This window comes from Budorcas taxicolor, chromosome 12 (assembly GCF_023091745.1).
Source record: "Budorcas taxicolor isolate Tak-1 chromosome 12, Takin1.1, whole genome shotgun sequence".
NCBI classification, from domain to species: domain Eukaryota; kingdom Metazoa; phylum Chordata; class Mammalia; order Artiodactyla; family Bovidae; genus Budorcas; species Budorcas taxicolor.
In genome coordinates, this window is record NC_068921.1 from 36,059,886 (window position 1) to 36,204,064 (window position 144,179).

Here is a 144,179-nt window from a genome sequence, read left to right on the forward strand (position 1 = left end):
TGTATTAGACTATTTCATACACGGGCCACCTGGATTCATCTTCAAAACAATCCCACAGGGATTTCCCTGGTGGCACAGAGAATCCGCCTACCAGTGCAGGGGACATGAGTTCAATCCCTCATCTGAGAAGACTCTACATGCCATGGGACAACAAGCCTGTGCACCACAACTACTGAGCCCATGATGCAACTAAGATGCAAGGCGGCCAAATAAAGTAATTAATCAAGGGGAAAAAAATCTGTCCTCTTAAAGAAAACTACAGACTACGTAGATGCTATTTCATGTCGTTTTGGGCAAGTGAACCTTAACGAATGGGGAGCCGATGAGGGTCAGGTCTATGATTTGAGCTTAGACATCCTCTCAGTTATCTGAAGAACATACTTAGCTCTTATCTGATCATCACTGCTGAGGGTAGGGACTCTGTCAGCTGGGGAGGGGGGCTTGCCCACCCACCTCTGCTCATTCCCATCACAGGTGTGGGGTGTGGAGGGGGAGTCGTCCACCCCGAGGAGTCAGGGGAGGGAAACAAGAATGACACGTTAGGCAGAAGTAAAATTAAAATGAGAGGGTGACAAAGAAGAAAATGTATCCGGTAGAAGTCAAGAAGGAAACAAGTGGTGAAAGCAGTTGAAACAGGTGATCAGTAAAAAAAGTCCTGTTAATCAAGAGCCTGGCTGCAGTGGAGCCGAGCCTCAGATGCTGCTGTCTCCCCAAATCACCCCAGGGCAGAGGCTGCATCAGGAGCTGTCTCAGGGGGCCCAGGGCGGCCACTGCTCTTCTGGCCCCTCTCACTCTGTGCCCTGGACGCTCGGTCTCAGAGGACCCCAGGCTCCCAGCGGATGAGGAAGCCCCCCGCCTCCTGCCCTTACACAAGATGGCTCAGATGTCCTTCTGACAAATGTCCAGTCAGCTAGGGCACCTAGTAGGTTTTATTTAACACACTGACACACCGAGCTGGTATCCAGCCTTGATGGGATCTGAACTCATTCCTCCTTTGTGGAAGGCTGTCCTTCTCACCTCTCCACAGGTGCAGTCCCGGCACCTTTCACTGCGTCCTTTCATTCACTGTGTCCTTCCTGCCCCCGCAACCTGACCCTGCAGGGCTTCAAGCAGCGGGAACCACCCACTTCTAGGACTCCAGGCACTTGTGATGGATTGAAGCAAAAGCCGTTTTCTTTCCTTGGTGGCTCAGACGGTAAAGAATCTGCCTGCAATGCAGAAGACACAGGAGACACAGGTTTAATCCCTGGGTTAAGATCCCCTGGAAGATGGCATGGCAACCCACTCCAGTATTATTTTTTTTCAATTTATTTTTTTATTGAAGGATAATTGCTTTACAGAATTTTGTTGTTTTCTGTCAAACCTCAACATGAATCAGCCATAGGTATACATATATCTGCTCCCTTTTGAACCTCCTCCCCCATCTCCCTCCCCATCCCACCTCACTAGGTTGATACAGAGTCCCTGTTTGAGTTTCCTGAGTCATAACAGCAAATTCCTGTTGCCTATCTATTTTATGGTTCCAAGTTGGAAAAGGAGTATGTCAAGGCTGTATACTGTCACCCTGCTTATATAACTTATATGCAGAGTACATCATGAGAAACGCTGGGCTGGAGGAAGCACAAGCTGGAACCAAGATTGCCGGGAGAAATATCAATCACCTCAGATATGCAGATGACACTACCCTTATGGCAGAAAGTGAAGAAGAACTAAAGAGCCTCTTGATGAAAGTGAAAAAGGAGAGTGAAAAAGTTGGCTTAAAGCTCAACATTCAGAAAACAAAGATAATGGCATCTGGTGCCATCACTTCATGGCAAATAGATGGAGAAACAGTGGAAATAGTGGCTGACTTAATTATTCTGGGCTCCAAAATCACTGCAGATGGTGATTGCAGCCATGAAATTAAAAGACACTTACTCCTTGGAAGGAAAGTTATGACCAACTTAAACAGCATATTAAAAAGCAGAGACATTACTTTGTCAACAAAGATCTGTCTAATCAAGGCTATGGTTTTTCCAGTGGTCATGTATGGATGTGAGAGTTGGACTATAAAGAAAGCTGAGCACAGAAGAATTGATGCTTTTGAACTGTGGTGTTGGAGAAGACTCTTGAGAGTGCCTTGGACTGCAAGGAGATCCAACCAGTCCATCCTAAAGGAGATCAGTCATGGGTGTTCATTGGAAGGACTGATGTTGAAGCTGAAACTCCAATATTTTGGCCACCTGATGCGAAGAGCTGGCTCATTTGAAAAGACCCTGATGCTAGGAAAGATTGAGTGCAGGAGGAGAAGAGGATGAGATGGTTGGATGGCATCACTGACTCAATGGACATGGGCTTGGGTGAACTCCGGGAGTTGGTGATGGACAGGGAGGCCTGGCGTGCTGTGGTTCCTGGGGTCGCAAAGAGTCAGACACGACTGAGCAACTGAACTGAACTGAACTGAACTGAATGTAAGTTTCCATGTTACTCTTTCCATACATCTCACCGTCTCTTCGCCTCTCCCCATGTCCGTAAGTCTATTCTCTATGCCTGTTTCTCCATAGCTGCCCAGTAAATAAATTCTTCAGAACCATTTTTCTTGATTCCATATACATGCATTAGAATACCATATTTATCTTTCTCATTCTGACTCACTTCACTCTGTATAATAGGTTCATCCACCTCATCAGAACTGACTCAAATACGTTTCTTTTTATGGCTGAGTAATATTCCATTGTGTATATGTACCACAACTTCTTTATCTATTCATCTGTCAATGGGTATCTAGGTTGATTCCATGTTCTGAATAATGCTGCAATGAACAATGAGATACATGTGTCTTTTTCAACATTGGTTTCCTTAGGGTATATGCCTAGGAGTGCGATTGCTGGGTCATATGGTGGTTTTATTGCTAATTTTTAAAGAAATCTCCATACCATCTTCTGTAGTGGCTATATCAGTTTACATTCCCACCAACAGTGCAAGAGCATTTACTTTTCTCCACACCCTCTCCAGCATGTAATGTTTTTAGACTTTTTGATGATGGCCATTCTGACTGATGTGAGGTGATATCTCATTGTGATTTTGATTTGCATTTCTCTAATAATGAGCGATGCTGAGCATCTTTTCATGTGTTTGTTAGCCATCTGTATGTCTTCTTTGGAGAGATGTCTGTTTAGGTCTTTTTCCCACTTTTTGATTGGGTTGTTTGTTTTCTTAGTATTGAGTATTGAGCTGCTTGTATATTCTGGAAATTAATCCTTTGTCCGTTGTTTCATTTGCTATTATTTTCTCCCATTCTGAGGGTTGTCTTTTCACCTTGCTTATAGTTTCCTTTGCTGTGCAAAAGCTTTTAAGTTTAATCAGGTCTCACTTTACTTTTGTTTTTATTTCTATTACTCTAGGAGGTGGGTCACAGAGGATCTTGCTTTGATTTATGTCATCAGGTGTTCTGCCTATGTTTTCCTTTAAGAGTTTTATAGTTTCTGGTCTTACATCTAGGTCTTCAATCCATTTTGAGTTTATCTTTGTATATGGTGTTAGGAGGTATTCTCATTTCATTCTTTTACATGTAGCTGTCCAGTTTCCCAGCACCATTTATTGAAGAGGCTGTCTTTGCTCCATTGTATATTCTTGCCTCCTTGGTCAAAAATAAGGTACCCATAGGTGCATGGGTTTATCTCTGCACTCTCTATCTTGTTCCATTGGTCTATATTTCTGTTTTTGTGCCGGTACCATACTCTCTTGGTGACTGTAGCTTTATAGTGTAATCTGAAGTCAGGAAGCTTGATTCCTCCAGCTCCACTCTTCTTTCTCAAGACTGCTTTGGCTATTCAGGGTCTTTTATGCTTTCATATGAATTGTGAACTTTTTTGTTCTAGTTCTGTGAAAAATGCCATTAGTAATTTGATAGGGATCACTTTGAATCTGTAGATTGCGTTTGGTAATATAGTCATTTTTGCAATATTGATTCTTCCTACGCAGAGACATTACTTTGCCGACTAAGGTCCGTCTAGTCAAGGCTATGGTTTTTCCAGTGGTCATGTATGGATGTGAGAGTTGGACTGTGAAGAAGGCTGAGCGCCGAAGAATTGATGCTTTTGAACTGTGGTGTTGGAGAAGACTCTTGAGAGTGCCTTGGACTGCAAGGAGATCCAACCAATCCATTCTGAAGGAGACCAGCCCTGGGATTTCTTTGGAAGGAATGATGCTAACGCTGAAACTCCAGTACTTTGGCCACCTCATGCGAAGAGTTGACTCATTGGAAAAGACTCTGATGTTGGGAGGGATTGGGGGCAGGAGGAGAAGGGGACGACAGAGGATGAGATGGCTGGATGGCATCACGGACTCAATGGACGTGAGTCTGAGTGAACTCCGGGAGTTGGTGATTGACAGGGAGGCCTGGTGTGCTGCGATTCATGGGGTTGCAAAGAGTTGGACATGACTGAGTGACTGAACTGAACCCAGAAACATGGACTATCTCTCCATCTGTTTGTCATCTTTGATTTCTTTCATCAGTGTCTTATAATTTTCTATGTACAATTTTTTTGTCTTGTTCAGTTCAGTTCAGTCGCTCAGTCGTGTCTGACTCTTTGCAACCCCATGAATCGCAGCACACCAGGCCTTCCCTGTTCATCACCAACTCCCGGAGTTCACTCAGACTCACGTCCATTGAGTCCGTGATGCCATCCAGCCATCTCATCCTCTGTCGTCCCCTTCTCCTCCTGCCCCCAATCCCTCCCAGCATCAGGGTCTTTTCCAATGAGTCAACTCTTCTCACGAAGTGGCCAAAGTACTGGAGTTTCAGCGTTAGCATCATTTCTTCCAAAGAAATCCCAGGGCTGGTCTCCTTCAGAATGGACTGGTTGGATCTCCTTGCAGTCCAAGGCACTCTCAAGAGTCTTCTCCAACACCACAGTTCAAAAGCATCAATTCTTCGGTGCTCAGCCTTCTTCACAGTCCAACTCTCACATCCATACATGACCACTGGAAAAACCATAGCCTTGACTAGACGGACCTTAGTCGGCAAAGTAATGTCTCTGCATTTTAATATGCTATCTAGGTTGGTCATAACTTTTCTTCCAAGGAGTAAGCGTCTTTTAATTTCATGGCTGCAATCACCGTCTGCAGTGATTTTGGAGTCCCCCAAAAATAAAGTGTGACACTGTTTCCACTGTTTCCCCATCTATTTCCCATGAAGTGATGGGACTGGATGCCATGATCTTTGTTTTCTGAATGTTGAGCTTTAAGCCAACTTTTTCACTCTCCTCTTTCACTTTCATCAAGAGGCTTTTTAGTTCCTCTTCACTTTCTGCCATAAGGGTGGTGTCATCTGCATATCTGAGGTTACTGATATTTTTCCTGGCAATCTTGATCCCAGCTTGTGTTTCTTCCAGTCCAGAGTTTCTCATGATGTACTCTGCATATAAGTTAAATAAACAGGGTGGCAATATATAGCCTTGACGTACTCCTTTTCCTATTTGGAACCAGTCTGTTGTTCCATGTCCAGTTCTAACCGTTGCTTCCTGACCTGCATACAGATTTCTCAAGAAGGTAAGTCTACTCCTAGATATTTAATTCTTTTTGTTGCAATGGTGAATGGGATTGATTCCTTAATTTCTCTTTCTGATTTTTCATTGTTAGTATATAGAAATGCAAGTGATTTTTGCGTATTGACTTTGTATCCTGCAACTTTGCAAAATTCACTGGTTAGCTCTAGTAATTTTCTGATACTATCTTTAGGGTTTTCTGTGTAAAATATCATGTCATCTGCAAACAGTAAAAGCTTTACTTCTTCTTTTCTGATCTGGATTCCTTTTATTTTTTTTCTTCTCTGATTGCTGTAGCTAGGACTTCCAGAACTATATAGAATAATAGTGATAAGAGTGAACATCCTTGTCTTGCTCCTGATCTTAGAGGGAATGCTCTTAGTTTCTCACCATTGAGAATAATGTTTGGTATTGGTTTATCCTTATCATATATGGCCTTTACTATGTTGAGGTAGGTTCCATCTATGCCCATTTTTAGAAGAGTTTTAATCATAAATGGGTGCTGAATTTTGTCAAAGGATTTTTCTGCATCTATTGAGATTATCATATGGCTTTTATCTTTCAATTTGTTAATATGGTATATCACATTGATTGATTTGCATATATTGAAGAATCCTTGCATTCCTGGAATAAACCCAACTTGATCATGGTATATGAGCTTTTTGATGTGTTGCTGAATTCTGTTTGCTAAAATTTTGTTGAGGATTTTTGCATCTATGTTCATCAGTGATACTGACCTGTAGTTTTCCTTTTTTGTGTTGTCTTTGTCTGGTTTTGATATCAGGGTGATGGTGGCCTCATAGAATGAGTTTGGAAGTGTTCCTTCCTCTGCAATTTTTTGAAAGAGTTTTAGGAAGATAGGCGTTAGCTCTTCTCTAAATGTTTGATAAAATTCTCCTGTGAAGCCATCTGGTCCTGGGCTTTTGTTTTTTGGGAGATTTTTGATCATAGCTTTGATTTCAGTGCTTGTAATTGGGTTGTTCATAATTTCTATTTCTTCCTGGTTCAGTCTAGGAAGATTGAGCTTTTTTAAGAATCTGTCTATTTCTTCCAGGTTATACATTTTATTGCCATTTAGTTGTTCATAATAGACTCTTATAATCCTTTGTATTTCTGCATTGTCTGTTGTAACCTCTCCTTTTTCATTTCTAGTTTTGTTGATTACAAAAAAATTAGTAGAAGGAAAGAAATCATAAAAATCTGAGAAGACATAAATGAAAAAGAAATGAAAGAAACAATAGTAAAGATTAATAAAACTAAAAGCTGGTTCTTTGAGAAGATAAATAAAATTGACAAGCCTTTAGCCAGACTCATCAAGATCAAAATAGAGAAGAATCAAATCACTCCAATATTCTTGCCTGGAGAACCCCATGGAAAAGAGGAGCCTGGCAGGCTACAGTCCTTAGGGTCTCAAAGAGTTGGACACAACTGAAGTGACTTAGTACACATGTACTGTCTTTGTTGTTCAGTTACTAAGTCGTGTCCAACTCTTTGCTACCCCATGTACTGTAGCACACCAAGCGTGCCTGTCCTTCACTATCTCCCAGAGTTTGTTCAAACTCATGTCCATTGAGTCAATGATGCCATCCAACCATCTTATCCTCTGTCATCCCCCTCTCCTCCTGTCCTCAATCTTTCCCAGCATCAGGGTCTTTTCTAATGAGTCAGCTCTTCCCATCATGTGGCCAAAGTATTGGAGTTTCAGCTTCAGCATCAGTTCTTCCAATGAATATTCAGGACTGATTTCCTTTAGGATAGACTGGTGTGATTTCCATGCAGTCCAAGTAACTCTCAAGAGTCTTCTCCAACACCACAGTTCAAAAGCATCAATTCTTCTGTGCTCAGCTTTCTTTATAGTCCAACTCTCATATCCATACATGACTACTGGAAAAACCATAGCTTTGACTAGATGGACCTTTGTTGGCAAAGTGATGTCTCTGCTTTTTAATATGCTGTCTAGGTTTGTCATAGCTTTCCTTCCAAGGAGCAAGCATCTTTTAAATTCATGGCACTGTCTTAGTTTCCCCAGTTCTCAAATAGACAACATAACATCTCCCCAGGCGATGACAGGGGATAAAGCTTCTGCAGACAGTGAGAGATGTACGTGCTTGAGGACCCCAGAAATACCAGCCCAGCATCAACCCGTAGCCTGACCCTTCCCTGTGTTACAGGACTTTCCTTATTCATAAACGACGAAGTTCTTTTCCTCATCGGCCTCACAAGGCTTGTGGTTTTATACAAAAAGTACTATTAATAGATTCATAGTCCAAAGTGTTAGCTGCTGAGCTGTTTACCAGCAGTGGTAAAGGTCCCCTCCCTGCAACTCAGCTTCTTTCTCCATAACACGGGGAAGTGCCCCTGTCCTCACACTTGTGCAGTGAGGCTCAAGTCTGATCAAGCAGCTTGAAAACTAAAAACCACCGAGCAGCTATGGGCAGCTGCATTGTTATTGTCAGAGGGAAGACCATTTTCAACCAAAACAATCTTTATTTCTGAAGAGCATGAAACGCCAGGAAGAGGCCTGTGCTCTGAGGTGATAACCCAGCAAGCAGGGCCTCCCATACACTTGTTTTATCAGCTGTGTTCTACTTGCTTTAGAAATCACACTCTTCAACTTGAGGAGATGGAATTCAGCTGCCGGAATAACCTCCCTGTTAACCCCTCTGTTCACGTTTCTTTTAGGGTCATACAGTAAGTGTGAGGGCTTTTTTCACTTTTTTATTGTGGTAAAATACATGTAACATAAAATGTGCCATTGTAAACATTTCTAAGTGTGCAGTGAAATGGTTTTAATACATTCAAGATGTTGTGCAATTACCACCACCATCTGTCCCCAGAATTCTGTCCATCTTGCAAAATTGAAGCTCTGCCCCCCATTTAAGCACCAGCTCCCCACCTCCCTCCCTGCCCCCACCCATCCTACTTTCTGTCTCCTTGAATCTGACTAATCTAGGGGCCTCTTTAATGAGGAATCACTCAGTATTTGTCTTTTTGTGACTGGCTTATTTCACTTAGGGTAATGTTCTCAAAATTCATCCATGTGCATCCACCCTGCATCAGAACTTCCTCCCTTTTGAATTCTGAGTTATGCTCCACTGTATGCATGGACCACCTTTTGAATTCTGAATTATGACCGCATTTTGCTAATCCATTCATCTGTCAATGGACACTGGGTTCCCTCTGCCTTAAAGCCACCGTGACTAACACTGCTGTGAACACCAGTGTACAGACATCTCTTTGAGACCTTGCTTTCAATTTTTTTGGTAATTCCCAAAAGTGAGATTGCTAAATCATATGGTAAGTCTATTTTTAAAAAAATTTTTAAGAACTTCCATACTGTTTACCATGGCTTCCCTGGTTCTTTCAGTGGTAAAGAATCCACCTGCCAACGCAGGAGACACAGCTTCCATCCCTGCGTTGGGAAGATCCCCTGGAGGAGGACGTGGCCACCCGCTCCAGTATTCTTACCTGGAGAATCCCATGGACAGAAGAGCCGGGCGGGCTACGGTCCATGAGGTCACAGAGTCAGACACCACTTAGAGACAAAACAACAACAGCAAGTCAGAATAGGCTGCAAATTCCTCCAGTGGGCAGGATAGGGCCCAGAGCTCAGCACGAGAAATTCTTTGAGTGGAGAAAGCGGGGATCTTCACATCTTTTCCAGCACTCATCCATGGCCTTGAATGAGCAGATGTTTTATAAAAATAGTAGTTGAATTAATTTTCAAAAGTACAGTAGAAGATATGTACACCTCACAAGTAAGTAAAAGACCATGCATCACCTATTAGTATAAGCATATAATGAATTTTAAACTAAAAGGAAAAACCAAGTAACAACTTTTTATGAACCTTAAATCTGGCTATTTAAAGAAAAGCACCATTAAATTCTACTGTCCACGATTACAGCAGGGTTACTGTGTTTACTCTGGGCGATTGTGTTCAGGAGTGAGTAAGTGAGTGAGTGAATGAAGTCGCTCAGTGGTGTCCAACTCTTTGTGACCCCATGGACTGTAGCCTACAAGGCTCTTCTGTCCATGAAATTTTCCAGGCAAGAGTACTGGAGTGGGTTGCCATTTCCACTCCAGGGGATCTTCCCGACCCGGGGATCGAACCAGGGTCTCGCGTATTGCAGGCAGACGCTTTAACCTCTGAGCCACCAGGGAAGGGTATCTATATTGAACAAATATTTGTTGAACTTCTCTTCGTATATAAAGCGCAGATGCACCCAGATTCAACACAGGCCCTGAAGGTTGGTTCCGGCTTTGACCGCCAGAGGGCAGCAGAGGCGAGCGCATCTTCGCGGTCTCCGAGAAAGAACAGAGTGCGCGACGCCTTCGCGGGACCACGAGCGGGGGTCTCCGGGCTGTCTTCACTGCACGTTTCTTTCAGATATACATATTAATAGCATGTAGAAATGAGGTCTATCGGTTGAGGATTCAGCTCTAAGCAGATTGGCATATGCGTATGTATTTGTATATATATGTATTTTCCCCTGAAATTATCCTAAACACAATCTCTCTTGAAACCAAATGGGCAGTCTTTACATCTAAAGCTGAAACCATACGATTAGCATCTTAGTTGTCTACCTAGATAATACAAGTGTAAAGAAACCACTGTTTTCTAATTTTGGTAGTCTTTACACAATGTCACTGAAATTTTTTATTGTAATAAAACCTACATAATATAAAATTTACCATTTTAGCCACTTTAATCGTTCAGCTCTCTGTGTTAGAACTGCTCTGCAACCACCATCGTAACTTCATCTTCTCAAACTGAAACTGTTCCCACTAAACACTAACTCCCATCCAGCCCTGCCCCTGCACCCACCACCCTACTTTCTGACAACTTTAGATACTTCATAGGTGGAATTATACTGTATTTTGTGACTGTTGACCACTTAATATCATCATCATGTCCTCAAGAGTCATCTGTGTGGCAGCCTGTGTCAGAATCTCCTCTCCTTTTTAGGGTGGATATTTCATTCTACATAGAAGCACATTTTTTAAGCCATTCATTGAGTTGTCCCCACATTTTGGCGATTGTGAATCAGGTTGTTATGACAAGGTGTGCAAGTAATTGAGTGACACAACATCATTTTAAATCTGCATTTTTTAATGAAAAGCTTTAAATCATTGCAATGTTGTATTTACACGTTTTAGCCTTGGAATACCAATAAGCGTTCTGCAAAGAGACTATAAATATTAAGACATTTTAGTTCTTCTATGATCAAGAAAAAATAAAACTATTTTTGTACTTCTCAGAGAGAATTAAAAAGTGAGAAAATATCTAAAGACACACACAAATATCTATTTGTGTGTGTCTGTGTGTGTGTGTGTTGGTTACTCAATCATGTCTGACTGTTTGTGACCCCATGGATTGTTACCTGCCAGGCTTCTCTGTCCTTGGGATTCTCCAGGCAAGAATACTGGAGTGGGTTGCCATGCCCTCCTGCAGGGGATCTTTCTGGCCCAGGGATGGAACTCTGGTCTTATGCATTGCAGGCAGATTCTTTACTGTATGAGCCACCAGGGAAGGCTTCTATAGTAATATTTCTCAATTTAAAAACAAAACCAAAAAAACCCCTAACAACCAAAAAAACCTAGATCCAGGTAACCACCACCTACTAAATACACACACACACACACACACACACACACACACGTCCGAGTTCTACAAGGGAAGGTGTTTTAGACAAGCCTTTAGCAGCTCAGCTCTTTCCCCCTGGGTTGCCCTCAAGTTCAGATCCCACCCGAACAGGTAAACTCTGCGGGGAGCGCAGCTTGCTCGTCAGATCTGAGCGCTAATCAAGCAACCTTGGAAGCAACCAGAGACTCGGTTGTTCTTAAAAAAAACCAACAGGAATCCCAGTGCCCTGGACTGAATTAAGTGTGTCTGACGCGAGCCAGGCTCGCTGCGCTATTTATAGCCCCCGGCCGGACACCACTACCGCCCCCGCGACAGTGTGGGCCGCTGCGATCAGGCAACACGCACCCGGCGTGGATCCTGCACCCCACATTCACATCCTACACCCGCACCCCTACTGCCCTAAGCGAGCGGCCGGGAGGTGCGGGGTGGGGGGTGCGGGACGTGGAGCCACAGCTTGGCCGGGGAGAAGCGGGCGGATGCGGGTGTGGAATGCGGGAGTTAGGCGTGTGAACTAGTGGCTGGAAGCAGGATGCGGGTGTAGGATGCGGTGCCAGAGTGGGATGTGTGATGTGGGCGGGGCCGGGCGGGGCGGGGCGCGGGGCCCTGGCGCCGGGTGTAGGATGGGGGGTGCGAGTGTGGGTTGTGGGGTGTGGGCGGGGGATGGGCGGGGCGCGGGGCGGGGCGCGGGGCGCGGGCGCGGGGCGCAGCGCAGGGCGCTGGGATGGCGCCGGGGCGGGGAGCCCGGGTTGCCGGGCGCACGCGTCGAGCCTAGCGCACGGAGACCCGGTGTCCAGCAGAGCGGCCCGAGCCCTGCCCGCGGGAGGAGCGACCGGGTCGGCGCGGCGGGTAAGCGCGGGCTGCGGGCTACCCCTCGGGGTCCGGGCAAGTTTGGGAGTAGCGGGCCTGTCGGCGCGGCTTGGGCACTCCCTGGGGAACTCTGGAGCTTGGCGCGGCGATGGCTTTTTCGGGGTGTGGGGGGTGGCCGGCGATGGCTTCAGACCTTTCCCTGGGCTGCGGCCCTGAGGGGCGCCGGACCTGCGCTGAGACCCTGTGGGCGCCGGCACTCCCGCGGGGCGCGCGCCGCTCTTCCCCAAGGTCTTGGCTCGCCTGCGCTCCTTTAAGAAACTCTCTCAAAGTTTTTTTAAAGACTGACTGGCTCTGAGCGCCTCGGCCTCGTTTCTTGCCGCGTGTGCGCGTGGCGGCGGGTTTCAGCAGAATTTGGGGAGAATGGGCTGGTCCCGCGTCTGCGCTCTTCGGGCCGCGCTCTGGGGCTGCGGGCGCTGGCACGTGCTCGTTGTCCGGCCGGGTGAGACTCTTCCATCCCGGTGGGCAGACCCCTCGGTCCAGAGCAGCTGCGACACGGACTTCAGCGACCAGAGCAGTCCGCCAGGGTTTGCTTAAGCAAGGTTTCGCCCAAATGTGCCATTTAATAATGTTCATATGCAAACAGCAGGGGAGTGGATGGTGCTTTGGTTTTTAATCACTCAAGAATTCAAAATGATGGGTTATGACATGTGCTTCACTTCGCTGGCAGGCCCTCCGTGTGCTGGAAAATGTATTGCAAGTCAGACATTAAAAGATTAGAGTGGAAAACGGACTTATTCCCCGAAGGTCAGTGTATTCAAAGTAAACCTCAGCTAATCTGGCGCCGATTCCACTGGTTCAGCAGTTTGGTTCTTGCCGAGATAAGCATCTGTTGAGGGCAGTGCACGTGTTTTGTAGTGAAAAGTAATTCACAGAAACTTTACAACTGTAACAGATTATACAATGCTGTTCGTGTCAACCAGCAAATGCTTAACTGGCTTAAAGCTGCCTTATAATAATGGCGTGTAACAGAATTTCATTGTTGGCCAACGAGAAAGAGAATTTTGAAATAATTTCTTTGAATGTTCTTACATTTTGTGTTCATTTTCTTAACTAAGGTAACTTTTACCCTGCACATTTGAAACTTTAATATAATTATAGTCACAGCCATTTTACACAGTCTCACACGAGTCAAGAATTTAAATCTAATTTGCCTCTCACTTGTTACCATTACTTGAACACACACCTAACACAGGATAAATAGGACATACATGTCTTTAGGATTTTACCTCAGTACAGCACATAAATATATCAAGAAGCACATAGTCTTTGTAATGTACTAAAATATTCCCAGAACATTCTAGACAGTGTGAAAGCCTTTGAGGTTGCCCAGGGTCTGTATGGGAAAAAGTTCAGCCAAACTCAGTTGCTATCCTGATGTACCCCCTCTTTCTCCCTGTGCTGTGTCAGGTCTCCCCGCCCTCCAAGGCCATGCCCAGAGCTGTGTAACGCGTGTGGTGCTACCTTTTGAGCAGTTTGACAAGCCTGCTTCTCCTGCTGGATGAGAGGGTGGACTGGGTCTGGATTATTTCGGTCACTCCATGTGTAGCACAGTCCCACACATGTAATAAGCATTTGATAAACATTTACTAACTTAAGGGGCTTCCCTGGTGGCTCAGATGGTAAAGCGTCTGCCTGCAATGCGGGAGACCCGGGTTCTATTCCTGGGTCAGGAAGATCCCCTGGAGAAGGAAATGGCAATCCACTCCAGCACTCCCGCCTGGAAAATCCCATGGATGGAGGAGCCTGATAGGCTACAGTCCATGGGGTCACAAAGAGTCGGACACGACTGAGCGACTTCACTTCACTTACTAACTTAAAGAGTGCAAAAAATCCAATACATGTGGCCCTAAATAGCATACACATGTCTCTAAAAACACTATGTTTTTGCAATTTCAATGTAATTCTTAAAAGCAATAAATAGCCATAGATTTTCATGTTACTTTTCATTCCTACAATGGTGGAAAATTTATCTCAAGAGATAGATTAGTACTATGCTGCTTGCTTTTGGGGATGTCTTCAAAAGTGTGACACGAATGGTTCATGTAAGGTTTCTGCATTCTTATATTTTCTTTAATTTGAAGTTTGTGGCTTGCTTTAAGTTACCTGTTAACAGACTATTGATAAATGATGCTTAATGTAAAAATCACTTGATTTTTTTCATTCAGATCACATGATTAGCTCCTGAATGCTCATCTGTTCGTGAAACTCCATTTCCTCTTAGCTTTAAAATGAATCTTTTATTCTAGAACAGAGAAGAGAGTTCTGCTTTGTACTAATAGAAATAGATTCAAATAAGAAAATTCAAATAAGAAATTGATCCAAATAAGAAAATTCAGATTCTATTTATACTATAGAAATTATTATTTCTGCAGAACATAGAAAACATTTTCACAGATGTAATTTATGTCTGTAATATAAATGGAACAATAAAATGCCATAATTATAAGGCCGTGAGGTTTTGTTCACTAAGCAAGAGTAAAGATAATACCTGAATTTGATTGAAAATGACAATTCCAATTTATATGATGAGGTAGCTTGTTGTTGTTAGCAATCAAAAATATTTGACAATTTTAGACATTCTGGACTGGAAGAAAAGAGCAAAGCCTAAAACATACTCTAACCCATGTTTCTACACGTTTCTTTTAAAGTGTGGTAGAAACAGCTCAAAAGGCACCTGTTGTCATCTGGACCATGTGCCTGGTGCTTAATCCCATGAGGTCACATGGACGGGGACCCAGAGCAGAAAGTCAGGAGTTCTTGTGCCAACTTCAGCCCTGCATGCTGTGCAACCTCAGGGAAATCACAGAACCTCTCTGGGCATCCATTTTCTGATCTGTAAAGTGAAAATGACAGTAGGGCCACTTCTAAGGTCCTTCCAGCTCTAAGATGCTGTAATTCTATGTTCCTTTCATGGATTATGAACAAGATTCCTGAAAGGTGTCACTGGGATTTACATAGGGAAATTACCTTTTAACTGCATTCTGGTGTACTATTGAGACATCCTGACCTTGTGTTTCAGGCATGATGAGCTGCTCAGAGCACAGGAAGCTGTCACACCCTATAGTTTTCTTGATTGTTATTTACTCTTGGCCCAAACCAGCCTTCAGAAGATTGTGTGCTGTCATGAGGGAGACAAATTTATTTTTTCACTATTCAGTTATTAAAACCTTGAGGGCTAATGTGGAAGTACATTAAAAGTAACACATCACTAAAATGTCTAAATAAAACGTTTGAGTGAAAATTACTAATGGTGTTCTTAGGTCTTTTGCAGAATTCATTCTAGAAATGTGCAACGTGGTTTAATAAAGGGCGGGAGGAGCTGACAAGGCAGTGGGTAGGGGACTGTTTGAAGGGCTTGGAGAGGGTGCCCAGCGTGGCATGAATAGCCTTGGAAGACAGTCATGTTTCTAATTTCATTGCAGACTATCTACATTTTCTGTCAACTGAACTGAAGCACGACCAGCTGGTAACTTTCTAGCTTAATATTAGAATTCTAATTGTGGAACTGTGATGTGATACTCCTATCTGGAGGGAATATTTATTTTATTCAAGTATTTTAAGAAAAAAAATACTGTGGCTAAAATCTTAAGTGTACTTTTAATTTTGCCATTCCTGAATATACAAGCTTGAAGACATTTGTTCTTTGACATAGTCGTTTAAATTGCTTTTGACTTAAAATTAGCTCTCACTAAGTTTGTATGTTATAGAAGGTCAAAAACAAAGACTGGTGAATCCTTCCCTTTGACTAAAAATCAAAGTGTCACCCATATTTACCTTCACCAAATAAAGATTTAGGAGCATATGATTTTTTGCATATTCATAAGTAATTAAATTCCATGAAAGGGAAGATATGAGAATAATAATACATGGATGGCAGGAACTATTATAAATGTTTGCACACATTCTTAATGAATAAATAAGATAATGAAATTAAAATATGAATTTAAAACAGTTTCATGTTTCTGGAGATTTTTTCTTTGACAGTAAAATATACAATCCTAGAAATGCTTTAGAATTACTAATAAAGAAGCTGGAAAGTTAGTGTTTTATAATTCCACTAAATCAGTCAGTTCTGAGTGAGAGTGATATTTCCTGCCAGAGATTCATATTATTGAAAAGTTAAATTTCCATTTAAAATTAGGAAGGGAAACCCTTGGATATAATAAGAAATAATTTTACACTAACGTCAAGGATACTCTTAAATTGCATATGTGTCATTTACAAAGCCATCAGTAAACACTAAAATCTTCATTATCTATTTAAAAGATCCTTAGGAGTTTTTGGTAGACGTATTCTAAGCATTGTGAATATAGTATGCATGATAAGACATTGGAAAAAATAACAAACTCTCATTCTTTTTCAAGCATATCAAAATCGATTCTTTATTAAAAGAAACATTTCTAGCATGACTAATACTTTAACAGCCTCAAACAATATTTGGAACCAAACAAAAGAATCTAACTACAGATATCATGGAGTCTTTGCATCATAAAAAAATACCATGAATAATCTTATGACAACAAACTTGAAACTTGGATGAAATGGAAAATTCTCTAAAAGATATAAATGATCAAAAATGACTTTAGCAAACCTACTTCTGTAATAACAGTTAATGAGATTGAATTTGTGATCTAGTCCTCCCAACCACTCAAAATAAACAAAAAGACTTTAGGCCCAAGCAAGAGCTTTCATGGGACATTCTTTTTTTTTTTTTTTTTTAGGTAAGAAGTAGATTTATTCAGATTCAGAGAGAAGCACACTCCAGAGACAGAGTATGGGCCATCACAGAGGGCAAGTGCAGCCTATTGAACATTTTTATGCAGCTTTTTACACAGAGAATTTTAAAATAACTTTCTTTTCAAACTCCAATGACAATACAAAAAACAATAAGATCAATCTCAAGTATGAACAAAAACATAATCTAAAATAAAGTTGTAGCCAGTTTAATTTGATTGTATATTAAAAATAAAGTCATGACCCAAAAGATGCTTCACCATCTAAAAGTCACCATCAGTTGTGGAAGTGAGAAATAGATTTAAGGGACTAGATCTGATAGAGTGCCTGATGAACTATGGATGGAGGTTCGTGACATTGTACAGGAGACAGGGATCAAGACCATCCCCATGGAAAAGAAATGGAAAAAAGCAAAATGGCTGTCTTGGGAGGCCTTACAAATAGCTGTGAAAAAGTCACCACAGATGCAGAGAAAAAAGTATTCCACCAAATCCAATATTCATTCATGATTTAGAAAACAAAGCAGACAAAGACTGAAGGAAAATTTCTCCACCTGATACAAGTTGAAACATCACACTCAATGATAAAACTTCAGAAGCATCATTTTCAGACTGAAACCAGGGAAAATGTCACCATTCCACATTGTACCAGAAGTCCAAGCCAATGTAAGAAGACAAGGGGGAAAAAAAAATACAGGGATTCAAATTAGAAGAGGAAGAGACACATCTCTCCTTAAGAGGATAGGATCCTGCATCTTTCACAGAAAATCCAAAGGAATCTCCTGACTGGTCCATCTAGGAGGGGCTTTCTGCCAGGTTGCTGAATACAAGATCGATATACAGAAATAAGGTTCCTGCTGCTGCTGCTAAGTTGCTTCAGTTGTGTCCGACTCTGTGCAACCCCATAGATGGCAGTCCACCAGGCTCCTCCGTCCCTGGGATTTTCCAGGCAAGAGTACTGGAGTGGGTTGCCATTGCCTTCTCGGAATAAGGTTCCTAGGTACCAATAACAACTACTCAGAAATTATAATGAAAACAACTATTTAGAATGAAGAATGAGAACAACTACAAAGTTATCTCAGAATAAGTCTAACAAAAGTGTGTAAGACCTGTTGGGACAGCATCCTAACGGCATAAAGATGCCCTTCATCTATGGAGCAATAGTGCTCAGCAGTGGGAGCACTAGATTGTAAAGAGGTGAATTTGATTCATCTGTGAATTCCATGCAATTCGAATCAAAACTGTGTCTCAGATTTTTGTGGAACTTGACAAGTTCTGCCTAAACTTCATATGGAAGAAATAAAAATAAATTGTTGTGACAAATATGAAGAATGAAGCTGGAGGACTTGTCCTTTGAAGCGTGAAGTGTGTCTGCAGCCACTGCCACTGGGTGTCCTGCCTCTTGCTGTGGTCAGTCCCTTTTTTCTGGAGAACAAGTATCCTGTTAATCAGTGTGAAACTTTGGAGGGTCGGCTTTTTCCCTCTTTCATGCTTGTCTTTGTGGTTGATCTTTTCCATGCAGGCTCTTACAGGCCTGGCTTCCATCTTGCTCTTGGGATTCCAAAGTGTTTGGGTCATCTCCAAAGAGCAGAAAAAGAATTAATCTTTTGTTAAGAAACTTATTTTCAGTTATATTTCCTCTTTAAAGAGTCAGACCAGAATTATAAAAAGGTGTGATAAGTATGATAAAGGTGGTGCTAGAGGTAAAGAACCCGCCTGCCAATGCAGGAGACATAAGAGATGCAAGCTCAGTCCTTGGTTGGGAAGATCCCCGGGAGGAGGGCATGGCAACCCACTCCAGTATTCTTGCCTGGAGAATCTCATGGACAGAGGAGCCCGGCAGGCTATGGTCCATAGGGTCACAAACAGTTGGACACGACTGAAGCAACTTAGCATGCGTTGTTGTTCAGTTGTTAGGTCATGTCCGACTCTTTGTGACCCCCATGGACTGCAGCAGCCCAGGCTTCCCTGTCCTTCACCATCTCCCGGAGTTTGCTTAAACTCAAGTCCATTGAGTCGGTGATGCCCACTGAGTCAGCATGCATGCAGGTACGTAATACCATAGTCTAGGTCTCTTGGCATCTAGAAATTACTGTCTTAAGTGTGAGAGCTGGAAATAGGCATGTAAAACATGAAAGAAAAAAAAAGCGAAAGAAACAGTCTTTCCAATGGCTAAAAAGATACCCAGATAATGCCACTTTTCAGTACACCAAACCCACTTTTCACAGCCTAAGAAGTCATTTTAGCTTTGTACCAAGTCAGGGATTGCAAAAAAATAGCATTAGGGCCACCACTGCCCATGCCAAACCCTGGCAAACATTACTAGTTAAACATAGAACTCTTTCTGGGTTAGCCTTCAGGTCAGTATCCAGATCCTACCGTGGTGTTCCAGGAAATCACAAGAAAACATGGAATGAATATGCCTGGTCATTCTATTGCCTCCAGTTTGTAAACCAAGTAGGAGCGTTTTTAGTGTCAGTCTGTTACAAAAGGAAATCTAATGCAATGGAAATTGTACATTTTGCTCTTGTTCATTCTAGGGTCTCAACTAAAACTGGCATTTCCACATGGGCAGCTCATGGTCCTCTGGATGCTGGAGCCCCTGGCTTGATCTCCAGCCCCTTTGCGCTGCCCTCCCCACCCCCGCGCCCGTCCCAGTCCTTAGAGGACCTCAGTGCTGTCTCAGGGTTCCGTGATGACTTGACCTCTAATGCGTGTCTAATAGACATTTCAGTCTGAACGTTCGTTCCTAAATAAAACTGTTCGTCCTCTGCCCCCACCCCCCACCCTCCACCCTCCACCCTCCACCCTCCACCCTCCACCCTCTGACCCTCAGCTTTCACCCTTGCCCCGAAGATAGTTCTCATCACCAGTACACTGGTCCCATAAAGACGTGGGATTGTATCACAGCTGTTCAACCCCCGCCCCCCACCCAGTACCTTCCCAACTCACCCAGAGTCAGAGCCCAGGTTCTGGTCACTGACCGTTGTGGTCCACCTGCCTCCGGTTCACCGGCTCTCTGACCTGCTCCACCCAGTCCCACCCCACCTCTACCCCCCACTCCCCTCCCCCTCCCCCCTAGGGTGTCGTCTGCTCCGTCCTCATTTGCCCAGCCCAGCAGGCTTGCTCCCCTCTGAGAGCCTTGTTATGCCCCGGCTCTCCTCAAGCCCCGCCCCCTCCACCCCCAGCTCCCGGCTTCTCCAGGGCACCCCGGCTTGACCGCTCTGTTCCCACGTTCCAAACTCTTCTCCAGCTCAGGGCCTGTCCTTGCCTGAAAGACGCCCTCTTGACTCGGGAGAGAAGTCTCATCTCCCCGCAGCTGCCCCGCCCCTCCCCTATCGCCCCCGCCCCCACCCCCACCCCCACCCCCACCCCCACCCCCACCCCCACCCTCCTCTGGGCGACAGGAGCCCCCACCGCCCATCCTCCTCAGGGGCCCAGACTGACAGGTCCCCCTCACCCTCTGGTCTCCAACCCGCCCCACGTGCTCCCCGGGCCTGGCCCGCGGCCGGGTCACTGGAAGGGCGTCTGTGGCCTCCTCGTGTGAGATCAAAGGGCCTCTTCTCTGCTTCTTCTCCCGGAGTGGACGCCTTAGTCACCGGCTCCCTTGAAGCCCGCCGGCGTCCCCAGCTCCGCGGGTCCAGCCCCTCGGGCCGTTCTCTGGTCTCCGGCCTCTGGGGGGGCCCTCACAGGTGCGCCCCCCCGGACCTGCTGCCCCACGGGGTCTGGTCTGGGGAAGCTAGGGGTGCTGCTTGACTCTCTACCCCTAAGGTTAGAATTTCCTAGAAGTCACTTTCCAGAAGACTCAGGGGAAAACAGTAATACAGATAACAGATAAAACAAGATTTCAGAGCATACGCTCCCTGGAGCACCCGCGGCCCCCACCCAGGGCCCTGCCTCCGTCAAGGCTCAGCCCTGGCCCGCCCCCCGTAGTTGGACCCCCTCCCTACCTCTCCAGCCGGTCTCCTTCCAGCCGGGCCTTCCGCAGGACATGGGGCCATGCGGCCGCCCCGCCCCAGCGCTACAGCCCGCAGTTCGGCCCCACGGGCGCGGGACACAGGCCCCTTCCTTCGGGAAGGACAGGGTAGGGCCCCGCGCCCCCAGTCCGTCCTCCCTGCGTTTGCGCGCACACCAGTGCTGCTCTGTTTCGTTTTCACGACTGTCCCTTTCTGTCCTCCCCCACACCCGTCGACCCTCCTATCACCCGCCGGCCTTCGGCAGTCACCCAAGACGTCACGAGGCCCTTCTTTCTGAAGGACACCAGCAGTCAGGTTGGGAATCGGCCCAGCTGTGTGCAGAACGCCAGGGCCAGAGAGCCGTCGGGCAGACGAGGCCGGCAGGGGGCGGGGGCTTCCCTCAGGCAGCCCTCCTCGTGGCCTGCGGTTGCCTCCCTTCTGCTGGCACCAGTGTAGCATGACCTCTGCTCAGGGCCACAGGTGCTGGGGACAGTTACCAAACCCTGCTCAGGGGGACTCACGGGCATGCTTACACCTGTGCCTGCATCCGTGCAGGCACACACACATCTGTATTTGTACCCATAGATATACATACACACCCACTCCAGTGTTCTTGCCTGGAGAATCCCAGGGACGGGGGAGCCTGGTGGGCTGCCGTCTATGGGGTCGCACAGAGTCGGACACGACTGAAGCGACTTAGCTTCAGCATCATATACATACACACACTTGGACATGTACATACACATCTGTTCCTGCACACATACACCTATACATGTACACACACACACCTGTGCATGCACATACACACACCTGTGCCTTTGCATGCACACACCTGTACATGTATACACACACCTGTGTCTGCATACATACACCTGCACACACACATGCACACCTGTACATGTACACACCTTGCATGAACATACACCTGTGCATGTGCACACACCTGAACATGCACATACAAGCACACCTGTGCTGCACATGTGCATATACACACCTGTACATGTACACACACCTGTACGTGTGCATACACATCTGTACATGCACATACACACACCTGTGCCTTCGTGTGTACATACACACAGCCATACATGTAATGCACACCTGTACATGTGTGTGCACACCTGTGCATGTACACACCTGTACCTGGACATACACACCTGCTCCTGCACATGTGTATACACACCTGTATGTGTGCATACACACAGCTGTACGTGCACATACACACACCTATGCTTCACATGTACATACACACCTGTATATGTATACACACATCTGTGTCTGCACACACACGTGTACATGTACATGCACAGCTGGGCATGCACACACACCTGTGCAAGTACAAACGTGCATATACATACACACCTGCTCCTGCATACCTGCATGGACACTCACAACCTTTACTGGAGGGTTCCCGCTCCGGAGGGGGTAGCACAGCTCCCCATGACAGCATATCCCACGCACATCGGGGCCCAGGGCTGCCCGGGGCCGTGCCCTCGCCTCGCCTAGCCAGCCGGCCTAGTAACAAGCCTGTTCCCCTGCAGGTTAGCAGTCTGAAGCGATGGGCGACTGGAGCTTCCTGGGGAGACTCCTAGAGAACGCCCAGGAGCACTCCACTGTCATCGGCAAGGTCTGGCTGACGGTGCTGTTCATCTTCAGGATCCTGGTGCTGGGGGCCGCTGCCGAGGAGGTGTGGGGGGATGAGCAGTCGGACTTCACCTGCAACACGCAGCAGCCCGGCTGCGAGAACGTGTGCTACGACCGCGCCTTCCCCATCTCGCATGTGCGATTCTGGGTGCTGCAGATCATTTTCGTGTCCACGCCCACGCTCATCTACCTGGGCCACGTGCTGCACCTGGTGCGCATGGAGGAGAAGCGGAAGGAGCGTGAGGAGGAGCCGCCGAAGGCCGCCGGCCCAGCCGAGGAGCACCAGGACCCGGCCCCGGTGCGAGACGACCGCGGCAAGGTGCGCATCGCCGGCGCCCTGCTCCGCACCTACGTCTTCAACATCATCTTCAAGACGCTTTTCGAGGTGGGCTTCATCGCCGGGCAGTACTTCCTGTACGGCTTCCAGCTGAAGCCGCTATACCGCTGCGACCGCTGGCCCTGCCCCAACACGGTGGACTGCTTCATCTCACGGCCCACGGAGAAGACCATCTTCATCCTCTTCATGCTGGCCGTGGCCTGCATGTCCCTGCTCCTCAACGTGCTGGAGATCTACCACCTGGGCTGGAAGAAGCTGAAACAGGGGATGACCAGCCCCTTCCGCCCGGACACCCCTGGTTCGAGGGCAGGGTCCGCAAAGCCGATGGCGGGGAGCCCCCTCCTCCTGCCCCCCAACTCCGCCCCACCCGCCGTCACCATCGGGTTCCCGCCCTACTACGCGCCCTCTGCCTCCTCCCTGGGGCAGGCGTCTGCCCCGGGCTACCCCGAGCCGCCCCCGCCCGCGGCCCTGCCTGGGACCCCCGGGACCCCCGGCACCCCTGGCACCCTCGGCGGCGGCGGCAACCAGGGCCTGCGCGCCCCGGCTCAGAACTGGGCCAACCGTGAGGCCGAGCCGCAGACTTCGGCCAGGAAGGCCTCCCCGCCCGCGTCGACGCCGCCTGCAGCCCCCGCGGGTGGCCCCCAGCAGTCCCTTCCGGAGGGCGCGGCGGGGAGCTCAGGCGACAGCGACGGGGAGGGGGCGGTGACGGCCGTGGAGCTGCACGCGCCCCCTGAGCCCCCCGCAGACCCCGGCCGGTCCAGCAAGGCCAGTAAGTCCAGCGGCGGCCGGGCCAGGGCCGGCGACTTGGCCATCTAGCGGCGGCCCGGCGTCCAGGCCCAGGGCGCTCACCGGCGGGTAGCGGCCTGGAGGCGGGAGGGGCTGGAGCGGGTGGAGGGGGCGAGCGAGGGTCGGGTCCGTGTGTCAGTGCTTGCTGTTCCTAGCGCTGTGAGGTAGTGAGGGGCGCATCCGAGACGGGAGGGGGCACAGGGGCCGGGGGCCTCCAAAGATTCTCCCAGCAGCCTGCTCGCCCGGAGCCCGGCGGCCTTCCCAGAGATGCTGCGGCCCGGTGGGAGCTGTGGTGTCTGCTGTGGGAAGGCAGAAGGTCTGCGTCACTTCAGGTTGGGGTCAACGGTTTTCCAGCCCTACGCCCGCCCGCCGGAGGCTTTGGACCGCCCAGCAAGTCTAGAAGCTCTTAGCTTTATCTCTGTTTGAGACTTTAACTTAGAGTTGAATTTCATTTGGGATATTTGCCAAACAGTACTAAGAAAAGATTCCATACAGTCACTGAGTTTCTGACAGGTCTCTGAAGCCCAGGACATCAAACCACACCCTTCATGACAACTGAGGAGCAGCCACCCTCCAGGGTCAGAGATGTGGTGGGCAGGCAGGAGAGCCTGCAAGAGGCGGACCCTTGAGATAAGTTTGAATGGCCAAGGAAACTGAGTAAAAGTGTGACAAGTATGCCTTAGGTATTTATTTTTTAAATGGCATTTTGTGCTTTGATATGAATTGTACAGATATGCCTATTTTTCCCCACTTACTATCTTTCAGGAAAAATGAAGCAAATAGTCCTATTAAAATAGATACTGATCAAAAGAGTGCAAATTTTTCCTTTACATACTAGTAAAGATTTGAACTTTAAAAGAAATTCTTCGACTTTATGAGTCAGTTAATTACTGTGAAAATGTACCATATACAACCGAAGCCAGTGTTCAGAAATCTCTAAGTGCAGTTCAAATGCTTGAAGTTGTGAAGTTTTTGAATGGGAGGTTAAAAGTTAACTACTGTTGCCAGAAAATTTATTTATACAGATGAATCCATGACCTACATTTTTTTTAACAGTACAAAATAAAACTCCTCAAGTCTCCTAACCATTCTTTGTGGGTAGCCTGTTTGCTTTTGGAGGTGTGAGTGACAGTGTCATGGTTGCCCACATGGGTACTGGTTGGGACGGGGCCATAAGGTGTTCACACTGTTCCTGCACTGACTGCAGAGGCAGGTTCTGTGCACCCGTGGCTGGACAACGGCACAGGGTCCCCAGTAGCTCCTTGTTTACAAGCCAGTGAACAGTGGTGATGCTAAGCCCGGTGCTTGTCACACCTCACCTCGCACCTCCTCTGCATCTCATCAGTCCTTGTCCCAAAAACTGTACCTTGTCCCACCTGGTTCATCTTTTACGAATAACTTTACCTTCCTGATGATGTATGGGGGGCCACACTCCACGGCAGACTGTGTTTTGTATCATAAACAGTGATCCACTGACAATATGATGAAAGGATGACTGTGTGGAGCTGGCTGGTAGTACCTGCTTGGAAGGCACATCCCTTCTCAACCTCGCTGAAGGCATGGTTAAGAAACTAGCTATTTAACCGTTAACACTACAGGAGAATCTCCATCTGGCATGTCTGCGCAGCCAGGCCTCTGAGACCACCTCCATACTCAGATGATTTAGTCTGGATGAGACACCAAACAACCACCAGGAACCCTCACATTTTGGAGTTGACCCATTTGGCAAAACTAGCTGAAGCTGGAACAGTCCTTCCCTGTTCCCCTGTGTTCCAGGCCTCGAGATTTTCTCCACTCACCATCTAAGCTTTGCCTTGGGACACTATCCTTGATGAGAAGTGGTCCGTGGCCTCTGGATGGAGATGGGTGGGACCGCAGGAGGCCCGAGGGCCAGAAATGGACACCCTGAGACTGTCCTGCCCAGCCTCTGTCTTGCTGGGTCCCCCATGGATTGAGGGACGGGCAGGACGGGCAGGGCTGCCTGGAAGGGGCACCCCCTGATCCCCGCCCCTGCACTTCAGATGGGCTGGGTCCAGCTTGGGTTCTGTGACTGTCTAAACTTCCTCTGATGCAGGTTGGAGCAGTGGAGGGTATGGTTGCAGAGATACTCTTTCCTGGCCAGGCTGGTGGATTCCTTCTGTAAAACCAGCTCTACTGAGACAGACCTCAAGTTTCTCTGAGTGGGCCAAAGTGCCACCAGCTCTGGGGCTAAGCCCCTCATCCATGGGCTCCTGTGCCCCTCCGGTCACCTTTCTTTCAGCTCCTCACCCCAGGGCTCCACACTTCCATGACAGGGGACACAGGTTCAATCCCTGGTCAGGGAACTAAGGTCCCACAAGCTATGTGGCAAAAAAAATAAATAAATAGAAGTTTAAAAAAGAAATGAAATGAGGTTCCATGAGTGAGATTAAACAGAAACAACAGAAAGCAGAAATAGACCTACAAGGAATTCAGATTCTAGACTTATCAGAGTATAATTGCATTATGCCTACTATGTCTAAAGAATTAAAAGACAAGGTTAATAATAAGTGCAGAGAACACGAAATTATAAAACTAATGACCAAACAGGAGATCTAGAAATTTTAAAAAATAACAATAGTTGAAATTTAAGACAATGGATAGATTTAACACACAGCTGAAGAAATACTAAAGGTACAGTTGAAGGGATGACTAGAATGCTGCTCTGAGAGTCACAGAAATGGGAAGCATGAAAAAGAGGTTCCATGTCATGAGGACAGAGAGGGAGGGTCCCAGATATGCCTAATCAGTAACCAGGAGGACAGGGAACAGAGAGGAACAGAGACAATATTTGAAAAGACACAGCTGAGAATTTGCCAGGATTAATCGAAGATCCCACCCATAGCTTCCAAATCCCAATAAAGCTCAAGTCAAAGGAAAAAAAAAATCTATACCAAGACATGATACTAAAAGTACAAAGATCAAAGCAGGAAGAAAAATGTATAGGACATTTAAGATCCCACCACCCAGAGATAAATCTTTGCTAACATTTTAATTTTTTAATAGATATTTTCTAAATGATCATATTTATTCTGATATTTTTTCCTACTATATTATGAACATTTCTTCAGGTTAATACATTTTCTTCAAATTCATAATTTTAAAGGCTTCCTGTCTACCATATAAATATATGATAGTTTGTTTAAGCAGAATTTATATGTTGGACATGTAAATTATTTCCAGTTTTTGACTATTTTAAATAGTATATGTTGTACATAAATCTCTTCCACATCCCTGTTTCACTAGGACACATTCATAGAAGTGGAATTACTGATCAAAAGACACAAACGGCACTGAGACTTGTGATGTATCTGCCCCTCTGCTTCCCAAAGAGACCAGCACTCCCACGGGAGGACACCTCCCCACCCAAGGTCACTCCAGCAAATTCTGGACAGCTTGGTGGACACACTTCCCAAATTAATTAACTCTCACTTACACATGGATCCAAAGCCAAACAACCCAATGCTTCTAAACTAGTAAAAGGACATCAGTTCCTACACTGTGTGGGGACTAAAGTGACCCAAGTCCCTCAGGAATGTTAAAAATAACGAGCATTTGAAAACCTTTTCAGCTCTTTCAAAATTTTGCCTCCCTGTTTTCCAAAATGACTGTGCTTCATTCACTTGAACAAAACAGTTTAAAATGCAGTCGTCATCTATTCTATGCCTCCAAGAGCCAGGCGGCCGTTTATAATAAAGGTGGTCTTAGTTCACGCCGCGTGACCAAGGGCATTCAACCTCTAATCACATCCGTAATCTCGCTTTCACATTCTCTCTGGTCCATCCTACTTGACCCTGCTTATTGAAGCACTTTCATTGTGCTGGCTCAAAGGACAAGAGATGAGCAGGGACAAAAGTGAGGTCTGAGGGTTGGGTTTATGCTTGTCCCCTATCCAACTCCTCCGTCGATGAATAAATTCCCTGGAATCTGGCCAAGTCACATGATGGAAAACTCTGATTCCCAAAAAAAGCATTCCTGGTGCTTTTTTAAAGCATCGCAATCTGCCCAGGTCGAAAGAGAAAGCTCTGACGGCTCACAATAGGAGCACAGCTAGCTAGGTAGCCAGCTGTATCTGCCAGGTTTCCTCCAATCTCCTGTGAAGGGAAGGATAGCTAGCATTTTAGATGTTTCAAGCCAGACAGTCTCTGTGGCACTGCTCAGTTGTTTCACCACTGCTTGAAGGCAGGCAGACTCTGAGCTCCTGTGGCCTGAGTGCCAGGAACCATCCCAGTTCCCCAGAGATCCAGGGAATGACCTGGTTGGGAGACAGCAGCTTCCCCTGGTCCTCACCTGTCACCTCCAGGGTCCCCTCCAGCCCTGAGATTCTTTGAATCTGTCACTAGGCTTGGCATTCAGCATTTGGAGTTAGGTTGTCCCATGTCAGCTGGTATAGGGATTTGAGGGTGGAGGCAAAGGAAATCCCGCTGGTATGCAAAGATGGACCCCTGCAGCCCCGTGGTCTGGCTCCTAGACAGGCCCTGTTGGTCCTTCTCTCTCTTCTCCTTACATGTGGCCATTCCCAGAGGCCCTGTCCTTTTCTCTCCTCCCTTTAGAGTTCTCCTGAGAGCCTGTCCACACCTAGTCTGATCGGTGATCAAGGAGGTGCCCCTGGTCTTCAGGGCCCCACCTGGATCCCAGACAGAGCACAGCGAAAGCTGACAAAGGGTTGGCCAGGGCTGGACGCTGCTCCTGATGGGCCTCCTTCAAAACCTCAGAACGACCACCAGCTCCCTTCCCCTCGATCCCAAATCGTGCCCCTCTTCAGCCCGTTTCTCTGCTGGCAACTCTCACATTTGTTTCTGCCACCTGCTCCCTGCCCATTCAACTGTGTTCTCTGCCTGCAGGCTGGGCCCTGTTCAGCCCATCTGGAACAAAACCTCTCAGATTTATATTTTAAAGCTCAGTTTTGAAGTCACACACCTACTTACAAACCATCTGTGAGTCCCATTTAAATAAAGCTTCAAGGCTGCATGATCCAGCTCCAGCTGTTACTGGCTTTTTGGGGCACCGTTTCCCTGCGTGGACTCTGCACCTGCACTGAAGGAGACCACCCACAGTACCCACTGTTCTCCCAATGCAGGTCCTTCCTCAGGAACTGCTCCTCTTAGTCTCTGAGAGTTGAATGTCTTCTGTCTTTCCCAAACCATGCTCGACCCCAATTTCAAGTCCAACCCCTCCAGTCTCCCCACACCACCGAGGTGGACGGCAGCTCCTTCAGCCTCCTTGCACCAGAGCCCTGAGTCTGCAGCCCTCTCGTCCCCTGGGTCACGTGTCACCCAAAGGTGGAGGTGCGCCTGCTGGTATCCAGGCTCCCTGACTGCTCTGTGACCATGTGTCCCCTGAACTGTCTTGTCCACTGCTGATGCCAATCAATACTGACCACGTGAAGAAGCGTGGGTGAGGGAATGGTGCTGTTACTACCATTCCTGAGGAGAAGATCCTTTGTGTTTTGGGACTGGGGTTTTGTTTTGTTCTCTTTTAAGACTGGCACAGATACATATTTTATAGGCGAGTCTTAATCTTAAAAAAATCAGCAGCAATGAGTAAAGTACAAGGGAGGCCTTTTCCCAGTGGCCTTATGCTTAAAAAAATTTAAGAAGTCATAGTAAACTACAGAAATAGTTTATGTAATCAACAATTCTCAGAGGAACTACATAAAAAATACTTATGCTCTATCAGTGCAAGAGTGGAATATGAATGTAATTGTATTTATATACCAGTTATGTGCACGTACGGGTAAAGACCAGGCGGGCAGAAAGTGAATACTCCAAGAAGATGAACTTTCAGATATATTTGTTGTATTAAGATGTTTCCCCCTTATGGGAGAAATTTAGTATTCTTTATTCTTTTCACAAAATAATCTGGCCCAAAATATTTTTTCAAGTCTAAAGCAGAATATTTACCAAAAAGAATGAGAATTGTCCAGAAAGCCATCACTTATACATCCTAATTCCAAAATGTAGTCACTTTCTACCACCTCTAAAAAGCTCTCTAGAATCTTCTTTGCCTCCTCCCCCATTTCCTGCGTGTTACCGCGTGCATCCATCAGCCTCTCCCCACAGGGTCACTGAGTGGCTGTGGCCTTCTGTTACATGCTGACTGAAAGTTTGACCACATGATTATTTCAGAGATTCAGTTCAACAAGGTGGAGTTCTGGGCCACATCACCAGGCTAGAGGAGAAGGAGAAAGACAAACGGGGATTTAAATAAACACCTCTTATTTCAGAAGGTTTGCTTTTTCACAAATATCTAGATTTGAGAGCTTCTATAATCTGTCCTGGTTATGCTAGTAGTGAAGAATCCAGATGCCAATGCAGAAGACACAGGTTCCATCCCTGGGTCAGGAAGACCCCTGGAGAAGGAAATGGCAACACACTCCAGTATTCTTCCCTGGGAAATCTCATGGACAGAGAGCCTAGTGGGCTATTAGTCCATGGGGTCGCAAAGAGTTGGACATGACTTAGCAGGGACCCACATAATCTACCACAAAGCTGATTTCAGTTACAAAGGCGACCTGCTTCTTTCCTGACTCATACTCCCCCGTGTCACTGAAAATGTCCCTCATGTTGCCAGCGGGTAAACCTGGTCCCTTCTGGCACACCGGGTCGTGTATGTGTGTGCGTTTGTGAATGTGTCCAACCAACAAACACAAGACTTCCAAACTGTGGGGCCTGGAGCTGCTTCACCAGCTACCAGCTTGTCAGAACACAGTTTTTTCACCCAAAGGAGTGAGCTCAAGTGTACCCAGACAACAGCTAGTACTTTAATACAGATTTTTTTTCCTTTCAAGTTCTGGGGAAAGGGCATGATTTTCCTTCTGCAGCTTGTCAACTGAAATTTTGTAAGAATTTTGTCAGTGGACTTCCTGTAATAATAGTAACAAGGACCACCCTAATAATAGTAACAAGACCCACTGTGCCCAAGGGTGGCTGCAAGGCCAGCCCCTCTGTACTGGGGTGGGAGGCGGGGGCCGGCCCGCCTGTGATGGGGGCGGGGGCGCAGTCTACAGGCACAAAACACGACCAGAACGGAACCAGGCAGAGAAAGACGGACTTTGCAGAAGGGGCAGCAGGTGCGGCTGACCTGAGCCATCTGGTGGGAAGCCCCCGGGAGAAGCGACACGGCACGGATGCCGTCGCCGCTAGATCCTCTGTCTGCCGACTGGGTACAAACCAAGGCCTCCCCTGCGGACTTCAGAGAGGCTGGTCCTCCATCCAAGCCTCTCGAGTCGCTGCCACTTCTGGGTCAGCAACCTCGTTAAAAAACGAGCGATCCGATGTTTAAAAAGATTGTGTGGAAACCGTGCCAACAGCGTGCTCAGCCCGCCCCCCTCAGCCAGACTCGGGCTCGGGTGGTCTGCGGAACCGCGGGAGAAAGGCGTACCCCCTCCCCCCTCCCGGCCACTGAACACGAGACAGGCGTCCCTGTCTGCAGGCTCGCCCCGCGCCCCCATCCCGTCCCTCTGCTTCCCCATTCGTCTCTCTCTCTGCAGTCCGTCCCGTGTGACCGCGGGGACTCCACCAGGACTGCTGTCCACACCCGTCCCCTGCAGCCCCAGGTGCGCCCTGGTTGGAGGACGGGCGGCTGAGACCCAAGAGCAACTCCGGACACACCTCGTTCCTCTCTGGGGCGAAATCACAACCCAGGTGAGGAAGGGGCGCACCTTGACTTGGCACAAAAAATAGCGAATTAACATTCACGCTCCAGCTGAGACTCAACTGCATGTGTGCTGAGTAGCTCACTCCTGTCCTACTTTTTTGAGATCCCACAAACTAGCCCGCCAGGCTCCTCTGTCCATAGGCTTCTCCAGGCAGGAATACTGGAGTGGGATGCCATAAAGATGACTCAAGTATGCAACCATGCTGGGGAGTGGGGGTGGTGGGGATCAGCTGCTGTCGCCAGGATGGAGGGAGACTGCCCATCCCCCCCGGGTGGACCTGGTGCGCCCGTGGCCGGCTGGGGCCAGAGGTGGGTGAGGGGCCAACACTGAGGTTTCCTAGAAGCCTGGCGGCCTGGGGCCTGAAAGTCAAGAGGCGCCAGCCCCTTCCTTCCTCTCCCTCACACCAATATCGCAAAGGGAAGGGTGCGGGTCCAAGCTAGTCCGGGAGAGACTACCCGGTCCTGATCCTCCACCTCCAGTCAGTGCTCCCTCCCGTCCTGTCCCTGGACCCATGTCTCCCTTTCCTTCAGTCACCTCACTTCGGGGAGAAGAGTCACTCCTTGACAAATGCACCTAAGAGGTAAACTTTCTGAGAACTTTTATATCTGAACACATCCTGGTAGTTTGAGATAACGAATTCCAAACTGGAATAATCTTTTTTTTTGTCGGAATCTTAAAGGCACTGGGGCATCGTTTTCTAACTCGCAGCACTGCTGTTAAAAAGCCTGATGACACTCACACTCCCTAGCTTCTGCTTGTGGTGTTGGATTTTTTTTTTTTTTTTCCTGCCTCTGGGGAACCCTTTAGAATCTTTTCTTCACATGCAGATTTTTTCCCAGCAGTGTGTCTTGGTCTGAGTCCCTGAAGTAATCACCCTGTGGGCTGGGGGGGCCTTTCACCTGGGGTGACCTGCTTCTTCTTCCTCCCCTGCACTTTTATTCTTTCTCAAAGTCTGCCTGTTCCACGTTGCACCTCCTGAACCTTTAGTTTTCTTCTCTTTGCCTTTCTTCATCTTCTTGCAGGACTTTATGAAGATCTTCTCAAACTTGTTATTTACTTGGTATTCCAATATTTTTCTTTTCTTGTCTGACATTCCTTTTCCATAGCCTCTGTTTACTATGTTTATCTTTCCTTGAGTATCACTTCCAGTTTTCTTCGTCTTCCACTGCAGTTTCTCCTTCCACCTTCCTTTTATTCTGATGTCCATCTTCCCTGTTGAAAGCTTCCATCCTTGCTCTAGAACGAGAAGACACCTGACAGCAGGCTGCAGACACAAGTGGAGGCTCCTGCCAGGCTCAGGGGCAGCTCACGGTGCACACTGTGGGATCTCTGCCTCCCATCCTGGGCTAACCTGCCCTCCAGCCTTCTAGGGGCCAGACCAGGTCTCCCTCCAGCCTCCACCTGTCACACATGGTGCCTGAGGCCCTGGGTCTCACCCTCCCCTAAACCTCCAGACCCCATGGGTGTGCAGAAAGTGCATTGCAGGGGAATGGCTTCTTTTACACTCTTAAACCACATACCAGGCCATCCCTGGTGGCTCAGATGGTAAGGGATCTGTCCATAATGCTGGCTACCTAGGTTCGATCCCCAGGTCAGGATCCCTTGGAGAAAGGAATGGCAACCCACTGCAGTATCCCTGCCTGGAATATTCCATGGACAGAGGAGCCTGGAGGGCTATAAGTCTGTGGGATCACTCCTATACCCTATCTTCAGGCTATCTTGCTCCTCCAACTCTGAGATGCTGGGGTGTAAATCACTAGCTCTGCTGGATATGTTCAGCGTGTGGACACCACAGTGCAGTGACTGAACATGTGGTGTCTGGAGCTGCCCATGGGAACCCTGGTTCTGTCACCTCCTGGGTGCTGAGCTCGCTAAGTTATTCGGCCTTTGTACATCAGTATCTCCATCTGAAAAGTGAAGTAATAATACAGCTACCCTACAGTGGCTCAGAGAGAGGGCCATTAAGCAACCCACAGCCCGGATCTGGCCCACAGCCTGTGTCTATACACCCTGTGGGCTAAGAATGGCTTTACATTTTTAAAAGGTTGGAAAAAAAGAAAAAAGGGGACTTCTCTGGAAGTCCTGTGAATGTGACTCCACATTCCCAATGTCGGGGGCCCAGGTTCAACTCCTGGTTGGGGAACTGAATCCCACATGCTGCAACTATGACCCAGCGCAGCCAAATAATTGTTTTTTTTTTTAAGAGCACCTCCCCCCAAAATAAAATACATGAAACCTAACATGAATTTTGCAATCAGCTTTGATGATAGTGAACCACTGACTTTGAAACCCAACTAAGCGAAGTGGGTGCTCCCCCAAAACCTTCCATCCCCCTCATTGTAGCTGTTAGGAAATCTTGTTCTCAATTATATTTTGAATTTTGTCAGTAAAAACTGTGTGGAAATTTCTCTTGTAAGTACCTACACAGTAAGCTCCACATTGCCTGAGATATTGACCCTTTGGTCCTATTTACATGGGTTTACTGACCTCTGAGCTTAAGAATGGGGGAAAGTATTAGAGATGTGAGAGGACAAGGTCTGGTAGAGGGAAACAGTGAGTAGACAGAGCAGTGGGTGGGGGGCGGGCACCTGCTCCGGGGGGGGGGCGGTGTTTGGGGCCCCAATTGTCTCCCTACCTTCCAGAACGTCCCACAGCTCAGTCCTTACTCCTGCCTGGGTACCTGCTCACAAAATACTTGTTCTATCAACAGCAGCAGCTCCCAGATGACTGGGGTAGACCAGAAGTGGCCAGCAGGGGTAAAGGGGCACACTGCCCACAAGACGACCTAAACTGGGCCCAGCTGCACCCCTTACTGAGCTGGTGTCAACACCACTCTGTGGGCTTTCCCACAGAAAGGAGGCCAGTGACTATTCAGCTCATCCCCATGGCCACTCTTGAGAAACAATATCCTCAAAGTAATGGAAATAGGAGAGAAAGGCCCATCTCAAATGAGCCACATGCCCCTTGGTTACGGCAATACGTAAAAGCTGTGTCTACAACAGTTCACAGTTCTCTGGAGCTCGATGTAAGTGAATGGGAGACTCTGGTTAACGCGTCTTTCCACAAACGTAGGCTTCCTCTCGGTTTCCCAAAGGCAGGCTTTCAAACTTTGAAAAGCATGTTCCAATACCCAAGTACAAAACAATTCTCGTAAGAAAAATGCCTGTATTGGCTTCTCTTCCATTCAATTCTTCCATCTCTTCTAAAGGAAATGTCAGTGAGGTTTTGTGACTGTAGGTCGTGGGTTTTGAACCCAGGTGTTAAAAATGCAGCTCTCTGGGACCCACTCTGAATCTATTAAATCAACCTCCCGGAAACAGGTCAGAAATCTGCATTTTAAGCTTCACTAGTGATTTCTAAGTATTTCTATTTTGAACGTTAACTATGAACCACCAAGACCTACATCTCAACGCCCTCAGCCCTCACAGACAGAAGGTCACGGGCAACCAGCAGCTCCAGAGAATGAACGCACGGCCGATTAGACTGACTCCTGGAGATGCAGACCAGCGTTCAGAGGTGAACGCAAAGCATGTGCTATTTCATGGATGGTGGGTCAAGCTTCCTACAGATCACATTCTAGGTGCTTGACTTTGAAAGTGCTTACAATCAGTAATTCACGCAACAAATGTTTATGAACACCTTCCCTGTGCAGGGTTTTTCTAGGTGCTGGGGGTGGAGCCGGGATGCATAGTCACCCCTGCCTGTGACCTTATCTCTGGTGAGACACCTGCTCCTGCCCCACGGCCCCCTTGGGAACCTGGGAGGCCACAACTGCGGCAGGCAGCTGGGAAGCCAATAGCACAGTAGAGACCTGGCCTGGCCTACAGTCAGGGTAAGAAAGCTGGGCTAAGAGCAGTGTGTATAAATTACTTGACCTGTGTATTAAACGTTGTTTAATACAGGTGATCGTGTTCAGTAAGGCCCATGGCTCCATCTTATTCTGGCATTCCATCACACTTTCCCTTCTCCCCAGGTAGACCACATCTTTTGAGGAGAGGTACTGTGCTCCCAGCACCTTGCTTAGGGCACCTGAGAGAATAATAGTCACTTGAGAGTGTGTGTTGGATGAATAAACAGCTCTGGGACATAACATGAGCCACTCAAGAAAGGCTTTTGAGCAGAACAGTCATGCTACAAATTCTGAGGAAAAAGGAAAATAAAAGCAGTTGTTCTTAAGCTTCAGAATTCAATGATGGTTCTACAACTGCCACTGTATTTATGCCTGTTCCCTGCCATTTTCAATAGGCAAATTTTACAGAAAGTTTTCAGTTACCTCTATCCAACTGAACAACACAAGAGGAAAAAAATACTACGTTTCATTGAATGAAAACAGTAGATCTGCCATTACTTTCATTACAGACCTGCAATCCCTCATCAGCCACTCTGAGACCCCAAAAGTCTTTTGTACTTTTGGCCCTGCTGCACGGCATGCAGGATCTTTGTTCCCTGAGCAGCGATCAAACCTGTGCCCTCTGCATTGGAAGTGTGGAGTCCTAACCACTGAACTTCCTGGGAAGTCCCATGGGACATTTATTTTTTAAGGAAAATTCTGGATCCTAAATCCCCAAGAATTTCTGATAAAGAGGTACAGTATATTTACAGTTGTATAAACAAAAAAGAGCAACTGAAGCCTGAGGCTGCACACTACTGCCACCTGCTGACAGCAGCTTATAAGCACAGACATAATCAAAATGGAAAACTTGAATCTTGCACACAGGGCTATGAACAGCACACTGGTGACTTAAAAAAAAAACACCTGAGGTTTTTTTCTTTTCCAAAACCAACTGCTATGAAATAAATCCTCAGTGGTTGAAGCACTATATTGGATATTATGTGTTCCATGCACATCACACAACCTAGAAGCTGTTACCTTAGCTGCATGTGATTCCACAGTTTGGTATCACCTCTTGACTCACCAGCGCTAGCTGCCCCTCTAGGCACTGTTAGAAGTTGGTCTGGAAGCCACAGGTGAGCAGGGATGCCACCAAAATGGAAACATTAAACTAACCTGTAATGGCTCCTGACCATCTGCTACAGAGCCATGAACAATGTCAAGATTACAGGAATCTAAATAAACTACAGGTGGTGGCTGAAGTCTATGAAGACTACACTAGATCTTAACAGAATATCAGACGATGTCCAAGTATCCACAATCTTCTCTGCTTTAAACTATCATGGATACATTCCCTGGTGCTCCTCAGGAGTTCAATATCCTTACAAGTATATCTTGTTCACCCTCATAATTGTAACCTTTGGAACCCTATCTTCATCTTTTACTTTCTCTTCCTAACTACCATAGTTCGCAGTAGCTCTCTGGCACAGAGAAAATATGAAACGAAGATCTGTGGTTTAGGTTTTATGATAACGAATTTCCACGTGCTAAGTGTACCTCTGACAGGTTATCTAACAGTAACAGGATTCACAAAACTAGGTCTAATGCCCTTTGTGTTCAGGCTATTTTAGGAGAGATTGCTCCACTCTCCAAAAAAAACATGTTGCTAAATAAATCATATGGATGCAAACATAAATCTGCAAAAATTTAATACAAAGTCTCTTAAGTATAATATTAACCACACTTAATTTGAAATTCCACAATCAGAAATCCAAGGCAAAGCCTTCATTTTACAAATAAACTGAGACCCAGACAGAATAAAGGACCCTCTCCTTTATTTATTCCTGGAGCCAACTGCTCTTCCCCTGGAACCCGGCAGGATCTACATCTGCTTCATTCAACAAAAACAGGGACCTCCAATGATATACCCACAGGGTCTGTGGGCCCCTCTGGTTCTATTCCTAATATACACTTTATCCACAGATTAAATCTTGGTTTCTCTTTAGTTCTTTTTTCCTCAAAAGGCCTAAATTCATGGACTGTTTAACTCAGTAATGAATTAGGACATTATGTATCCAGATATTAAGAACTTTCTCTTGTCCAGTATCATTTTCAGACAGTAACAGCAATTTACTTGCAGTACCCCTCTAAGATCTAGCTTCTAAGTAATGACGTGGGGGTAAAGTACAAACTGAGACACCATTTTAAGTGTTTCTACTCAGACTGACACAATTAACCTGTTCTGGACATCAAATTCTAATTTGTAAGATTTTGTTAGTGATATCATTTTCAAGCATGCTATACTCAGGAATGGCAAAAAAAAAAAAAAAAGAAGTACTTAATATTGGGGGAAAAAACCATTAACAACTGTCTATTTCTAAGCACACAGCAGAATGGAATAACTGAAATCCAAGGAACTGCTCTAAAAATGAGTATGGGGCTTATTGAGGGGGAAAATCCAACTGAATTATAATTAAAGAAATTTACTCTCTAAAAAACCATTTTCACACACACTTTCATGACCATATTGTTTGAGGGAAATAAGATGACCACGCAGGCAGTGTCCACTTGGGAACATAAGTGATACGTGTGCAATAGTACATTCTGGAAATAACTGGAAAAATAAAAAGTGTAAATTTTTATAGTGATTTAAGACCGCAAGACATTTAAGATCTCAGGTTAAATGGACCGGTATTAAGAGTAATACAAACCCAAACTGTACAATGTTATCACTACTCCATCACTGTGACCCTTAACATGGTGCACATACAACCACCCTAACCCAAGCCACAGTCGCCCAGGACAGAACGAGACCCCATCAGGAGGCAGTAACAAGACGTGTGATGCACAACGCAATTCACAGCCTCCTCTCCCTGTCTCAGTGTGTGTAATCTGCTGTAACAACTCCACATAGCAGAGAAACATTAGGTACTATTTAAAATAATGTACTGTTATGGCCAAAAGAAGAGTTGAGTTTCTTGCCTAGAAAAGTCCTTTAATGTCTTACATTACCCAATACAGTTAGAAGTCTAAATAAAAAGAAAAGCGTTAATGAAGATTCAATTTTGCATGGGAAATTCACTTTTCTCAATATGAGTAAAATTTTTTTCATTAATTCATTTTAAATGGCAAAATCTTCTTCAGAACAGAAAAACAGAATCTTCAACAGCAATCTGAAGGCAACGTTATAGTTATAGGGCACTGTCATCAGAACCACTGAGGAGCAAAATGAACTATCATTTCATTGCCCCTTTCTCATGGTCATGTAGGACCACAAACCAAAGAGGTCCAGGAAGCAACAAAATGTGCTCCAGATGAAGTGGTTTCACAGAACAAACAGTCCTCACAAAATAGGATTATTTTCTTCTTTTGCTCCTGAGAGTTAAGTTAACCAGTCCTTGGACTGCAGTCAAGACAAAGTTCTAAATCCTCAATCATATCAACATCAGAACTATGAGGACATTTCTGTGGAGAAAAGGGGGAAGCCTTTTTCATAATAAAGAGAAAGAAAGTAGCAAGACAAGGTGCTATGAATAGTGGGGCCACAGCAGGATGTATGGCGTTTGGTAAAACACACGAGGTGACATTTAGGGAAAACGTTATTGCTCTGGGTGGAATATACAGCACCAGCTCAAAGAATAAAAGATGGTTAGGATTAATCACCTTTAATCAACATGTGTTTATAGGAAAAGTGCTTAAAGCCATAGTTCTTAAAAAGGAAAGGATGAGAACATTTTTGTATTATTGTAAATGTTACCTACTTCATTAAACAATGAGCAATCTGTATCTATTTAAGTAATATCAGATTTGCTGTCAATCTATCAAATCCACAATATAAAACCAGTTAAGGGACAGAAATGTTATTCAAACTTATAAAACAAGTTAGAACCTTATAGAGTAATTTCTATGCCAAAAATATTTGTTAATTATTGCTTAAATATACAGCTGAATACACTCATGAAATTTCCCAAATCATGACTGAGGAGACTTTTTTCTGAATGCTAACATTTATCCCAAGGAAGAGAGAAATGTTTAAGGGATGTGCAGACACTGCTTAACCACTGTGAAAAGTAGCCCAATTTCCCCCAAACAGTTTTAATAATGAACATCACTGAAGTGACTCAAGAACTGGAAACAAGACCATGTGATCACACTCAAGCTCTATGAAGTCAGCCAAAGGATTTCTTCAAGATAATCACAGTTGGCACTTTCTCAGTCTAGACAGTAGGATTTTATGTAAACTTCCTTGTTCTAAAAAAAAAAGGTCTGAATGGATAAATCAACATGCGGCAGTATAAAGTTTTTTGATGCAATCTTCTATAAGAAGTAATTAAAACGTAAAAGCCAAACAATCTAACATGGAACGTGATTTCCTTCAAGATACACTTAATCCATCAGTCTCCTTCTCTGCCCTCCAATCACCTGAAATGGCAGTCATTGTACTGCTAATCCTCAGAGTGAAATGGCTCCTATCTTATTTCAACTCACTCTCTTCCCTAATGACGGTCTCAGGAGTGGCGTTTCTGAACATAATTTTACCTAGCATGAGAGCAGGTATAAGAATCCTCATAAAGTTTTAAAGCTACGGAGTCCTATCTAGGGACCCAAATGTGATCTTGTCCTCAAGGGCAGAGGAAAACCAATGGCTATATAGTGAAGGGGTACTTAGGGTTGACATAAAAAACAGAATTTTATATTTTCATCAGATGTTTTTACAAAGAAAATGTCTCTATGATGTATTAACATCATTTTTTATATGTGTGTGTATACACAAATGTACACACATACACCCACACACGTATATATACAAGTGTATATATGTATATATGTGTGTATATATATAAAACTATTATTGTTTGGGATGCTATGGAAAGCCACCAGTGAGGAAAGGACACCAAGGTTTTAATACGGGGAATAGAGAGGTCGGCCTGCAGTATGGACTCACGAAACAGTTCAACAGCATCCACACCAGGATCAACAGCATTCCCTCATCTGTTTTGGTACAAAAGATGGGATCTCTCTACACAAGCTTGTAAGGCTTTAGGAACTAAAGCATAAATCAAACAAACAAAACCCCCAGAAAAACAAAACAAAAACCCCAGCCCATTAGTTTACAGTTTATTTTAAAAATTCTGAAAGACACTGCAAGTTCTAAACTTTTAGTAGGTGCTCCCCACACACAACCATCCGGTCAGAAACCCAGCAGAAGAGCCCCCTTTCCAGGAAGCTTTGCAACAGCAGAGTGGTGCAATATGGATGTTTCTTACTACAAGAAAAAATTATACATGGCACATTCTCATTCATATTTTGTAATGTAAAAAGTTACAAACATACCTAATCAAATAAATAATAATAAAAAAAAAGAATTTGAATGTATTTGTAAGTATCCTAAAACCACTACATAGAATAATGGCAACTTCACTCACAGATTATTTACACGGTAGTACCCGGTGTGGGTGCACTGCTACAAAACCCAGAACAGGAGGAGTAAACCTGAAATGTCTCCATAATGAAGATCTAGCAGCATGACTGCCTAACGATGTTATCCCGACTGCTTCTGAATCCTTCCTTTTTTTAGTCTGTGTCTTCATCCAGTTCGTAATTGTCTTTATCATAAATATCTTTTACTAAAAGAACCCGTACGAGCATGTTTTCCAAGGTGTTTCGGTCCAGTGAGGCGGACGTGTACCAGACAGGGCTGTCTGCAGAGCTAGAGCATTCTGGTTGCAAATAAAAAACATCCATTCTCTGATTAAGATTCTGTGGACTTTGGAAGAAAGAAGAAAGTCAATTTCACAGTATGTATACAAAATTCCTCACAACTTATTTTTTTCTTTTAAGAATAATTCTGCTACCATTACCACATTACATAGGCAGACCACACGCATGATTAACTACATTAAATATTCTATTACTTGAGACATTCTGAAAGTTAATTTCTATAATAAGATTATTTTCCCACCATAATTTAAATTCCGTATTTCACTGAATCTAAGACACCATCGATAGAAACATTATTTTTAATCATTATTTTAATACTGCCATTAAACAAGTAAAGCACTGCCAATTATAATTCTTCAAGATTCATCCCAGTTCCAGAGACAGAATAAAATATGACTGGAAGATCCAAATACTAGCCACCCAAAACCACTTGAAATACTAATTATTAAAAACAATCATCCTAGAGGTGACATTACTGTTTTTATGGTTCTTGACAGCTAACCTGGAGACAGTTTATAAAACTGATTACCTAAGAAAATACACTCTGAGTTCATGTTTACCTTTTAAAAATTAGAGGGTGCATATATAAAATAATGAACTAGCATAAAAAATTTGTGATCTCTAAAAATTTCACTGGCTGCAACACTCACAGCCCCCAAACCTTACACTGTTTACTGTCTGACCCTCTACAACAGCAATGATTTCCTTAGTAGAAAGCAATTTCTTAACATATGCTGAGGAGATACAAGCTGGGTGCTTTATAATAACAGGACTAAAAACATTATAATTGAAGTAAGAAAAGAGAAAAATTTTAAAAAGGATCAATGAAAAAAAGTCACCTCTTGGTAATGACAAATTCACAGCACCTAACTGTTATTACCACTTAAAAAAATCAAGAATCATAAATACTCACCTCTTAGACAAGTAGCATTCAAACATTTTCACAGGACATCTAGAAGGATTGGCTGTATTTTCAATTTGTTCAAATACTGGCTCATCATCTTCATGTTTTCTTTTTCCAGTAGTAATTTTATCTTAAGAAATAAAAATAACATAAACTCTCTATGACCAGCCTTCAAGAAAGGTGACCCGACTCACTGTGTTCATTCCCACTGCTCTTACACCAAAGGATGGGACCGGGTGTGCTCAGAGCCAGAAGCTGTGGCTTCTGGTAATTCCTAATTTTAACACGACATGGGCTGTCTTATCTTATGGAAGTGACAGTCCTTGAGTTCCTAACAAGGGACCTATGTGGCCTCTAGTCAGGCAAGAAGCAGCTATCCCTACCACAGCCAATCCCAAACAAGACCAGTTATACTACCTTCACTATCTGTTCCGCACAAGGAAGACACTTGGTACCGAAGACAGGCTTTATTTTCCATGGTTAAAGGGTTTTTTTTCCAGTGCCTAAACACAGTGCCAAAGGAAAGCCGTAAGTGCTGTTCCACTGTTTTCAGGCCAAAATACTTAGTGTTAAAGTAGAAGAGGGTGTTCAGAAGAGCTACTGGAGAGTGTGATCCTAGCTGTTTTATCCTCCAGAGATAATCTTCTTCAACTCGAGAAAATATTGACCCTTAAACAGAGAGAAATATTTTTAAAGAATTACAATAAACAGTTTTCCTGTAACCGTCTAGGAACAGATAGTTAATTCAAGAACAAACCTAATCCAATCCTCCATTCACTCCAGGGCAACTAGAATGAATTTCAGCATCCCCTACGTGGCTCTGAAACAACACAGAGCCAGAACCACAACACACTACACAACTAGACCCTGGAGCCAGGCCTGGGGGCTGCTCCTGGTCTTCCAGGTGACAGCAGACTGTGGTCAGAAGGGGATTTAAATCTGTAGAAATCCTGAAAAACAATAGGTCATTTCCATTCAAACAAGTTTTCTTTATACATCTGAAACAGGTTTCTAAGAGAAATTTATATCAGAATCTCTACTAAAGGGCTTAAGAAACAAACATCCAGTTTTTTTCTTATTCCAGAGAAACTGAGTCACATTTATTACAAAGTTCTTCATAAACACTAGTTATCAATCACATTCAGTTCTTCTTCAACAAAGGACGATCTGATACATTCATAAATAAGTACTCTCTAATTTAAATTATTTCTTATTTTTAGCACAATTTCTATAAAAACAAGGCAATCCCAGCAAAAAGTCACTGCCACTATATTTAAAGGAGCATTACCGTCTGGAAGTATGCTTGGTTGCCAACTTCGGAGTATCTTATTCAATTCTTGCTCAAATGTCTGGTATCCTGGATCAATAAATATGTTGTCTTTTCGATTACTACCACACAAGTACTAAAAAAAAAAACAAAAAACCATACACCTTGAAAGAAAATCAACTAATTGTATATGACTTATACTCTTTATTTCCTAAGAAAAAAATAAATGCCTTATGTCTATTAGCACACTTATAAAATGGGAAATTATCTCTATCTATATACTTAGAAAATGAAAGAAACGTAAGTTACCAATTAATCTGTTCCTAAAAACACTCCAAGCTAAGGTACACACCTAAGAGCTCAGGATGTAAGAGGATGAGAGCCTTCAGTCTGTCAGATAAGAACAGAGCAGGTGGCTCCACTGCTACATACAGGGTCCAGGGGATGCACGGTGAGGCTCGGGGCAGGGGTTGGCTTCCCACACCCATGACAGCCTCGCCGAGCGGCCCAAGTGGCTCTTTATGCTCCACTCTCCTCAAGTCAGTGCAAACTTATGAATCTTATCGCCTCCTATGACAATCCTTAACAGTGGGGGTTGTGAAAGAATGATGTAAACACCGAAGTCCATCTCCAATGAGTAAAAATAAAGTATAAGGGAAACATGGGATAAGAGCACAAAGCCCGGGAACCAGGACCATACACAGCATTAGAGTGTCATGTGTATAACGGGGCACGAAGACATGAAGGGCAATAATAAGTCACTGAAGATGCATGTTGTAAATCCATTAGAAATCATCTAAGATGCATAAAAAATAAACCAATGGTGGAGGTAAATATATACAATACTGTATACAGAGCAGCTAAGAAAATCCTTTACAATTCCCTAGAATTTTCAGAAAGGTCAGTTTTCATTCCAATCCCAAAGAAGGGCAATGCCAAAGAATGTTCAAACTACCATACAATTGCTCTCATTTCACATGCTAGCAAGGTTATATTCAAAATCCTTCAAGCTAAGCTTCAACAGAATGTGAACCAAGAACTTTCAGATGTACAAGGTGGGTTTCGAAGAGGCAGAGTAACTAGAGAGCAAACTGCCAACATTCATTAGATCACAGAAAAAGCAAGGGAATTCCAGAAAAACATCTACTTCTGCTTCACTGACTGACTACACCAAAGCCTTTGATCATGTGAATCACAACAAACTGTGGAAAATTCTGAAAGAGATGGGAATACCAGACCACCTTACTTGTCTCCTAAGAAACCTGTATGGGGGTCAAGAATCAACAATTAGACCTGGACATGGAACAAGTGACTGGTTCAAAACTGGGGAAGGAGTACATCAAGGCTATATATATTGTCACCCTGCTTATTTAAATCATATGCAGAGTACATCATGCGAAATGCCAAGCTAGATAAATCACAAGCTGGAATTAAGATTGCCGGGAGAAATATCAACAATCTCAGACAGGCAAATGACACCACTATAATGGCAAAAAGTGAAGAGAAACTAAAGAGCCTCTTAATGAGGGTGAAAGAGGAGAGTGAAAAAGCTGTCTTGCAACTCAGCATACAAAAATCTAATAAGATCACGGCATCTGGTCCCATCACCTCAAGGCAAAATAGAAGGGGAAAAAGTGAAAGCAGTGACAAGATTTTATTTTCCTGGGCTCCAAAATTACTATGGACAGTGACTGCACCCATGAAATTAAAAGACACTTGCTTCTTAGAAGGAAAGCTACAACAAACCTAGACAGTCTATTAAAATGCAGAGACATCACTTTGCGAACAAAGCTATGGTTTTTCTAGTAGTCATGATATGAGAGTTGGACCATAAAGAAGGCTGAATGCCAAAGAACTGATGCTTTGGAATTGTGCTGGAGAAGACTCTTGAGAGTCCCTTGGACTGCAAGGTGATCAAACCAGTCAATCCTAAAGGAAATCAACCCTGAATATTCACTGGAAGGGCTGATGCTGAAGCTCCAATACTTTGGCCACCTGATGCAAAGAGCTGACTCACTGGAAAAAACCCTGATGTTGGCAAACACTGAGGGCAAAAGGAGAAGAGGATGGCAGAGGATGAGATGGTTAGATAGCAACACTGACTCAACGGACATGAATTTGAGAAAACTCCTAGAGATACCGAAGGATGAGGGACCCTGGCATGCTGCAGTCCACAGGGTTGAAAAGAGGACGACACAACTTAGCAACTGAACAACAAAAACCCTATTTCAAGTAAATTATCTTTGCCTTGCTTGGTAAGCCAATAAATCCTTATATTACACAATATCTTAGAAGAAAACATTTTTCTCTAGAAGAACTGCCAGAACAACCTTCCTTAACAACATTATATTTCAGAGCTGTGGAATTACTGACCTCCTGAATTCCAAGGCAGAGATAGTAGATGCTATCGGGTGCATAGTTTTCCCCATTGGGCCTTCGGATCTCATTGACAAAGTGGGCCAGGCCGTAGTCCAGCTCAGCCGTGGTGTGAGAGAGCAGATCCTCTTTCAACTTCACTGACTTAGCTAAGAAAAGAAATGTAAAGTAATTGCTATTTACTGTCTGAAGATTAAGAAACCTTCTGAAATCATTTTATTCTATAAGAATTCAAATGTATTTTAAGTTCCAGTCATCCTTTTCAAAGGTGGATAACAAAAAGCCTGATTTTAAACAGTAACCAGTGAAGACAGAACCAGAGCACTTACGAGGTGTCAGCCCGTCTAACACCAGAAGGTCTTCCTCGAGCCGCCTCGTCCGGACCCAGTGTCTCCAGGCATTGACCCCATACGCGTACTTGAAAGGGAAGCTGCACTCAGAATTGTCAGAGCTGTCGTCGTGAGACTGGTACCCTGACACCGCCTTCCTCTTGGTGCCCTGGTCATGAAACACCATAGTCACATCTTCTCTTCCTTAAGCCTATTTATCTCACGACTTTAAGTAAGCCATCTCTCAACAAATGCATATGACAGAGAGCTGACTGGAACTTCTGATTTGAGAACAGCTACCTACAACATGAAATCTCTCTCCAGGAATGCTGTATTTCTGCCCAAATTACTTTGTATAACAAAATCATATTAACTTTTGCTGTGAGAGTGACTAATGATGAGATAATAAAGACACAAATAATAAACTAAAGATCTGAAGTAAGAGGATTCCAAATATTCATGTAAGAGAGAACTAAAGAACTTCTCCCAGACTCCACCTTAGGGAATAACTCAGTTCCTCCTGCTTCCCTGATGTACTGTTTGCCATACAAAAACTTGAAATTTGGACATAATCCAATTCTATTTTCCCTCTTGTTCCTGAGCTTTTGGTGTCAGATCTAAGAAACTATGCCTGACACAAGTTAAAAAAGATTTAGGCCCCTGTTTTCTTCCCAGAGTTCTAGTTCTTACATCCAGGTCTCTGACTCACTCTGAGTTCATTTCTGTGCGTTGTGTCAAGTAAAAGTCCCATTTCATTCTACCACAGGTCTCACTTCACTTTCAATTTTTCCTTTCTTTATGGAGAAATTTGTGAAAGTCATCTTTTTCTTTTATTTAGATATTGCTTTATGTTGGAAACTAGAAATACAGAAAGTTGTTAATAAAACTTTCAGAACAATGATACCTGTTCGTTTGTTTAGGTCTGAGAGCCCCGAATGACGGAATTCTCCAGCACGTCTTCCTATGTGCTGGAAGGCTTCACAGAGACCAGACATAACCAACTGTAAACCTCAACCTCACCAAAAGTCACAGGGGGAAAAACAGCTTCAACTGCTGTAAAAGTAGTGAATTTACTTTTGTAGAAAGTATGTCAGCCTTTAATCAAGATAAAAATTAAAAATAAAAGCTAAGTTGCAATGATACTCACTCTTCTATGAAGGTACAACTATTAACAGAAGATCCTTTACTTAGAAATGAAGTAATAAAAACTTTACCTTTAAGCCATTTTAATCCTGGAAAAGGAAGTATCCTCCCATATTCTGGTGTACAACTGAAGCTCACTACTCGCACAGATGTGATGTGAGTACAAGAAGAGCATCACGATTCATACCTTTTTTTTAGATCGAGGTCTAGGCTGTTCCTCATATTCTTCTCCAAAAACAGGTGGTAATAAAAACTCATTTTCCATATCAAGCTCCTCAGCAGCTGACAATCAAATCAGAAGAACTTTCACTCCAAACATAATAGCACAGGCTTGCATCACATAAACTCAACCAACAAAAGGACCAATCCCTGACTCTGCACAATACCACGCACAGGGCAGCCTGTGCTGGCTGAAGAACCAACCATTTCTTTACCTAACCTGATCTATGAGATCTGATAACATCTGTTCAGATTCTTAAAACACACATATAATGCACATCAACATGGAATTTCACAGAATGTGAAATTACTAAAACCTGAAATTCAATTACAAGATCTACATGATCTCAGCACAAATCTATTTCAAGCTAATACATCTTTTCCGAAGTTAAAACACTTTACATCCTGTTCAGTACGCTTACTGGCTGGAAGTAGATTAAGAAAATAATGAAAAACAGGACACACTTCTTTTACCACAAAAGATCTAAAAATATTCCCTGTGAAGGTTAACTTAATTTTCAAAAAGGTTTTAAGAAAAATACTATCAATATTTTATTTAAATTTTTAAAAAGACGCCAACACTTCTTTACTCTTCATCTCCAGAAGTTCCTATAATGAAATAGTTTTAAGGTTTTTTTTTTTTTTTTTTTTTAGTTTTAAGGTTTTTAAGGCTCTGGGAAATCCTGTTAATTAAGCTCCTACAATTCAACATGCGCTTCCTTTTGGAAGAAAAATGCTGAGTTTTATTTGCATGAAAAAGACAAATAGCAATACAGGCAATGACACGAACACGAGATTGTTTCCCAACCACAATGATGACACCATAGCTAAGTCTAGAAACACACTTCATACTCCAAGAGCAAAACTGCACGCTCAGTACCTCTGGGAAAGTCTATTTCAATATCCAAGTCTGGCTCATATGGCACATCGGGCATGCTGGACTGGGTCTCCGGCTCAGCACTCTTCAAGAGGTCAGAACCAATTATGTCCGTTTCAATAATGACACCTGTAATCAAGCCGTAGTATCATCAGAAAACCGCAAAATACTGATATTTAATCTAGGAAAAGCTACTTAATTATAAATGCAAAATAAGAATCTTTAATTCATCACGAAAGGAAAGAGCATGCATCTACCTTCAAATGTAAGCTACTATAAGCTTTGAATTAGATAATCATGAATACACAAAAACTTTCAATCCTGTAAGTTTTCACTGTGCCTCTACCAAGAGAAAAAGCATGTTTTAAGAGTAAACAACTCTATAGAGTATTTCTAAGAACAATCTCTGGTCAAAACTAAACTTATGAACACAGACAACTGGAATTTTCAACATTCTTTTTGAATTGTGACCTAGGTTTTCCACATCATTCAATATATGCTTATTTACTATTGCCTTCTAATGTTTTGAATAGTTGTTTTAAACACTTTTGTACTAAAACCCACTGAGAAAGGCATCTTACTGAGTTCAGGGTGTGGTGGGAAACAGACATGCACAATGGAAACAAAAGTTGCACAAAACAAAAGCCTTTCTAGGAGGGTTTCATGCTGACAGTGCCCGGCTCTGGGTGAGGGGGAACGGGAGGTCGAACGTGCAGAAATGTGCTCAGACACAGAAGCATCCAGCACACATGCGTCCAGCTACCCCATCTGGCCAGCACTGCCCTAACACAAGCCCTGGTTTAAATAATCCAACTTACTTTCTTAGTATAAATGAATAAAACAAAACTGGGGATAACCATCATAAAATAATAGTTTGGATATTTATAAAACCTACTACAAGTCAGTTTTGTGTCTGAGCTCACCCACTGAAACAAATTTAGATTTGATTTTAAAAACCAAATCTTGTCAACCATTAAAACAGAGACTGTTTGAGGTATATTATAAATTGCTGGGCTTGAACGTGGGCCTGGCATCACAGAGCAACTACAAATCTGATGTGGGTCTCAACCTGCAATCACCTCTGCAGCAGTGCGTCCCCCACACCCCCTCCAGGCTGAAGTTCAGTGAGGGGCCAGCGCAGACCCCCCACCCGCTCTGCCCACCCCAGGCAGTGAGGAGCTCACTGTGGAGGTCGGCGCCTTCCGCCTTCCCCTCGTCCTCAGTCATGTCCGTCATGGTCAGCAGCTCTGTGCCCAGGGCGTCTGAAGAACCTGTACTTTTCAGCTCTTCGGCCACAGCAGTCTTCTCACCACTGTTCATGGGGGCAGGGAGAAACACAGGGACTGGCACCTAAGGGAACAGAGGACCTACCATCAGGCTCACTCGCTTACAAGGTATTTTTCCAAATTAAAAATTTGACATCTGACATGTGATCTTCATAATACTGGATTTCCTAGAAGCTTTGGAAAGAATTTGTATGTTAACTGTCACAAGGAAAGCCCCAAATACAAGCAGCTACTTTTTGAAGTAAAAATTAATTTCTGAGGTATTTCCATCACCAGAGGCCTCCAGCAGCCATGCCCTGACACAGGGACCCAGCAGTGCATGTGATGACATCTGTATGTGGCTCCATACCATGTGTGAACCTTCTGGCTCACAAATCTTACTTTCTTCTAAAACAAACATGAATACAAAACATAGTATATGTAAAGCAGACACAGACATTGGTTGGAACCATTTACCTAATACCTAATTAAACACAGAGTAACCCCTGGCACAGCCTCCACCAGATCCAAGTGAAGGTCAGAAGCAGCCAAGCCTCATCCTTGCCCCCTGAGCTCACACATTTGGTTGGGGGAGACTTACGGGCACAGGCACGGTGGTGGGCACGGGGATGCTCTGGCTGTACATGTGCATAGGCACTGGGACGTACACGGGCACAGGGATGGGCACAGGCACGTACTCCGTCCTCCAGTCACCATCTGGGTACACAGAAGGCAGTCAGGGAGCAACCAGCTTCAACCACCACCCACCCAGCTGCTCAGGGTGCCCTGAGTACCCATTTAAAAAAATGCCCAGTTTTCACAAAATTAGTTAAGTTAAAATACAACAAACTGAATGCAGTAGCTGTTCTAACTTATAGAAGGCACTGCATGTGGGAATCTTAGCTTCTGCAATGGAAGTGGGGAGTCCTAACCCCTGGACCAAAGGGAAGTCCCTAGACTTGTTTTTTAAAAAGAAAGAAAACGTCTTTTGAAATATAATATGGTTCCAGACACCCCGGCACACTCCCCTCACAAAGGTTTTACTTAAACAACAGAATACAGCTAACATTTAAATTTGGTGAAAATACAGGTTTGAATGATTTCAACTCACTCTGACAAGGAAACAGAATAGTTATGGTTACAGACCACACTCAAAGAGATGGTTTTCTCAGAGATCACTTAACTTCAGTGGGCCCTGGCCCCCAAGGAAACCAGACCACCGGCAACGTAACTTGCACGCCTTTGTAGAGACTGATATTTATTAATGACTGTAAATGATATGCTGTATTCTGAAGGAATGTCTAGAACCAGAGAAGCAAAATCAACAGAAAGTGACAAAACACCCAACAAGTCTACTCTGAAGCCACTGCTGAAAAGATATGGATGTCACTCAAGGGCAGGGCCTGGGTCACCTGTCTGACAGGACTTGCTCTGCATGTGGGGTTTGCAGTAGGTCGCCTTGGTCATAGTCAAAGGTTTGCACAGTACTGCCTTGTTCTTCATCTCCTTGTTGGGGGTTGGAGAAGGGGGTGGTGCTGAGCCCTACAGAGAAACAAAGAGAGACATTTTATTTCTGCCTCGAATTTTTACTGCTTTTGCTATTAAAAAATATCCAGTGTGTTCCAGTGCAGGGAGCACACATGGAACCAATGTGAACCTACCCCAACTATCGGCAAAGCGCAGTAATTACCCCTCTACAGATCTGCTCATCAAGACACCACAGCACACTGTCTGGTCCTGCAGCGTGCGAGGTCTTAGCTCTCCACCAGGGTGTGAACCTGCACCCGCCCCATTGGGAAGTGTGGGGTCTTAACCACTGGACTGCCAGTAAGTCCCCACAGCAAAATTTTTAAAAATACATGAGACAAGTCTCACTCCTAAGTGAAAAAGCAAGGTTGTTAACCCAGTATTTTGAAATTATTACGGCTTTCTGATACTCTGGCTTTTTCTAATGCATAAACTATTAATGTGGTACTAACTCTGAAAAGAAAAATGATGAAAAGAATTACCATAAATGCTATTAAACCTTAAGCTGTGTGTTTCAGGCTAATTTTAGAAACATATCTCAATAGTCTATCAGATGCTTCAGCCTGTTCACATCACACACACATGCACGCACACGCACACACACGCATACACTCTGTAAAGGAAGCTGAAGCCCTGTCCCTAAGGGCAGAAACAAAGGTGCTATGGGGAGAGCGACAGAAAAAATGTGGACACCAAACCCAGGCAAGTTGGGTCTGAACAGAGAAATGCTCTTGAAGCCCCTGATGAACCAGGGATCCAAGTCAAGACATCCTGGTTGCCCGTGCTCCATTCCTGTCACTCTACGAACAGGGCACCATGTCAACTAAACTTGGTCACCTGGTAAAAGAGTCAACAGGAAAGGTCTATACCTATCGAAAACGAATGCTGAAGGACCCCCAATAATGAAGACTACAATGACGACAGCCACCACACCTCAAGAGTGTCTGCTGCAGAGCTGGGTGTCTGTGTCCCCTAAACTTTACACTGAGATGGAACACCAACTGGATGGCACCTGAAGGCATGGCCTTTGGAAGGCGATAAGGTCATGAATGGGCTTGGGGTCCTCACAGAAGAGCCCCCACAGCCCCTCCCCTCCCATGAGGACACATGGCAAGATGGGAAGAGGAAGCAGGAAGAGGCCCTCGCTAGTCCCTGGGTCTGCCGGAAGCCCCAGAATTCTGAGAAACACGTGCTGTTGTTGGCAGGCACAGCTTCTGGCTGCAGCTCCTGTTATATGCTCCTGTTATATACAACAGCTCCAATGGGCATGACTCCATGCATAGCACCCTTGCAGCACCTTCTGACATGAGCCCTCTAACCCTCTCAGCACCACATGGGCAGCAGGTGTTCTCTCCTCCCGTTTTACAGATGAGGGAACCGAGGCTCAGACGATGCATGGCCAGGAGAGGTGACAGAGTGAAGAGCTCTGAAGTCAGGGCCTCAGCAGTTCCCTGATGCAAGCCTCTGTCTCAGTGCTCTTTGCAATGACCCTGAGGAGGTTCCACCACAAGGAGCAAAGCCCCACTTACAAACGAGGGCAAAATCACACAGAGAACCATGAAGTGACTCGCCCCCAACTACACAGCTGAATCTCATCTTCCGACACTCCTCAGCGGGGAACTAAGGCTCCTAGAGCTCACAGGACTAGGTGGGGAGGACTCCACATGGTGCAGCATGACACTGGAGAGGCTCGGCTCCCCCCAGGTCACACCCCCTCAGTCCTCCCATCTTCCCGTGAGGAGGTCTCAGGGCTGTTGGAAGACACAAGTATTCATTCGCCTCGGTGCAGGTGAAGGGGTGTCTTGAAACCTTGGTCAAAAGCTTGGAAACAAACTTTGGAGTTGCCTTATGGCTGCATGAAGAGGACCAACAGGAAGCAACCATCTTTACACTCCTCAATGTGGACCAAGTGCCTGGTGAGCATGGGACGATTCCACTGACTGCTGTCCTGGCCCCCAGCACAGACCCCATCCTGTCTGAGGGGCGCCGGCCGGCCCACCCTGCCCCGGCTCCCCAGAACTCCACCTCAGGCCCCTCCAAGCTCGGCCTCAGGGAGCAGTCTGGACAAACGTGCACACCTCTGCACACCACATTCCTCCGGCTCATCGTCGTCCACTGGCAACCTTCTGCTTGGCTGTTCAGAAGCTCTGTCACAGCCGCCGGACCACACACGCTCGCCCACTGCAAACGCTCCACTACTCTTGCCCAGGGACATGAGTATTCATGTGTCATCTCGCCCGACGTGGGTGAGGGCCACAACTAATCCACCTTTGTGTCCCTCAGCAGGCAGAAAAAGACCTGTTTTTATTTTGGGTAATTCAACAGAATATGAATACTTCAACCATCTCAACAGGTAAGTAAAAAAAAAATCTTTTATTATTATAATCAGATTAAAATGGACTAATTACTTTTTATGCCCACACTATAAAAGTCAGTATATTTAGCACTTTACTTAAGCAATACTTACTGTCATTTTGGTTCGGGACGTCTGACAACCCTGATCTAAAAACAAACAAATTTAAAATAAGACAAATATCACTTTCTTCAGGATTTTCTAAATCCATATTTCTCATTAAATTTTATGGATTTTTTTGAAATAGTCACTGATGGAAATATTTCATATTCTTCTGAAAGCTGAAATACAGAGCTAAGTAGTGGAATTAACTCTTTCCCCTTTTCATTCCCTTACAAAGTATATACTGCTTTGGGAGCAATATCTTAGATTTAACTCTTAAATAGGTCCTATCGTCTAAAGTGTTTTTGCTGTTTGTCCTATCGACCCTGGAGCACATACAATTTGCTGAAAAACGTTTTCATTTAAATCGCAAGTGAATAGGCAGACAAATTTTTTTTTAATTGGAGAATAACTGCTTTACAATGTTGTGTTGGTTTCTACCATACATCAGCCATAAGTGCATACATACATGCCCTCTCTCCTGAACCTCTAGGTTGTTACAGAGAAGCTGGGTGAACTCCTTGTGCTAGACAGCAACTTCCTACTAGCTGTCTATCTTACACATGGTCACATTTTCAATGCTATTCTCGCAATTTGTTGCACCCTCTCCCTCCTACGCTGCATGCAGAGTCTGTTCTCTGTGTCTACATCTCTATTCCTGCCCTGCAAACAGGTTCACCAGTACCTTATTTATTGATCCCATATATATGTATTATTATACAATATTTGTTTTTCTCTTTTTGACTTACTTGACTTTGTATAACAGGCTCTAGGTTCATCCACTTCTCTAGAACTGACTCAAATGCATTCCGTTTTATGGATGAGTAATATTCTATTGCATATATGTACCAAAACTTATCTATTCAAGGCAGATGAAATTTTTTAAAAACAATTTTCATTATAATTCTATTTAGATTCTCTCTAACCCAACTAGACTCTATTTTTATCAACTACCATTAAATTTTTAAGAGAGTAAAAAAACAAAATGCAAAATGTCACTGCAGGCACTTCCACCTGGAGAAACCACAGAAGCTGATGTTAAACTAACCCTGAAATCAACTGTTCATTACCACCACCCTGAATCCAGGTCTGCTCAGCAGGCTTTTCAGGTCACTACCTGAAGGGACCCTTACCGTAGTGTAAGTTCTCAGGTCCCCTCTGGGTCGTCATGTTGGGCTCACTCTGCTGGCAGTAGAAGCGTAACAGGCAGTGCTGGTCACAGAAGTGCTTCATCTCGCCACGCCACTGCACCCTCTCCCGAAGGGCTCCTTGAGACTTACAGCAGTCACACCTGGCAGCCTTAATGAAGCAAGGAAGGGGTCAGCATCTCTTAGGAGAAGGTTTACAAAGCCAGACATGTTTTACAAGACATGAGTTTTATAAGAGTTCTAGCATTTCAGTGATTATTGCCAAATGTGATAAAACAATGTCTGATAAAGAAAAAATAAAACTGTACTATAAATAATAAGAGTAAAATCCACAAAAATTTTAAAAGTAGTAGTTTAGCTAATTGTCAAAATCCCTTTCTATACTTACCAGAAGTCAAAGACCAGCATTACAAAGATAGGATTACCAAAACAAATGCACAATGGTGGACCAGGCCGGTCCAGTGAGATTTAACATTACGAGATAACCAAGAGCCACACTGATACACAGGTCCAAGTCTCCCACAGTCACACTACACTGGAAATCTCTTGATTAGTGAATAGACTTCCCAGGATCAACTAACTCATAGTAGACCAATTGATACAACTGTACAGGCCAGAATAATTTTGAAGCCAGCACTTCTGCTAAGAAAAATAATGGATGTTATTTTGAAGTGTTTTGTTTCAATAATTTAATAAACTTGAAGGGCTTTCATAAATATACTGTTTTAACAGCTAGAACTTCAACTTTTTGTTTTAAAACACTCAATGTTTAATTAATTAAAAACCAATTAAATTTTAAGACCACAAATTTGAACTACATCTAGGAAAACAATCAGTCCTAACTAGTCTATAACTTAATATGCAAAATAAAACAGACTAGAATTCATACATAAACAAGTTGTACTTTTTGATGGCCAATCAATTAACCTAGGGACAGAATTTTTTGAGAGTCCATTCTGCCTAGATTTTACTCATTTTCACTGTTTCTTAATACCCTGATCAATGAGTAGACCAAAAGGTATAAATAATTAATTTTAAAGATAATAGTTTTTATAATTTAGTTATCTAATTACAGTAGAAGTAAATTACTGTAATTTAAGAAATTACCCTTTAGTTTAGCCATCAACTTAGAAGTTTTGACAAAGCAATAAATGCCAAGTACTTGGTGGTGGGTAACGGGCCCAAGGGAGCTCCCCTCACTACTCTGAGTCAGCCTTTCCCTGCCTCCATGGGAGTCCCACGCATAACACGACAAATTCTAGCTGGCACATGAACAAAGCACTGTGTGGGTAAACAGGTCTTATATAACAAACATACCCCAAGTTAGAACATGGGTTCTTTATTTCTCCAGGTCTGGTATTTCTCCTGCTGAATACATGTTAAATGAATGAAGATGTACAGTATAAGTTATGACTATTAAGTGATGCCAATATCACATCTCTCGTCCACAAACTTGGGAGCTTAAATGCTATACTGGTAATATTACATGGTAACCTCAGTAACATTGGCACTATCAACCAGGTCTCGGTTTACTTGATAATAAAAAAGTCCCTACATAAAACTCTCACCAGCAGAGATTGTTCTTTAACCACTGACGTGCTCCAGGTTTCTGGGGTTTTTCCCTTTTATGCTTTATACTCAAAGAAAAGCCAAAGCACCAGCTATATGTCAAGAACACAGCAAAAGTGAAGATAAGGACCTGAAACAAGGGCCTGACTGCCCCTCCACACACAGAGCAGTGAGTGACTTTCTAGGGCCCAATGTTGAAGTAAACGCAGGGTCCAAGCAGACACAAGTCTGAACGAAGGCTCTCTGTAGGGCACCCCAATACAAAGACAGAGAAAAATCCAAGTGAGTTACTATGGCCAACCAGAAACACAAATCCTAACAGATGTGAAATGCAGTAAGACGGTTCTCAATAACACCTAAAACCCACATTAATTTCTACTTACACACAAAGTACTGACTTCTTGTAACATGGTAGTATTTCCAGTTACACAGTAATTCCACAGGCCTAGTGCTAACAACCAAGCACATTCCACCCAAAGAATCTGAACAATAAACTCACTTCATTATTCTATAATTACAGACATTTGGAATTTTGTCCTAACATCACCTTAAGCGCCTTCTTTCCAGAAAATTCAAAACAAATTTAGAATGTTTCTACCCCCCTTCCCCCTAAAAAGAAGCAAGATTAATGCTCAAAAGGAGACAAAATATTTATGTTTTTTTTTTTTTCAGGATAAAGGATAATAATAGAACTCAATACTAATTTGAATACCAAAATCACAATTTTAGAGGTTATGAGCCTCTTGCTTTGGGCTGTTTCTCCCTTACTCAGCCACTCAAACAAACTCCTGGTCAACTGTGTGGAACCTGCGTCAATAGAAAACCTTGTGAAAGACCATCATTCCTTACCAACACCAATACCACTGCCTCCCACTCATGAGACAGAACTCTTAGGAAAGCTTAACATGCCTACAGCTAAGAACTGAAGTATGACGTGGTTCTGCTTTAACAAATATTGCATCATCATTCACATCATGGTTTTCCTGTCACTGTAGAAAATCAAGGATTGTATATTACTTTTAGGGGAAAAAAAAGTTACTGTTTCAAGCAATCTAAATAATAGGCAGAAACTAAATTCTTAATTCAAAAATGTTAATCCTCCCTCGCAACTAATCCAAGAGCCCCTCTTCAGTAACCTTTAATCCCACCTCTCAGCTAATCTAGGAGCCCCTCTTCAGTAAGCCAGGGAAGACCACTGGACAGACACTACACTCACAAAGCCCGTGACCTATCGTGGACAGCTTGGGTTGATGTACCCACATCCTTGAAACCTTCCACCCTCTTGTCCCCTACTTCACCAACCACACCTGATTTTCTAAGGGGGAACCATGAATGGAACAGAAATAGAGAATTTTATAGTCATTTATTTCAAAAAAGAATGCAGAAATAAAAGACTGGGCACTGGGTACTATGCAAAGCACAAAAGTGTTAAGAATTCATCAGTTATACCCAAAGGCACATTAAAAGCAAGAATATTAGGCACTTCCTTTCTAAATCTAATGTCAAAAAATAAATAATTTTTAAAATCAGTATTTCTAGCAGTTTATAGACAAAAAAGAAAAACACAGAAGCCCAAAATATTCTTCATTCAGTCATCCTTTCATAACTAAGGCTTATTAAAATCTAAGTATTAACCTGACTACAGCTCAAAGTCCTTTAGGACATTTGCTAAAGAATTTAACACTGTCACCGTTCCCTACTGGTTTTTAAAACAAATCAAAACCTGTACTAAAAACCTGTAACTTGAAAAAAGTTTCAGAAAAGCTCCTTAGTTCTATTAAACAGAGTACTAGGAAAGCATTCTTGGGAAACCATGGGACTTTTGAGTTATCTTCACTGTATATCAAACACCTAGCTATCATTTTATTATAATACTAAATCCTTTTTCTCCAAAAAATGTAAAACTTACAGGAATGAAAAGACCTATCCTCTCACCTGGTTTCACATTATGTCTGGAAACAATAACTTTGAGGAAAAGTGAAACCTACTTCCTTCTAAAGAATTATCTGGGAGAAGAAAAAACACTCATTTTACTCTCAGCATTTCCTGGTTGCATGATTTCAATGGTCTCTGAATTCTAATTTAGATGAGATAGTACTTAATTAACCTCTATCTTAAATCCAAAAGCAAACCACTATACAGACCTGCACAGATTATTCAAAATGTCTTGTCTAGCTAAACAAACATAGGCAGAAAAATTTTAAATATAGTATCAAATACTTAAATAAACAAAAATGTAAAGCCATTTATACTCTAGGTGGTCTCCCAAACTGAAGAAGGAAGATGAGAAAAGGTGGAAAGTCGGTATGTGTGCTCTGCTGGGCTACCTGCTCTCATTAGTAAACATTCCCTAATGAGGCACTTTTTATGGATTACTGGTCACATTGTTTAATTAACCAAAATCTAAAATTTTGAGTTCTTAAATTTAAAAACTGGAAACGGAGAGAGGTTCAGGAAAATGTAATTTGGTTGGGACTCAATTTAACACATTTTTTCAAGACCACATGACAGTAACAGTGAATAAAGTGGACTCATGGTAAGTGTAGAAAACATAGATGGCTGAGGGAAAACTCACAGGCAGCGACTCTGAATCAGTACCGGCTGCCTCCACAGGGGCACAGTGATTCATCAGGAGGGGCAACAGTCTCCTCATTTGGTAGGTTGTAATCCTACTGATTACATTAAAATCATCACTGCTGCATGCCTCACAAACTTCTATATCAAGTACCTTTACTCCTCCAATTAGCACAGTTTATAATAATGCTATGTCATACATTATACAAAGATATGCTGGGCTTAAAATAAAGCAAGAAATAATTGAAATGTTTAATGTACAGAATACTGACATTAAACATAATTGTCACTAATTAATTATTCAACTTTCTGAATGTACTGCCTCACTGAAATTTCATTATTGAGCACATAAAAACATGAGCTACAATTATCCTTTAAATAGACAACATCGCGAATAACTTGGTCTTCTGCCAAGGAATGCTTCTTTGCTTCCCAAAAAAGAAAAAAGGAAACCAAAGGATTTCTATATTTAAGTTATAGATAATATAAAGAGAACAGAAAGAATCAAATCAAAGAAAGAAGCCACAGAGAAATACAGTTCATGTGCTCTGAATAGAAAGCAATATCCTCTAGGATATTTTTTAAAATTGAAGTTTTGAATTCACAATTACACAGTTCAGCAGATCTGTATAATAAAATAATAACAGGGAAATCCTTAGTACCACATGGTAACAACTTCTGTCTCAAACAATAAAACAGATGATGGAAAAGGTGACAGTAAGAATAAAATGGAGTTTCCACATTTGTGCCACTAAACAACTTCACTGTTTTCAAATGATCCAAAACCGATTTTAAAAACCTCTACATGATGTAAGAAAAGGAGTATTTGTGTGTGCTAAACTGAAACTGAGCATTTAAAGTCACTGAAGAAACATCTTCTGAGAGGAATTCCCTGGTGGTCCAGTGGCTAAGACTCTGAGCTCCCAGTGCAGGGGGCCCAGGTTCGATCCCTGGTCAGGGAGCTAGATCCCACATGCTACAACTAAGACCCAGAGCAGCCAAATAAATAAATAAAAATTTAAAAAAAAAGTTAAAAAAAAAAAAAAAAACATCTTCTGAGTGACATCTCATCTGTAACAGGGTGCTGCTTCAGATGGAAAGGCATGTGTGTTCAAGTGAGTTAGTACTTACCCTGCGTGTTTCTAAAATCTGAACCTTAATTCTAAGGCTTAAGAAATAGAAACAACAGTAAAATAGTGAACTAACTTTAAAACTACAACAAAATCTTCACCTATAACAACTTGTAAAGTATTACTTTTCTCTACTTAACAGATGCTTGTTACTATGTCAAGCTGTATATTCAAGATCTACATCGAGAATTCCTACAATTCTCTTAAGTAGTGTCACTTTACCACTAGTAGCTTTCATTAAGAGACTAAATTACTGTACATGTTTCAACCATTTTATTGTTGATTTCTTTAGGAGCATTTCACAGATCTGAGGTTACAATGACATCTGGCCTTAAGTGCTTTAGAACTGTATTCAAAGCAAAACTGTAGCACTAACATGGTTTTCATCAGGTAATAAAAGTTTGTTTTTATTTGACTAAGTAAAGCCCAAATTTATACTCATTTTCTTACTGGAAAAGAAATCAAAGCAATGGACCAAAAGGGGCTTCTACTTTTAAAAGTAGATATTTCTAAGACACTTACATATGTATTCACAATTTCAAGGTAAATGTTTCTAGTCTCTATTCATCCATAGAGTCCTTTCCATTTGAAATTCTTCAAAGATCCACAATTAAAGGGGGAGGCAAGAGGGGGAGAGTAATATTTTAAAACACATCCTAAGTATCTAAAACAATAACCTGTCACTATTCATAATTGATAAAGAAGCCATCAAAAATATTTCTATTTAGTGAACTAATGACACACAAACTTTAGATAAATACTCCATGTTGTTAAATGACCCTGCAAACAAAGCCACACCCTGCTGAGGGAGTGATGCCTCAAGGCATGGAGTGAGGCTGGCAGGGGTACTTGCCTTATAGTACCAGTCCTGGAAGCGGCGGCAGCACTCCTCGCTGCAGAAGTCCCGTACCACGCCGTCCAGCTCCCTTGTCGCCCCCTTCTTACACAGCTGAGAGCAGTAATTGCAAGTCACGCACCTCAGTCCTAAACGCCTTGCAAAGTCCTGTTTGTACAACAGTTTGCAGCCTGAAAAATATAAGGTTTTAGTATTAAAACAAAAACTGATTTTTAAGATAAGAAAGAGTTGACATGTCAAATAGATCACTGGCTTTAGAAAGTGTTTATAAATTCACACATAAAGTCCTCTTTCTCTTCTGATCAAAACTGTGAAATCTAGTATGATCAACACCAGCCTCTGAACAGTGGAATAGAGTGTGGAATATTAGATTTAGAATATCATGCAGGTTCAAATAATTAATGTAGTAAGGCTATCAAATGTGGTAATGACTCAGAACTGTTATACCTGCTCTGTGCAAATATAATCCTGCTTGAGTGTTATCAACACAGCACAAATGGGCATTTAGAGAACTGAAACATGGAGACTGTTGAGAGGCACTGAGCGGACATTCAGCTAAATAGGCATTTTAGCTCAAGTCTCTAACTTCAGGGAAGTAAAACTGGTTTAATGACTTGCCCAAAAGAGCAGTGTTACTCTATTCTTTCATAAAACACTTCCTTTACCTACTATATAACCGCATTATTTTAACTTATATTTAAATCTTATTTACTCCTTGCATCTTTATAAGGATTAAACAACCTTCATACTTCTACTCATGATGTGCACGTAAGAATGAACTTCTGCTGTTTTATCGATGAAATCCTACCCACTCTTTAATAAGGATGGCAGCTGTTTCCTATGTAATTTACTAGGCCATTACTTATACACCATCCTTATGACTTCTTTTCTATTACTATGAACAATATTTTAAAACATGTTTAATATTTTACCTTTATTAGCTTTATCTAACTAGCTTTTGATGGGAGTACCAGGTATTACATGTTTTGTTATTTTTGACAGGTTCCAGCAGAGAACTAGGTGTAGTTAAGAGAAAGCACAAAATATATTATTAAACATAAAAAAAAATACATCCCTTTTAACCTTTTATTGCCCAAAGCTATTAAGTTCCTCTAACTGAAAATTATGTTCTTCAATGTCAATTATCTATTTGTTGCTAATTGTCCCTCATTTCCATAAAATCCACATAATCCAAATGGTACAAGACCATTAATGTGTGTGCTAGCCCTTGACAAGGACATGTTCCAACTTGTGAATCACTGAGACTGCCACTGCACAAAATTCAGGTAGAAGAGCTAAATTAATTTAGTCATTCTTTTCAATGAAGCATATGTCACTTTTCATTAAGCTAAAATCTTCACAGTAATCGTGACTGCTCTTCTCCAGGGTGCTGGACCCACATGTGCAGGAATGCCTGCTCTAGGCAGCGCTGCCTGGAGTCATGGCCTCGTGTGTTGAAGACGCCTGATGATGGACTAAGAGTCTTCTGATACTGCTGTCACTCTACTGCATTTAGGATCTCCCGACCTTGCTCTCGTCTCTAACCAGCGGAAGATATTGATAGAAAAAGAGGATCCAGGAAGGAGGGGGAAAAAAAACTGGGAAATAATAGATTAGGACAGCAGGTAGGAAAGCAGAGTCCAGTGCCTGGGGCCACAGAATCGAAGGGAGAGCCACATATAATAAATAAAGAGTCCAAAGCCCATAGCTACAATCCTGATTCCTATCTCTGGAGAATCAGAATGAGAAATGGAGTTCATCTCTATAACCAGCCGCCTGGCACCAGAGCAGCAAGAACTATACATTGAAAGAGGATTTCGGGATGTACTGTAACCAGGGCCAGCATCTCCCTGGCCTCCCAGACTGAAAACCTGGAGGTCTTTTCTGGCTGTGGTGATGCCCGCACTGATACAGGGAGTACCTCTGCAGACCAGCAGTCAACTGGGCAGGGAATGGAGCCAGTGGACAGTAATTAATCCACCTGGAAAATCAACTTTCAGATCACTATTTGCCTGTTTAGAAATGACTTGGTGTGGCAATGCTTTTCTTTTCTTTCACCCTCAAAACTTCCTTGTAGTGGAAAAACATGTTATCAAATTCTTAGAGATCAAATACTGTGAGGCCCAGAGATCGACCGATCGATCTATCTATCTAGTATTAGTAACAGTAGAAAAGCAAACAATTTTTTTGTTCAGCTATACTAAAATTGTACCGCTACTCTGAACATATTTAGTGATAAAGTTCAAAAATATTTTGGCAAAAAATTAACATTAAATATTAATGAAAGTTATGAACAACACTGTATATACACTTGCCTTCACTACAGAAAGGTCTCTTAACGCCAGAGAAATTTACTGTTTCATGAAGAGTCTTCTCCTCTTGACAGTATTCGCAATATGTAACTATGCAATGCAGCTTCTTATAGTCATCTGAACAAGTTTTGCTGCAGAATTGATGAACTTTGTTCTAAATGCACAATGGGAACCTTGGTAAGTATATGACAACCACCTCAAGAACAAGTTTAAGAAATAAACAAGCCACTTTTACAGAAACAAAGTTAAATCATTATCTACTTAATGTTACAATCCTTAGTGATACATTTCCTATAATAGACCACAGACACCTAATTTAACTAATTCACTGCTGTATTTAGACATAGCTCCACAAAATTCAATACCATTAACTACCTTAAAATTACTCAAAGAATAAAAGTGCAAGTATCACTAAGAAAAGGTGGCAGTCCAGTGTTGCTAACAGAACTGGAGAAATGGGAAAACAAAGGAAGGCACAACATGGGTAAGCTACAAGTAAGAACAAATACAATAATATGATTTTCACTCAAAAAGAAGTACTCTTTGTGGAGTACAGTCAAGTAGGCTCAGTTGCATTTCTGCCACAGCATGAACAGTAAGAGCCCTAGTAGGGGCCACTGCATGGTGTGTGCCCAGTCTAAGCTGGTTCCCTTGAGTGGAGCAGGTTAATAATCACAGAGTTGTGTCTCCTGTCCCCAAACCCACCAGAGCCAGAGTGACTTCGCAAGTAGCCAGCTGAGCAGGGGTAAGGTAACATGTCCAGGGCGGCAGCCTTCACTCTCTTACTACAGAGCACAGAGACGAGGTCCAAACCATCTGCCTGACAGTCACAGCACTATCTGAAGACCAAGGGGACAAAGGCCAAGGTTTTGGAAACACCCCAGGAGTGAGACGAGCTGGCCCACAGAGGACAAGCCCTCCCAGAAGCCTCACTGTCAACCGTGGGACAAGAAGCAAGAGGCCTGCAGGACAGGCTCACTCAGCCTCGTGTAAAGACCCACAGCTGGGAACACAGAATGGGTAGCACCAGCCTGGGGCTGCTGTGGGGACCCTGCTCACCCAGGTGGCCAGGCCCAGTGTGTGCAGGGCCCTTGGCTCCTGTGTGCACTATGCTATGCACCCACTGCCTTCTTCGGCACCCCTTCACTCCCTTCTACAGGCCTAATAACCTTCCTGCTGTGATTTAAAGAGGGGAACAGTCATTGAAAACCATCACTGGTGCCAATAACAGTCTCAAAGAATGACCAATTAAAACGCTCTTAAAACAGCACCAAACAAAATAGCAATACAAAAAAAATTTTAGGGGCAAAATAACGCAACCTCGGATTTCCAAAGTACTTCAGAAATCACATGGTCCCGTTCTGGGGAGCACCTTCTGCCTGAGACTAAGACACCAGGGATGAGCCAACAGCCACTAGTAGGTCTGGCTCAAGGGCAGCGGCTCTTAGCATTACATTTTGTGACCATCTTATCACACACTCCATGCCCTCGAAAACATGAAAGAATGACTGCAGGTGAACACAGCTCAAGAAGCTGTGTCTAGCTAGGGCCACCCTGCTCCTCCCTCCCTGCCTCCCTCCATCCACTCCTTACTGCCCCTTTCCAAAACAAACATTAATGCTCAGAGTTTCTGCTTTGGCGAAAAGATATGGCAAAGTAAATTAATACACTGGTGAAGACAAGGAAGGGTGGTTAAGAATGGGAAAAAAAATTCGTATTTGGATTCTTTGATAAAACACAACATAAACCTAAGGCAGTATAAGATCCTACAGTTCACAGACAATGCTTATAAACACAGGGTGGGGAGAGAGGTGGGAACAGGAACACTCTACACAGAAGACGCTGTAGGTATGTGGCCAAGCAAAGACTCCTTACATTATGATGAACACGATGTGGAGTATGACTTCAGTGTGCTCTTTGACTTAAAAAGAAACAGGTCCTTCCCTGGTGCTATTCCCACATTAAAAAAAAAAAAAAGGCAAATAATCCAATCTTCACTAAATCTGAAAAACGAACCTTTATTCACTAGGAAATAGCTGCTCAAATGAAAATGCCATGATTACTATACTAGACTTTCACTGTAGCAGAAGATAGTATGCATAAAAAAACATGACTTGCCTCCCATTCCAAGATTTCTGGCTTTGAACAGAAAGAGTTTTTGCAATAGTTGCACTTCAATTGAATATCACTTGGTGCTACAAACTGGCCATTGGGAGACGACTGCATGCTGAGAGCCTAAAACAGAGCACAAGATACAACAAGTCTGAGGCGGTTTTACAAGTTTTATTTGTGACAACCATCGAGTGTCAACTAGATCCAGAAAATAATACACATCTTTACGTTCTTATCTCAACATATAAAATGATATTTTTGAGTTTTGTCTTTAAAAATACTAGTATACTAAGTTTAGTTTGATGAAACTGAATTTCATTTTTTACCACACAATTTCTATTAAAGATGAAAAAAGAAAAATTAGTTCAACTGTGATTTTTTTCTTTAAGAAAATATAAACAAATAATAAATAGTGAGGTTGCTCCACCAAGTCCTGAACCAGTAACGAAACACAGGAAGAACGCAATTCCCAACTCTGCCTGTAACAGCTGATACTGCGATCATTTTCATTCCAAGTACATCCATGAAAATAGTCTTTTCCTAATTTTTCTCAATGTTTTTTACATGCAATGTTGGGGAGGAAAAGATTTGTACAAGGGGACAATAGAGGACAGGATGGTTCGCTGGCATCATTAACTCAATGGACACGAGTTTCAGCAAACTGTGAGATGGTGAAGGACAAGGAAGCCTGGCGTGCTGCAGTCCATGGGGTCACAAAGAGTCGGACATGACTGAGTGACTGAACAACAAAGAATGGATAACCAGGAATTTCAGTTTCATTACACTTTAAAGAGTTAAAAGGATTTACAGGTTGGAGTGAGATAAGCAAACATGAGTGTCCCATGTCTTTAAGAATTTTCTAGAGTTTGTTGTGATCCACATAGTCAAAGGCTTTAGCATAGTCAATGAAGCAGAAGTAAATGTTTTTTTTTTTAATCTCCCTTCTTTTTCTATGATCTAGTGGATGTTGGCAATTTGATCTCTGTTTCCTCTGCCTTTTCTAAATCCAGCTTGAACATCTGGAAGTTCACGGTTCACGTACTGTTGAAGCCTGGCTTAGAGAATTTTGAACATTACTTTGGTAGCATGTGAGATGAGAGCAACTGTGCGGTAGTTTGAACATCCTTTGGCATTGCCTTTCTTTGAGACTGACATGAAAATTTACCCCTTCCAGTCCTGCGGTCACTGCTGAGTTTTCTAGATTTGCTGGCATGCTGAGTGCAGCACTTGAACAGCATCATATTTTAGGATTTGAAATAGCTCACCTGGAATTCCATCACCTCCACTAGCTTTGTTCGCAGTGACGCTTCCTAAGGCCCACTTGACTTCAAACTCCAGGATGTCTGACTCAAGGTGAGTTACACATCATGGTTATCCAGGTCATTAATACCTTTTAGGTATAGTTCTGTGTATCCTTGCCAACTCTTCTTAATCTCTTTTGCTTCTGTTAGGTCTTTACTGTTGCTGTCATTTATCATGCCCATCTTTGAATGGAATATTCCCTTGATGTCACCAATTTTCTTGGAGAGATTTTAGTCTTTCCCATTCTATTTTTTTCCTCTATTTCTTTGCATGTTCACTTAAGAAGGCCTTCTAATTTCTCCTCGCTATTCTTTGGAACTCAAGTTCAGAAGGGTATACCTTTCTCTTCACTTCTTTCATCAGCTATTTGCAAGGCTTCCTCAGACAACTTTATCTTCTTACATTTATTTTTCTTTTGAATGTACACTGCCTGCCTGTACAATGTTACAAACCTCCATCCATAGTTCTTCAGGCACTCCATCAGATCTAATCCCTTCAGTCTATTTGTTACTTAAACTGTATAATCATAAGGGATTTAATTTAGGTCATACCTGAATGGTCTAGTGGTTTTTCCTACTTTCTTCAAACTGAGCCTGAATTTTGCAATAAGGAGCTCATGATCTGAGCTACAGTCAGCTCCAGATCTTGTTTTTGCTGACTGTATAGAGCTTCTCTATCTTAAGCTGCAACGAATATAATCAATCTAATTTCGGTATTGACCATCTGGTGATGTCCATGTGTACAGGCATCTCTTGGGTTTTTGGAAAAGGGGTGTTTGCTATGATCAGCATGTTCTCTTGACAAAACTCTATTAGCCTTTGTTTTGTACTCCAAGGCCAAACTTGAGTGTTATTCCAGGTACCTCTTCACATCCTACTTTTCCATCCACTTAGCACAAAATAAAACCTTCCCTTTAAGAGTCCGATGTTACTCAAACCATCTATTAAGAACACACTGCACAGCAGGCACTGAGCACAATGACACTGTGTGAAAGTGAATCAAGAAAAATCTCAGTGAAAAACAGAGCCAAGAAGCCTGGTCGGCTCACCCCACAGACCCTAGCAGGAGGGAGACTGTCTCCATGGACAGCAAGAACTCAGATTCTCACCAGCCTCCAGGTAACTTGGGCTCAAAACCAACCCCAAGGCAACCCTAACCCTCCTTTGTTCTCCAGACTTGTCTGTGGTGCCTCCTGGTTGGCTATTCCTAAATGAACTCGATTTTGCTGGCTAGACCACCTACCCTTTTGTTTTAAAGGTTGATAACTAAAATATATTTTCCTTCAAGATCAGTATCACAAGTAACAGTTAAGTCAATTTGAGTACCCACACTAAGTAGATCACTGGTAAAGTCATACCTGCTCTAGCTCCAGAATCTCCACCCTCCAATCTGACCGTCAACAAAACCATGTAAAACTTAGCATGTTAAATACAGATGAAGTCATGTCACAGTGTTCATTTTCTACCTATATTTTATCAGAAGCATTAAGCAAAATAAAGAACAAACCTGGAATTTAGCCACACAACTGGAATTACAAAAGTTATACAACTTTCCATCAGGCATTGTGGCTTGATACTGAGGTAAAGAGTTCCGCTTACAAAAATGGCAAATAATTCCCAAACCTAAGAGAGAAAAAGTATGTATCAGATTTTTTATGAAATAGCCAAGGTTTTTCCTAAAAATCTTAATTGACCTCTCAGACTAGTCTACTAATGAAACTTTCTATATACTATTATTAATTTCTGAGATTAATTGCACCTTAAAAAAATACTGTCATAAAAGAGTCTGATACCATGTCTCCAAAACATACACAGATACATGAAACAATCTCATTTTAGATAATGTTTAAATGGAAAAACAATTTTAGCTAAGAACACAGGCATGGACAAACTCCACCAATAATTTAAAAACTAAATGATCAAAACCATTAAAAATTTTTTACATTAACAAAGTTTAGTGTGATGATAAAATTAAACCATTTATGTGGTTTAAAATGAGCATAAAAAGAGGAGAAATCATTAAGAAATTATTAATGTTATTAAAGTTCTTAAACTTTCCAAATACCTGAAACTTACTTTGTGATTTTGCATATTTTGTCTTGTGACTGTTCATGCAAGCAGTTGAACAATATGGCTCCATATACCCATTAGGACCTATACACTGAGTCATATCAAAAAACCTGCACTGTGTTCGGCAACCAGTACAAGTGGTCAGTTTTCCATATTTCTAAAATTTGAAACATAAAAAGAAAATTAAGAATTTAACTAGAAAAGTATTTTTCATTATACTTTTTCTCTGTGTAAAACAATTTTGTTCATTTCTCATCAGGCTTAGTGGGTCAAAAGTCTTCATCTGAGGCTGAGTTTATTGCAATGCAGCTATATTAGGGTCAAACAAAAGTATGATCTAAGCTAAGTCTCCTACAAAAATAGTGGTTTTCCCTATTAAGTTAAACTAAATTGTTACACATAAGTAAACAGAAACTGAAAATCTAAGGCAAACTGTTTACCCGTTCACCATGATGACACACTTCCTCATCTTATGGTAGAAGAAATTAATGAATCCTAATAATCAAACAACTAAAGTCCTTCAAAGGAATAATCTGAAGATGTTAAATACTTTTTCCATTGAGCTGCTGCTATTTCAAGCACTCTGATACTTCCCTTAAAACTGATTTACCATGCTTCTACTACATTAAAACCTCATTCAACCAACATAAAACACAGAAACATTTACATTTTTTAATTAAAAAAAATTCAAAATTATTTTTGGTTATTAGAACTAATAATTAAGTTGATAGGTAATAATAAAGTCAATTGGGACAAACGTGAATACTGCCAACCCTGTGTAGTTGAGAGAACAAGGAGAGAGTGAAGGAGGGAAGGCATAGGAGGCCCACTCTGGAATCTACTGGACAAAAGCAGCATCACTGCACAGTCTCCAACACACCCAGAGGCTGGTGTGTCTATATACAAGAATCACCTTGAAGTCAACCAAACCTAAAGGCAAACCTTTAACTGCAACTTTTATTTGATGTTTTTTTCTGAGTGGTAACAGAACTATCATAATCAGTTACATCAAATGTCACATTTCACCACGCAAAGTAATCATCTTCTCAGTCCTCTGCATTTGCAGACACAAGCTCATCACATGGAAGGGACTTGAGCATCCGTCCTTCCACATGATGTTTAGATTGCTTCCCTTTTCTTTGCACCCAACACCATGCAGTACAATATGATGATATAAGAAGGCCTCAGGACATTCCATGGACAAATGAATAAGAGATGTCAGGGGAAAATGACAATCAGGCCAAAAATAACAAAAAATGAGCAAACTGCATGGATAAATCTCACAAATGCCACAGGATTTGAGAAAACAAAATAATAAACTGAAGGTAAAAACATTAGGCAAAAACAACAACACTGATAAAAGAGAAAAACTTCCTCAGCATACAATCAATGGAAAAGTTATGAGAAAACAGCTATTTACATTCCAGGAATGCATGTCATATTCATACTGGTTCCTTATTTACTCAAACAACACCTAGAGGAAGCCATAAACATTACTTCTCCAAGTGGAAACCAACTCATCTCCTTATTCAATCTCTGAAAGGCTTAAGAAAAAAAAAAAAAACCCACCCAGAAAAACTTATCAACAACAAAAGAATGCTAACATGGAAAAAAAAATAAGAAAAACTGCAAACCTGTTAAGTCTGATTATGATTCTCCCAAGGTTACAGGACAATAGAGGAAAAGGCTGGTTTTTTGTTTGGAACAAAATATATTTTCCTGGAGCCTAATATATACATTTTATATTGGAAGGAAAAAAAATCAGTAAGACAAGGAAAAAACAAAAGAATGTTTAAAATCTGGCACCACAGCACAAATAAGGAATACTAAAAATATCAGACACCTGCCATTGTGTCACAGATCTACACAGAGAAAAGCAAAGTGGCTCTCAGCAGTGGACGTAAGACCTCCACAAGGCAGCTCCTAGGAAGAACTGTCTTACCAACATAACTGAGGCCCAATCATCTACTCTAACCTACATTACATGTTTTAACTTATCAGAAATATCCTTCAAGTTGATAATGAGTTCACTGTCAGAATGGCTAAGTATCAATCATTAGTAACTTTAAGACATACCAAAAAAAAGTAAACCAATTAACTTGGGTCAAGTAAACAAGAAGCTAAGCAACTGATCCCCACTAAGAAATAGTTTTGTGTGAAGACGGTGAGAAAGACAGAATCATCAATACTGAGAACACTATAATCTTTACATTTGCCACTATTCCACCTAACGGGAGAGTATTAGCGAAAAAGACATACACTGTCATGCCACATTTTCTCTGCTTCCGATGTAAACAATCAACATAATCATATTTAAACCTCATGCTTCTATAAATATGCACTGAATGGTTTAAGAACAAAATTAAGTGAAATAAATTCACAATTATTACATTCCCCATTCAGGTATGGGGGAAACCTACTTATAAATTCAGTTAAAAAAATAAAAAAAGTACAAGGTAGATCTGCTTGAAACAGCACTGGTGTAAAAAGTAAAAATAATGGGGTGTTTATGGCAAATAGACTCATTTCCAGTCTACTCACTGAAAAAAAGTGCCTTATTAACCAACTCCACATGAATATAAAAATCCATCACATGATTCCAAAACTTTCCCCTATTTTTTCCTTTACTATGTAAGCAAAATATCTCATTTATTACATTTTTAACCAAGTGAGTGGACAGCAGCGACAGGTGCTCAAGCAATAAAGGCTGGATGGAGTTGTAACTGCGAATCTAACCCAGGAAATGGGCATGTGTGTGGCTGCACAAAACCAACTCCTGGCCGCATCCAGAAACAACTGAAAGCTAACTTGTGTCCACAACACCGCATAAAGAAACATACCCCTTCAAATTCATTAACATCCAACCGAACGATATGCAGCTTTGTTTTTCATTCCTATTAGAGGCAATAAACCACACTAGTTAGCAGAACACGTGACTTTGTCAAAAATAAAAATTCCCAACTTTTTATCTATACTGGCAGGTGTATCAATGTATCACAGATGTCAACCTCAAAAAAATTAGTTATTAAACACTATACCTTGCTACTTAATGCATTAATACCATGTGCATAAATCACATTTCATTTAATACTTTTAAAACTATATTTTGAATAACTGGTCCTATCTGTAATCATAGATATTTTCTTTATGCATCTAACAGCGTTCTGAGAATCCATCTAACCATGTTACCAAAGGAGTCCAAAGCATAAGAATAGTGAAGAACTAAATCTGTGGAAGAGAGGCAGTGGTAAACTGTCAACAATGACATGATATTATACTAATTTCTATACTAAGTGAAGATTAAGAGATAAATTCAAGCAAACCTTGTACTTCATTCGTTCAAAAAAAAAACCCCTGAAATTCTTCCTTCATGTTGCAAGATGTTTGTGCAGAAAAATAAAGATCTAAAAAATTTACACACCATCATGCTTGACTTTTCTTCACTATTATATAGTTTATAGTTTTTCTTTCAATACCTATATACTAGTTTTGCAATTTTTAGAATTTTTCTAATTTGACAACAGATGCTAAAAATAGTGAAAAGTTTGCTGAGCAAGATGGTATTTACATAGTATAAAATACATCCCATCAAAATAACTTATATATGGAGGGAAAAACAGCAACTGCCCTGGAGAAATGGGACAGCGCCCCCTTGACCGAGTGAGCCAAGCCAATGCACAAGAGCGGACAGCAGACATCACGTGCCTGCTGGTCTGACGCTGCACAAGAATGTGTACTGCTGCCTAGGTATTCGTGCCCACCATGCCCACCTCAGTGTGATCCTGAGAAAATAGCAGACAAACCTAACTCAAGGGCGCTTCACCACCTGTCCTGCAGTGCTCAGAAATATCAAGGTCACGAAAGACCTTGGAACCAGACAGACCAGGGACCAGTTCAGAAGTCCCTTATATAAAATGGTATAGTATGCACATCTCCCTCAATTATGTATAATAACTAAAACAATGTAAATGATATGTAAACAGCTGACAGTGTGTAGCAAATTTAACTTGTGATTTTCGGAAGTTCCTGGAATTTTTTGCCACACCCCCACCCCCAACACATTTTCAGTCAATTGAATCCACTAGATGTAGAACCTGTGTAATAAAGGGCCAACTGTATAACTCTCTAAAACATAGAAATTTTATATAAAAAGGACATTATGAAATGAGTAGGCAAAGCTATTAAAAGAGCTACTATGATAAATATGTTGATATACTCAAGAAACCCATGGAGGAACAACATGAACATAATGAGGCCAGAAATAGAGGACATAAAAAAGACCCAGACAGAACCTCTAGAGATGACACAAAGGCCAAGCCAAAAACTACACCACACGGAACTAACAGTTGGTTAGAAATGATGAGTAAAACCAATAAAACCAAAGAAAGTCTCTACAAGGAAGCAAGAAGGAAAACAAGACTTAAAAATCTTAATAAGTAATGAGCCACTGTGACCAGGAGCAGGAGCAGGAAGTCTAGCACACCTGGAACTAGGGTCTCAGGAGGAGAGAGGGAGAAACTGAAAAAAAGGTTTCTTTAAATAATGGCTTATGACTCTGGATTAGATGTTATATAAATCTTTTTTCCAATTTGCTATAACAGACATTAACAAACAAATTTTCAATAAAGTCTATAGATGAACCAAATAGCAGTATTAATTAAAAATGTCTTATTTTGATTGCTGTACTACAATTTTAATTACTGTTAATTGTATACATTTATTATTCAAATACTAATTTACTCATGCAGCTTAACAAATATAGATTTGGAAACAGTTTTTGAAAGAAAGGGGTTTTTTTCCCCCTCTTTCAGGTAGGTCCAAGAGAAGGACTTTTATATTCTACATTTAAATGCTCACTGTGGTCAAGGACTATGAGTTAAAAATCTGTATCTTAAACTAATGTTTAATAACATAAATACCTAAAATCAATAGAATACATTACAAGAAAACACACATAATATTTAGTGAAATGAAAGTTTGTTTGTCTGAAGAGATAAAGAAAATGATCATCATCATGACAGATTTTAAGTTCAGAAACGTTAATATGCTTCCAAATGGACATGATTCTCAGACGCACAGTAAGGCAGCAGCAGCATGTGTCATGTGGAGGCCATGGCCAGGCCACACTCCCACTTACCTCAGGCTGCGTGAGGAAAGAGTCTGGTGTGTGATCTCGAACCTCCTTCAGGAAGCCTGGATGGCTACCTACCTAAAAGAAGATTTTAAAAGGCTTTATTTATTTAATTATTTTTTTAACTGAAGGATAATTGCTTTACAGAATTTTGTTGTTTTCTGTCAAACCTCAACGTGAATCAGCCATAGTTATACATATATCCCCTCCCCTTTGAACCTCCCTCCCATCTCCCTCCCCATCCCACCCCTCTAGGTTGATACAGAGCCCCTGTTTAAGTTTCCTGAACCATACAGCAAATTCCCACTGGCTGTCTATTTTACATATGGTAATGTAAGTTTCCGCATTACTCTTTCCACACATCTCACCATCTCCTTCCTTCTCCCCATGTCCATAAATCTATTCTCTGTGTCTGTTTCTCCAAGGCTGCCCTGCAAATAAATTCTTCAGAACCATTTTTCTAGATTCCATATATGTGCATCAGAATACAACATTTATCTTTCTTTCTGACTCACTTCACTCTGTCTAATAGATTCTAGGTCCATATAAAAAGATATAAAGAAAGGCTCCCAGACTGAAAGGTCAACCAGCAACCTGTAAAAGCTGATTTTTAATTACCTATTTCATGACTTAAAACAACCTCATTCAACTTTACAAACACCTGTCTGCTCTATCCTAGTGCCAATGCCCAGCTTACAGAATAATTATTACATAACTTAAATGATCCTATAAAAAAATAAGGCCCAGATGATGGTCACTATTTTTAACTAAGGTATGTACATTATTTTAGACATTGATGCTATTTGCACACTTAGTAGTCTAAAAGTCTCGCTTTAATATTCATTCTGCTGCCTGCCATATGGGAGACCTGGGTTCGATCCCTGGGTTGGGAAAATCCCCTGGAGAAGGGAGAGGCTACCCACTCCAGTATTCTGGCCTGAAGAATTCCATGAACTATACAGTCCCTGGGGTCGCAAAGAATCGGACACTACTGAGCGACTTTCAGTCAATCAATCTACTGCAGTAGTCTGGAACTGAACCCAAACATCTCTGAGCTGTGCCTGTGCCAGGTTATTCACCATCGGTTATCTGTAGCAGCAAAACAATGGAGATAATATGCAATACCATCCACAGCAAAGTAACCAAATAAACAACAGTCAGCCCAGTGTTGTCTCGTATACTGGTGATCACTGGCTTTTGGGAGGTGAGAGGAAAACCATAATCCACACGGCACCAGCATAAAATGAACATGAAGTCGGGGAGGGAGACACGGATGCACTCCATTACTACAATATTGCCACCACACAAATACAGTCATGGAAATAACTTCAAGAGCACAGATAACATTAAAATTTAATAAAATAATTAGGAATTTCTAAGTTTTAAGTATTTATTTTCTTTGTTTTCAATACTCTGTCTCCCCCTCCACCCCAAATACATTATCTTTAAGCTCTTACTCCCAATGAGACTGTATCTGGAGTAGGGGCTTTAGGGAGGCAGTCAAGACGAAATGAAGTCCTACAGGACACTCTTTCTCCTGAGCACAGAGGAAAGACCACATGAGGTCACAGAGAGAAGGCTCCCTACAAGTCTGGCAGAGCGGCCTCACCAAAATCACCCTGGAAGGGCACCTTGATCTTTAAGCCGCCAGAACTGTGAGAAAGAAAATTCTTGGCTGTCTGAACCCCTCAGTATTTTGTTATGGCAGTCCTAGCAGATTAATACAAATGAAATTTATAAGTTTCTCAAACTTAATTTTTAACCAGCTCACAAAATACCTAAAAACTAAGCCGTGAAAAAGAGAAGAATAAGGAATATATTGACAGGGGATGCGTCCAAGATACAAATGTACAGTAAAGCACATACAGTATGCTCCCTTTTGTACAGGAAAAAAAGAGAAACTAAGAACAAATTATTTCCTTAATTTTTCAGAAAGAACAGAAAATAGAATACTATTAAAAATTGATATGTATAAAGAATAAGTAGGAACCAACAGACGAAAAAAATGGGGGCCAACTTCTGACTTTTGAAATCATTAAAAAATAAACTAAATCAAAACATCTTAAATTTCAAATTAATATTACAAATGAAATAAGATAATCATTCCTAAGCATTAATAATCTGAAAAATCATACCCCTTTCCACCACCCCCAAAAAATTCAAAACAAGAATCACTTTGGTAAGCATTTACCTATGGTAAAATCACAACCTTATTTCCAACCATCTACATATATTTCCACATTTATCTGAGATAAGGTTATCTCTAAGATGTTAATAATGGAATTAAATGAGATCCCAAGATAAATCTAGTTATTAAATGCTGTTAAGGGTAAAACTATCATAGCAATTTAAAAACACACTCAAACCAGTGGTGAATTACCTGCTTGTATTCACTGACACAACTCTGGCAGCAAAACCTCTTTTGCTGACCGTCAACGACCAGGACATTGTTCCCAGCTCCTTTGCTGGGCAGGTACTCGCCACATTGCTCACAGCAGTTCATTATAAGGCCATTAGCCATCCTGTATCTGTTAAAGCAATGGTCACTGCACAGCTTATGAGTCATGTTTTTAAAGCTAACTTCATGGCGAATCTAAAAGAAAAACAACAAGCAAAATTTTAAAACACAAATTAATACACAACATGTAGCTTAAGTCACAAGGTGCTCCAACAGAAAGAAAATGCCTCTTTTTCTATGTAAGGCTTGTTTAGGAAAAGGGCAAAACAAAGTACATTTCACTTCTAAACTTTTTTTTAACAAACACATGGAATACACGTATGGCAGGAAGCAGGGAGGACCAGCAGGATCATAATACAAACTTCTCTAAGAGTTCTCTATAAGTGATAGGAAGCAACCCAGTCTGGGTAGTATAAAACTTCTAAAACAGATTGGAAATCTTTAGCTAAATCCAAACGGAAATATAAAGTACATTGCTATACAGAATAGGGATAACTATTATAAATAATTCAAATAAGGATGGATACACAGATTTCTTATTTCATAAAATGCCAAAACCATAATATATTTTTAATGAAATCCTCCAAAATATCCCCACCACTTATTTCACTGCTTAGACATGACTGTTGCCTCTTGTTTGAAGTTTAGCACCATTTAAACACTATGGTTTCGTCTGTGAGTGCTCCGAACATCAAGGAAAAAGTCAACTGATGCTATATTTCAATTTTTTCATAACTGCATAAAGGGATAGTTATAAGACAGATTTCATATACCCTCACTTTTAAGAAAACACACACTGATGATATATCGTTAACAGTTAAAGTAAAAAACATTCCTATTAATCAGAACTAAGTGATAAAGCACAGAAATACAAACCTCTGTTAGTTTACCACAAATTGTACATCTTGATTTATTCAGAGCTCCTTTAGTAGGATTCTGTTTGTCTTCATAGAGAGACAGACAAGATGTGCTACAGAACTCCTGGAAGGATTCACTCGAGTCCACTTGAGCAACAATGGTTCCTTTCATTGTAGTTATATCTCTGAAAAGCAGCAAAGTCAAGCTCCACTTAAAAATAAATCAAATACAAAAAAAGTAAGTGACATTTTTAACTTCCATAAATTGGAACCATTTTTAGATTCATTAAATCACCTTTACTATGTAAAAACTCTTGGTTCAGAAAAATATGATGAACACAGAAGCTTGAGAAGCAGTACTATTAAACCCCAGCCACCACTCAATTCATCTTCAAGCTCCTTAACAAGGCTTTCAGACACTGGAAACACTTTAAAAAAAAGTTTTTGTTATAAATGTGGAGTTTAATGTCAAGGCCTAATTTACTGAGGTATAAAATATGATACCTAGGCAATTTTCCTCTCCAGGTAAGCAGAAAGCATGAGGTATCTAGGTCACAGGAATACAACATTCTTTTAGAGCGCAAAAGTGAATTTAAATACATCCCATAACCCAGAATAACCCCACTGACCATTCTGTACAGCTCTCAACTACAATTAAAATGTTAAGAAACCACCACATTGATGACTTTCAAAATTTTCCTTTAATTCTGAATTTTCAGGTCTTATACTACCGTATGCAAGTGTATTACTGTAAAGCAACCAAAAAGTGTATAACAATTGCACCAATATTTGAATTTACTAAGCTTACACAGGGCACTCAGCCCTTCCCAAATTTCTAAGATCTAAAATATCTTCACAAACATGGGCTGCTCAAGAGATGGTACAGAAAATCCATCTGCTTGACCTTGTACAAAACATGCCATATTCATCTTATTTTTAACTAGTGAGGCCAGACATAGAAACAGCAGGAGAGGATTCACTACAAGGCTGTCAAAAAATTGGCACCTGAGTCGACGAAAGTTGAGTATTAAAAAATGACCTAATGTTTAAGATAAATATAAATAAATGCATACAATAACCAAAGTTCTGCCAATTTTAAACAATCAACATGAAAGTACTCTAAATTTTGACCTATTTTAATACAAAACTAGTCACACATAAATGGCTTAAGAACTTTATCGGGCTAGAACTAGTTTCTTATAATCAGTAATGTAAATAAACATGTATGTATTTTTTACAAATTCAAGAATTCCACTGGAGATCACAGATATATTTATTACAGGGATCAAGGATCTAAATCAACCCCAAACCAAAGCCCAACCAAGTAGGAGGCTCTTATTCCTAAACCACCTCAGCTTGACAGACAACACTCTAGTGCTCTACAAATTTTAGTCTGGCTTAGCTTCTGCATTTTCAAAACATGGTGATTCACCTCTAAAACAATTTTTCTCAAATTTTATATCACCAATATTCAACCACATAGAAACATGTTTAAAGGTAAACCTTACTTTTTACACATAACACAAAGTTTCTTTGGAGCAGGCTTGTGAGAGAAGGAAGAAAGGCAGGTGGTAGAACAGAAGAGGTGAGCTGATCCTTTTCGCTGATAAGCTGTCTGTCCCTTCTGCAGAGGTTTTTTGCAGTTTGCGCAAGTGACTTTAACTGGTTTAGTGGGTTGCTGTTGGGCAGAAGGCTGGAAAATCTGTTTAGGAAGCGAGGCCACTGGTGATAAAGAATCCACCCCTGGCTGTTTCTGATTACGGGGAAAGGATGCTGATTGGGAGATCCAAGAATCTAAAAAAAAAACCACACACACATACATTGAAATTTGTATCAGAGAAACATTCTGTACATTTCAGACATCAGGAAGGTACAGTACAGCGGACGGTCAAAGGCATAGACTTTGGAGTCAGCAAGGGTGACATGCAGGCTTCATTACCTACCAGCCCAGGAAGTTACTCACTTGGCACCTAACTCGTCTCTCAACTGCAAATGGAAACTTTAAACAAGATAATACATGGTTTAAAAACCATGTATGACTGACATATAGGAAGCACTAAAAAGTATTAGCCATTAGTTATCAAACAGGAAGAACTTACAGAATATGACTTTAAGCAAGGAACACATATATCAACATAAAAGTATAACAAAATCTTGACCAACCAGAACCTTTGACAAATATAACATAGGTTGGATAAAGTTACAAATGATTATACTCAAAACATATTTCTAGGAACTTTCCTTGCAGTCCAGTGGTAAGACTCCATGCTTCCACTGCAAGGGGGCATGGGTTTGATCCTTGGTCAGAGAACTAAGATGCCACATGCTGCATGGCACAGCCAAAAAAATTAAAAAAATAATAAAAAATTTAAAATAAATCTTTCTGAGAACAGCTTTTCCATATACATGTTTCATTCTATAGCCTCCAAGTACATCACATAGTATCAAAGAAATCAGAGTGTTACACAGACGTGGGGACCAATACACCATCACCCAGGGGTGCTGCCCCTGCCAGCAGCACAGCATACTGGGAATGGCACTGAGAGCTGGGAGCCCAATGCTGGGGAGCAGAGGTCCACCCCTCTCTCCTTCACAGTCTGCTTCAGTGGGATGAGCAGTGAGTTTCCAGCCAACCACTGGTCACCGCTCCACAGCCTCTCGATGCAACACCACTGTGTGTGTGCGTGCTCCATTGCTCAGTTGTGTCCAGCTCTTTTGCAACCCCATGAAGTGAGGTCGCTCAGTCGTGTCCGACTCTTTGCGACCGCATGGGCTGGAGCCTACCAGGCTCCTCTGTCCATGGGAATTTCCAGGCAATAGTCCTGGAGTGGATTGCCATTTCTTTCTCCAGGGGATCTTCCCAACCCAGGGATCAAACCCAGGTCTCCTGCATTGTAGACAGACGCTTAACCGTCTGAGCCACCAATACTGCAAACGTTTTGCATTTTGAAACTTTTCATGATATTGCTTCTAACTTCTACTACTTTGTCCTCTTGTAATATTTTTCCTTTCGAGCTCCTTGTGAAATTTGAACTTCCATACAAAAAAGATGTCCTTTCATATGAAAAACAACTACAAATATATCCAGAGTATAAGGACATTTCTTTACTACCAAAACCTTAAAGAGGGCAAGTTCCTGGTTCTGACCAGTCCACGGACATAATGGTTTCCAGGGGCTACATACATTGCTATTCAAATTTTACCTAATCCACAAACCCCTCCAAATAAATCCATACTTGATACAGAGAGTAAACAAAGTGCATTTCAGAATCCTGTCACCCTGACACCATGAGGGCCAGTTTTAATGAAGAGGTAAAAATACTAATGAACACGAAGAATGCAGATCACTGAAATGGCAGTTCCATCTCATGAAGGGCCATCAGACAAAAATTTTATTTGAATATATGTTAGAAGGAATAGCTTTTACAACATAAAGTGGCTCCTTAGAATTTTCAACTCTGTAGGCTTCTCATTTGAATATATACTTAAAGGAACCTATTTAAACCTAAAATCATCTATTAACTTGACATTGAAAAACGGCATTTTTTTTCAATTTGGTTTTAGGCCCTGTAAACTAAACACACAGTAGCTCCTTTTATCTATATTTCAATTCTTACATTTCCCCTACTTTCAAATTTTCACCTCCTCCAACATCAACACACTTTTAGGAATGGAAGGGATTTAAGCATTCTGTCTGAAGCCTCTGTTTTACACAAGGAACATCAAGGAACAGAGGTTAATTTACCAAAGTCATCATTAGTCTAAGAGCCAGCATAAACAGCTAGGATGTTGTAATTATCCATTACAAACAAAGACCGCAGATACACACAAGAGCTAATCCGTAAACTCAGGAGCAAAAGGTGTATCTGTCTGGCTTTCTGATGTGCACTTGACATTCCCTGACTCAGCAACAGTCCTAAAGTACTAGGGGTCCCAAGACACATGGATAAGAATATTCTTAAGAGTTATTTTTTTGTGATCCACACAGTCAAAGGCTTTGGCATAGTCAATAAAGCAGAAATAGATGTTTTGTAGAACTCTCTTGCTTTTTCGATGATCCAGCAGATGTTGGCAATTTGATCTCTGGTTCCTCTGCCTTTTCTAAAACCAGCTTGAACATCAGAAAGTTCACGGTTCACATACTGCTGAAGCCTGGCTTGGAGAATTTTGAGCGTTACTTTACTAGAGTGTGAGATGAGTGCAATTGTGCGGCAGTTTGAGCATTCTTTGGCATTGGCTTTCTTTGGGAGTGGAATGAAAACTGACCTTTTCCAGTCCTGTGGCCACTGCTGAGTTTTCCAAATTTGCTGGCATATTGAGTGCAACACTTTCACAGCATCATCTTTCAGGATTTGTAATAGCTCACCTGGAATTCCATCACCTCCACTAGCTTTGTTTGTAGTGATGCTTTCCAAGGCCCACTTGATGTCTGTCACATTCCAGGATGTCTGGCTCTAAGTGAGTGATCATACCATCTTCATCGTGAAGATCTTTTTTGTACAGTTCTTCTGTGTATTCTTGCCACCTCTTCTTAATATCTTCTGCTTCTGTTAGGTCCATACCATTTCTGTCCTTTATCGAGCCCATCTTTGCATGAAATGTTCCCTTGGTATCTCTAATTTTCTTGAAGAGATCTCTAGTCTTTCCCATTCTGTCATTTTCCTCTATTTCTTTGCACTGATCACTGAGGAAGGCTTTCTTATCTCTCCTTGCTATTCTTTCGAACTCTGCATTCAGATGCTTTTATCTTTCCTTTTCTCCTTTGCTTTTCACAGCTATTTGTAAGGCCTCCCCAGACTGCCATTTTGCTTTTTTGTGTTTCTTTTCCATGGGGATGGTCTTGATCCCTGTCTCCTGTACAATGTCACGAACCTCTGTCCATAGTTCATCAGGCACTCTATCTATCAGATCTAGTCCCTTAAGTCTATTTCTCACTTCCACTGTATAATCATGAGGGATTTGACTTAGGTCATACCTGAATGGTCTAGTGGTTTCCCCTAGTTTCTTCAATTTAAGTCTGAATTTGGCAATAAGGAGTTCATGATCTGTGCCACAGTCAGCTCCTGGTCTTGTTTTTGCTGACTGTATAGAGCTTCTCCATCTTTGGCTGTAAAGAATATAATCAATCTGATTTCAGTGTTGACCACCTGGTGATGTCCATGTGTAGTCTTATGTTGTTAGAAGAGGGTGTTTGCTATGACCAGTGCGTTCTCTTGGCAAAACTGTATTAGCCTTTGCCCTGCTTCATTCCATATTCCAAGGCCAAATTTACTCCAGGTGTTTCTTGACTTCCTACTTTTGCATTCCAGTCCCCTATAATGAAAAGGACATCTTTTTTGGGTGTTAGTTCTAAAAGGTCTTGGAGGTCTTCATAGGGTTGTTCAACTTCAGCTTCTTCAGTGTTACTGGCTGGGGCATAGACTTGGATTACTGTGATATTGAATGGTTTGCCTTGGAAACAAACAGAGATCATTCTGTCATTTTTGAGATTGCATCCAAGTACTGCATTTCGGACTCTTGTTGACCATGATGGCTACTCCATTTCTTCTAAGGGATTCCTGCCCATAGTAGTAGATATAATGGTCATCTGAGTTAAATTCACCCATTCCAGTCCATTTCAGGAGGCAACAGTTAGAACTAGACATGGAACAACAGACTGGTTCCAAATAGGAAAAGGAGGATGTCAAGGCTGTATACTGTCACCCTGCTTATTTAACTTATATGCAGAGTACATCATGAGAAACGCTGGACTGGAAGAAACACAAGCTGGAATCTAGATTGCCAGGAGAAAGATCAATAACCTCAGATATGTAGATGACACCACCCTTATGGGAGAAAGTGAAGAGGAACTAAAAAGCCTCTTGATGAAAGTGAGAGAGGAGAGTGAAAAAGTTGACTTAAACCTCAACATTCAGAAAACAAAGATCATGGCATCTGGTTCCATCACTTCATGGGAAATAGATGGGGAAACAGTGTCAGACTTTATTATTTTGGGCTCCAAAACCACTGCAGATGGCGATTGCCGCCATGATATTAAAAGACGCTTACTCCTTGGAAGAAAAGTTATGACCAACCTAGATAACATATTCAAAAGCAGAGACATTACTTTGCCAACAAAGGTCCGTCTAGTCAAAGCTATGGTTTCTCCAGTGGTCATGTATGGATGTGAAAGTTGGACTGTGAAGAAAGCTGAGCGCCGAAGAATTGATGCTTTTGAACTGTGGTGTTGGAGAAGACTCTTGAGAGTCCCTTGGACTGTAAGGAGATCCAACCAGTCCATTCTGAAGGAGATCAGCCCTGGGTGTTCTTTGGAAGGAATGATGCTGAAGCTGAAACTCCAGTACTTTGGTCACATCATGCGAAGAGTTGACTCATTGGAAAAGACTCTGATGCTGGGAGGGATTGGGGGCAGGAGGAGAAGGGGACGACAGAGGATGAGGTGGCTGGGTGGCATCACCGACTCGATGGACATGAGTCTGAGTGAACTCCGGGAGTTGGTGATGGACAAGGAGGCCTGGCGTGCTGTGATTCATGGGGTTGCAAAGAGTTGGACATGACTGAGGGACTGAACTGAACTGAAGAGTCATTTAAATACTAAAAACTGGAATTGAACTCAATAGAGAATTAACAAAATCAAACATATACTCTTGATATGGTCAAAAGTTAAAGATCTACTGTTTATTTAAAGGAGTGGGAGGAAGGGAAAGTGTCCAAAGCTAGACCTATCCTGCAATCCCAGGTTACAATTAAATGTACCATCCTCAACAGTAAAGATTGCACACTATGTTCTTTTTCATACATTTTTAATATATTTAAAATTATAAGAGACAAATAGCTGTTTGAAACTAATTTGACTATTATCATGTCTTAAACTTTTATGTGAGCCAGAAGGAAAGATATTCTAATATACAGCTGATAGCTGTTTAAATTGGTAAAACCTTTCCAGAAGGCAGCATGACAAACTATTTCCACAACTTAAAAATGCTCTCACAAGTTCACATACACGTATACACATCAATGACCTACCAACAAATATATGTAAATACATACAAGGGGAAATGGCCTTGGGAGACATTAGAATTTTTCAAAACTGAGTATTAAGAAACATACTTTTTTCAAAATCACTATAAACCAGAACCTTTTTATAACCAATGATCTTTGTACAGATGGAAGCAGTGACACTCTGTGATCCAGTAACTTTACTTCTAGGAGGAGTAAATGCTAAGAAATCATCAGAAATTTGAGGGGAAAAAAGTTCATCATATAATAACAACAGCAAAAAAGAAAAATGGTGTAAAAGCCAAATATGGCGACTGGTATAACAAAATCCACTGTGCAGTCATTACAACTTCCGTGTATAAACAATTTTAGTGTTATGAAAAAATACAGAGCCACATTACGTGGAGGGAAAACAAGAAGGAACATTATGAAGAAGTGCACTCAAGCAAGTTAAGAAATACAAAGGAGCAAGAATGACAACCAGCCACTCAAACCATTATCAACAGTGGTAGGTAACCTTCAGTTAATCACCTTATATGGGTTTCTCCCCCCTATTTTTTAATTATGGATTTTCCAAATATTCTTCAGTAATTAGACATTACTATCATAACCGAAAAGAATAAGTAAGAAAAACAACTAGCATTTCACAAAACATTCTACACAGCCTCGGTTTCAGTAATTTCTTATTATTCCCCACAATCCTAGGCTGACAAAGTTGCTAACAAGCTTAAAATTATGAAGCCTAAGAAGAGAAGGTACACAAGAGACAGGCAGGCCTCACATGGTCAGGAAAAGCCACAGAACTCTTCTCACAGCTTCCAGAGTATAGCTGCCTGCAGAAAGTATTTTCAAATAGTCAAGACATTTACCAATCTTTACATATTAAAAAAAAATTAGTGCTATTAAGTAACAATTAAAATCAGACAGGCAGTCAAAATTAAACACAAATCTAAATGCAACTATACATTATATTGCTCCTCACATGTACTAAGTATCTTTTCATTCTCTATTTGCACATTAAAACCATACCATTAAAAACACGAGAGCATAAAATGAGTACATGACAAATAGGATGCCAAATTATTAGATTTGAGCATAGTAAATATAAAGAGTATTTTGTTCTGATTAATTTTCTAATACTCTACAGAGAAATATTACATACATAGTTTACATCTCTTATTAGTTAAAATTTGAAACTTGAAAGTCAATAGAATTAACACACCTTACATGAGTAAACTAACCAAAGTAGCACCAATTAGGACAATGAAAGAAGAACCTGCCTGTAAACAACCCCTAAAGGGGGAGCGGGAGAGGACCCTCACTGCTTACCAGGGTTGTGATGAGCTGCAGACTCTCCATTCTGAAATGCATCTCCTGCCACATTCATTCTACCAGGATTGAAAGGTCCTACTGCAGTCTTGGTCTGTGAAGTTAAAGACGGGGTGTATGTTTGCATATTAACACCAAAATTACTTGACTGCAGTCCATTAGAGACATCTCCCAAGCTGGCATTCTGCAGAGATGTTACGTGTGTGATCATCAGGTTCATGTCTCTCCCGTCAGTGTGTTCTAACTGGCCATCACTCACAGAGCCAACGCCTGTTTCTAAGGTCGTAACGTTAGCGATCTGAATCTCAGAGTCTGGTTCTGTGGTGATACCACTATTACCCATTCCTGCATTTACCTTACTTCTTGAAAAACTGGAAGGGGAGAAATCCACATCATTGGTTCTGTTTTTAGACTCAGATGGTCTCCGTTCAATAAAATTGGAGGAATTTTTCTCTTGCCCTTGATTTGTTTCCATATCCTCCTCATCATCAATGACGATCGTCTCACTTACACTCCCCTTCTGAGAAGCCAATTCTTTTGAGGAAGGAAGAATTTTGGAATCATTTCCTGGCATCTCTTCATTTTTTGATAATGTAAATGTTATGGTTCTTTGATCAGCCACCACTGGTGCACAAGGAGGAGGTGGTTGTACTGGTTCAATAAACACAACATCATCATCATCTTCCACTGATGAGCTCTGAAATTTATTAGATCTATTCACTAAAGGATTAGGTGGCCCACTAAACGAATTTCCTACATCCGTGAGACTAGCTGCCATGGCCGTCCTCCCCAACAGAACAGGAGTCTGATCAGTCACTTCCAATCCTCCTGCTGAACCTGTGTCCATGCCAAAGACCCTGTTAAGGAGAAGGAAAAAAGACACACGTTACAAATGTCAGTATGTGGCTTTTGATGCAACTCAAATTCAAAGAATTTTTTGAAGGTACTTTTACTTTCTTTCTTACTCTAAGTGACAACAATTCTTATCGATGATTCAGGAAAAATTTGATATCCATTCTGTGATCTTCCCTCAGTCACTAGTCATTTCATATAGTTTAACATGTGATATAAAAATAACTTGTAATATAAAAATACAGGTAATTATGTAATTTTCAAAGAATATGCAGTATATTTGTAACCTTCTCTTCTCTACCACTGCCTACCCTATAAATTTTAACACTGAAACATACATAAATCGTTCCACACACATGAATAACAAAATAACAAATCTGATCACGACAATCTCCTCTTGATATTTATCCCATTTTTTCACTGTACTGAATCAAATGACATGATTTAATCTCCAACTTTCCTTATCTTTTTTTAAATCCACTATTCTCACATTCCCTGGCTCCCATGTAGCTGCGTGATTAAATCCTTCTGAGAATCCGAAACTTTTGTCAACTGTACCCACAAAGCGTAAATGCCCACTGCTCTGCCCTTCGTGTCCATCTATTGGGCTGTGTAACAGTCCTGACAACATCAGATACTAAGCCCTGGAACCTGTAACTGTTACCTCACATGGAAAAGGGGTCTGTGCAGAGATGACGAGGAGAAAGGACTTCAAAATGGGCTTAGCTGGGTGGGCCCTGTACATACCTCTCTTGTACCCCATTAAGAGGTAGAGGAGACAACAGGCACCGAGACCAGAGGTGGCTGTGGAGAGGGAACGACAGCCCAACATGTCACAGCACCAAAACCTACAGGAGGTGAGGAGTGAGCCCTCCCCAGAGCCTCCCAGGCAAGCTCAGCTCTGGTGACACCTTGGCTTGAGCCCCAGGCCACCAATTTCTGACTTATGACTTCCAGTTTTAAACTGCCAAGTTTGTGATAATTTGTTACAATAGTCCTAGGAAAATATTATCTGCCCCTTGGTTACATCTTCAATATAACCCTGATACAGCTGTAATATTTGTCCCATGTTCATGACTTAGAAACTGTGGCTTAGAGACACTAATTAACCAAGTCACACAGCTAGAATGCATCTCCAGGTCTTCACCGCAACAGTCCAAACTCCTCATGACTCTGCCACAGTCGATTCGTATTTCTGAGCACCTACTACACAGGCAGAGCTGTGCCAAAGCCAACAAGACAGCAGCAAGTTAACAATAAAACAGTTAGAAAGGAGAATAATAAGTTACTGAGCAGATAGACGATGAGGTGATGGGCACGGATGGTAGCAGACCCAGTCCTGAACATGGATCACCTTCATCTCAGAGGCTAAACTGGAAAAAACAACAAGGAGGGAAAATGCAGGGTGAGTACAGACTGCAGGTCAATTTGCAGAAAGACAGACAGGACCGTGAAGTGGTTTGTACCCTACACCTTCAAAGGAGACAAGACTGCAGCTCTCCAGGTGTGGAAACCTGGTCTAAGGGCCCAGTGGAAACTCTGAACGGCCTGGTAACCCTTCTTCTCTCATAAGGCCACTCAGCCCAGTCTGAAAACACAGAAGCTTACAAACACTGCTTCATCTATACAGCCGTGTGCTTACATTGCGACAAAAGCCTCTGAACAGAAGACAACCACCCTAATATAAATAATTATCACGCTGACAGACGGCTGACAGGGATGGAAAAACTATTCACTGTGTGTTTTGGTGCACTTTCTGAATTTGTGAGCATGATTTCTCACTTATTAAGTTAAAATTTGAATTTTAGAAAAAACAATGGGTACAGGATGAAGAAAAAAGACCAAAGACCTCTGTGAGCAGGTGACACTTCACTGAGACCTGGAATGACGAGCAAGAGCTAACTGAGAAACTGGAGTGAGGGCAGCTCCCAGAGAAGCCCAACAGGAACAAGGCTGACACTTCCAGCACTAGGGTGAAGGCCAAACATGACTGGAACAAGGTCCAGGTCCATGGAAGGGAACAGGACAAGAGGAGATACAAAAACAAGCAAAGAACTCACCAAAGTCAGCAAGTCAGGTTAATAGTTGCATTCAACAAAGATTTATGGAGCACCCAGTATATACAAGACACAGTCTGAGGCATTGAGAAAAATCAATAAACCAAACAGGTCAACACCCCTGCCATCAGAAATCACGAACCTGGGAGTCACTTGATGGTCTAGTGGTTAGGACCCGAGGCTTTCACTGCCGAGGCCTGGATTCAAGCAACCACCAGAACTATTCTAAAATTCCACAAGCCAGAAAAAAAAAAACCACAAACGTGTGAATCACTATGCTGCACACTTCAAACTTTTAGAATATCATGAATCAATACTTGAATTAAGTAAAAGCAGTAGCTCAGATATATAAATCAAAAGAGCCCAAGGTTCCGAGACAATGTCAGGACTCAACACACACTGCACAAAGCTTGGCTCCAAGGCTTCCCTTGGTGCTCTAGTGGCTAGGATCCACTGGCCAATGCAGGGGACACAGGTTCGGCCCCTGGTCTGGGAAGATCCCACGTTCGGTGGAGATTCTGCGCCCATGCTCTGCAACTACTGAGCCAGCACCATAGAGCCCACAAGCCACAATGGCTGAAGTCCACACTATAGAGAATATGCTCCACTATAAAAGAAGCCACCGCCATGAGAAGCCCACATAGCACAAAGAGAGAAAGCCCACACAGCAATGAAAACCCAGCACAGCCAAAAATAAATAAATCTTTTATTTTTTTTTTAAAAAAGCTTGATCCTACAACTCTTTTCATTCTTCTTGTTTAAGCTGTTTGTTTCAGCATGGAAGACATGCTAATATTAGAAAATGAGAAAAGACACATTTATATCTGCTTTAAGGAAAATAGTTAATTTCATTTAAAAATTTAAGGGGTGACTATTTTGCCTTACTCAAAGACCTAAAAATTATCATTCTAAGCTCTAAGACACTTTAACTGTTATTATTATTTTTTTAGCTGTACCATGCAGCATTCAGGATCTTAGTTCTCCAACCAATGATTGAACCCAGGCCCTTGGCAGTAGGAGTGCAGAATCCTAACCACTGGACCACCAGGGAACTTCCCTAAGACACTTTAAATACACTTTCAAATATTAAAATATATATTGTATTAACCTAATAAGGAAGACCTGTTTATGGTAAAACAACAGCATGTGCTGGGAGAAATCGTCACATCAAGCCCTTCACTTAACTTTAAGTAAACATAAAAAATTTTTAACCTCACTACAGAAAGTTTTAAATGCTGAAATAAGCTGAATAACATTTGATTCAAAATTGTAATAATTGATTCAATTAGGTTCTCTTAAAATACAAGTACATTCATCCAGTAATAGTTAACATGTATTTAATACTTATTATGAGCCAAATACTCATGATGATTAAACATTCAAGCAACCCAATGAAAAGTAAAATCATTATCTCCCTTATACAGATTTTTTAAAAATGCAATCATCTAAAGTAAACTGCCCAGGACTTCCCTGGTGGTCAAGTGGTTAAGAGACATCACTGAAGGAGGCATGGGTTTGACCCCTGGTCAGGGAACTAAGATCCCACATACCACAGACAAAAAAAAACTAAAAGTAAGCTGCCAAGACCACAGTGAGAAAATGGGAGAGGTCAGGATCTGAATGTTCATAACTACTATATGTTATTAAGTATTAATAATATAGCACAACTCTTATTAATTAAAAAAAAAAAGACCACACCATTCAATAAAAAAATAACCAAATCAGTATGTGAAATATACAAGTATCAAAAGGAAGAAATATCAAGCCCAAAGTGCCTGGGTAAGATGAGATGTAACACAAATGGAACTGACTTGTAGTTAACATCTATCTGTCAGAAGCAAGGAAGGATCTTTATCAACATAACAATTTTCAGAAGAATGTGGTGTAAATCCACTGAACTTAGGGAATGCAAAGGCTTTTAAAGCACGAGTTTCTTGGATCTTTTCTGTATTTCAGCATACCTAAAACAAGACGACAATTTCTGGGGCTTAAGACAGAACTGAATCCCCAGTGCCCTCTGGTGGCCATGAGGTGTCCCCTCATGTCTCCTCCCAGTGTGTGGAGAGAGGAGAAGACTTCCCTTGCTGCACAGTTCTCATCTCCTCATTTCTCCTAACAGTGTAACTATGGGGAGAGAAGACTTCTCTTAACGCACAGTTCTCTGCAGTAAATCCACGCTTCAAAACAGAGTAATTACTCAGCCATAACAGTTCTTTCCAAATCCTAGATTATAAATGTGGTCACTTCTATACGCCAGAGAGAATATGCTTCAACTACCACTCACTGAGCCCTATGAAGAAAAGACAATCTAATTCAAGTTGGTCTCTTCTACCTTATCCAAATAAAATCTATTCCCTTCAGCCACTTTTCTATACTAAATCAATTCTAATTATCTATTTAACACCAAGTAAATAACTTCACTTTTCTGGGCTTCAATTTTCCCTAAAATAAATGGCATTTATTTTGCAGTTTTTCTTAGAATTTAAAAAGATAACTGAATGTGAAAATCAATTAACACATTGTTAACTTGTAACAATCACCAGGCAGTTTTGTCTGTACCTGAAGATTTCGGTTAAGTTTCTAATTCATTTTTAGGCTTCCTTGTGATACTGCTTCACTGTTATGGACCACATGCTTGTGTCCCCCTTCAAATCCATGAGATGGTATAAGGAGGCGATTAAGTCAGGAAGGTGGGGCCCTCATGAGTGAGATGAGTGACTGTTTCATAAAAGACATCAGAAAGCTCCCTCTCCCACCACAGGAGGACCCAGCACGAAGAGAGAAGCCTGTCTGTGAACAGGAAGCAAGCCCTCACCAGCACCTGGTCTGCAGAAGCCCCAGCCATGGACTTTCCAGCCTCCAGAACTCTGATTCATGAAAGTCTATTATCTCTGGTACTTCTGTTATACCAGCCCAAGTGGACTGAGACAATCATCATAAATTATAAATGCTTTCACAGCTTTACTTGGTCTTTGATTCCATGAGAATCAATTAACCCCAATAGTTGACGTTCTCATGAAAAAAAGAAAAGGTAGTTAAAAAATAAAATGTTTGGGACCTCCCTGATGGTTCAGTTGGTTAAGATTCTGTGTATCCAATTCAGGGGACATCAGTTCTACCCCTGGTCAGGGAACTAAGATCCCACATGCCACATGGCATGGCCAATAAATAAATAAAATGTTGACATTCACTACAATAAAGTATTAGTAGTTGCTAAGAAAAGCTAGTGAACTTTCAATGAAAATCACAAAGAAAGCATTTCAAAATGATTCAAGAAAAATATTCATTCATCATTTTCTCACTGATTAGCCGGAGCTTTCTAGGTACCAAAGGAGGGGCAAAGAAAGCTAAGGTAAATTCATCTCTAGTAATAGTAAAGGCTATTATTCAATATGTGTTTATGGCATCTATAATAGTTCTGAGACAGTATGACAAATTAAACTTTTTAAAAATAAAAATCCCTGGGAATTCCCTGGTGGTCCAGTGGTTAGAACTTTACACCTAACCACTGCCACTATCTAACCCTGTGCTTCCAATGCAGGGGGCATGAGTTTACTCTCTGGTTAGGGAACTGAGATCCTGCAGGGCCTGTGGTGCAACCCACAAAAAAGTAAACAAACAACTGGAGAGGGTGTGGACAAAAGGGAACCCTCCTATATTGTTGGTGGGAATATAGATTGGTGCTGCCACTATAGAGAACAGTATAGAGGTTCCTTAAAAAAAAAAACTAAAAAAAGAGCTATCATATGATCCAGCAATCCTACTTCTGAGCACGTATCTGGAAAAGACGAAAACTCAAACTAGAAAAAATATATATGCACCTCAACGCTTATAGTAGCACTATTCACAAGAGCCAAGATATGGAAGCAATCTAAGTGTCCACTGACAGGGAAATGGATACAGATATGGTGGATACATACACAATAAAATATTACTCGGTCAGAAGAAAGAATTCACATCAACATAGACGGACCTAGAGATTATCATACTAAATGAGGGAAGTCAGATGAAGACAAATGTCATATGACATCACTTGCAGAATCTAAAAAATGATACAAATTTAGACTCACAGACACAAGATAAACTTAGTTACCAAAAGGGAAAGGGGGGTGGGGGTGGATAAATTAGGAGTTTGGGATTAACAAATACACAGTATTGGGATTTCTCTGGTAGTCCAGTGGTTTAAGACTTCAACTTCCAACACAGTGGGTTCAATCCCTGGTTAGGAATCTAAGCAGCTAAGATCCCACACTGTCTCCTCGCCAAAAAACCAAAATATTAAAACAGAAGCAATACTGTAACAAATCTAGTAAAGACTTTAAAAATAGTCCACAGGAAAAAAAAAAGTCTTAAAAAAAAAAAACCACATAGATACACACTACTATGTATAATATAAATAAGGACCCACTATAAAGCACAGGGAACTACAGTCAATATCTTATAATAACTTATAGAAAAGAATACAAATAAGAATATATATATATAACTAAAATCACTTCACTGTATACCTGAAACTAACACAACACTGTAAACCAATTATACTTCAATTAAAAAAAAATTAACCGAACAAAAGTCCTGGAGATGAAAAATTTAACAGCAGAAATGAAAAAAGTCACTAGAGGGGATTAACAGCAGATCTAAGCAAGCAGAAGAAAGAATCAGTAAAATGATAAGCAGAATAATTAAAATTATCCAGTCTGAAGAGCAAGAAAACAAGAATGAAGAAAAATGAATAGAGCCTAAGAATCTGTGAAACACCACTATGAGCACCAATATATGTAACAAAAAGAGACAGAAAAGAACAAAAAACACATCTGAAGAAATAATGGCTATGAACTACCCAAATATGATGAATATAATGAGGATAAACACATACACCCAAGAAGCTCAATTCCAAGATGGCCATACCAAGACAGTAATAATCAAACTGTGGACCCAACAGTAAAAGATAATTTTGAAGTAAGAGAGAAGTGACTCATCATATGCAATGGATCCTCATCACCAGATTTCTCATCCAACATCATGGATGTGAAAAGCTATGGCATGACATTTAAAATGGTGGGGGAAAAAAATCTGTCAACCAAAAATCCCATATCCAACAAAATATTCCTCCAACAAACATGAGAAGTTAAGACATTCCCCAAAAAAATAAAGGCAAATTTATTACCTGCAGACCTACCCAATATGATATGCTAAAGGGAATCCTTCAAGCAAAAATACAAACTACAGAGTAAGTTGAAGCTGTAAGAAATACAGAACACAAATGAATACATTAAAAAAAAAAGGCAACAGGAAGCCAGTACGAATGTACCTTTGGTTTATAACTACTTATTGCCCTATGATTTAAAAGGCAAAAGCATAAAACAGTAATTATCAATATGTTAATGAATACATATAAAGATGTTATTGGCAACAAACCTAATGTAAAGGGAAGGACAGAGATGTGTAACAGGCAGAGCATTCACAGATTGTTCAAATGAAGAGTATCATTCCTAGTAAGCTGTTGTAATACTGATTCTTATTTTAATCCTCAAAGTAACCATTATAAGAATAATTATAAACTATACAGGAGAGAAAGAAATCAAAATGGTACACTAGAAAAAATTAAACACAAGAGAAAGTGATAATAAAAGAAATGGTGGGGGGGTGAGGATTTAAGACAAACAGAAAACAAGTCACAAAACGGTGGACGTAAACTTCTCCTTACTCCTTACTAACAATTACTTTAAATGTAAATAGACTAAATTACTGAAAGAGCTTAGGCTGGATAAAAAGACACACATGATCCATCTATATTCTATCTAGAAGAGACTCATCTTAGATAAAAAAAAAATACAACGAGGCTGAAAGTAGGATAGAAAAGATACCCCATGTATATAATACCCAAAAGAGAAATGCAGTGGATGTGTGGATATTGGACAAAATAAACTTTAAGTCAAAAAAGCTTACAAGAGGGTTTCCCCAGTGGCCCAATGGTAAAGAATCCATCTGTAAATACATGGGACACAGGTTCAATTCCTGATCCAAGAAGATCCCACATGACACAAAGCCACAAAGCAACTACTGAGCCTAGCTCTAGAGCAACTACTGAGGCCTGCACACCTAAAGCCTGTACTTCACAACGAGAGAAGGCCCAAGCACCACATCTAAGAGAGTAGCCCACAGAGCATCAAAGAGCCAGCACAGCCAAAAATAAATAAATAATTTTTAAAGCCCTGATTAAAAAAAGAAACTTTGGAAATAAGAAAATAATCATAAGACAAAAGAAAACAAAAACACAACATATTGAAACTTAAGGGATGCAGCGGAAGTTTTACTCAGCAGAAAACTTACTGCTATTAACACCTACATTAAAAATCTCAAACCAATAAAGTTTACACCTTAAGAAATCAGAAAAAGAGCTAAATAAACTAAAACTAGCAGAAAGAATGCAGTAATAAAGATCAGTGCACAGATACACAAAACAAAGAACAGAAAAATAAAGGAAGGGCCTCCCAGGTGGCGCTAGTGGTAAAGAATCTGCCTGCCAATGCAGGAGACATAAGAGACATGGGTTTGATTGCTGGGTCTGGTAGACGCCCTCAAGGAGGGCATGACAACCCACACCAATATTCTTGCCTGGAGAATCCCATGGACAGAGCCTGTACAGTCCATAGGGTCACAAAGAGTTGGACACGACTGAGGCAACTTCACACACACACACACACACACACACACACACACACTCCAGTACAAAATAAAAAGGGGGGGGAATGAAAAAAAAATTTTAATAAAAGAAAAAATAGAGGAAACAAAAAATTACAAATATGTGGCTCCTTGAAAAAATTAACAAACCTTTAGCTAGATTGACAAGGAAAAAACTCTCCAAAGTTCTTAAAATCAGAAACAAAGAGAATTCTCTGGTGGTCGGGTGGTTAGGACTTTGCCCTTTCACTGCCAGGGCCCATGTTTGATCCCTGGTCCAAAACTAAGATTACACAAAACAAGCAGTGCAACCAAAAGAGAAAGAAATTGACATGTGACTAGCAGAACAAATATAAAATTGTTTTAAAAAAATCAGAAATATTAATAAGGTATCACTAGTGACTTTATAGAAATGAATGAATATAATTTTGCAATTATATGCCGAAAAACTGGACAACCCAAAATAAAAAAATTTTAAAAACAGGTAAATTTTTAACACAAACTACAAAAATTGACTCAAGAAGAAACACAAAATCTGAATTATAACATGCAAAGAGACTGAATAAGTAATCAAAAAATCTCCCAATAAAGAAATCAGGACTAACCAGATGAAGTCTACCAGACATTTAAAGAAGAATTAACACTGTTTTTTCTCAAATTCTTTCTAATCATGTTCAACATAATCAGTTATTAGGGATATGCAAATCAAACCAGGAAAGACATCACATCCATCAGGATGGCTACTATCAAAATAAACAAAAAGTAACAATATTAGTGAAGGGAAATTGGTTAGCTGATTGAAGAAACGATGATTCCTTGTGCACTGCTATTGGAAATGTAAAAAGGTGCCACCACTATAGACAACAGAATGGAGGTTACTCAAAAAATTGAAAAATGGAATTACCATAAAATTCGGCAGTGCCACTCTAGGTATACTATATCCAAATATTTTCTCTATAGTTAATCATTGTTGTATGGTACCATATGTATCTATCAATATTAAGGGATTTAGTCAGCATTTCATTGAATTTAGACATATCTGAAGACAAAATAAATTAATCTTTTATATTATTCAAGTCTTCCCATTCAGATATATGTAAATCTGTCCACTCTGGTTTTCTTGCATGTCTTACTGTATTATTTTACAATTTCCTTCATAAAATTCTTGCATATTTGTTACAGTTGTTCCCATTGCTTGCAATAGTGAAATGGATTTTTCCCATTACATCATAAAATGTTTACATAGCAAAGAAACACAATAAAGTGCAAAAATATGAAAAAGATACATGCTATATAATGTGTATATTCCATACTTTAGGAAGAAGACAAATTAAACTGACAAACCTTTAACTATTTATTTGATAATATTTAGTGTTGGCAAGAACATGGAAAAACTAGTAGAAAGGGCAGTGAGTTTTGTGGTCCAGTGGAAAGCAATCTGGCAGTGTCTATACAAACATGTATGTAATATGCACATATGCATGTTCAGTCACTAAGTTATGCCCAACTCTTTGGGACCACATGGACTATTGCCAATCAGGCTCAACTGTCCTGGGATTTTCCAGGCAAGAATACTGGAGTGGGTTGCTATTTCCTCCTCCGGGAGATCTTGCTGACCCAGGGATAGAACCCCTGTCTCCTCTGTCTCCTGCATTAGCAGGCAGGTTCTTTACCACGGAGCCACATGCTGACTGGTTCTCCAGAATCTCCCCCAGAGAAAACACACATGAACCCAAAGGAACTACTTTATATATATTTCATGCAGCACTGTAAATAACAGAAAAACCCAAATAGATTAAATGTCCACCAACAGAATATCTGAACTGCTAAAAAAGTGCACGTCATTAAGTGCCACACAGCATTTTAAAAAGAAATCCTTACATACTAACTCAGAAAAATGTCTAAGACATACTACTAAGTAAAAAAACCAAGATGCAGGAAGATGTATATAGCTGTTTATTGTTGTTCACTCACTAAGTCATATCTGTGTCTGACTCTTTGAGGCACCATGGACAGTACCTGTGGTATACCAGGCTCCTCTGTCCTCCAGTATCTCCAGACTTTGCTCAGAATCATGTCCACTGAGTTGGTGATACTATCTAACCACCTCATCCTCTGCTGCTCCTTTCTCCTTTTGCCCTCAATCTTTCCCAGCATCAGGGTCTTTCCCCATGAGTTGGCTCTTTGCATCAGGTGGCCAAAGTATGGCATACAGCATACATGTTTTCAACATGCACATATAATTTATTATTACAGGTACATGTTAATATATGCCCAGGAAGGATTTAGAGTAATACACACTAAATTGGTACTACTACTCATCTCTGGGCAAGTGAGGAAAGGAGCCAGGAGATCAATGATAGATGAACACAGATTATGACTTCATGTTGCTTACCATCTAGCCACAAAATCTCTTTTAAGAAAATCTCTTTTAATACCTTTATCAGATATGAGACAATGCTACTCTGGTTTTAGAAGCTGATAGGAATCATTTAATTAACATATTAAAATCCATTCAAGGGCTATGCCAGCATCTAAAAAATAATCTCTTTTGATCTAGTAAATAAATGAATAAATCAATTAATTGATTCAAGTTACCTCTAGAGTGTAGAATTTCCAAGTTAAGGAATAATCTCTTCTTTTCCATAGGGTCAAACTTTAACTGCAAGATAATTTCAAATAATTTTAATTTTCTCTGGGGATCTCATCCACTCCCCTGATTTTAAATAAAACCTCAATGCCCAGACTGATTAACTCATCTCAGTTGAGGTGTCTCAAAGCCCCAAACCACCTACTCCCACATCCAAGTCATCTGAACTCCCTTTCACCATTTATCTACCCCTCCTCCAATCTTTGCCATTTGGGAGAAGTTAATGTATCAAGCTTCCCAGGTGGCTCAGTGGAAAAGAACCCGCCTGTCAAGCAGGAGACTTGGGTTCAGTCCCTGGGCTGGGAAGATCTCCTGGAGAAGGGCATGGCAACCCATTCTAGTATCTTGTGGGAGAATCACTATCCATGGACAGAGGAGCTGGGCGAGTACAGTCCACGCAGGTGGCAGAGAGTCAGACAGGACTGAGGATGTGCGTACATGCCCTGGCCCTGACACTCTAAGGCTCCTCCTGACCTCACTCTGCTGAAAACAGGCTCCTCACGCTTCTGCTGAACTAGCACTACCACCACCACACAGAACTGAGACTTGTGGACCAGCCTAACATACTGGTCAGTACAACTCACATTAATCTGCTGAAGACCCTGGCAACATAAGGAAAGAGATTATCAAAAATGTCAGTTGCTTATTTATGTATTTATTTGGCTGCATTGGGTCTTAGTTGTAGCATGTGGGATCTAGTTCCCTGACCAGGGATCAAACTGAGCCCCTGCATTAGGAGCTTGGAGTCTTAGCCATTGGACCACAAAAGAAGTTCCCAAAATGTCAATTGTTGATAATAGTATATATGCAAAATGAGTAGTATGCTGAGAATGAAAAAAATCATAATGTTATTTTAAAAATACAAATCTTGAGGGACCTTATAAACTTTTTTCTGTCTGAAACCTCTAGCTATGCATCACAATCTTACTTAAAATACTTAACTTAAAAACCTCAACACCTGCTTCACTGACTACGCCAAAGCTTTGACTGTGTGGATCACAGTGTGAAAAAGTTCTTAAAGACATGGGAATATCAGACCACCCTACCTGTCTCCTAAGAAACCTGTATGCAGGTCAAGAAGCAACAATTAGAACCAGACATGAAACAATTGACCGGTTCCAAATTAAGAAGGGAGTATGACAAGGCTGTATTCTGTTGCCTTGTTTTTTTAACTTACGTGCAGAGTATATCGTGTAAAATGCTAGGCTGGATGAATCACATTCTGGAATCAAGACTGCTGGGAGAAATATCAACAACCTCAGATATTCAGATGATACCATTCTAATAGCAGAAAGTGAAAAGGAACTAGAGAGCCTCTTCATAAAATTAAGATGCTTGATGAAAGTGAAAGAGGAGAGTGAAAAAGCTGCCTAAAAATTCAACATTCAAAAAACTAAGGTCATGGCATCTGGTCCTATCACTTCATAACAAAACAGAAGGAAAAAGTGGAAGCACAGATAGATTTTACTTTCTTGGGCTCCAAAATCACTGTGGACAGTGACTGCAGCCATGAAATTAAGATGCTTACTCCTTGGAAGAAAAGCTGTGACAAACCTAGACAACATATTTAAAAGCAGAGGCATCACTTTGCCAACAAAGGTCCATACAGTCAAAGTTATGGTTTTTCCAACAGTCATGTATGGATGTGAGAGCTGAACCACAAAGAAGGCTGAATGCCAAAGAACTAATGCTTTCGAACTATGGTGCTAGAGAAGACTCCTGAGAGTCAAACCAGTCAACCCTGAAGGAAATCAACCCTGAGTATTCATTGGAAGGACTGATGCTGAACCTCCAATACTTTGGATACCTGATGTGAAGAGCTGACTTACTGAAAAAGACACTGTGAAAGACTGAAGCCAAAAGGAGAAGGGGGTGGCAGAGGATGAGATGGTTTGATAGCGTTACCCACTCAATGCACATGAATCTGAGCAAAATCTGGGTGACGGTGGAGGACAGAGGAGCCTAGCGTGCTGCCATCCATGAGGTCGTAAAGTCTGACATGACTTAAGAGACTGAACAACAACTGCTACACACTACAACTCTAGACTTCAATAAAGAAAGTGAAGTCGCTCGGTCGTGTTCAACTCTTTGTGACCCCATGGACCGTAGCCTACCAGCTTCTCCGTCCATGGAATTTTCCAGGCAAGGGTACTGGAGTGCGGAGAAGGCAATGGCAACCCACTCTAGTACTCTTGCCTGGAAAATCCCATGGACGGAGGAGCCTGGTAGGCTGCAGTCCATGGGGTTGCTAAGAGTCGGACATGACTAAGCAACTTCACTTTCACTTTTCACGTTCATGCATTGGAGAAGGAAATGGCAACCCACTCCAGTGTTCTTGCCTGGAGAATCCCAGGGACCGGAGCCTGGTGGGCTGCCATCTATGGGGTTGCACAGAGTCGGACACAACTGAAGCAACTTAGCAGCAGCAGCAGCAACAGTACTGGAGTGGGCTGCCATTTCCTTTTCCAGGGGATCCCCGCACCAGGAATCGAACCCAGGTCTCCTGCATTGCAGGCAGACACTTTACCCTCTGAGCCACTAGGGAATCCCCTAGACGTCAATAGTACACAAAAATTTATTCTGCAGTTACAAAGTCCTTCAAGTGTTGTGTAAAACTTGATCCAAAAAATACATCTTAAAATATGCAATAAAACAACAGATATGCTCAAATGTGTTGTAATCCAACTTTTAACACACTTTAAGATCACCAACTTATCTTGTTACCCCAAGTTAAGTGTTTGGTGCTGGTCTTCAAAATTCTCTTCTCAGTACTATTTTAATAACAGAAACCTAAGATTACAAATGGACTTGTTTAAAAAATAAGCTGCACATATAAAAATTAGCGATTCTGATTATGTAAAACAATTTTTTTTGCAGGTAAACAATCAAAATAAAAAATTAAAAACTACAATTATTACCCAGAGCCTCATAGTTGAAAATTATTTACCCAACAGTAACTTTCTCAATGACAATTTATAGTTTTTACATATTGGAGCTGTCCATAAGAACTTTGAGATTTGAATATCTTAAAGTGAAAGTCAAAGTGGCTTAGTCCTGTCTGACTCTTTGTGACCCCATGGACTGTATGTAGCCTGCCAGGCACCTCTGTCCACGGAATTCTCTGGGATAGACTACTGGAGTGGGTAGCCATTCTCTTCTCCAGGGCATCTTCTCAAGCCAGGGATCGAACCCAGGTCCCCAGCATTTCAGGCGGATTATTTACCATCTCAGCCACCAGGGAATATCTTAAAAGTTCTGTTCAATTCTAAAATCCCAATTTGTGCTCTGACAGGAATAGAAGAAAATTAACCAACTGAAATAAAAAATGGGATACATGGAATCAACACATTGTCTCAGCATACTTGCTTCCTAACTTAAAATGCCCTACATAAAATACTGTTAATCCAATGGGAGAAAGCATTTGGGTTTAGGCTCATCTTGCATTGCTTAAATAAAACATGAAAGGTGAACACGTCAATGTTCTCTTATAGTAAGTGTTACTCAATAATATATGCATGAATAATATTGCCAGTAGACAGATATGAATGCCTAAATAGAGATACAAAATTTCTAATTATACCACACCTTTTGACAACAACAGAGCTCCAGCATGCATATATATTCTTTTCATCACAGTTACAACACAGCATCTGACTAAAGGTAAAGATTCACTTTGCCTCAAATGCATTAGTAAGGCACTCTGTACCTCAAACAAGGGCAACATACAATAAAACTTCTAAAAATAGGAACAGTGTTGTACAAAGACGGTATGTCAAGCTCCAAAACCACACAAAGGTCTGAAATGTTCACTGTCAGTATCGGTGTGACATCTGAATATTCAGAGTTGTCCCACCACATGGGGTACAAGAGTCCAGCGCAAGAGAACCTACAGGAGAACTCAGAAAAGCAGGGCCACTCTCCCTTTCCCTCAACTGTTTGACAAAGGACAGCAGGAGGAACACATACTATTAAGGATGCACTAAAGAAGGTACCATAAACGTGAAGTATTTTTAAATATCAAAATACTTCATAAGTACAACTAAAGGTACCTAACTCACATTAAGTGCACGATAAATTCACATGTAATAAAGAACTTTGATTTAATCAAAGTGAATTTAAAATTGTCAGGTTATCTTTTTGCCTGGTGCATTAAAGCACCATTAGTTGATGCTTTTCAGTAAAAAGTAGAAGATTTTTAATTCTGAGCTAAATCGTTAAGGAAAACCACCACCACATCCCTTCAAAAAGTGAGACTCCCCTGATGTCAGTGGTTAGGACTCCGAGCTTCTACCACAAGGGTCACAAGTTCAATACCTGGTTTGGGAACTAAGATCACACATGCTGCACAGCGCAGTCAGAAAAAAGTATATCCGTGTATAAATTATAGTTGGGCCTCCCTTTTGCTGAGTTCCTTCATATCAGCAGATCCAACATATGCAGCACTATTAAAAAAAATCCAGGCATAAATGGACCCACAATTCAAATCCATGTAGTTCAAGGGTCAACTGTATTTGAAAGAATCTTAGCTTTCATTAGTATACATATGTTGACATTACAGCCAAGTCCTGATTATACATTTTGTATGTCCTCATCTGCAAATGTGTACTTAACCAATTAACCTTCCTCCACCAACATCACAAATAAGTACAAAGAAAAATTTTAGAATGGTAAATCTTTTGGGAAAGTATGTGGTGATAATATAAGCTTTACCCATCTATTGATAGCTGAAAGATCTAATCCCTGATCCACTATATCTGAATGATTTAATGCCTGAAAAGACCTTTAAACTCATTACAGAAGTTATATTCATTTTAAGTTACAGTATTTAAGAAATAGACACTAAATTGCACACATACACACTGAAAAAAAAGAGAGTATATTATTTCTGATTCAAATAGACCCTATTAGTTTAAAAGCAGTCAAATAATTATCTTATAGTTATCTAATTGACAACTGCGGTACTACTTTTTTTTCTTAAAGGTATTCAGTAAGATTTAACATTCCATATTTGTTTACCCACTGGTCTCCAGGAAAGGAATACAGGCTGAAAAGATTGTAACTTCCAGTTTTTTTCAATTTCTATATTTGTGAAATAAGCATATTATATACTTTAAAACAGGACAACACAAAGGACTTCCCTAGAAATCCAGTGGCTAGAACTCCACACTGCTAATACAGGGGGCACAGGTTTGATCCCTTATCAGGGAACTAAGATCTTATAGGCCTCAGTGTGGCCCAAAGATTAAAAAATAAATAAATAAAATAAATGAAAATTTACAAATGAAACAGGACACCGCAGCTGCTGAACTCAGGCCTGTAACCAAAACTGGTTAAGTTCAAATCCTGTTTAAACGAATACTACTGCCTGGGTTATCTGCTTATGCCTATTTCCTCCTCTAAGAATTAGGAATAAAAACACTAAGTTTTCATAAAGATTAAATTATTTAATATGTTAAAAATTAGTCTGGACATGTGTTGATAATTATAGAATGTAAATGATAGGTACACAGAGGTTCAATATACTGTTCTCCCTCATAAAGTTGATAGTTGCCATAGTAACTTAAAAAAAAACACACAAACTTATGCTGGCATACAATACAGGCTCAATACATGCTATTTTTATGACCCTGCAGGCCATTTGCCAAGATTTCCTTAAAGGAAATAATACATGAAAGTATCGGGGACCTGCCTAAAGCGGTATTTGCTTAATACAAGTTGCCATCCTCACATCATCCTTCACAATCAGTACTCAGTTTGTGTTCATCGTCTATTATTTTTTGGCCCATTTGAGACTTAATATTTAAGTATAAGCGACCATACTCATGACTCACCTTTGACAGAGATCTGCAAGTTAACTATCAGTGGGCTCCAGAGATGTGTCCAGAACAGTAACTTCACTGATATTTTGTAACTCATTACAACGGATGGAAAATGACCTGTTATGTTTACCTTACTGTCTAGCATATTACAAGGCTACTTTAAAACCGACAAATTGCAAGCATTAAACAATTACTCTCAGGTAACACGTCAGCAACAACTCAAGGAAACACTAAGCATCACGAAAGATTTGGGGCTAAGAGTAACCAGAGCAGGGAACTAGGTGATAAAGTAAGACAACAGGAGGAGGGGGCCTCACGCCTTTCCTAAGCAAACACGTCAAAGACATCCACCAACTCATGAACCCTAAGAGTCAAAATTCATGTTTTACATCACACACTCAGATCTAAATCTGCCTTTCTGCTTCTCAAACCCTTTCGATCAATTCTCCATTGAAAAGGAAGAGAAAGTGTTAAAAGATGGTTGCAGACCAGGCGTCAAACGAAACGACTTCAATTCCCACCCTGGAACTCTAGAGGGCGCCAGCAATATGCCCTCCTTCCTCCACCCCTCCTCCCGGGTAACGTGAGCAGCGGCAGGAGCCCGTCGTCTGGTTGCTGAGGTTGGTATTGCAGCAGGAGCGCTCTCTGCAGCGGTGCAAACAGCAGCGCCCACTCCCAGCTGCCTCACCAGCCATTATCCAGGCTGCGCCCCGGGGGCAGTGCCACCCAGGGGAAAGCTCCTCCCCCTCAAAACAACGGGGACGCACCGGTCCCCAGGCCGAGGCCCTACATTAACCTGCCAACGTCTTCCAGGAGCATCAAATTAGGGGCGAAAGACTCACAATCGGGGTGTTGTCCTCCTCACGCTCAGCCAAAGATGCACCAGGTAGGGATGAATTCAACTCCTGGTCCTGGGATAAGAGAAAAAATGAAAAAATGGATCAACAACATCTAACCAGGTGGAAGAACCAAGTCTTTTCCAACAGAAGGAGGCAGAGAACGGAATAAGAGGTCAAGGAGGTTCGGACCTTCGATTATTGCTCCCTAGCCAGGCATCAACAATCCCCTCCAACGTAAAGTAGAGCAAAACGGCATAAAATTTTTATTTGGGACCAAAACCCACGTGAAAGGCAAACCCTGGGGGGAGGAGGCGGAGGGCAGCAGGCCTGCTCAGGGAGGGGGAGGGGTAAGGGAAGGGCGAGCGCAGCCTCGACGCCAGCGGAGACTCCGATCCCCGGGATCGGCCCGCCCAGCGCCGTCTCTGCCGCGCCCGCACCCACGCCGGGCTGGGGGGAGCGCGCGTCGCCGCGGGGCGGAAACCCCCCGCCTGTGCCCCCGGCTCTTGCCCCGGGCCCGAGACTTGCCCCCCCGCAGTCGGCGACCGGCAGCGCTGCCTCCCCGTCCGCCATTAGAGACCCAGCCAAACAATACGTGCGGAGCCGAGCCGCGCGCGCGCCGGGGCCGGGGCGGCCGAGGAGGGGACCGGCGCGGGGGGCCCGCGCCCTCGCCCTCAAACTCGGGGACCTCGCGCTGTCGCTGGGAGAACGCTAACGGGACCCCGAGCCCCCACGGAGGCGCCCCTCCCCCACCCACCCCACCCCACCCCCACACAGCGCGACCCCCACAGCCGGCCCCCGCCCCGGGCGGCCCGGGGCGACCCCCGCCGCCGGCGGCTGCCTCACTCCGCCCTCGCGGCCGCGCCCGCACTCCCGCAGCCCGCGGGCCGCCCGCCAACGCGCCTGGGACATCAGCGGAGCCGCCGGCAGCCTGAGGCCCCGAAGCGGCAGCGGCGACGGCGGCCGCGCCGCGGGGCGCTCGTCCCGGGTCGGTGGGAGGCTTCGGAGGCCGCCCTCACCCATCTCCGCCTCCCGGCGCCTCCGCCTCCGGAGGCTGCGCCGCTCCCGGCCACCCCCACTGTCGGCGGCCCTGAGCTGGAGACACGGCGGGGACAAGCCTCACCCGGTTCTGGCTGCGGCTCCGCGGAACGAACCTCCCCGCCCCCGGCCCACCCCCCTTCGGCAACACGCGCAACTCCGCTCGGTCCAGTCCCGGCTTTAGCGCTGGTGAGGAGGCGGAGGCGGCGGCCGCGGCGGCGCGGCCCGACCCGGCAGGCCCCGCCCCCTGCGCCCTCACTGGCGGCCGGGGAGGGCGGCCTGGGCGCCTCGGGGATGCCCATTGGCTGCGTCCGCCTTCCTTCAGGACCCCCCCTTGAGGGGGTGGTCCGATGCCCTGTCCGTCAGCCGCAGACCACACCCCCGCGCCTCCATTCCATACAACCCCCCCTTCCCCGCCCCCACCGTGGCCCGGCCCGTCAGGGTCGGGCCGCCGACTCCGATTCCCGCAGCACCGGCCGCGGCTCGGCCCCTGGGGCTGGGCGCTGTTGGGCCCCGGCGGCCCGAAGACCTGATCCGGGCCACCTGCCCTCGCAACGGCTATGAGCGCCGCCTCCTCAGGAGCGCCGCGGCCTCGATGTCCCCCAAGCCCTCCCTGTCCAGTGTCTGGGAGCCCCGTGAGGGCTGGAAGGGCAGGGGCTTCGGCGAAGGGGGCGGGAGCAGGGGTCTGGAAGGCCGGCGGCGGGGCCCCGCGCGCTCCTAGGGCTGGAGGCGCTTCCCCTCTCCTCAGCCCCGTGGGGAGGCGTCCCCCGCTCCCGTCATGGCTGAGGGAGGAGACGACGTCCTCCATCTTGTCGGGGCCGCGGGGGGAACTGGGGGCAACTCCGACTGGTCCCAAGAAGCCGGGGCTGGGCCCCGCGGTGGAGACGGCGCCCGCTGCCGGCTGCGAACCTGGGCCTGGCCGACGTGACGGGGTCCGGCCCGGACGCCGCTCCCGCCTCCGCCGGTCAAGATGGAGGCGACTGCGGGTCCTCGATCCCGGCGCCCGCCTGTCGGAAGGGCTGGGCCGGGCCCGCCGGACCCCGGCCTCTGCGCTCGTCTGTCTCGCGGCGTACAAGGCCGCGGGGCAGGAGGGTGCGCAGGTGCGAGGCCTGCCGGGCGGGACCGAGCGAGCTCCTACCGAGGAGCCACCTGGGCCGCGGGGCTCGGCTTTTGTTCGCCGTCTACACCTACGTCCCGGGCGCGCGTCACGGGCTCTGCGGGTCCGGAGGTTCCACGTAGGAGGCGGGCGGGGAGGCCGCCCTGGCGGCCGTCGGTGGGACTGCAGCCGGCGCCGTTGGGGCGTAAATGGATGGATACAGTGGACCTAATTGCACACACCGCCTGCTAGTGTAAACAGACGCGTGATGTTCAACTTTAAAGTTCAACACGATGGTGGACAACATGAACTTTCTAATGAAATTATAATCATCCATGAAGGTCTCAGAAAAGACAACTTTAAGAGACGCTACTTAAGGAGCACAGTCTAGTAGAAAGTTTCATTGCGTATAAATCAAGTAATGAATATACTGGTCTTTATTTAAATTGGAAGATACGCATTTAAATATGCATTTTAACCCACTTCCTCAAAATGGTACCATTTATTTTTCTGCATTTTATTTCTTAATTATAAAGTTTTTCAGTTTTCAGTAAAAACAAAATATCCTTGTAAGACTATGTGTATTACCCAGTACCGTTTTACACTGACATTCTTCACGTCACCGTTTTCACGACAGAAACGTCCGCTATTACAAAATGCGCGATAACATTGTAATCAGTCCATGAAAACTTACATCATCCCCTTTCTGTTAACCACAAACCATTGCAATAACTTCTCTTCACTGAGTTTATAATTATATGGCTTAAGTAGCTGCTGCTGCTGCTAAGTCGCTTCAGTCGTGTCCGACTCCGTGAGACCCCATAGACGGCAGCCCCCCGGGGCTCCCCTGTCCCTGGGATTCTTAAGTAGAGATACTTCCAAATAAGCTCTGTCACAGACTTTAGTGACAGATTGGATTACTGCATGCCGTTTAATTTAAGGAAGCTCTATATTGACACTAATTATCTAACTATTGCTGTTTTATAATTAACAAGAGTAATAATTGCTTATTAGTATATATGTCACATTTTGTCTTCATTCAAATCCATTTGTCTGTGAAAATGTTCACTAGATTACCTACATGATATCGGAGAATTTTAGTGGAGACTTGAAAATGGGGGAAAACATTTTGTGTCATAATTTAAATAAAAGCTACATTTAATTTTATAGAAAAGCACTTATAAAAACAAATATTTGAATGTTCACAACAGAATTATTTGTAATTTCCAAAACGTAGAAACAACTGAAATGTCCATTAACTAATGAATGCATAAACAAATGTGGTAGATCCATACAATAGAATATTACTCAGCAATAACAAGGAATGTAGCTCTGACACGCTACAATATGGATGAACTTTGAAGACACTATGCTAAGAAAAATAAGCCAGCCTATACATTGTATGATTCTATTTATGTGACTTGTCCAGGCAAGGCAATCTATAAAGATAGAAAGTAGGTTAGTTCCCTAGGCCTGGGGAGGTAGGGAATGATAGCTAAAGTGTAGGGAGCGTCTTTTTGGAGCAAATTGTAGTAATAATTGGACAACAGCTCTGAATATGCAAAAAAAATTGAATTTTTCATTTTAAATGGATGCACTGAAAAAAATGGATAAATTATATGGTATGGAATTCTACAGTCCATGGGGTTGCAAAGAGTCAGACATGACTGAAGCAACTTAGCACACACACACGCATGAAATTATAACTTGAGAAGGCTTTTACAAAAATGTGTGTGTGTGCGGTGTTATTCTGTGCTAATCACAAAAGCAGACTAAGCTTTGCAAGAACGCAACATGAAGATCTGAGCAGAGGACTTGTATTTTAAATACTTGTTTGGCCACTCAAACCCTTGAGAAAGTTTCCTTCTCTTCTGATCTGGACGAGAATGCAGAACTGACATGGATGTGACTCCACCATTCCTCAGCTCTGTGACCCTAGACCTTCCAGAGCCTCAGTATCTCAGTCAATAAAATGAAGGAATTGTACATAATGTGCCCTTGAATAAAAGTCCACTTGTCTCTTCAGTCTTTTCATCCCTCAGGATCCCAATGTCTCCTCCATCTCTTCTCACTTTCCCAACTTATTATGAACATTGCTTTCCTCTCAGTTCCTGTGGCTTTTTAAAAATTATTAAATAACCCAGTATATTTACTACATATATATATGTATACACTTTCCCCCATGCTGGAATGCAAGGACCCACCATGTTTCTCATTTTACTTCCCAGGCATCATTGCCCACCCAACTGCCTTCTAAACTTTAGAGGTCCTGACTACAGTAGAAGCAAATTTTTAAAAAGAAAACTGTATCCTGATTATGGAGGTCATTTCCAGTAATCAAATTATATGATTTTCATAAAATCATTAGCTGAAAATAATTATTTAAAGCTTAATTTTTGCCCATTTAAGAGTTCCTTATATTATCAACTATTGTTTTTTGAGTTTCTGTACTAGGTTACAATTCTCTAAGAGACTGAGATCAAAAATTAAGCAAATCCAACAACTTTTAGTTTAGCATACTTTAAAAAAAATATTTTTCATACTTCCATAGGTAACAAACACACAGTGACAAAAACAAAAAGCAAACAATAACGACAACAAAAATTGGAAAACCAGTGCAAAAAGAGCAAAAGAAAAAAAATTACCTGTAATTCTTCACCCAAGGTTGGCTCCTGGTAACAGGTCATATGCTTTTCCCCAGCAGTTTTAGGTTCACAGCAAAACTGAGCAGTAAATACACAATTGCCATGGGCCCACTGCCCTACACATGCACAGCCCACTCCACTATCAGCGACCTCTCTAAAGTGGTCCATTTGCTACAGGGAATGAACCTGCATTGACCCAACACTCTCACCTCAAGTCTACAGGTTACATGAGGGTTCACTTCTGTTACAAAGGTTATGCTAGTATATACATTCTATGGGTTTTAACAAATGCATGTTGGCATAGTTTCACTCCCCTAAAAATCCTGTGTTCCACCTATTTAACTCTCCATCTCTGTAACTCATGCCAATCACTGACCTTTACACTGTCCATAGTCTTATATTTCCCAGGATGTCATATAGTTGGAATCATATAGTAAACAGCCTTTTTAGATTGACTTCCTCCATTAGGCAGTAAGCATTTAACAGTCCTCCATGTCTTTTTGTGGATTCATAGCTCATTTCTTCTCAGTGCTGAGTAATATTCCATTGTCTGGACATACCACATTTATTTATTCTTTCACCCACAGAAAGAAGCCTTGGTTGCTTCCAAATTTTTGGCAATTATGAATAAAACTCCTATAAATATCCATGTTCAGGGTCTTTTATAAATATGTTTGTAACTAATTTGGATAAATACCACAGAGCATGACTGTTGTATCTTATGTTAAGAGTATGTGTAGTTTCGTAAGAAACTGTCTTCACAGTGAACTTCTGCATCTCCTCTGGTAATGAGGAGAGTTCCTGATGTCCATGTCTTCATCAGCATTTGGTGCCTTCAGTGTTCTGGTTTCTCACCACTTAATAGGTGTGTAACAGCAAGGTGGTTTCTACTTGCTGTTAACATTTTGATGTATCAGTATTTTTCCACAGAATGTTTTCAAAAATTTATATCATCCTTAAGAAGTATATCTTGCTCATTTTTTATTATGTGATATAGAAGTGAAAAAGAGATTCAGTAAAAAAAACCTGTTGATACCTAGAAGAATAAAATTGTCCTTGAGAACAGAGTCATCATCTTTATTGTTGTCAGATAAATAAAAAGATTTTAAGATGAGATGCATACAGTGGAGACAAATATGTAGCTATGAAAGACTTGTACTTTGACTTCCCTCTGCCTCTAAGACAGAAATCGAGTCCAAGAACCCACCTATGGAAAAGCAGGACCAAGACTGGCTGTATACTCATGACAGGTAGGGAGATTAAAAAAAAAAAGCTTATTTTTTATGTGATGTGACATAAAACAATTAGTGGGAAATGCATTTGAGACACCATAGCTGTATTGATAAGAAACTAATTTTGAATTCAATCATCATTTTTAAATGTAATAAAGAAATAAGAAATATAACCAGTGTTAGAGTCATCAAGTTTGATAAGACAGAAAAGTTTTATCAACTAATGCTTAGTGAGGAGCTGTATTCAATATCCTGTGAGAAAACATAATGGAAAAGAAGAGGAAAAAGAATATGTATAAATATAACTGAGTTACTTTGCTGTACAGCAGAAATGAACACAAAATTGTAAGTCAACTCTACTTCAATAAAATTGAGTAAGAAAAACCTAATGCTTAGTGGTAGTAACAAAAATTAGTCATTGTTGTTAGCATAATATGGAATTTTTAAGACCTGTATATTCATTCATTCCACAGATATTAACTGAGTGTCTAAGTTATGCCAGATAATATGATAAGTGTGAGGGCTAGAACACAGAATAAGACGGATACAATCCTTGGCCTCAGGGAGCGTATAGTCTACCCTGGATTAGATAGACATGACAAACAAAGAATCTATGAAATTAATAAAGTAATTACAGTGGAGAGCTAGTAAGGGAACAGAGCTGGTTATTAGGGAGTACCATTGGAGACCTGTCGAGGTCTGTACTAATGACTTCCACTAGTACAGGACCTGTACTAATGACCATGGTACACCTTTTTGAGCAAGTGGTCTTTCCATTGAGATCTGCCCTGAAAGTGAAGTGAAAGTCGCTCAGTTGTGTCCTACTCTTTGCAACCCCATGAACTATACAGTCCATGGAATTCTCCAGGCCAGAATACTGAAGTAGGTAGCCTTTCCCTTCTCCAGGTTATCTTCCCAACACAAGGATCAAACCCAGGTCATTCACATTGCAGGCAGATTCTTTACCAGCTGACCCACCAGGGAAGCCCAAAGAGATCTGCTCTAGGAGCAGCTATTAGAATAACAAGGGGGAGGCAGACAGAGGAGGAGCAATATCATAGGACCTTTCTTATGTTGTTGTTCAGTCACAGTCGTAACCAACTCTTTGCAACCCCATGGGCTGCAGCACACCAGGCCTCCCCGTCCCTCACTATCTCCCAGAGTTTGCCCAAGTTCATGTCCACTGAATCAGTGATGTTATTCAAGCATCTCATCCTCTGCCACTCTCTTCTCCTTTTGCCTTAAATCTTTCCCAGCATCAGGGTCTTTTCCAATGAGTCAGCTCTTCGAGTTAAGTGCCAAAGTATTTGAACTTCAACTTCAGTCCTTCCAATGAGTATTCAGGGTTGATTTCCCTTAGGATTGACTGTTTTGATCTCCTTGCTGTCCAGGGGACTCTCGAGAGTCTTCTCCAACACAATTATATGTGGACTTTAAAAAGAAATTATATAAATGAACTTACTTACAAAACAAAAAGAGACTCACAGACTTAGGGGATGAACTTATGGTTGTGGAGCAGGGGCAGGGGGATGAGAGGAAAGAGACAGGGAGTTTGGGATGGACATGTACACTGCTATATTTAAAATGGATAACCAACAAGGACCTACTGTACAGCACATGGAACTCTATTCAATGTTATGTGGCAGCCTGGACGAAAGGGAATTTGGGAGAGAATGGATATATAGATATGTGTGGCTGAGTTCCCTTGCTGCCCATCTGAAACTACCACAGTTAATCAGCTTACCCCAATACAAAATAAAAAGTTTAAAGTTTGCAAGGTGGGAAAAAAAAAGAATAACAAGGGAAATATTATTCTATTCTAGACAGCAGGAAAAATAAGAATTAAGCTCATCCTCCTAAGATCTGGAGATGACTCGGGTAGACAGTAGAGGGTCAAGTGAAGGGGTGACACCACAGGTGCCAGGAGAGCCAGCAAGAGTATAGTTCAAGGAGGGTTTAGTAGCCCTGCTGAGGAGTCTGGATTTTATTTTACTGCATGAAAGTGAAAGTGAAGTCGCTCAGTCGGGTCCAACTCTTTGCCACCCTATGGACTGTAACCTACCAGGTTCCTCCATGCATGGGATTTTCCGGGCAAGAGTACTGGAGTGGGTTGCCATTCTCCAGAGGATCTTCCTGACCCAGGGATCGAACCCAGGTCTCCTGCATTGTAGGCAGATGCTTTACAGTGTGAGTCACCAGGGAAGTCATGGAGAAGCCATAAAGATGGTTTTTAAGTGAAAAGGTGATAAGAAACTGACATGGTACATGTTAAGCAGATAACCCTGAGCATTTTGGGAGGCTAGCTCGAGGATGGCCAGAGTGGTCTGGGCCAGGCCAGCCTCTGCTGTGAAGTCAGTAGAGGGGACTGATGGTGTGAGGTTCCAAGACTTGGAAGGGACTGCGCTGTGATCTAGTGGTTAGGACTCCGTGCTATCACCAATGACAGTGTGGGTTCGATCCCTGGTGAGGGAAGTAAGATCCCTAACTTCAGGGGGCAGGGGAGGCAAAAATCTTTGACTGAGAAGCTAGTTTGAAATTTATATGCAAAGACTTTCTGATATCAAAGTCTTAGCAAATCTGATCAATTTTGTTCAAAAATAGATGAGAAGATTCACCAAAAAATACAAGCTAGGGACTTCCCTGGAGGTCCTGTGGCTTAGACTTCATGCTCCCAGTGCAGGGGACCGGGGTTCAATCCCTGGTCAGAGAACTAAATTCCACATGCCACAACTGAAGATCCTGCATGCTGCAACCAAGACCTGGTAAAGGCAAATAAGTACATTTTTTTTTTAAAAAATAGAAGCTCTCTATCAACAAGGACAGCTGATTGGAGGCATCCTAAATAGAACAAGAAATTAATCCTAATTTGAATTGATTGACTTTTTGAGAGAGTCCAAAATTTATAAGTAAAATATTATTGAGCATTTTACTTACAAATGCTTTTTACTTTCTTTTTTCACAAACTTGGAAAACAGCAGTTAGGTGGAAAAACAGCAGTTGCTGCTGCTGCTGCTAAGTCGCTTCAGTCGTGTCTGACACTGTGTGACCCCATAGACGTCAGCCCACCAGGCTCCCCCGCCCCTGGGATTCTCCAGGCAGGAACACTGGAGTGGGTTACCATTCCCTTCTCCAATGCATGAAAGTGAAAGCGAAGTCTCTCAGTCGTGTCCGACTCTTCCAGACCCCATGGACTGCAGCCTACCAGGCTCCTCCATCCATGGGATTTTCCAAGCAAGAGTACTGGAGTGGGGTGCCATTGCCTTCTCCGAAAAACAGCAGTTAAGAATACATAAATGCAAAAAAAAACAAAAACAAAAACATAAATGCTTCTGAATACAAATGACTGTTATTCTAATTTAATTATTTTCATATAACACCACAACAGTTCTTTTTAATATTAGAAATAACCCAGTATGAAAAAAAAGTGAAGCGGATTTTCTTTCCTTCTGTTCTTGTTTCCCTTATTTTCCAGTTAACCAAGCTGCCCCAGAGTCTATACGTAACGGCCCAGCTGCCCAGGAGCGTAGACAGTATCACCCAGTTGCCCAGGTGTCTATAGATAACCGTCCAGTTGCCCAGGGTTGGGAAGATCCCCTGGAGAAGGACGTGGCCACCCACTGCAGTGTTCTTGCCTGGAGAATCCCATGTACAGAGTAGCCTGGCGGGTACAGTCCGTGGGGTCGCCAAGAATCGGACACGACTGAGCGACAGAGCACAGCACAGGCTGCCCAGGTGTCTATCGATAACCATCCAGTTGCCCGAGTGTCCCAGAAATAAGACCTGGGGGGAGGTACCTGGCCGCGTGGACAACGGGGCAGGGCTCCGGGTAGCCTCCCAGGACAAGGCGCAGCCCGCACTGCAGGACCCCCCAGCGGAGGCGGGTGGAGGGAGACCTAACGCTGGAAGAGGGAGGGAGGCGCCCAGGCCAAGCTGGAAGCCGCGACGAAGGGCTGCCGAGTGCGGGGGTAGTGTAGTCTCCCGGTCTCCTGGACGTCCCCGCGGAGGCCGAGGCCGCGCTGGGGGGAGCTCCGCGCGGGGGACAGCTGGGGGGCCGAGCGGAGGGGGAGACAGCCGGGCGGGGAGCTAGTGGGGGGGCGGGGTACAGCTGAGGGGAGCGGACGGGGAGGACAGCTGTGGGGGCGAGAGAGGGGAAAGCTGGGGGAGACAGCTGAGAAGGCGAGCCAGGTGGGACAGCCGGAGGGGGTGGTTAACGGGGGAAGCAGCCCGGGGGGAGAGCGGGGGGGGGGTCACAGCTTGGGGGACGAGGTGGGGAAAGCGGGGGTTGGGGGACGAAGGGGGACATGAGGGGGCCGAGCAGGAAAGAAGGGGACAGCGGGCGGGGTGCGAGCGAGGGTGTTACAACTGGGGGAGCCGAGGAGGGGACACCTGGGGAGGTCCGACCATGGGGCGGTGGCGGCGGAGCTTCGTGGGTCCCGGGCGGCGGTGACCTCGCGGCCTCGGGGGTTGAAACGCGTCTGGACGCGTGGTGAGCGGCTGGATCCCAGGTGAGGGGTGGCGGCTCCGCTCCCAAACCTCCGGTTTCAGGTTGCACCCTGGATCTCTCTCGCACGCCTTCTGCCCCGGGCTAGGTCACGGACCCCCAGTCTTGCCCCCGAGCTGCACCCCACAGACGGCTTCCTCCGGGTCCGCCCTCCCCAGCGGGCGGGTTGACAGCCGAGGGCCTTTCTGTTCCCTCCACGACGATCCTTCCTGGTAGTCGGGGCTCGGCCCTTCTCGGGCGGGTGCGGGTGTGGGAGAGTCCGCTGGAGACCACCTCCAGGATGGGAAGGTACCAAATGGCAGACCGAACCATCTATCACCACCCTTTTCACCGGGATCCTGCGAGGACTGGGCCCTCCTGGTTCTTTGCAGACCTCCCCGACCATCCATCGTGGACCAGAGGACCCTCTGTCCTCTCTTGAGCCGCTGGCCCTTCTCCCTCGCTTGCTCCCCCGGGGGGCCACACTAGCTCCTCTCTGCCCTGTGCTCTGCTCAGGGTGCTGTTAGTTGAATGCTGGCTGGGGTTAGTGGACGTGAGGGGCAGAAGCAGGTCAGCTTTCTTCCTCTGCATCACTCTGGTCTTAGGGGCCAGAACAGCACCCCACCTGTGAGAGCCGGGGCTCTCACCTGATAGCTGTGCAGTCCTGCCCTGCATGGTCCTCGGAGCCATCTTCCCTGAAGCCAAGCATCTTCTCTCACCATAACAGCATGAAACTATTACCAGAAATCAATCACATTAAAAAAAATCGAGAAAAATGTTTACACAGAAATTAAACAACTTGCTCCTAAAAAAAATTGGTTAAGGAAGAAATCAAAACAAGAATTTAAAGGATAACCTTCAGTTCAGTTCAATTCAGTCGCTCAGTGGTGTCCAACTCCTTTAGACCCCATGAATTGCAACATGCCAGGCCTCCCTGTCCATCACCAATTCCCAAAGTTCACTCAAACTCATGTCCGTCCAGTCGGTGATGCTATCCAGCCATCTCATCCTCTGTCATCCCCTTCTCCTCCTGCCCCCAATCCCTCCCAGCATCAGAGTCTTTTCCAATGAGTCAGCGCTTTGCATCAGATGGCCAAAGTATTGGAATTTCAGCTTCAACATCAGTCCTTCCAATGAATATTCAGGACTGATTTTCTTTAGGATGGACTGGTTGGATCTCCTTGCAGTCCAAGGGACTCTCAAGAGTCTTCTCCAACACCACAGTTCAAAAGCATCACTTCTTCAGCGCTCAGCTTTCTTCATAGTCCAACTTTCACATCCATACATGACCACTGGAAAAACCACAGCCTTGGTTTGACAGACCTTTGTTAGCAAAGTAATGTCTCTGCTTTTGAATATGCTGTCTAGATTGGTCATAACTTTCCTTCCAAGGAGCAAGCGTCTTTTAATTTCATGGCTGCAGTCACCATCTGCAGTGATTTTGGAGCCTCCAGAAATAAAGCCTGTCACTGTTTCCATTGTTTCCCCATCTATTTCCCATGAAGTGATGGGACCACATGCCGTGATCTTAGTTTTCTGAATGTTGAGATTTAAGCCAACTTTTTCACTCTCCTTTTTCACTTTCATCAAGAGGTTCTTTAGTTCTTCTTCACTTTCTGCCATAAGGGTGGTGTCATTTGCATATCTGAGGTTATTGATATTTCAGCTTGTGCTTCATCCAGCCCAGTTTTTCTCATGATGTACTCTGCATAGAAGTTAAATAAGCAGGGTGACAATATACAGATTTGATGTACTCCTTTTCCTATTTGGAACCAGTCTGTTGTCCCATGTCCAGTTCTAACTGTTGCTTCCTGACCTGCATATAGGTTTCTTAAGAGACAGGTAAGGTGGTCTGGTATTCCCATCTCTTTCAGAATTTTCCACAGTTTAGTGTGATCCATCCACAGAGTCAAAGGCTTTGGCATAGGCAATAAAGCAGAAATAGATGTTTTTGTGGAACTCTCTTGCTTTTTTGATAATCCAATGGATGTTGGCAATTTGATCTCTGGTTCCTCTGCCTTATCTAAAACCAGCTTGAACATCTGGAAGTTCAAGATTCATATATTGCTGAAGCCTGGCTTGGAGAATTTTGAGCATTACTTTACTAGAGTGCGAGATGAGTGCAATTGTGCGGCAGTTTGAGCATTCTTTGGCATTGGCTTTCTTTGGGAGTGGAATGAAAACTGACCTTTTCCAGTCCTGTGGCCACTGCTGAGTTTTCCAAATTTGCTGACATATTGAGTGCAGCACTTTCACAGCATCATCTTTCAGGATTCGAAAGAGCTCACCTGGAATTCCATCAACTCCACTAACTTTGTTCATAGGGATGCTTTCTAAGGCCTACTTAACTTCACATTCCAGGATATCTGGCTCTAGGTGAGTGATCACACCATCGTGATTATCTTGGTCATGAAGATCTTTTTTGTACAGTTCTTCTGTGTATTCTTGCCACCTGTTCTTAATATCTTCTGCTTCTGTTAGGTCCATACCATTTCTGTCCTTTATCGAGCCCATCTTTGCATGAAATGTTCCCTTGGTATCTCTAATTTTCTTGAAGAGATCTCTAGTCTCATTCTGTTGTTTTCCTCTATTTCTTTGCATTGATCGCTGAGGAAGGCTTTCTTATCTCTGCTTGCTATTCTTTCGAACTCTGCATTCAGATGCTTATATCTTTCCTTTTCTCCTTTGCTTTTCACTTCTCTTCTTTTCACAGCTATTTGTAAGGACTCCCCAGACAGCCATTTTGCTTTTTTGCATTTCTTTTCCATGGGGATGGTCTTGATCCCTGTCTCCTGTGCAGTCTCACAAACCTCATTCCATAGTTCATCAGGCACTCTATCTATCAGATCTAGTCCCTTAAGTCTATTTCTCACTTCCACTGTATAATCACAAGGGATTTGATTTAGGTCATACCTGAATGGTCTAGTGGTTTTCCCTAGTTTCTTCGACTTAAGTCTGAATTTGGCAATAAGGAGTTCATGATCTGAGCCACAGTCAGCTCCCAGTCTTATTTTTGTTGACTGTATAGAGCTTCTCCATCTTCGGCTGCAAAGAATATAATCAATCTGATTTCAGTGTTGACCATCTGGTGATGTCCACGTGTAGAATCTTCTCTTGTGTTGTTGGAAGAGGGTGTTTGCTATGACCAGTGCGTTCTCTTGGCGAAACTGTATTAGCCTTTGCCCTGCTTCATTCCGTATTCCAAGGCCAAATTTGCCTGTTACTCCAGGTGTTTCTTGACTTCCTACTTTTGCATTCCAGTCCCCTACAATGAAAAAGGACATCTTTTTTGGGTGTTAGTTCTAAAAGGTCTTGGAGGTCTTCATAGAACCGTTCAACTTCAGCTTCTTCAGCGTTACTGGTTGGGGCATAGACTTGGATAACCATGATATCGAATGGTTTGCCTTGGAAATGAACAGAGATCATTCTTTCGTTTTTCAGATTGCATCCAAGTACTGCATTTCGGACTCTTTTGTTGACCATGATGGCTACTCCATTTCTTCTGAGGGATTCCTGCCCGCAGTAGTAGATATAATGGTCATCTGAGTTAAATTCACCCATTCCAGTCCATTTTAGTTCACCGATTCCTAGAATGTTGACGTTCACTCTTGCCATCTCCTGTTTGACTACTTGCAATTTGCCTTGATTCATGGACCTGACATTCCAGATTCCTATGCAATATTGCTCTTTACAGCATCGGATCTTGCTTCTATCACCAGTCACATCCACAACTGGGTATTGTTTTTGCTTTGGCTCCATCCCTTCATTCTTTCTGGAGTTATTTCTCCACTGATCTCCAGTAGCATATTGGCACCTACCAACCTGGGGAGTTCCTCTTTCAGTATCCTATCATTTTGCCTTTTCACACTGTTCATGGGGTTCTCAAGGCAAGAATACTGAAGTGGTTTGCCATTCCCTTCTCCAGTGGACCATATTCTGTCAGACCTCTCCACCATGACCCGGCCATCTTGGGTGGCCCCACACAGCATGGCTTAGTTTCATTGAGTTAGACAAGGCTGTGGTCTGTGTGATTAGACTGACTAATTTTCTGTGTTTATGGTTTGTGTGTCTGCCCTCTGATGCCTCTCACAACACCTACAGTCTTACTTGTGTTTCTGTTACCTTGGAAGTGGGATATCTCTTCATGGCTGCTCCAGCAAAGCACAGCCGTCCAAGATACCCCTTGGACAAGGGGTATCTCCTCACAGCTGCCCCTCCTGACCTTGAACATGGAGTAGCTCCTTTTAGCCCTCCTGCGCCCGTGCAGCCACCACTCCTTGGAAGTGGGGTTGCTCTTCTTGGCCGCTGCCCCTGACCTCAGGCGTGGGGTAGCAAAAATAACCTTAAGTAAGTGTTAATATAAAATTCTACTTTTTATAAATTTTTAAAATTATTTCTTTATTGATTGTGCTGGGTCTTGGTGGCTGTGTGGGCTTTTTCTCTGGTTGTAGTGCAGAGGCTTCTCATGGCTGTGGCTTTTCTTGTTGCAGAGCACAGGTTTTATGGCTCTTGGGCTCAGCAGTTGCAGCTCCCAGGCTCTAAAGCACAGGCTCAACAGTTGTGGCACATGGGTTTAGTTGCTGCGAGGCATGTTAGGGAGCAAACTCGTGTCTCTTTACCACTTAGCCACCAAGGAAGTCCTACTTTTTATAAAATATTAATTGAAGTGTGTAATACTTTGTGTTGGTTTAATCAAAGAGTTAACAATTAAATCCATATGTCATTTATTAAAGAATTGTAACACTTTGTTTTATGGGCATATAAATTTTTCAGTTGAAACTTACTTACATATTTCTGTTGCAGAGCAATATCATAGGATGATTGCTAGAATAAAACTTTTAAGAATAAATATGCCAGAAGATGTGGTTCATTTATTTGTTGTTTTTCAGTTGCTCAGACATGTCTGACTCTTTTGCGATCCCATGGAATGCACCATGACAGTCTTCCCTGTTCTTCACCATCTCCTGGAGCTTGCTCAAACTCATGTCCATTGAGTCAGTGATGCCATCCAACCAGCTCACCCTCTGTTGCCCCCTTCTCTTCCTGCTGTCAATCTTTCCTAGCATCAGGGTCTTTTCCAATGAATCAGTTCCTAGCATCAGTATTGGTGCTTCAGCTTCAGCATCAGTCCTTCCAATGAATATTCAGGACTGATTGGATGCAGTCTCAAAAACGACAGAATGATCTCTGTTTGTTTCCAAGGCAAACCATTCAATATCATGGTAATCCAAGTCTATGCCCCGACCAGTAATGCTGAAGAAGCTGAAGTTGAATGGTTCTATGAAAACCTATAAGATCTTCTAGAACTAACACCCAAAAAAGATGTCTTTTTCTTTATAGGGGACTGGAATGCAAAAGTAGGAAGTCAAGAAACACCTGGGGTAATGTTGGGACCTAACAAACACCATGATAGGCTTCAGGGACTAAGGTAGGACGCACGGGAAAGGCTGAGTCATTGCCCAGTGAGGTCATGCCCACAGATGCCAGGACTTGTCTAATCATCATACTCCCTGTAACCTGGTTTGAGTTTATCAGGACGTAAAAGACATCCCCCTGCAGCCAATAGCCAATTAGTAAATAAGAGGAAACCCCTGCAGCCAATAAAGATTAGCCAATTAGTAAATACTAGGAAATTCCTGCAGCCAATCAGCCCTTGCCAACTCTCTGTTCTAAAACCTATAAATACTGCTGTAAATCTGGGCTCGGGGCTCCTTGCTCCACTCCACTGCGTTGGATGTAGTGGGAGCCCTAGCTCAAGCTAGAAATAAAACCCCTTCATGCTTTTGCATTGCTGTGGACGTCTTATTCTCTCAGTTTTGGGGACTCGGACTCTGGGCATAACAGTAACAGGCAAATTTGGCCTTCGAGTACAGAATGAAGCAGGGCAAAGAGTTCTGCCAAGAGAACGCACTGGTCATAGTAAACACCCTCTTACAACAACACAAGAGAAGACTCTACACGTGGACATCACCAGACGGTCAATACCAAAATCAGATTGATAATTTTTTTGCAGCCAAAAATGGAGAAACCCTATACAGTCAGCAAAAACAAGACTGGAGCTGACTGTGCCAGATCATGAACTCCTTATTGCCAAATTCAGAAAGTAGGGAAGAAAATTGAAGAAAGTAGGGAAAACCACTAGACCATTCAGGTATGACCTAAATCAATCCCTTATGATCATACAGTGGAAGTGAGAAATAGAATCAAGGGATTAGCTCGGATAGAGTGCCTGATGAATCATGGACTGAGGTTCATGACATTGTACAGAAGACAAGGATCAAGACCATCCCTAAGAAGAAGAATTGCAAAAAGGCAAAATGGCTGTCTGAGGAGCCCTTACAAATAGCTGTGAAAAGAAGAGAAGAAAAAAGCAAAGAAGGAAAGGAAAGATATACCCATTTGGATGCAGAGTCCCGAAGAATAGCAAGGAGAGATAGCAAGGATAGCAAGGAAGAAGCAAGCCTTCCTCAGTGATCAGTGCAAAGAAATAAAGGAAAACAATAGAATGGGAAAGACTAGAGATCTCTTCAAGAAAATTAGAGATACCAAGGGAACATTTCATGCAAAGATGGGCTCGATAAAGGACAGAAATGGTATGGACCTAACAGAAGCAAAAGATATTAAGAAGAGGTGGCAAGAATACACAGAAGAACTGTACAAAGATTTTCATGACCCAGTTATTCATGATGGTGTGATCACCAACCTAGAGCCAGACATCCTGGAATGCGAAGTCAAGCGGGCCTTAGGAAGGATCACTATGAACAAAGTTAGTGGAGGTGATGGAATTCCAGGTGAGCTCTTTCGAATCCTGAAAGATGATGCTGTGAAAGTGCTGCACTCAATATGTCAGCAAATTTGGAAAACTCAGCAGTGGCCACAGGACTGGAAAAAGTCAGTTTTCATTCCACTCCCAAAGAAAGCCAATGCCAAAGAATGCTCAAACTGCCGCACAATTGCACTCATCTCGCACTCTAGTAAAGTAATGCTCAAAATTCTCCAAGCCAGGCTTCAGCAATATGTGAACTGTGAACTTCCAGATGTTCAAGCTGGTTTTAGATAAGGCAGAGGAACCAGAGATCAAATTGCCAACATCCATTGGATTATCAAAAAAGCAAGAGAGTTCCACAGAAACATCTATTTCTGCTTTATTGACTATGCCAAATCCTTTGACTGCACGGATCACTACAAACTGTGGAAAATCCTGAAAAAGATGGGGATACCAGAACACTTGACCTGCCTATATAGAAATCTGTATGCAGATCAGTAAGCAATAGTTAGAACTGGACATGAGACAACAGACTGGTTCCAAATAGGGAAAGGAATACAACAAAGCTGTATATTGTCACCCTGCTTATTTAACTTATATGCAGAGTACATCATGAGAAATGCTGGGCTAGATGAAGCACAACCTGGAATTAAGATTGGCAAGAGAAATATCAATAACCTCAGATATGCAGATGACACCACCCTTATGGCAGAAAGCAAAGAACTAAAGAGCCTCTTGATGAAAGTGAAAGATGAGAATGAAAATGTTGGCTTAAAACTCAACATTCAGAAAACTAAGATCATGGCATGTGGTCCCATCACTTCATGGGAAATAGATGGGGAAACAATGGAAACAGTGACAGGCTTTATTTCTGGAGGCTCCAAAATCACTGCAGATGGTGACTGCAGCCATGAAATTAAAAGACCCCTCTTGGTAGAAAAGCTATGACCAACCTAGAGAGCAGATTAAAAAGCAGAGACATTACTTTCCAGCAAATGTCTGTCTAGTCAAGGCTATGGTTTTATGAGTAGTCATGTATGGATGTGAGAGCTGGACTGTAAAGAAGGCTAAGCACCGAAGAACTGATGCTTTTGAACTGTGGTGTTAGAGAAGATTCTTGAGAGCCCCTTGGACTGCAAGGAGATCCAACCAGTCCATCCTAAAAGAAATCAGTCCTGAATATTCATTGGAAGGACTGATGTTGAAACTGAAACTCCAATATCTTGGCCACCTGATGTGAAGAGCTGACTCAGAAAAGACACTTATGTTAGGAAAGAAAAGTTTGAAGGCAGGAGGAGATGGGGACGACAGAGGATGAGATAGTTGGATGGCATCAACGACTCCATCACCATCTCAATGGACATGAGTTTGAGCAAGCTCTGGGAGTTGGTAATGGACAGGGAGGCCTGGCATGGTCCACGGGGTCACAAAGAGTTGGACACAACTGAGTGACTGAACTGAACTTAACTGATTTCCTTTAGGATTGACTGATTTGGTCTCCTTGCAGTCCAAGGGACTCTCAAGTCTTCAACACCACAGCTCAAAAGCATCAATTCTTTGGTGCTCAGCTTTCTTTATAGTCCAACTTTCACATCCATACATGACTACTGGAAAAACCATAGCTTAGACTAGATGGACCTTTGTTGGCAAAGTAATGTCTCTGCTTTTTAAAACACTGTCTAAACTGGTCACAGCTTTTCTTCCAAGGAGCAAGCGTCTTTTAATTTCATGGCTGCAGTCACCATCTTCAGTGATTTTGGAGCCCAGGAAAATAAAGTCTGTCTCTGTTTCCATTGTTTCCCCCATCTATTTTCCATGAAGTGATGGGACCAGATGCCATGATCTTTGTTTTTTGAATGCTGAGTTTTAAGCCAGGTTTTTCAGTCTCTTCTTTCACCTTCATCAAGAGGCTCTTCACTTTCTTCTATAAGTGTGGTGTCATGTTCATATCTGAGATTATTGATTTTCCTCCCAGCAATCTTGATTCCAGCTTGAGCTTCATCCATCCTGGCATTTTGCATGATGTACTCTGCATAGAAGTTAAATCTTCTTTGTGACAATAGAAGGGTGACAACATACAGCCTTGACGTACTTGTTTTCCAATTTGGAACCAGTCTGTTGTTCCATGTCCAGTTCTAATTGTTGCTTCTTGACCTGCATACAGGTTTCTCAGAAGGCAGGTAAGGTGGTCTGGTAATCTTATCTGTGAAATATTACTCAGTCATAAAGAAGAATGAAATTGACTCAGCTGAAGTGATGTGGATGAACTTAGAGCCTGTCATACAGAGTAGATTAAATCAGAAAGAGAAAAACAGATATCATATATTAATGCTTATATATGGCATCTAGAAAAATGGTACCAATGAACCTATTTGCAGGACGGGAATAAAGGTGCAGACTTAGAGAACAGACTTAGGGACACAGTGGAGGCAGGAGGATGTATGTATTCAGAGAGTAGCATTGACATATATACACTGCTGTTGCTGCTGCTTGGTTGCTCAGTTGTTTCTGACTCTTTGCGACCCCATGGACTGTTGCTTGTCAGGCTTCTCTGTCCATGAGATTTCCCAGGCCAAAATACTGGAGTGGGTTGCTGATTCCAGGCTCAAACCTGTGTCTCTTGCATTGTCAGGTAGATTCTTTACCACTGAGCCCCGGGGACTTCCTCATTTATTTCTATTATATAGTTCATAAAATTTTTCCTAATACAGAGCATGTCCTACAGTTTACAGTGGGAGTAGCTTATAGCATCCCTCTGGGAAAATATGCATTTCAATCCCCAAATGCACTGAAAAAATATCTGTTTCTACCTGGAGACATTTAACTGGAACTGAGTAAATGGCCCCAAGCCATTTGCAGTATAGTCTAGTGGGCTTCTCTTACAGAAACATCAGGGAAGCTAAATGAAGATGTTATAGAGAAACTAATGGGCTTAAGAAACAAAATCGTTTCTTGTTTTCAGAAAAAAATATGGAGACCAGTTAGTACAGCAAGTAAAGGATGGACAGGAAGCTGATGTTGTAGTGACCAGTGTGTAATGTAGCATAACTGGAGAAAAATTAATGACTTTATTTATATAAAGTAAGGGAAAGCGTTGGCTTTGAATTGCTTCCAAAATCTGAGTAGATTAATAATTTTCTTCTCTGTATCACTCTATGGAAGAGATCAACTGCTTAACACATGGCGTAACCCCCAGTTTTGGCTTACCATTAAGGATGAACTTTATTTTTTGGCCTTGTAGCCTGTGGAATCTTAGTTCCCCAACCAGGGATCCAATTCATGCCCCCGTGCATTGGAAGTGTGGAGTCTTAACCACTGTGCCACCAGAGAGGTCCCAAGGGTGAACTCTATTTCATATATTTATTTTTTATTTCTTTTCCTTCCTTCTCTTTTTTTTCTTTCTTTCCTTTAAAATTAGGTAAATTAGATACTTAAAGAGGGAAATAATAGCCCACTCAAGTATTCTTGCCTGGAAAATCCCATGGATGGAGGTGCCTGATGGGCTACAGTCCATAGGGCTGCACAGAGTCAGACACAACTGAGAGACTAACACACACACATATACAAATTAGATACTAAGACATCAGTTGGAACCCTCTTCACAAATCTTTCAAGTCCATATTATGAATTAAATAATATTCTGTATTTGATTCTGTGTTTACACAGGTATGTTTACATAAACATTCATATTCTTAAAATATCAAGTGGAATCCTATCATTTCTCACTCTCACATTGGCATTTTCAGCTAGCCATATAGTACAGATGTTCCAGATCAGTACAAATATTAATAGGTCCACCTAATCCTTTTAAATTGCTGCTTTGTAGTCCACACTACTGCTATGCCATACTGCCTTGCTTCTCTCATTTGTAGCTGTCAAAGGGAACAATTACAGGCCCAAAATGGCATCACTTGTGCTAAAGCCAATGGTACAACCTAGACTAAATACCTAATCTAATTTCAGTTTCAACCTTCCCTAGAAATGTAATCTTAATCAATCAGTTTGAAGTTTTCTGGTTGGCACCAATGAAATAACTTTCATGTGGGTCCTCTCTAATCCTCACACTTTCCCCACCCTCACCCAGAGGAAGGAGAGGCAGTCTGCAGGATAAAAACCAGTCCTTTTGCCCCCAAAAAATGATGTCCTGGTCCCAAATAACCCTTTCTTTCCTTTTGCTATGACTTCCTTGCCCTGCCCTACAGCTTATAAAAAGCTTCCATTCTGCACAGCTCCCTCAGTGGGCCCTGCTGTCTACTAAAATGCATGCTACCCAGTTCATGAGTCACTGAAAAAACCAATTAGCTCTCCAGATTTACACAGCTAAATTTTGTTCTTAACAGAAGTTAGGTATGATGATAGTCCATTTTTATCACATGGGGTTGTAATCAGAGTTAAAAGCCTTGATGTACTATTATAATACGGTCCTGGCACAAGGGCCTATATACTACCAGAGGTTGGGGGAAAAAACCCTGTAGTTCCATCTCTTTCTTTTTTCATGCCTAGTAGTAGGTATTCCATAATAAATGGGCTTCCATGGTGGTACAGATAGTAAAGCATCTGCCTGCAATGCAGGAGACCCAGGTTCCATCCCTGGGTTGGGACAATCCCCTGGAGAAGGGAATGGCTACCCACTGCAGTATTCTTGCTTAGAGAATCCCATGGACAGAGGAGCCTGGTGGGCTACAGTCCATGAGGTGACACAGAGTTGGACACAACTGAGCGACTAACACTTTCACCTTCATAATAAGTATATTCCCTAATTTGCAATTACTCATACAGTGATTACTGTTTAGGGTATTTTCAATTTTTTGCTGTCACAAATTTAGCTTCAGTGAGCATCCTGGAACAAAAATCGCACAATTTTTAACTTCTTAACAATTTTTTGCTTCTTCAGTTCAGTTCAGTTCAGTCACTCAGTCATGTCTAACTCTTTGCAACCTCATGGACTGCAGCACGCCAGGCTTCCCTGTCCATCACCAACTCCTGGAGCCTACTCAAACTCACGTCCATTGAGTCCGTGATGCCATCCAACCATCTCATCCTCTGTCATCCGCTTCTCCTCCCACCTTCAATCTTCCCCAGCATCAGGGTCTTTTCGGATGAATCACTTCTTTGCATCATGCGGACAAACTATTGGAGTTTCAGCTTCAGCTTCATCATCAGTCCTTCCAATGAATATTCAGGACTGATTTCCTTTAGGATGTACTGGTTGGATCTCGTTGCAGTCCAAGGGGCTCTCAAGAGTCTTCTCCAACACCACAGTTCAAAAACATCAATTCTTCAGTGCTCAGCTTTCTTTATAGTCCAACTCTCACATCCATACATGACTACTGGAAAAACCATAGCTTTGACTAGACAGACCTTTGCTGGCAAAGTAATGTCTCTGCTTTTTAATATGCTGTCTAGGTTGGTCATAACTTTTCTTCCAAGGAAGGTCTCTTAATATCATGGCTGCTTTTACCATCTGCAGTGATTTTGGAGCCCCCCAAAATAAAGTCTGTCACTGTTTCCATTGCTTCCCCATCTATTTGCCATGAAGTGATGGGACCACATGCCATGATCTTAGTTTTCTGAATGTTGAGTCTTAAGCCAACTTTTTCACTCTCCTCTTTCGCTTTCATCAAGAAGCTCTTTAGTTCTTAACTTTTTGTTTCAGCAAAAACTGTTAACAACCAGTGCTGATGAAGTATGAGGAAAGAGTTAGTTACTCTCATATATGAATAGTTGGAATACAATCTGGTAAATAAATGCAAGTGAAATTTACATATACTGTGATCTCATTCTTTTAATTTTTTGAAATTAATTGAAATTTTAAAATTAAAGTTTTTGAAATTAATCTTTAAAAAATTTTAAAGAAAAGAATGTGATCGTAGTATATGTAAATTTTACTTGCATTCATCTACTAGTTTGTATTCCTACTAAGGGCTTCTCTGGTGGCTCAGAAGGTAGAGCATCTGCCTAATGTGGGAGACCTGGATTTGATCCCCGGGTTGGGAACATCCCCTGGAGAAACAAATGGCAACCCACTCCAGTATTCTTACCTGGACAATTCCATGGACAGAGTAGCCTGGCAGGCTACAGTCAATGGGATCACAAAATGTTTTACACCACTGAGTGACTTCACTTTATCTACTAAATTAAATACTTATGAGAAAATGTTTTAAAGTTAATCCAGATACATTTTTTCTTTTGTCAAAGTGGAAGGTTAACTTGGGTCATGTGGTCAAAAAATGTCATATTAGTATACAAAGGATGTAGTGATAAAGTTCTCAGGGACTGCAGTCCCACCCCTACCCTACGGTCTCCTGTCTCCTGAGGGATTCAGGATGGAGAACACAGGATAGTGGCCCTAGATAAGGTGCATAACAAAAGAATGATTTCAGGGAATTCCCTGGCAGTTCAGTGGACAGGACTCAGAACATAGTGGACACAGTTTCCATCCCTGGTCAGGAAACTAAGATCCCGCATGCAGTGTGGCCAAAAAAAAAGTCTAGTAAATATATGAATTATAGCAAGTACTAGATACTAGGAAAGAAACTAAGAATCTTTTTTCTTGGCATACTACTTATCAGTGCTTTTCAAGTTCTTTCTCTTCTTTTGAAAAAAAATTATATGACTTCTCCTGACTTAGAAAATCCCTCATCTTCAAAAATGAGCTTCTTAATAGTACAATCCATGATTAAATGAGCAGACAAGAATAAAATATTATATGTACCAAAACCACTAAATGTTCTTTCTAAGATCCATGTGATGAGGTCATATTATGGGAAAAATTGCATATGATACAATCCTTTAATTCTGGAAAAGCCTGAAGCAAACCATCTTCATGATAAATATTTTTTGGAAAAGTATTTGGAAAATAATATTACAAAGACATTCTTCCATGTTATACTTGTACATGTTGGATTTTGAGAATTAATTAAAAATCATAGAAGAGACTAAGATTTTCAAATACCTTATTGTTGCTCACTGGAGAGGCCCTCATTCTATCTAACAAACACAAATCATGCTTAGAATTTTTAAAAGACTCTCTTGAAACCCTCCTCCCGTTTTTTTGATTCATGACATAGAAGCTGAAAAGGGATACAGTGAGGTGAATACTTTGCCATTCACGTAGCTAATGAGTGCTTGCTAATAGTCATTTTTTACTTCACTGAAAAGTAGCTCTAGAACAGATGTCTAGACTTGGACATTATCTGACAGTCTTTCCTAGGACATTCCTCCTCCATATCCCACAGCAGGAAAATTACTGAGCAGCCACTCTGGCCCAGAGAATTGGTGAGGAAAATATCAGTATAGCAGCCATCCTTTACAGCTAGGTTGGATGCAATGTGATGTGAAGCTAGGTGGTGAGAGACTTGCTGTAGAAGGGTTTTCAGTGGACAGCTGGGCTTGCATCCCTGCCTCTCTGAGCACCATGGAGGTGCTGCAATGCAGGATGCAATGAGATAAGCCAGTGTCTACCAAGCAGGAGTGTCTCCAAATGGACAATAATTTGTGTTGCAATGTCAGCATTTGGGGGATCAGGAATTGCTGGCATTTGAACTTGCAGCTTTCTTGCAAAGGAGTTAGAAAAAGATGGATTGCATTTCTGTTAAGATGGGGCCTAGCTCAGGAGGCTGGCTTCCCTCACTACTGAAGTCAATTTTGGGAGAATTTTGTCTATTAAAAGGCTGTTACAATATTACTGAGGTGGTCTTGGCCCCCTTGCAAGTCACTTGACAGCATTGGTGAGGGTTTATACTGGGCTGTTTATTTCTTCCACTTGTTTATAGTTCTATTTTAATGCCAGTACGAAACCCAGCGGGGACTTGTGAGGCTCCCAGGCATGGAGGCCTTTCAGTTCCCCATTTCTTGTAGGCAAGACTCCAGCCTCCATGACCTACCTTGAGTTTCAAAGGGTGGATTAGAACAGTTGCTAACCAAGGGAGGAGCAGCCAAAAAACCACTTGAGACAAGACAAAAGGAACTAGAGAAGCTCCTCATTAGGAGACTGATCACCTGAGATGAGATTTCCAGGTGGTGCCAGTGGTAAAGAATCTGCTGCCAATGCAGGAGACACAAGAGACTCAGGTTCAATCCCTGGGCCGGGACGATCCCCTGGAAATGACAACCCACTTCAGCGTTCTTGCCTGGAAAATCCCATGGGCAAGAGGAGGCTGTACGGCTATAGTCCATGGGATTGCAAAGAGTTGGACATGACTGAGCATACACATACCTGGTCTTGTCACACCCTAGTCTTGTCAGAGACTCCATCTTTGATCCACTGTTATAAAAACCCTCCACCCTCTGGGGTGGAGACACATAGTTTTCCAGGCAGAAGCCAAGAGTGTCTCCCTTCATCTCCCTTCACCTGGCAAAGCGATAAAGCTATCCTTTTCTACTTCACCCAAAATTCTGGGTTTTGAAGAGGCATAGGAACCAGAGGTCAAATCTACAACATTCTCATGGAGAAAGCAAAGGAGTTCCAGAAAAACACCTGCTTCTGCTTCCCCTACTATGATAAAGCCTTTGTGTGGATCACAACAAAACTACAGATCACAACAAAACTATGGAAAATTCTTAAAGACATGGGAATACCAGACCACCTTACCTGTCTCCTGAGAAACCTGTGTGCAGATCAAGAAGCAACAGTTAGAACCTGACATGGGACAATGGACTAGTTCAAAATTGGGAAAGGAATATGTCAAAGCTGTATATTGTAACCCTGCTTATTTAACCTATACGTAGAATACATCATGAGAAATGCCAGGCTGGATGAGTCACAAGCTGGAATTAAGATTGCCAGGAGAAATATCAACAACCTCAGACATCCAGATGATACCATCCTATGTCAGAAAGTGTAGAGGAATTAAAGAGCCTCTTGATGAGGGTAAAAGAGGAGAGTAAAAAAGATGGCTTAAAACACAACATTAAAAAACCTAAGATCTTGGCATCGGGTCCCATCACTTCATGGCAAAACAGAAGGGGAAAAAGTGGAAGCAGAGACAGATTTTATTTTCCTGGGCTCCAAAAAAGGGGCAAACAGTAATTGCAGCCATGAAATTAAAAGACAGTTGCTCCTTGGAAGGAAAACCACGACACACCTAGACAGCCTATTAAAAAGCAAAGTCATCACTTTGCCAACAAAGGCCCATAAAGTCAAGACTATGGTTTTTCCACTAATCATGTAGGAATGTGAGAGTTGAACCATAAAGACAGCTGAGTGTGGAAGAATTGATGCTTTCAAATTGTGGTGTTGGAGAAGACTTTCGAGTCCTTTGGACTGGGAGGGAATTAAATCAGTCAATCCTAAAGAAAATCAGTCCTGAATATTCATTGGGAGGACTGATGCTGAAGCTGAAGCTCCAATACTTTAGCCACCTGATGACAAGGGCCAACTCATTGGAAAAGACCCTGTTGCTGGGAAACATTGAAGGCAGGAGGAAAGGGGGTGCTGCCGATGGTTAGATAATATCTAAGATGATTAGGTAGCATCACCAACTCAATGGACACGAGTCTGGGAAAACCCTGTGAGATAGTGAAGGACAGGGATGGCTGGTATGCTGCAGTTCATGTGGTTGCAAGAGTCAGACACAAACTAACAAGGAAACAACAACAAAAGATATTAGTCTTTAGTTTTCTTGTGTGTCTTTGTCGTGCTTTGATATCAGATTGTGGTAGCTTCATAGAATGAATTAAGAAATCACTAGAAAAGACATCTAATTTTCTTTATTACAAATGTTTTGATCAGAGTCCATCAGTCTATTAGGAGATCTAATCAGGTTTTTTTTGAGGGGGTGCTGGACAGACTCTGTATGGTAGAACAGAGGCTTCTCTAAGTTGTGTCAGGTAGGGTAGGGGGAGTTACTTCCCCTGGGGGGTGGGGGCTCTCCATCTGTCCAAAAAGACTTGTCAGCACCTGGGGCTCAGAGTCCCCACTTTCCCCACGGTCTTCCTACACACTTTCACCTCACCATGCAGCATTCCCATGTTCCCAAAGCAGTGCCGTCAGGTCAACACCAAACATACTGCCAGTCTGGCCGTCCAGGTTTCAGGGTGCTAAGCTGCAAATCACAGGACGAGACTGTGCTTTTCTTTTCCGCCATCTCAGCCCTGAGGCTACAGAGATAAATGCTTAAAATATCATATACACAGTCATCTACTTCCTTGCTTATTATAAGCAGTCAATTATGAGTAGTCACTGGAGATACTTTGTGCATCTCTATTGCCAAATCACACCATGGACTATTAGGAAACTCTTAACTACTGGAAATAGTCAACAGCATCTTTATATAATTAGATTAGGGGCCAATTCCAGAAACACCAGAACCCATTCAAAAAACTCACCCTTAATATTCTTCTCCTATAGAACCACTGGATACCAAAATCTGTTGGTCAGGGTTCTCTAGAGAAACAGAACTAATAGGATAGGTGGAAAGAAACAGATAGAGAGATCTTAAGGTATTGGCTCAGTGACTATCTGCAGTCGGCAGGCTGGCAGCCAGAGACAGTGGACAGGACAGCTGCAGGCCTGAGAAGAGGAGAGGTCATGGTCTAAGTCTAGTCCAGATCCTGGGGCCTGGGAACAGTGAGATGCTGTAACTTCCACTCTGAGTCGTAGTCTTAAGACAGGTGAAGACCAATATCCCTAGTGGAAAACAGTCTGGAAAGTGGAAGCTTCCCTCACTTAGCCTTTTATTTATCTGGGCCTTCAGCACATTGGCTGAGATCCACCTTCACTGGGGGCAGGGTCTGCTGTTTTACAGACTGTCTGCAGGGTTACAATATACATTTAACCACGTTTCAGCCAGCCCAAACAGCAACCTGATTCAGAAACACCTTTCAAGACACACTCAGAGCACTTCCCTGGTGGTTCAGTGGTTGAGAATCCGCCTGCCAATGCTGGGGACACATGGGTCCCATCCTTGATCCAGAAAGATTCCACATGCCATGGAGCAACTAAGCCTGTGCACCACAACTACTGAGTCTGTGCTCTAGAGTCTGGAAGCCACAACTACTGAACCCACGTGCTGCAACTCCTGAAGCCTGAGCACCCTAGACCTCATGCTTGGAAACAAGAGAAGTCATCGCAATGAGACCCCTGCACAGCAGGTGGCAACTAGAGAAGGCCTGAGCAGCAATGAAAACCCAGCACAGCCAAAACAAATAAATTTTAAAAAACCACACACACTCAGAATAATGTGTAACCGAATATTTGGGCACTCCATTATCTGGAGAAGCTCAGGCGTTAAATTAACCATCACAGCCTAGTTTCTACTCCTCCAACCCTTCTGAGATGCACCTACTTCCTGGTACTGAATCCTGTATCAGTGAGTGCCATAAGAAACTCAGCAACTGGAGGACGTTTTATTTTTATCTTTTTAGTATTTATTTTTATTACGTATGTATTTGACTGCACCAGGTCTTGGCTGTGACACATGGGATCTTTAGCTGCTGCATAAGAACTAAACTGCAGGAGATCAAACCAGTTAATTCTAAAGGAAATCAATCCTGAATATTCATTGGAAGGACTAATACTGAAGCTGAAGCTCCAATACTTTAGCCACCTGATGCCAAGAGCCTACTCATTGGAAACGACCCTGTTGCTGTGAAAAATTGAAGGTAGGAGGAAAAGGGGTTGACAGAGAACAAGACAGTTAGATAGCATCACTGACTCAATGCAAATGAATCTGAGTAAGCTCTGGGAGTTGGTGGAAGACAGAGGAGCCTGGTGTGACTCAGTCCATGGGGTCACAAAGAGTCAGACACAACATAGTGACTGAACAACAATGACTACAGGAGTGTTAAAGATTTAAGCAGCTCAGAAACAAAGGATGAAAAGGAAGAAGAGACCCCAGGTAAAACAGGGTGGAATGAGAGGCAGGGTGGGATCTCAGAAAGTCAGTGGCCTTTTAATTTTTAGCTTTTCATAAAGGCAACAGACTTTATTGCTTTACTGACTATGCTAAAGCCTTTGACTGTGTGGATCACAACAAACTGTGGAAAATTCTTAAAGAGATGACCACCCAATATTCTTAAATATCAGACCACCTCACTTGCCTTCTGAGAAATCTGTATGCAGGTCACGAAGCAACAGTAAGAAGCACTTCTGGAACAATAAATGGTTCCAAATCAGGAAAGGAGTATGGCAAGGCTCTATATTGTCACCTTGCTTATTTAACTTATATGTAGAGTAGAGTACATCATGAGAAACTGGATGTTCTTCACCCAGCTGGACTGGATGAAGCACAAGCTGGTATCAAGATTGCTGGGAGGAAAATCAAAAACCTCAGATATGCAGATGACACCACATTTACGGCAGAAAGCGAAGAAGAACTAAGGAGTCTCTTGATAAAAGTGAAAGAGGAGAGTGAAAATGTTGGCTTAAAGCACAACATTCAGAAAACTAAGATCATGGCATCTGGTCCCATCACTTCATTGCAAATAGATGGGGAAGCAATGGAAACAGTGACAGACTTTATTTTGGGGGGCTCCAAAATCACTGCAGATGGTGAATGCAGCCATGAAATTAAAAGATGCTTACTCCTTAAAAGAAAAGTTATGATCAACTTAGACAGCATATGAAAAAGCAGAGACATTACTTTGCCAGCAAAGGTCTGCCTAGTCAAAGCTATGGTTTTTCCAGTAGTCATGTATGGATGTGAGAGTTGGACTATAAAGAAAGCTGAGCACCGAAGAACTGATGCTTTTGAACTGTGGTGTTGGAGAAGACTCTTGAGAGCCCCTCGGACTGCAAGGAGATCCAACCAGTCCATCCTAAAGGAAATCAGTCCTGAATATTCATTGGAAGGACTGATGCTGAAGCTGAAACTCCAATACTTTGTCCAATTGGTGTGAAGAACTGACTCATTTGAAAAGACCCTGATGACGGGAAAGACTGAAGGCGGGAGGAGAAGGGGATGACAGATGAGATGGTTGGATGGCATCACCGACTCAATCGACATGAGTTTGAGTAAACTCTGGGAGTTGGTGATGGACAGGGAAGCCTGGCATGTTGCCATCCAGGGGGTTGCAAAGTGTCCGACGCCGCTAAGCGACTGAACTGAACTGAATAGAGAGGCAACAGAAGATGGCGCCATAGAGCTGTAAAGTTAGAAAAACAATACTGAATTACACCTCCCTTCTCAGTTTGGGAAACTTCTATTCATATAATGAAAAAATAAGTTAACTGAAACATATCCATGCTGAATCTTATGCAAAGTTAATATTTTTTAAAAATAGAGAAGAAACAAGACAAGTTCCACACAGAAAATGAAAGGATTACACACTTACAAAACAGAAACAGCAGCCTAGTATTTCACAACTAGATAAAAGACATTATAAACAATTGAAAAACAATGTAAATAACAACCAGAGAAATCAGGAATCAGGTAACAGAATTCGGAAAAGAATCATTTCAGAAACAAAAAAAGAACTAGAACAAAAATGAATGTAAGAAGTTCTTAGAGAAGAGAAAAACACAAAAAGGAGGAAGAACAAACAAATAGTGAAGGAGGACAGAAAATACTTAAGAGGAATTGCTGGGAGAGAAAACAGTCAGACAAGGCTCAACAGGTAGGAATGCAGCCAAAGTCATGGAAGCAAAATTAGAGAAAGGAATAAATATTTTAAGATATATTTCAAGGGACTTCACTGGTGGTTAAAACAGTGCTTCCAATGCTGGGGTTATGGGTTCCATCCCTGGTTAGGGATCTCACATGCCACATGGCGTGGCTGAAAATAAATATACATATAGAGGAAAAATAAGTACAAGAAATATATATATTTCAAGAAAATTTTGTACCAACATTTTAAAACTGAAAGGATAAACTCTGCATCTAGGAAAATTGACCCTGAATGACAAACACAAAAACATATTTTTTTAAATTTAGACTTTTAAATAAATTATCTATTCATTTATTTTTATGTATTTATGTATTGATTTATTTTTTGGCTGTGTTGGTTGTGCTGGATCTTTGTTGCTGAGCTGGCATTTCTCCAGTTGTGGCGAGCTTGGGCTATTCTCTGCACTGCGTGGGCTTCTCAGTGCAGTGGCTTCTCTTGTTCGGATCCCAGGCTCTGGGGTGAGGGCTCTGTAGCTGCTTGCAGGCTCTAGAGCGCAAGCTCAGGAGCTGCTGTGCACAGACTTAGTTTCTCCTCAGCATGTGGGATCTCCCTGGATCAGGAACTGAATCCAGGATTATTTACCACTGAGCCACCAGGGAAGCCCTAAATTGTTAGACTTTAAAAAAAAAATAAAAAGCGTAATCTTTGGGTCCCAAAGTACAGGTAATGAAACAAAGCTAGCTGTCACCAGAGATTCTTGACGGCAATACTTTATGACAGAAGACAATTAAAATAGTTAAGAAATCAAGGGGAAAAAAAAGACATCAAGGGGAAAAATATGAACCAAGAATCATAGCCAGCAAGAAATTTTAAAGTCAGAAGGATGTAGAGAAACTGTCCACAACTTGAAGGAAAAAACTGAGAATATTGTGACCCAAGTCCTTTCTTCCAAGTCTACTGGAGAATTATTTTGGGGCATCAGCGTAGTAGGAATGACACTGATTGACTTAAAAAGAGCCTGGATTTCCATACAGAACGAGGAATATATTTGGGATATAAGGAAGAGAATATAGTGTTTAATGAATATGTGCCATAGCAAATTCGGGCAAATTCTATTTAATGACTATACACTCTAACAAACTAGACACAACAAAACTGTGGAGAGAATGGTTAAAGGAGAGCATAGACAAACATGTTTTTTAAAAGTGCTGTTATTAAAATCCCATGTTATTGTTATTCTAAATCTGTTTTATGAATATTATGGGCTACAGCATAAGAAGAGTTACAGCCTGTTTATATCACTCCCAATATCTATTAGAACAGTTATTTTCAGTGTGAACAAAAAGAAAGCACAGATATACAATAGAATAGGTTAAGTGAACACCTTTAGTCCTAAACTGACAGTATGGATGTGCACTCAGGAAGTGTTTCCTCTTTGCAGGGGACTGAATGTAGATGGAGATAGGGATTTCCTTGCTCCGTCTATTGAAGAGCCAGGGCTGGATGACTGATTTCCCGTCTTGGGTGGGAAATGTACTTTAGGAGCCAGAGCATCTTGTCACCGAGGTAGTGAAGACATGAGCGGCATTACATTTGAAGTTCTTGAAAGCTAAACTGAAGAGGCTCCTGCTTGACAAAGATAAGGCAAACTGAGCAGTAAATGAAAGAAGCTCAATAGACTGAAACATATCAGATATGTTTAAAACCATGAGCTCATTATAATCAGCTTAGTTTAGTCGCTCAGTCGTGTCCGACTCTTTGCGACCCCATGAATCGCAGCACGCCAGGCCTCCCTGTCCATCACCAACTCCTAGAGTTCACTCAGACTCACGCCCATCGAGTCAGTGATGCCATCCAGCCGTCTCATCCTCGGTCGTCCCCTTTTTCTCCTGCCCCCAATCCCTCCCAGCATCAGAGTCTTTTCCAGTGAGTCAACTCTTCACATGAGGTGGCCAAAGTACTGGAGTTTCAGCTTTAGCATCATTCCTTCCAAAAAAATCCCAGGGTTGATCTCCTTCAGAATGGACTGGTTGGATCTCCTTGCAGTCCAAGGGATTCTCAAGAGTTTTCTCCAACACCACAGTTCAAAAGCATCAATTCTTCGGTGCTCAGCCGTCTTCACAGTCCAACTCTCACATCCGTACATGACCACAGGAAAAACCACAGCCTTGACTAGACGGACCTTAGTCGGCAAAGTAATGTCTCTGCTTTTGAATATGCTATCTAGGTTGGTCATAACTTTTCTTCCAAGGAGTAAGCGTCTTTTAATTTCATGGCTGCAGTTACCATCTGCAGTGATTTTGGAGCCCCCCAAAATAAAGTCTGACACTGTTTCCACTGTTTCCCCATCTATTTGCCATGAAGTGATGGGACCACATGCCATGATCTTCATTTTCTGAATGTTGAGCTTTAAGCCAACTTTTTCACTCTCCTCTTTCACTTTCATCAAGAGGCTTTTTAGCTCCTCTTCACTTTCTGCCATAAGGATGGTGTCATCTGCATCTCTGAGGTTATTGATATTTCTCCTGGCAATCTTGATTCCAGCTTGTGCTTCATCCAGTCCAACATTTCTCATGATGTACTCTGCATATAAGTTAAATAAGCAGGGTGACAATATACAGCCTTGACCTACTTCTTTTCCTATTTGGAACCAGTCTGTTGTTCCATGTCCAGTTCTAACTGTTGCTTCCTGACCTGCATACAGGTTTCTCAAGAGGCAGGTTAGGTGGTCTGGTAGTCCCATCTCTTTCAGAATTTTCCACAGTTTATTGTGATCCACACAGTCAAAGGCTTTGGCACAGTCAATAAAGCAGAAATAGATGTTTTTCTGGAACTCTCTTGCTGTTTCCACGATCCAGCAGATGTTGGCAATTTGATCTCTGGTTCCTCTGCCTTTTCTAAAACCAGCTTGAACATCAGGGAGTTCACGGTTCACATATTGCTGAAGCCTGGCTTGGAGAATTTTGAGTATTACTTTACTAGCATGTGAGATGAGTGCAATTGTGCGGCAGTTTGAGCATTCTTTGGCATTGCCTTTCTTTGGGATTGGAATGAAAACTGACCTTTGCCAGTCCTGTGGCCACTGCTGAGTTTTCCAAATTTGCTGGCATATTGAGTGCAGCACTTTCACAGCATCATCTTTCAGGATTTGAAACAGCTCAACTGGAATTCCATCACCTCCACTAGCTTTGTTCGTAGTGATGCTTTCTAAGGCCCACGTGACTTCACATTCCAAGATGTCTGGCTCTAGATTAGCGATCACATCATCATGATTATCTGGGTCGTGAAGATCTTTTTTGTACAGTTCTCCTCCATGTATTCTTGCCACCTCTTCTTAATATCTTCTGCTTCTGTTAGGTCCATACCATTTCTGTCCTTTATCCAGCCCATCTTTCCATGAAATGTTCCCTTGTTATCTCTAATTTTCTTGAAGAGATCTCTTTTTGTGTATAAACCACTTGTAAAAATGTACAAAGTTCATTGCTTTCCACATAGATATCCACATAGATAGCAGTCCAAAAATCACTTGTTGAAAAGACTGTTCTTTTCCCAAATTTCCAGATAAATTAGGCAAGAAAAAGTAAAAATGTAAGGCATGGATGAACCTTGAGGACATTATGCTAGGTGAAGTCAGCCAGTTACAAAAAGACAGATTCCATAAATTCCATTTATATGTCAAAATCATAAAGACAGAAAGTGAATAGTGGTTGCCAGGAGCTGGGGGAGGGGAGATTGGACAGATTATGTTTAATGAGGGCAGAGTTTCAGTTTAACAAGATGAAATACCGGCGGGATGGTGGTGATGTACATTCACAACAGTATGAATGTACTTAACACCACTGAACTGTACACCTAAAAAAAAAAAATGGCAAATTTGGGGAATCCCCTGGTGGTCCAGTGGTTCAGACTCTAGATTTTCACTGCTGGGGCGTGGCCAAAATATAAATGTAAATTTTATGTTATATGTATTTTACCACAATTTAAAAAAATTTAATAGGAGTTGTGTCCATGTCTGTTAAGAGTTCCAAAAGGAAAAATTAGGGATAATTAGAATTTTTTTTTAATAGTTGAGAATTTTCCAGTATTAAAGAAAGATATGAATTCCAGAATGAAAAAGCATACTCAGTTCTACACAAGTTAATTAAAACAAGTCCTCACAGAAACAATCATGGTAAAGTGACAGAATATTTAAGACACAAAACTAGTTTCTAAAAGAGAAATTAAAGTGTTTATACAAAAAGTCAAATTAGTATAATCATAAACTTCTCATTAGGTGCAATACACATCTGAATACAATGCAGTAGTATTTTTTATGTGCTGAGGGAAAATAGTGGTGGACTTCAAACTCTGTTCCTACCTAAACAGACCTTCAGAAGTAAGAGCAAACACTTCCCCTGGCAGAGACTGTGGGGTTTTCCCCTCACTGACCCTCACCGAGAGAACTAATCCTTGAGGTACTGCCAACAAGCAGGAATGTTACTCAAGACCTGAAGAGTAGCATTCAGGAAACATGGTAGAGAAAGAGCACGTAAATAAAAGAAAAAAAGAAAGCACAAATAATCACGTATTGCATGAATTAAAAGAATCGTGTCTAATTGAAGGAAAGCTAAAACATGGACCCTTGTGGAAAGAGGTCCTGGCCATGGCTACAGGGGCCACCAAGCAGCGGAGGCAGCGGATGGCCAGGCTGCTTCACCGGCGTGCGTCAGGACCGACGGTCTCTGCCTCCTTGGCGAACCGCGTGGAGGCCTTGAGTCCTTTTCCTCCTCCGGCTGGCACGACCGCGAGGTGGTCGGCAGAGGGCGCTGGAGAGCGCGCAGATGGAAGGAAAGGCTTCGCACCTGCCCGTGGTTTGTGGTCCAGGGGGGTGCTGCACATCCGGCTGCCTGCAGCCTGGGGCCTCTCCAGGTCCTTCCCCGCAGGCTCCAGCTTCCGCGGGGCCTGGGCCTGCCCGGGACGGAGCGGCCGCTTCCCTGAGCCAACCCCACGGAAGGAGTGACCGGGCGAGCCAGAGTGAATCTCAGCGAGTTCCTGGGAGCAGGCCTCAGTAAGTTATCTGGGCACAGCATCAGGAACCTTAGTAAGCGCTAAGGAGTAGATTTCCAGAGTTATGTTGGTGCCGCCCCAAGGAGCATCCTCTGACATTGAGAATTATGGTCACACCACACCCTGCAGACACTGAAGGTGGGGGCCTCCTGGGGTCCGTCTGAGCCTTCTTCCAGTAGGGTCTGGTCCTTGCCCTGCAGGTGGTGGGTACTCCTGGACCCCATCTTGGCCTTTAAGGTGGCAGTCGCTCCTCAGACTGTCACCTTGGTCCTGCTTCTCCTGGCCAGCCGGTACTGGTAGTCCAGCCTCCTGTTTGAGGACTGAGTCAAACTGCAAGATCAAGTACACAGATCGTCTCTCATATGTGACAGCTTGTGGAGGACTCAGAAAGTTATTGTGTTCACTGGTGTGCTGCAGAGAAAGGAAGTGAAGTGGAGTGAAGTCGCTTAGTCGTGTCTGACTCTTTGTGACCCCATGGACTGTAGCCTACCAGGTTCCTCCATCCATGGGATTTTCCAGGCAAGAATACTGGAGTGGGTTGCCATTTCCTTCTCCAGCAGAGAAAGGATACAAGTAGAAATCTTCCCAGGGCGAAGAAGGGGTCCCAAGGCAGATCTCTAGTTGTTCTCCCCTGTGGGGACATTACCCACCCCCCACCCCGGGTGTGATGTGTGTACAGTGTTGCCAGCCAGTCAGCTCACTACACTTTTGGGGTTCACATTTTTATTAGCAATCACCTGCTGCCCCCCTGGGCAGAACTGACTTCTAGTCTTCCTCAGTCTCCACTTTCCCCTGAGGTTGGAACCAACGTGGCACAGTTGAAGACCCCATCCTAAATCTCGCCACAGACTGTCCTGTGGTCAAAGCTGCTGCTGCTGCTGCTGCTAAGTCGCTTCAGTCGTGTCCGACTCTGTGCGACCCCATAGACGGCAGCCCACCAGGCTCCCCCATCCCTGGGATTCTCCAGGCAAGAACACTGGAGTGGGTTGCCATTTCCTTCTCCAATGCGTGAAAATGAAAAGTGAAAGTGAGGTCACTCAGTCCTGTCTGACTCTTCGGGACCCCATGGACTGCAGCCCACCAGGCTCCTCCGTCCATGGGATTTTCCAGGCAAGAGTACTGAAGTGGGTTGCCATTGCCTTCTCCGGCGGTCAAAGCTATAGGCAAACAAAGATTCTCCTGCTCCCTAGACCAAGAAATCACCTCTGAGGACCGGAGAGCAAAGGCCAGACCTGCATTCACAACACATCTGTTACAGGTTATAGGTGTTAAAATATTTGATTAGTTGGACTATTTAGAGAGGATCCTTGTGTTTGTAATTTTCTTATTCTGAGATATAGTTTCTATGGCAAAATAAATCTTGACTACTTCTCTTCAGTTGCTAGTTTTCAAGATAATGAGTTGTTTTTACAGTTATCCTTCAAAGAGATTATTTTATTAGAATAAGCACATTATTAACTCAGGGACTGAAACATATAGGATAGTTTTATTATTCTGTAGTTATCATTTATTAACAGTCATATCTGTCACTTTGGTCATTTCAGCTTTGCTCCTAAGCCCTTTCACTGTGGTTTGAGTTATCCTTTGGGTTTCCTTGGTCTCTGTTATATCACGATGTTTCAGGATCATCTGACACATGTCCTGCCCCCCACCTGATGCAGTCATTTCTCCAAGGAGCCTGGGTTTTTAGTGGGAAATGATTTTAGTGTGATTGGATCCTCACCAGGCGCACATGGGTGTTGGATGTCACCCTCTTGATCAAGTTGCATCATGTAAGGACCCCTCTTACAGACTGAAGAGATAGATATTCTCCTTTCTGGCTCAGTGATAAGAGCACTTATCTGGGGAGAACCCACATACCTAGAGCTTGTGGGCAACCTCCAGGGTTTCCAGACAGCTTCTAGCTGACAGCCAGCAAAAAAACTAGGGCCCTTAGTCAGACAGCCTTAGAGAAATTATTTCTTTAAATGCCTTACTGACCTTGGAAGTGGCGTCTTTCCTGTCAGGCCTACATGTGAGGATGCAGTCGTTCTCAGCTGCTGCCTCATGAGACCCTGAAACAGAGGACTCAGCTAAGCCCTACCTGGGTTTCTAACCCACAGAAATGGGGGAATAATCACTGCATTTTTAAAAATGAAAAAATATGTAATTTCATAGTTTTGGGTAACAGAAGTCCAAAAGCAGTCTAACTGGGCCCAAAGCAAGGTGTTGGTGGGTCTGCATTCCCTCTGGAGGGTCTAGCAAAAAATTCATTCCTTACCATTTCCAGCTTATGGTGGCTACTGCTTGCCTTAAATTGAAGTCGTATCATTCCAACATGAACCTCTATGGTCACATTGCTTTGTTCTCTGTGTGTCAGATCTTACAAAAATCCCTCTTATAAGGATATATGTGGCTGCATTTAGGACCCACACTTATGCTCCCTGCTGCTAAGTTGCTGCTAAGTCGCTTCAGTCGTGTCTGACTCTGTGTGACTCCACAGACGGCAGCCCACCAGGCTCCCCCATCCCTGGGATTCTCTAGGCAAGAATACTGGAGTGGGTTGCCATTTCCTTCTCCAAGGCATGAAAGTGAAAAGTCAAAGTGAAGTCGCTCAGTTGTGTCCAACTCTTCGGGACCCCATGGACTGCAGCCTACCAGGCTCCTCTGTCCATGGGATTTTCCAGGCAAGAGTACTGGAGTGGGGTGCCATCATGATCTCCCTAATTCTAGATCCTTAATTTAATCACATTTGCAAACTTTGCCATATAAAGAAACATTTACAGATTGCAGTAATTGGGTATCTTTGGGGGATGTTATTCAGTCTATTATAGCTAGTGAGACCCATTAAAGCTGGTTCATGTGTACTTTAAAAAAAGCTTTTTGTTGAAGTTTTTAAAAAATTACATAGTTTTCAAATTGTCCATTTCTTCTTGTGTGAGTTTTGGCAGATTATATCTTTCTACTGGAAATAGAATTGGTCTATTTCCAGTAAGTTATGCCCAAATTTGTGGGCATAGTGTTCATACTATTTCTCATTATCCTTTTAATGTCCGAGCATCTTCAGTAATGTACCCTTTTTCATTTATTTTTTAAAAAATATTTATTTATTTATTTTTGTGCTAGGTCTTCATTGCTGGGTTTTTGTTGCTGTATTCGGGGCTTTCTCTAGTTGCAGAGAACAAGGCCTCCTCCTTGTTGAGGTGTGTGGGCTTCTCACTGCAGTGGCTTCTATTGTTGCAGAGCAAGGGCTCTAGGTGCTGGTGCTCAGTAATTGTGGCACATGGGCTTAGCTGTTCTGCAGCATGTGGGAGCTTCCAGGACCAGGGATTGAACTGGAGTCTCTTGCATTACAATGCAGATTCTTAACCACTGGACCACCAAGGAAGCCCTTCCCCCCTTTTTTCATTTCTGATATTAATAATTAGTGTCTGCTCTTGTGCTCTCTCTTTTTCAGGACATTTATTCATTCAGCTGCACTAGGTCTTAGTTGCAGCACGTGGGACCTTCGATGTCTGTTGTGGTCCACAGGGTCTTCATTTGACCCATGCGGGATCTTTTAGTTGTGGCATACCGACTCTTAGTTGAGACATGTGGTATCTAGTTTCTTGACCAGGTATGGAACCCTGGCCCCCTGCATTGGGAGCTTGGCCTCTTAGCCATGTGACCATTCAGTTCAGTTCAGTTCAGTCGCTCAGTCGTGTCCGACTCTTTGCGACCCCATGAATCGCAGCACACCAGGCCTCCCTGTCCATCACCAACTCCTAGAGTTCACTCAGACTCACGCCCATCGAGTCAGTGATGCCATCCAGCCATCTCATCCTCGGTCGTCCCCTTCTCCTCCTGCCCCCAATCCCTCCCAACATCAGAGTCTTTTCCAATGAGTCAACTCTTCGCATGAGGTGGCCAAAGTACTGGAGCTTCAGCTTTAGCATCATTCCTTCCAAAGAAATCCCAGGGTTGATCTCCTTCAGAATGGACTGGTTGGATCTCCTTGCAGTCCAAGGGACTCTCAAGAGCCTTCTCCAACACCACAGTTTAAAAGCATCAATTCTTTGGCGCTCAGCCTTCTTCACAGTCCAACTCTCACATCCATACATGACCAAAGGAAAAACCATAGCCTTGACTAGATGGACTTGAGTCGGCAAAGTAATGTCTCTGCTTTTGAATATGCTATCTAGGTTGGTCATAACTTTTCTTCCAAGCAGTAAGTGTCTTTTAATTTCATGGCTGCATTCACCATCTGCAGTGATTTTGAAGCCCCACAAAATAAAGTCTGACACTGTTTCTACTGTTTCCCCATCTATTTCCCATGAAGTGATGGGACCCGATGCCATGATCTTCGTTTTCTGAATGTTGAGCTTTAAGCCAACTTTTTCACTCTCCTCTTTCACTTTCATCAAGAAGGAAGTCCAACGTGTCCTCTTTTTTTCTTAGTTTGCCTGTTTGCTGCTGCTGCTGCTGTCATGTTTGACTCTGTGCGACCCCATAGACGGCAGCCCACCAGGCTCCCCCT

At 42.5% G+C, this 144,179-nt stretch overlaps 3 protein-coding genes across 6 annotated transcripts; 2 read left to right on the forward strand and 1 right to left on the reverse strand.

Annotated features, from left to right (window-relative positions):
• Positions 1–22,287: 22,287 nt before the first annotated feature.
• Positions 22,288–23,526, forward strand: GJA3 (gap junction protein alpha 3). The gene has a single exon (XM_052650267.1). It carries the CDS (start codon positions 22,288–22,290, stop codon positions 23,524–23,526), a length of 1,239 nt encoding a protein of 412 aa, XP_052506227.1.
• Positions 23,527–40,046: 16,520 nt separating this feature from the next.
• ZMYM2 (zinc finger MYM-type containing 2) lies at positions 40,047–105,040 on the reverse strand. 4 transcript variants are annotated; one of them, XM_052649939.1, is made up of 25 exons: positions 104,957–105,040; positions 103,840–103,908; positions 84,936–85,792; positions 78,116–78,401; positions 76,627–76,792; positions 75,673–75,885; positions 73,299–73,370; positions 68,168–68,318; positions 67,599–67,714; positions 64,797–64,913; positions 62,682–62,832; positions 60,364–60,536; positions 54,223–54,388; positions 53,102–53,136; positions 50,520–50,649; positions 49,709–49,824; positions 49,027–49,192; positions 47,846–47,971; positions 46,934–47,028; positions 45,604–45,772; positions 45,272–45,423; positions 42,920–43,034; positions 42,049–42,300; positions 41,641–41,761; positions 40,047–40,773 (listed from the first exon to the last, which is right to left on the reverse strand). In XM_052649939.1, the coding sequence occupies exons 3-25, from the start codon at positions 85,780–85,782 to the stop codon at positions 40,581–40,583; spliced, it is 4,128 nt and encodes a 1,375-aa protein (XP_052505899.1). In that variant the 5' UTR covers positions 85,783–85,792; positions 103,840–103,908; positions 104,957–105,040; the 3' UTR covers positions 40,047–40,580. The 4 variants fall into 4 exon arrangements, with proteins under 4 accessions (XP_052505899.1, XP_052505901.1, XP_052505900.1 ...); XM_052649941.1 differs by lacking the exon at positions 104,957–105,040 and having other exon boundaries at positions 84,936–85,029; positions 85,291–85,792; positions 103,794–103,849; XM_052649940.1 differs by lacking the exon at positions 104,957–105,040 and having other exon boundaries at positions 40,047–40,766; positions 103,794–103,849.
• LOC128057573 (proline-rich protein 2-like) lies at positions 103,875–105,435 on the forward strand. The gene is made up of 2 exons (XM_052650031.1): positions 103,875–103,883; positions 104,410–105,435. The coding sequence occupies exons 1-2, from the start codon at positions 103,875–103,877 to the stop codon at positions 105,433–105,435; spliced, it is 1,035 nt and encodes a 344-aa protein (XP_052505991.1).
• The last annotated feature ends 38,744 nt before the right edge of the window (positions 105,436–144,179 follow it).

Coding starts and splice junctions, on each gene's coding strand:
- GJA3 (XM_052650267.1), top strand. CDS start 22,288: ATGGGCGACTGGAGCTTCCTGGGGAGACTCCTAGAGAACGCCCAGGAG.
- ZMYM2 (XM_052649938.1), bottom strand. CDS start 103,816: ATGCTCCTGGAAGACGTTGGCAG. Junction 50,650..53,101: donor CGTCCCGAACCAAAATGACA/GTAAGTATTGCT, acceptor GTTTCTCTGTAG/GGCTCAGCACCACCCCCTTC. Junction 49,193..49,708: donor CCACCACCGTGCCTGTGCCC/GTAAGTCTCCCC, acceptor CTGTTCCCTTAG/GTGCCAGTCCCTGTGTTTCT.